Source organism: Coloeus monedula (genome assembly GCF_965178545.1).
Source record: "Coloeus monedula genome assembly, chromosome: 4".
Lineage (NCBI taxonomy): Eukaryota > Metazoa > Chordata > Aves > Passeriformes > Corvidae > Coloeus > Coloeus monedula.
This window is the reverse complement of record NC_138784.1, coordinates 33,966,015-34,110,193: the sequence shown is the minus strand read 5'-3', so window position 1 is coordinate 34,110,193 and position 144,179 is coordinate 33,966,015. Positions and strand designations below refer to the sequence as shown.

The 144,179-nt window shown below is 36.4% G+C and overlaps 4 protein-coding genes across 10 annotated transcripts; 2 read left to right on the top strand and 2 right to left on the bottom strand.

Annotated features, from left to right (window-relative positions):
- Positions 1-28,475: 28,475 nt before the first annotated feature.
- On the bottom strand, positions 28,476-47,235 carry LOC309572220 (uncharacterized protein C12orf50 homolog; the record flags this gene model as incomplete). The annotated part of the gene is made up of 11 exons (XM_082280352.1): positions 28,476-28,582; positions 30,594-30,606; positions 35,190-35,281; positions 35,839-35,928; positions 37,370-37,564; positions 39,163-39,270; positions 40,504-40,623; positions 42,099-42,176; positions 43,423-43,587; positions 45,647-45,770; positions 47,227-47,235. The coding sequence occupies 11 exons, from the start codon at positions 47,233-47,235 to the stop codon at positions 28,476-28,478; spliced, it is 1,101 nt and encodes a 366-aa protein (XP_082136478.1).
- Positions 47,236-48,071: 836 nt separating this feature from the next.
- Positions 48,072-54,506, top strand: RLIG1 (RNA 5'-phosphate and 3'-OH ligase 1). Of its 4 annotated transcripts, XR_014226372.1 has the most exons (8): positions 48,086-48,199; positions 49,167-49,284; positions 49,910-50,005; positions 50,394-50,510; positions 50,871-51,065; positions 52,196-52,365; positions 52,921-53,207; positions 54,427-54,506. XR_014226372.1 is itself a non-coding variant. In XM_082280653.1 (7 exons), exons 1-7 carry the CDS (start codon positions 48,110-48,112, stop codon positions 53,107-53,109), a joined length of 939 nt encoding a protein of 312 aa, XP_082136779.1. In that variant the 5' UTR covers positions 48,072-48,109; the 3' UTR covers positions 53,110-53,806. The 4 variants fall into 4 exon arrangements, 3 of the variants coding, with proteins under 3 accessions (XP_082136779.1, XP_082136778.1, XP_082136780.1); XM_082280653.1 differs by lacking the exon at positions 54,427-54,506 and having other exon boundaries at positions 48,072-48,163; positions 52,921-53,806; XM_082280652.1 differs by lacking the exon at positions 54,427-54,506 and having other exon boundaries at positions 52,921-53,806.
- CEP290 (centrosomal protein 290) lies at positions 53,923-103,183 on the bottom strand. Of its 4 annotated transcripts, XM_082280649.1 has the most exons (55): positions 103,018-103,183; positions 100,300-100,356; positions 99,643-99,758; positions 99,427-99,504; positions 99,013-99,082; positions 98,711-98,757; positions 98,282-98,425; positions 98,024-98,077; positions 97,198-97,350; positions 96,665-96,847; positions 96,220-96,309; positions 96,022-96,144; positions 94,039-94,162; positions 93,332-93,504; positions 92,753-92,915; positions 92,024-92,124; positions 91,844-91,931; positions 91,231-91,343; positions 90,384-90,468; positions 89,108-89,250; positions 88,388-88,552; positions 87,284-87,433; positions 86,148-86,263; positions 84,473-84,575; positions 82,581-82,811; positions 81,287-81,460; positions 79,850-79,961; positions 78,851-79,056; positions 76,604-76,755; positions 75,497-75,608; positions 74,288-74,743; positions 73,038-73,202; positions 72,692-72,799; positions 72,479-72,613; positions 71,588-71,851; positions 70,366-70,473; positions 69,615-69,805; positions 68,750-68,963; positions 68,427-68,564; positions 68,115-68,336; positions 67,589-67,705; positions 66,877-67,022; positions 65,875-66,030; positions 65,147-65,270; positions 63,968-64,585; positions 62,796-62,930; positions 62,434-62,520; positions 60,560-60,724; positions 60,112-60,234; positions 59,648-59,808; positions 57,846-57,987; positions 56,143-56,216; positions 55,883-55,986; positions 54,922-55,028; positions 53,923-54,631 (listed from the first exon to the last, which is right to left on the bottom strand). In XM_082280649.1, exons 3-55 carry the CDS (start codon positions 99,742-99,744, stop codon positions 54,446-54,448), a joined length of 8,001 nt encoding a protein of 2,666 aa, XP_082136775.1. In that variant the 5' UTR covers positions 99,745-99,758; positions 100,300-100,356; positions 103,018-103,183; the 3' UTR covers positions 53,923-54,445. The 4 variants fall into 4 exon arrangements, 3 of the variants coding, with proteins under 3 accessions (XP_082136775.1, XP_082136777.1, XP_082136776.1); XM_082280651.1 differs by lacking the exon at positions 63,968-64,585; XM_082280650.1 differs by lacking the exon at positions 72,479-72,613.
- Positions 103,184-103,354: 171 nt separating this feature from the next.
- On the top strand, positions 103,355-142,170 carry TMTC3 (transmembrane O-mannosyltransferase targeting cadherins 3). The gene is made up of 15 exons (XM_082280895.1): positions 103,355-103,439; positions 111,048-111,164; positions 111,766-111,982; positions 113,033-113,251; positions 119,156-119,255; positions 119,954-120,069; positions 121,712-121,884; positions 122,738-122,990; positions 125,847-125,995; positions 127,842-127,962; positions 128,577-128,688; positions 129,410-129,513; positions 130,694-130,863; positions 131,659-131,885; positions 133,383-142,170. Exons 3-15 carry the CDS (start codon positions 111,794-111,796, stop codon positions 134,195-134,197), a joined length of 2,748 nt encoding a protein of 915 aa, XP_082137021.1. The 5' UTR covers positions 103,355-103,439; positions 111,048-111,164; positions 111,766-111,793; the 3' UTR covers positions 134,198-142,170.
- The last annotated feature ends 2,009 nt before the right edge of the window (positions 142,171-144,179 follow it).

Here is a 144,179-nt window from a genome sequence, read left to right as displayed (position 1 = left end):
AATGTTTCTTTCATTGAACAGTTTTGTACAGTAAGGATATACTGTAAGACACACAGACTAAGATTTTTTGGAGTATTTCCTTTCAGTACCTTTTCCTTAGCTTACTTAAAAGAATCCATATGGATACATCTTTAAGCAATGTGTCTATGACTGGTTTATAGCTTGCCAAAAGCCCAGATTTTTGTATAGCAGATCTTGTGTTGCAACACATTTACTTACAAAATGAAGTAAAATGGTAAGATAAAACAGCACAGCAGATATAGTACAGTAAAAGATGTTAAAAAAATGTCAGTGAGCAGTTACAAAAAATTATCAAATATATGATAGGCAAAGGAATGCAATATGTCACATACAGGGCTCAGCATACCTATGCATGTGTTTAACATATTCTGTGCCTCTGATACTGAGCTGAATTTTCAGCTGCGACTGTGTAGACAGCTTGACTCTGGCTCTGACTTGTAAGGTTCTGGAACGTAATTGTTCTCGGGAAGGAGCAGAAAACAATACCATCAGCTATCACTGGTCCACAAGTAACCTCACCTACTAAAGGCATGAATGGGTAAGTTCAACAGGAAGAAAATTCATTTTTAAACACTTGTATAGCCAGTTGGAACTACCATATAGGATTTATTAAACACACAAAGATCTAAAAACTGGTAATTTGGAAAAGAAAATAAGATGTTTATTTGGAAGAGTAAAGTGAGTTTACAAGATGAAGCATAGACCTGCATGTTCTCATCAAGCAAAATAGCAGAAACTACAACAATCATATTGGAGAGAAAGAGACAAATGAGTACTTCCACAACTGGAGTTTAGAACCCACAAAACTTGACAATCTCCACTCAGAGCCTAGCCATTACTTAAGTGGAAAGCCACAGGGACTGTTTAGTACTTCCAACCTAAATCTCTGCTCTGGGAAAAGGATTTGCTAGTAGAGTATAATATTGGGGTGGACAAACAACAGCATGACATGTTTGCAACCATCCAGCCTTTCCTTGGGAGCCTACATAGTGTGGAAGAGCACGTGTGCCTTTTGGATTAGGGAATGGGCTTGGTGAGGACTAAACTGCAGTCACAGAGGTTGTGGGGCTATGAAGGGCAACTACAGATCACGACACTGTCCCAACAAGCTGCCTAGACTGAAATTCTATTAAATTCAAGTTCTAAGACTTCCACTGAACTGGGTCAGCATTACCAACAGTCAGGTTTTCTCCCATAACATGTCAGTATCATTTCCCTGGTGTTCAAATTCCTCAGTCGTTAGAATTGCTGTATCTATTTGGCTTTTCCTAGACTACAACTCTGCTCCAAAGACTGGGTATGTTCCAAAGATCTGGTCTTCTGTAGGTTCATAAAGTAATCAAGTTTCACCTTATGTTTTCCTCTATTAACCTTTTTTGTATTTCACCTTTCTAGAAGGAAAATTTTAGCCAAAACTTTGAGACTTAATTTGATGGCACCAAGACCTGAAGAATAGCTCATTTCCTCTGAAGCCTTACGCAGATGACAAACAAGTGCTCAAACTCTAGTGCTTTAGCTCAGATTAGGAGTGAGCTTTTGAAGACCTCTCAATCATCACTACTCACAATACATCAGTTTGCATTTTAGAAAGGCCTTGAAGGGTATATTGCAGTCTTTCTGTCTGAAGCCATATCAGAAAATGCACTCTACTAGTGGATCTTCAAGACCTGAAACCTTAGTTTCATCTTTGATCTTACCTTTGCACATGTGGACTGCCATTTGAGGAAGTTCAGACAAATACATACCAAAAGGTTTCCTTTAATCGTAACTTTCCTCTGACACTTAAAGATACTACCACAGATACATTTTTATATGTTGAAAAAGCAATAGTTAGATCCAATAGTTAGATTTGAATAAGTCTTTTCATTATCATTAGACAGACTCAAGAACATACAAAAACCATAATGCACCATGAAGAGGAATGTGCTAATTAATCAGAGGTGCTTCAACTTCTTATAAATGCATTTTTCATTACTTATATAATGACTTATTGATTAAAACCAATGCTAGAAAAAACAGTAGTAATTCACAGGAGAATAAAAAAATTCAGGAGCTTTCCTATAAAAATGCCATTTACAATATTTCTGTTTGCCCTTCAACAAATGATTCAAACTACTCATTTTCCTAAATCCTTCAGGATACTGTATGAATATGAGATTACCAAGAGATATACTGGTTAAGGAAGCAATGTGCCTCTCATACACTAAGAAGGGGGGGAAAAAAGCAAAGCTGTATTTGGTTTTCTCATTTCCTATCTGTTATGAACTATAACAAACATAACAGACACTAGTGACTTTTAAGAATGAGATGTCTCTGTTTAGATACGAAAGCTAATTTTTAAGTAGCAGCTCCACAGAAACCATAGTTATTGGTTTATCTTCACTTAATGCATGATCCAATAAAACAGCCCTTACATGAAATTCAAATCAGGCTGGCAGAAACACACAGAAATCAGACAAATGTAGTAAGAGATACTAACAGTGCAAACTCTAAACTGAAATAAGAATGGAAATAATCAAGAACTGAAATAGAAAACAATTATCTATTCTCCCCCTGTCACAGGGCAAATATTATGACCAGAGAAGGATACTAAATGCTTATTTCATCACCACATATTTTCTGCACTGCTTATGACTTTGTTCTGTAGTTTTCCCTGTTGGATGAATAGTCTCAGAGCAGCCAGTCACGACTGCAGGTGTTCTGTGTAAGGAGAACTATGAGTCAGCCAGCTACAAGGCAGAGCCAGGAGAAGTGTTTGTTTGTGAGGTCCTGGAAGGGCTGGCACTCGTCCTCTGGGCTCCTCTTAGTTTCAGGTTCTGAGTAAGCTGAAAGAGCTGAAGAAAGTCACCTCCTTCTCTACCCTTCCTTTTCTAATCTCAAACATGCAAAATCCTGCAGTACCACAGTCCAATGATAGTCTGATGAGTGCAGAGAAAATTCACTTTGTACTGATGTTGCTGTTTTGTGCAATCAGCAGACCTTCTACAAGCAAAAAATTGATTTAGTTACTCAGGTCTAAATTACAGGATGTTGGGCAAAGAGGAACAGCTCACAGGAGACTGCAGCCAGGCTCTCAACATATATTCTCTCTAGCAATATTTAGTACAACACAACCTGATGGACTCTGACTCCTTTTTACTCCATCTATTTTCTCTGCTGATTAAGGGTATTGGTCAGACCCATTACAAAAGAAATTGCATTCATGACTTCCCCATGATGTTTCAAAACAAGAAATACTTTGAAACAGGTAATTTATTTCACTGCAGCATTAGGTGGAAAATATAACTTACTCGTGTTCCCAAGGTAAGATGCAGCTTTCTTTAGAAGTCCTAACATGCAAGTCAGCAGTGACTTAAAGAACAAAGACTAAAAAACTGAAGTGAAAAAAGCAAAGGGAATAAAGAAAAGGCTTTCAGTGCTAAAATATTTATTATTTTAATTATATTCAGGGAGATAAATAATTGAACTAAGTCCTGAAATACAATAGAAACTCTTCAGGAGAGGGCCCTTTTGTCCAGAAAGGGCTCTTGCAGGATGATGACTTGAAATGTTTCTTTTTTGTCATTATCTGTGTAATTTAGGGAAATTGAATGGATTTTATATAAATACATATTGTTTCAACTAAAAAACCAATGATTTTATTCTTCTTAGTATATACTGACATTTCCACAGTGCAAAACATCATGACATATAATATCCACCCATACTGATATTGTCAGATGGCAAGTCCATACACACCAAGATATTCTTGTTTAATTTTAGTACTCCAGTGAAAGTGACCAATAAACTCTTTAGGGAAAATATAGAACATTTTACTAGAAAAGACATATTAAGTTACAGAGCAGATCATCTCTTCTTCATTTTCATGTTTACCTCATTTTTACTTCCCTCTCTACTGGGCACAGATTTATACTATTTATATAAAAATCATCATTGCAATACAGCCTTAAAGACAGGATTGCTTTATTAAATTTCCAGGAAAAACATTTTAAAAACTATGTTTCATGCTTTTAGCAATTCCCAGTTCAAACAATTACATGGCAGGAAAGAGAGACAAGTACAGATGCAGGATCAGTGCCTTTCTTCATACAGAGCTAGGTGTGGGAGATGTGGGAAATAAAGAACAAGGAATAGCTACATTTTCAAAGATTCTGGAGTTAGGTATTCTTGCCCTACAAGGTCTCTCACTAATCAGTCTAAAAGGGGGCAATTTTAGATATCACAGCAAATGAACAAGCCATCTCCAGCCTTGAGGTACAGATTTCATTACATTTGACTGTAGTTGCACTATAGCTGGATGAAATATTTCAAGCCATTTCTGAACACACTCAGTCCATTTCTAAGCAGCATGATAAATTGAACTAGTAATGCTTAGTTCATTAATTCTTTATAAATACATAACAGATGTGATTTTAGGATATGAATGAAAAATTTCACAGAGGTTTCCTGTCCTATCAATCTTCTCATCAAAAAACCTTCCATAAACCTCACAGCAAGAAAATAAGTCACAGAAGAAGTGCTTTTTTCACTTCAGTTTTTTAGTCTTTGTTCTTTAAGTTGCATTTAGTCTTTGTTCTTTAAGTTGCATTAGAAGAAATATCAGACATAAAATTCAAACTATAATGACACAGCACATGATCATCTGTCTGTTTCAGCTATCCCACTGTCTTTTTTTCCTCTCAGATCTGCTAATATCAGCTAATTTACATACATTTTTGAAACATAAGTAATTACTTGCAGTGTTCGTTGTTATGTTGGGAACTAACTACCCAGATATTAAACATTTCACTTGTGGAATTTCCATATCATTCAATGGAAATACAAAGGCAACAATATCTACCTTCTACCTTTTTACACCACTAATATGAAGCTTAAATATATACATGACGAGGCAGACTTTGCCTTTCCCCTGGTATTTTCACTTCTTTTTTACATTATGAGGATTCATGAAACGCATGTAATAACAATCTGTATCTCTGAAATACCTGAAAGAGGAGTAATTTTCTGAGTGGAAATTTCTAATCTTTCTGACTGTCAAAGTTCTAACACAAAAGAAGCTGCTTTTCCCCTCCCCCACTCAATTAAATGAATACAACATCTTTAAAGAATGCACACGTAGGTTTGAGAAAATTGTATTAGTTTTAAATTTTATAAACTTTAAAATCATATTCTAGACAACACATTTTCAACCAAATAACTATTATTTTAAATCTTATTTTTAAAAAGTTCCTTTCAATTTTCCAGAGCTTGCAAAAGGAGAAGCAAAATTGAATGGTCAGAAGAGAGTCTACAGAAATTTTTCTTGAAGGAGGAAAAGAGCATCCAATGTCATAGAATTATAGAATGACCTGAGCTCGAAGAGACCTTAAAGATCATCTCGTTCCAAACCCCCTGCCATGGGCAGGTACACACTTCACCAGACCATGTTGCTCATAGCTCCATCCACCTGGCCTTAAACACTTCCAGGGGTAGGGCATTCACAATTTCTGTCCTTGGAACAGAGTTAATAATTTTAATTTTCTACTTTAAAAAAATAAATTCCAAAGCAGAAGTAATAAAGGAGCTGAACAGCAAACTGAACTGATAGGTTTCAACACAAGTCTGCCTACATTAGTGAGGGGGTTCAGCTCACCTTTGGAAGCTCCACTTGCTACTTCCCCTGCTCATTATAGACAAACACTCAGAACAAACTCATCCCTAAATGGATCAAAGGCAGTGGCACAATGCCATGCCCAGGCTGACTCTGCCTATTCCATACAGCCAGCAGGCTGGACTTCTCACCCCATGAACATTTTCCATTCCTTGAAGCCAGTGAGAAGCCAGGAACAGTTCAGCCACTGAAAAAGCTGTATTACTGAACCTGCAAGCCCCACATCACCCCAATATCATCTTCTGCAGTTCACCTCTCTTGCTGGCACTGGTGCCAGCCACAGCCCTTCCTCCTGCCACCACCACAGCCCATCATCTGATACAATTCCCCCACCTCAGAGGGGCCCAGCAGGGATGGTTACAGCAGGATCTCAAGATGATGGAAGAAGGATGGAGCTGCTTAGTGGGACTGGAGACAAGGAGAAAGAAAGATCAAAGAACAATTTTGAGAGTGTCAAAACCACTTCATTCTGGAAAGAAATGTACTAATAACACAAGAAAGTATTACAGATGTATTATTCCAGGTGTTCTGTTGTCAAATTAACTCCCTAGCTGACATACAATGCTTGTATAGCGCACCAAATGAGAGCTGGGGTTTTTTTAAACCACCATGAAGTGAAAATCTAAGGTATACAAATCAAAGTGCAGCAACCATCTTAACCATTCGCATTTTCAAACACAAAGAATAGTTAAGGAGCTGTTTTCTTAAGCAGTGCTCTTGATTGATGGGCTACATGGAATAAGAGTCTATTCTCTGTCTCTGGAAATAGAAATGTTTATTTTGCAGTTACTATGATTTCTAGCCTTCACAGCTGAAGTCTACAAGAGAAGCTTGCCCAAAGTGAAATGCTTCTATCCTTCTCCTGAAATCTCTCATCTCATGGGCCTGTGAAATATTATTCCCTCCTGTATTAAGAAAATACAATGACAAAATATTGATTATATATACATTTATGTATATATATATCCAGCTAATAAGAAACATGACAAAGTGTAAACACAAGGAAAAATCCAAATAATTTTTCCCTCTCTAAACCCTTTTTCTGCTACACTATAACATAGTCCACCACTCAGCAAAATATAAAATGCAACAAGCATTTCTAGTGAGTCAACATACAATTTTACTTAGCGATCTAAACACACAGTCAGTAGTGACTTGAACCCTTCTAAGCTGCCACAAGTACATCTAGCTGCATAGAAGCCAAAACTTTCATATTCCTGGTCTTCAGCTATCCTATCCCAGCCAAAAAATTACACATATGATGTCGAATAAATATTCAGATAGAAATTTCCATTTTAGAAGGATAATTCTTTTTGGTAATTGATCCCGTGCAGAGCTATGGCTGACATACAAAATTCATTGCAAACCATTTACACACACTACTCCATTTTCATTTGGGGAAAAAAAAAATAGAAATATGGTGATAATGGACTATTTTAAGAAGCAGAATTGGGGGTAGGGAAGGAACGCTTAGTTTAACTGGATTTAAAAAGTACTTTAAAGCTATATAACATGTAAAAACCAACCACTTTTTAATAATATCAGGTCTTTGATATAGGGTAAAGCATAAATAATATTTGTCAAAGATTCTCACTGCCTCCACTTTTTTCAAAACATTTTATTGCATCCGTGTTTTACAATTAACATTCCTGTGGTTGTGGGGGCACCTAGTGGCAAACTGAACACATTTATGTATAAAGCAGCTGATCATCAATTATCAGAAACCTGTTTTATTTTCAGGGAACTATTCTCTTACTTGAATAAAAAAACCACTCTTTGTGTAAGATCAACTTCAACACAAAGTGACATCAAGAAATAACACCTGGACATAACACAATGGCAACTTCACTGACTCCCCCTCCCTTCCTTCTCCTGTCTGATATGTGTCTACAGGAGCTGAAAAATAGACTTTGAAAATAAAATCCCTTTTTATCCTGTATGCCCTGTCAGAATTCATTGCTCTCTGAGCAGCTTCTTTTAGACATTTCACATGAGAAGGGCTTAATGTTTAATGCTAAACTTACTTATTTGAAGATATTTCATGCTACACTGGATTTGGATTTAGCAGAGGGATCTGACAGAGCAGTAAAATCACAATACAAGCAGAACATAGCAATTCAACATACAGCAGGATCAAAATGCAAATATCATTTATATCACTGGTCCTTATATGGTTGTTATGATGGCACTGGGTATCCCCACACACCAGGAGGGAATATTTGTATTGAATCCAGCTGAAGCCTATTTCTGTCTAAGCCCATTCTATTGCCTGTGAGTTTTTATACTCTATTAGCAACTTACACCCTTCCTCCATGCTAGTCAAGCTAGCTCAGGAAAACTCTCACATTCTCCATTAACTTGGGAAGAAAATAAAATAAAATATTCAATTACACAACCAATTGATCCACTCAACAGGTACAGTCAGCTGATCTAAACCAAAGTTCACCCTCCAGTCCTCCTCATGCTGACCTAAAATCGACTTTCTCCGAAATAGCTGTGGTCACTCCTTGCTTTCTTCCCTGAGCTACATGAGCCAATTGCCTGCACCCACCTCATCTGAGTAGTCTTCCACAGCAGCATGATTGTTGTTCAGTCATGCCACCATCTCTTTTTCCTTGCCTCCATTAGGAGGGGACCATGCAGGGGCAGATTGCCAATTATGTCAAAGCTGTGCTCAGATACCGTGAGGAGATCATCTGAAAAAACAGTTTTCTCTTTCATCCCAAAACGAAACATAATTTACGCAATAGGTACAAAGTTCAGGAGGAGTTTTTCATTTGCATGAGTTTCCTAAAATTAAAAAAGAAAGATATTTAAAAATATTTCCTCATTTCAAAAATTTTATATGAACAGTGAATGCCTCTCTGGAGGTTTCAAGGTTTGTTTCATCATATTCAAATTCTACATGCAGCTTTCCAATAAGCTTCTTCAGTTGTCTTCCTTAAGGCTTTCTCCCTAATCAGTTGAGCAGATTCGTCTGTCAAATCATGTTTCCCTTCCTCTTTTCTGTCCAAAGCCCATATGAAAAAAAACCAGTCAAGTAGTCTGGCTAAGTCTTCATTCTACAGAGCAAAATCCCAGTTCTCCCAGAGATGCACCATACAAGCATGTTTTACTTGCACCTCACAGAATCCTTGGCACTAAGTTTTGTCCTGCACTTTATTTGATGGCACATTCTGGATGCCAAAGACACTGACATTTTGATTATTAATATTTTACTACTCAGAAGACTCATGCTCTAGCCTTATCATTACAGCACTAATTCAAAAATGCCAGCTCTAACTACATTTTTTGGGTTGGTTTGGGGTTTTTTTGCTTGTTTTTTTTTTACCTAGATATATCCAGCAGGAAGAAATATCTTCACACCATCCCCACTGGGCTGTGCAGATCCTGAACAGAGTCTTCAAGGCTAGTAGTAGGCAGTGCAGCTCCTCTCTAGAGAATTGGAGAAACAAACAAAGAAAGCAGATTTTTCCATGGGACTACAGCACAGTTTTATGATGCTTAGGAACAGAAAAGACAAGGTAAATTTACAATCTAAATCCAAATACAACTCTGTCTTTTGATCTTGTACTGGTGCCTCATGGGGTACACCTGCAGAAGTCAGATGCTTCCCTAGGAGTCAGTAATCACCTCCCAGCAGCCACAGAGCTCTGACCATTCAACCTGCTCCTCACAAGAAAGAAGAGACACTGATCCTACTATCCTCAATGACCTCATGTAGCTCAGTCACCAACATCATTTTGACTAACTCTTATCAGCTGGATCTCATTATCAGCTACAGAGAAAGTTCACTGAACTAATTATAGATAGCAGATAGGAATCACTTGTTCATCTTTTTGTCAGGATACAGAAATATTGTGCAACTCTGTTGCTGTATTGTAAGTTTCTCTCTCCACAGAACCGTACATTTTGACATGTCTCACTTAAGCCGGCAAATTTTTTTTTATATACAGAAATGGATTCTTTTGTTCAAATTATTCTATCAAAACTATCTCTCACCAATACAATGAAGCATTAGCAACTTTATCTAGGACTTTTCTAGGAAAACTGACTACACTCAAGTGCTAAAAATCACAAAGTCAGTCTTCTCCAGCCCACATTAGGAGACCATAAGTGAGTAAACTTATTAACATAAATAAACACAGGAAGAGATTAGTCAATTAGTCAACCTGATTTTCAGTGTTTATACAGCTGTAAGGCAGTAATTTCCATGCATGGATGAAATAACTAAGATATGCTCAGCCAGAGAGGGATGGCCATAAATGTACAAAATACAAATATTTGAGTGAAAATTTTGCTATAGTTTATATATATAAAGACACTGCATTACCTCATCTGTGGCAATTAAACTGTTTTTATTGTATCACTATTGCAGTGCTGAAAAGATAGCATTACTCTCAAAGTGACCTGAAAAATACCTGCTGTACAGTTAAAGTATTAGAATTAGCTCTTTCCCAGATTATTTGAATCAGAGGGATATCCTTTCACAATGGCAACAGAAAAGGGAAGTATTATTTTTACCTATTATGATGTACAAGTGCGGAAAATCACAGGAAATGAAAATTTAAAAACAGATGAACAAACTTAGACAATTTACTGACATACCACAGAAATTTCAAATGTATCCACAGGGTCTCTATTCAGTATTACTAAAAAGTGTTTTGTCATTTTCATCTTTTCATCTTTATTTGTCCATATCTAGATCTATTTTCTCTGTTTAAGTGACGGATCTCTCGTATACCCTCTGCATTGTCCTCATGCTACAGTCTCACCATTTCAATACAGAAAGCATACAAGATAAAGTTGACTTTCATCATCCAAAACTAGGATACCATGATTTTTGAAGACCACAGATCAATAAGGCATTCTGCTAAGACTTATTTTCAGCACTGAGGAGTTATTCTGGAGCATTCATTCACACGTGGATCAGGTCATGTCCTAAAATGCCTTAAAAAAGATTATAGAACTTCACTTTTCTCTCATGAACAGTCATCTGTATTTATTGTTACTCCAGAAAGTCCAGCTAAGTTCACCCATGTCAGAACATAATAAGTACTCTCCACGTTCAGGGAATTTGTGCATCTAGCACAATATTCCGTCTCAGAAAACAACAACAGGAGATTTCAGGGGAGGAGACAAGCCTGAAAACTTTCTTGTGTCTGCTTCCCCTCTACTTTCCCACAACTTTCCTGCAACTACTATATTTATAATACTAGAAGGTGCACCCTTATCTAGTCTCTTATTTTCCATTAGAGTAACTCTTTTCTATAAATCTGCCTAATTTTTTTTTAACTCATACCTTCTGCTTCTACAGCCTTCTGTGGTAGCAACATTCAGAAGCTTACAGCCTCATGTATAAAGAATTGCTTTCTTCTACCTGTTCAAATCAACCTTTTCTAGTTTAAGTGCCCTCTAATTCTTGTATTGTGGGTCTTCGAGAATAACATCTCCAAATTCAGCTTCCTCCTAAGCCTTCTCTAAACTGAGAGGTCCCTGTCTTTCCTCATTGCCTTTTTCTAAATATTCTTGACCCCTTACAGAACTTCAATTCTGTCTTGATCTTCATGTCTTCCTTCATACTCAATATCTTGCTGACCATTTTGGTTGCTGCTGCATTTTAAGACAATGATTTCAGATAACTTTAAAAATTACTCTAACATATTTGTTCTTAATTGTAAATCTCAATTCAAAATTTGATACTGTGTCAACCTGTATGCACTCCTTATATTACTTACCTTAAAGTAGTTCAAAGTGAACTTCAGCTGCCACATTTTGTCCAATCTCTGTTTTGTAACATCTTACTCAAAGCCCTTGCCACTGACACAGCATTTGGCTGTCCAGCGAACTATCTGCTGCACTTTGTACAATAAATCTAGCAGCCTTCATTCTGCTGGGGAGACTTTTAACTGCTTACTGAGCTAAAAATTTATTAGGTTTCGGAACTTCTTATAAATTTCATTTCTCTTTAGAAGTTATGCTTAGGATTGTTATGCTCTTAGCCAGCTCTACACTGACTGGGTTAGCTACTAATACATGGGACATATCTGATCATATCAAGACAACAAGGATAGGCTGATCTGAGTTGTTCTGGACCTTCACCAATACATGCTTCCAGTGCAAACTGCCCATTTTGTTGACCTTTGTTCTTACCTGGGCATGGTAAGGCTTCATCCCTTTATAAAGGTCTTTCTAAGTCTGTTCACACCCTTTTTGCACAGCCTTGAGAGGCAGGCACACAGAAAACCTTCAGATATTTGCCTCTAGCAAACCTGCCAACTGCTCTTCCAACTTGTAGCACTATATATACTCCTTGAGTTCTCCTGTACTTCAAGGAGTCCTTCCTTCTGTCCCTGCTGAGCAAAGTTACTGTGCAGACTGCCTGGCTAGCTATGGTTTCATCATCACTCAGCTACTGCTTTTTATCATTGTCTGAACAAGCTTAACATTTCCCCTTAGAGGGTTCCTTAACTGAGAGACAGGAGCCTAGTTCCAGCTATCACTCATCTTACCTAAACATCTGCCAAAAATTGGTCACAGCTTTGCCATTTAAATTAATTATCATTCAACAGTTAACATAATTAACAGAGATACAAGCAATCTACAGCCTGAAGATGAGCTGACATTTCAGCTTCTATACCTTCCTTCCTGGGCCGAGTTAAGCATTGCCCACAATCAGCCTGCCCCATTTTGAAATGTCTTTGAGACTAACATGGTTCACTCAGAAAGGTTTGTCTATGTGATCTTAAAATAAATGTTGAAATTTTCTTCAGGATTTATGTCAACCAGGTGCCAGCCATCAGTTTCTGGCTTCCCTCTCCCATTGATACAGACCTTTTCTAATCAGCAAATATCTGAAGTCCATCAACCTACAAGTCTGTATGCCTGTGTGACACATTGTCTTCTTATAGCACCTTTTCCTTCTGGCACTGTACATGCATGGAAAAGGCCAGGATCTAAGATGCAGAAAGTGAATGCGCAAATATAAAGGAGTATTATTTCAGGGAAGAAGTAGTGAATGTGAACTAAGACCCCTTTGATTTAAGCACATTGTGGGAGAATAGGTAGAATCACAGAAAACTACTCTCAACCATGCAACCTGGGAGCAGAAAATGAAAACTCCTAGCAAAAGATGTTGTCTCAAGGAAGCTTTTGTAAATGCAGACAACTGACACAGACAGGTTTTACTAGAAGAGGATTATCAGAAATATCAGGTTGGCCAAAGCACATATTTATATCCAGAGGAGAAAAGTTTGCAGTCAGCCATTAAAGAGATGTGTATGTGTCAGACAGAGGAAGAACATGCTTCCAATTTCTTGCTTATAATCTGTTTCTGTCGAACACACAGATGGATCGTTACTGGGTTGCAAATGAAGACAAAAGGACAAGAGTTGCCTAAATTTGAAATCACCTGACCTGTTCCTAGGGCACATTTTATAAAATTAATGTGATGTTTTCTGTTGACTAATTCTTCCAGCAAATTTTCTTGCCCCACTGAAAGGGAAATAATCTGCTACAAGAGAGTAAAGGTAAAATATTGATCCTCAGGTCCTCAACTTACTGACATTTAACTCCATCCCTATATGTTTTCCTAACTGTAGTACTGAAAACTACCAAAAATGATAAACTTGTATATGTGCAGGTAGTATTAGATTTTATGCCATTGTTTGAAACCTTTAAAGTCTAATTGAAATTATATTATTTGTAGATTTTAAAAGAGAAATACATAGCCTTCATTTAAAACTGCCCTAGGAAAAAAGGTGTCATCTTAAGAACATATTTTTCACTAATTTAAGTAAAGAGGGAAGCAGGAAGTGAGGAAAAATAAGTGATTTTTTCCAGTAAACATTACATTTTCAAGGAAAAATAAACCAACCAGGTTTAAGTTTTTTAAAACATTAAAAAATAGATTACTTCCTTTTGTTTTCAACTAATTTTGAAATTGATTTATTATCAAAGTCTTGTGGTTTATTTTGTTAAAATATATCATTTCATCATGAAACTTATTAACAAAGCCCTGAATCCTGCAAAGATTTATGTACATGCTTAGGGTTACAATATTTGGCTATTCTCATTGACTTTGATAAACCTTTTCAATAACCTCGATTTTCTGTGTCTACACACAATATATATTTCAGTTTGTGAATGTAAACTTTCTCTTCTTACATTTTTAAATTTTCTGCCTCTCTCCAGTGTTAATCTTTCCAATTCTGAAGCTGGATAAATCTATGCATCACTTTTTTTCTCCCCTCTAGAACCTTCCCAGAAGAACTAATGTAAATCAGAGAAGCAGCAGACAAATAAAGGATAATTTCTCTAACACTGACAATGATCTAAGAATACTGTCAGCAATACCTGTAGGATTAAACAGTGCCTTTGTGAGTAAATTCAGCAGCCCAATCATTCTGTCTCAGACCTAAAGCTGCAGCCTCCTTAGTTATTTATAAAACAAACACAAAACCAAACACAAAGATTTTTGTCCTCAATTTTTGCAGTAAGATATGGATCTATGGAAGTTAAAAATACCTATAATATATACCTTATATTTCAGATATATTATATCTTTCTTTAAAAATTGATTTCATGTAACTCACATGGTGTTTTTGAGTAACAAAATAACTACTGTACTATTTCCAGGGAAGAAAGTACTACTATCCCATTTGTCCGCTTAAACAAGATTATTTCACTTGCCACCTTTTGGTAAGATTGCTTCACTCAGAAAAAAAAAAAAAAAAAAGAGAGAGAGAAAGAGAAGATACAGTCAGGTTCATAACTTTTGCAGGGAAGTAGAGACACTGTATCTTAGTACAGTCTTCCGACATCTTTATATTACCTCTTTAGCCATTGCTGTTTTCAATTTCAGGTTTATGGTTTATACTGGTTTTATATGGTTTTTGAGGTGGTACAAATGAAAGACATACCACACATAAGTGAACAAAAGAACATGCCAACATTTGGAAAAAAGCTTCAAGTTGAGACTAAAAACATAAGATGAAATAAAATTAGTAGCTTTTATTTCAACTTAAGTCAAATCAATTAAGACTGGATTACAGGAAGATTGGATTTCCAGAAGTGTTTGAACAATGCTCTCAGGCACATGGTGTGATTGTTGGGGTGTCCTGTGCAGGGCCAGGAGCTGGACTCGATGATCCTGATGGGTCCCTTCCATCTCAGAGTATTCTATGACTCTACATTTCTATTTTTTTCTAATTATTGGTCTGACATGCAAATTCCTTATTTTGTATGCATAGTACACAGAACTCCTCATGTGAAACAGAAAATACAGACAAAAGATTCTCTCTTTAAATGTAGAAGATCAAAACTATAAAGGTTTAACAGCAAGAACATGAATTCTTTTTAAAGATTTCCTTAATGAAATTCTATTTAAAGACTTTTTACCATTTCTGTATTGAGAAGCCCGCTTTTGTCTAGTTTTTAAGTGGCCAACACAAAAATACAAATATTTGAAAATAAAACCAGATTTTATAGTACAGTATCTCGTGTATTCTATGCTATTCAAAGTATAATTCTGTAGCTTGTCTTCTTAGCATTCAAACATCTTATACATAACAATAATAATGGCATCCTAAAAATCTACACAAACAGTTGGATTTGTCTTCTACTTGAAGACATGTTATTCTCTTTTTTTCATATTATATTTTATTTCATTCACACTGAGTGATTTCTGGCACACATCACCTTCTTTGAGACAGAAGGGATATCATGACTGAGACATTTCTGCCAGTGAAAACTTTCTAAGAGAAGGTCTGTTCATTAGCCATTTGTTTTATTAACATTCTTTGTGGGTTACTTATAGATGAGGAAAGTCAGGCAGAATCGTGGATGTTATTGCAACAGCCCTCAGCCACTGCAATGGATCTCATTACAGTATCAGTTAAACTAATTTTTAGGAATTTGCACAGCTGCAGTGAGTTTTGGGGGACTACAGCATAATAACTAGATATTTATTTCAATCACTAGCTTCACATCCACAATGTGGGACCTGAGCACAAAATTACAGCTGAGTAAGAACCGTTGAAAGTCACTCCAACGTGGTGAGCAGTCATAGTACCTGTAGTCACAGTCGTATCAGTAGTTCTCCAGAGTCATGATTTATATATGTCTAATCATTTTCAGTAGATATTCAGGCCGAAGTACAGCAAATTGAAATGAACTGACCGTTGTCTTGCTCTGTAAGTTGCCCTTTATATATGCTTTGAACCTGGTCTCTGATGCCAATTAGAAAGTACTACTAATGCCTAAACAGGAAGACATCCAAAACAGTCAGTGTTATTTCTCAGTATCATAGTTTGGACACCTTGGACATAATGAAGAGACTTAACTGCTAAGAAATTACGATTACTACTAGCATCTGCAGGGAAGAGACAAGAGTCATAGATCTTCATTTGCTGGATGAAAAACTGAAATGGTGTAAACACTGCTAAAATAGTAAATTTTTGCTTCTCTTTTTTTTTTCAAATTGTATTGCAGTGACTTAGTGATATAGGAAATCATTCAGCTTCAGCATCCATATAACTGTCTATTTTGTCTGGAGTATTGTATCTGCACAGAAACTGTAAGAGAATAAAAGAGTATTAAAGGGGTGGAGGAGGTTTGCTTTCTTTTTATTTACTTCAGTAGCATTTCACTATTCACTGGGCTGCTTTTTATGTACTAAACTTTGCAGACCATGTCAAGGCAGCTTGCAAACATCTCATTTTTTATTTAGGCAATGTATGCTTAATGACTTTTGTGTCTGAAGTTTCATCTGAATTAAATTGTGTGTAATGCCAGCGTTGGTTTCATTTCATTTGGAATCTGGCAGAAAAGAAGTCACAGAGGGGAAAACAACAAAAGCTCACATTCTTGGTTTATGTCCTTTCTCCCAGCCACATTTGAGGCAGACTATGAATTAATTATGAGTCCATATGAAGCCAATAACTTTGTGACTGAGGTTTTTACATATTCTGATGTTTTATTACAATATTATACTCTGTGATTGTATTTCCCTTGTTTTTTGCTTACATTCAGAGTTGCAAAGATCTATGTGCTTGTGTTTCTCAGGGTTTTTTTTAAACAGATGAGTTATTCGAATGTAGTTAATTTTAGTGCTAAATATGTTCATTTGGTACACATTCAAGCAGTTGCTCTGAAAAAACAAAATTAATAATACCAAAGGGGAATTCTGAATAGCTTATTTAGATCTAAAAATTGCTATTCCCCTGCAGGTCCAAATGAGCTATGGGAATTAATACTTTCTTTATCTCTGGAAATAAATAAAGACCTGTGACATTAATTATGGATATCTTTATGGAAAGTATAGATCAAAAGAGAGTATATACAAATAATTATACAGCAAATGTATTCAATACCATCCCAGAAACAAATGTTAATCACATTGTAACTTCACAAGACAGCAATAAAAAATTAGAAAGTTATTGTTAAAAAAGAACATGAATCATTGAATAAATTATCACAGTGTTACAATGTTTGTTACAATACAGAGAAATACTGGAGACCTGTGTCCAAAATCTCAGATGCAGGTTACGTGCTTAGTATACAAGTCTATTTACTCAGAAGGGTTTCAACCCTTAGAAGTAATTTTCTCACAGCCCACCAAAACATCTTCATCTAAAAGAGGTAGCACTATCATTATAAAACCTAACAGAAAGAATACTGAGTTTACATGGGGCATCGCCGTGTCTCTGCAACATCAGGCCCTGCTCAGATTCTCTGCCTTGTCTCCCACAGTCAGCTCCTCCTCGGCGCACTCTGGTACCGCGACTCTCTGCGCAGGGCTTCAGCGAGAGAGCACAGCTTTGTGGCCAAGGCTTAAACCTGACAAGAATACTGTTGTTAAGATGAAAGAAAGTTAGTGAGCTGAAGTCACTTCATATAATAAAATTAAAAAAGGAGTGGACCTGTTGAGATAGTGAGTGGCTCAAGGATTCAGGAGGAAAAATACTCACATGAAAGGATATAAAGCTCCTTAGCTGTGTTTCTCCTGTTTTCATTGTGCATAGTAAAAGACCTCAAACAAAAGTGACTTAGTGAGCTGGATTACAGATAAGATCCTACCATAACCTGCGTAGGATTTCAAGACTTAGCAAGCATTTGAGTTTGACATAAGCTAAATGTAACATTTGATATCCTGTCATACTGAGGAGGTATAATTTAGACATCCTTTTTGAGCTTAGTTTCATAAATTTAAGTTCTGTCTCAAGGAAAGGATAGCTTTGATTTTTAAAGAGAAGCACTAATAACATTAGAATGCCACGATGCTAAAAACAGCATCTTGCCCAGCCTGTCAAGGACCATATAGCAAAGGACAAAGAACAGCTTTGCGATAAGATGCCATGAAAATACAGGATTGTGCTTGAATGTGGTATGGAAGAAAATTACACTGAAAAATGCCTTAACTGTCTGAAATAAAGAGGATTTTTTTATCCAAGTTTAAAATATGCCTGTATATTATTTTCCAAAAGCCGAAATAACATGCCGGAAGATTCAACTCACAACCATAACAGCCTAGACAATGTTTAGGTGGCCCCATATAGTAGGATTGAAGGGGGCAAAATATTTCATATTTTGGCCAAAAAACTCTTCCTGGTTGATGTATTTGATTTTGTCAAGAAGCTTTGAAAGTGCAAATGAGCCACTGAAAAATTCAAAATCTCAAACCTTTGAATTCAAAAAGTGACTTAGAAGTGAGCTAGAAAAAAGTTCTTATGAAGGAATTTTCAGAAGTGCAGAGATGGGCCAGCAAGGAACTCAGCGATTTATGAGGAAAATACTGAGATAAAAGGGTAAAATCTTCAAGGGGAAAAAAATGAAAGCAGAGAATAAGACAGCAACTCAACAGCGTGAAGAATTAGCCTATGCAAAAGGGCCTCTACTTCCCCCCCTTGAGAGGCAAGTGTTGGATTGGCAGACTTCTTCACTGGATGTGGTGAGTATATTAATACTCAGCCTCCTAACCAATTAATCTTAGCTATCTAGCTCTCTGTCTTGCTGAACCACCAATAAGCAATTGCTGCACATCCTCTCTGTGACTGGTAAAAGATCCCAAAGTGACTCAAAGTGAGTGGAAAGAAAACTCTCAGCAGAGTGTGCTAGTGACCTGGCCAAAACTTATTTTCTCAGAAGTTATCTCTGCATTATTTAAAAAAATATGAGATAACAAAGCCATATTTTCCATATATATATTCTTTTGCAGCTGTTGGGAAATAATCTGAGAAGGCAGTAGCACACTGTCACTACGTTTTCCTCCTACAGCAGTCAGGCTTTGAAAATTGATTGATTAGCTCTTATCAGTCCGTTCAGAGAGTGCTGAAAAATGTTAGTGGATTATTTTCCAGATAAGATTCTACTTTCTGAAATTTAAACAGAATCATGTCTTTTGTTGAAGAATGGTCTGACTTCAGCACTGAAACTCCATGGAGTAAACAGAGATTAGATGTATTTATTGTTTCCCACCAGCTCTAGATCTGGGCTCCAACCAAACTCGGAATTTTTAAATTTACTTTCTAAAATTCTTAAGTTCCAAGTCTCCCAACGTATGGTATAAAGATACTCATCAGCCTTCATAATCTACCCCAAGACAATGCACCCTATAGTTTAGGAGTTCGAGTGTGTGAAGTTACTGACGTGCAGATTGGCTTAATGGGGCCTTGAGGGGGAGCCATAGGAGGAGTGGCTGAGGTCACTTGGTCTGTTCAGCCTGGAGGAGAGGAGACTGAGGGGACACCTCACTACAGTCTACAGTTTCCTCATGAGGGGAAGAGCAGGGGCAGGCACTGATCTCTTCTCTGTGGTGACAGTGACAGGACCCAAGGGAATGGCCTGAAGTTGTGTCAGGGGAGGTTTAGGTTGGATATTAGAAAAAGGTTCTTTACCCAGAGGGTGTTTGGGCACTGGAACAGGCTTCCCAGGGAAGAGGTCACAGCATCAAGCCTGACAGAGTTCAAGAAGGGTTTGAACAATAGCCTTGGACACATGGTGTGAATCTCAGGGATGGTCCTGTGCAGGGTCAGGAGGTGGACTCAAGGATCCTTGTGGGTCCCTTCCGACCTGGCATATTCTGCAATTCTGTGATTCTTTCGGACACAGAACAACTGATAGGTTTTGCTAATTTCAAGGACAAGCTATCAACACAAATATATATGGTACACATTAAAATACACATAGATAAAAATGTCTTCAGTAGTATTAAAAGTCTTCTTGCTTCAAATTACAAAATCATGAAGGTAAAATTAACAAACAAACAAACAAAAAATCCCCCGCAAACAAAAACAACAAGTCAACCCTCTTTATTTCATAGAAATCTTAAATATTTATTACAAATCAGTAGGATTGAATCACTTGGGGAATCAATAATTAATTAGTAGAAATATTTCAGATATCTTATAAATATCAAAGGCTCTTAATAATTACTTTACAAATTCAGATCAGCAGAAATCATGATGGCTTTAAACATAGTGGGAGGTGGAAACAAGCTAAGAAGTTGAGAACTATAAAAATTATCAAAAATGAAACAAATACTTTTTGATCTTATGCTGTAGTCTTGTTATGGTGGAGATTAATATTATAAGCATGATCCAGCATGGATCTTTTGATGCTCACTGCAATTAACAACAAAGCTTTTCCCAGCTTTAATGATCCAGAACCAGACCCATAGAAATGTCACAGTATCGATCATATACAATTCAAGTATCAATAAAGCACTTCAAAGCAAGGAAGCCAGCAGTTGCCATAAGAAAGTAAACTTGCTTTTGAATCTTACAAGAAAACATATTAATGATTTCCAAAGCACCATTTTATGTGAGCAAATTAATAAAACTCTAGAGAACTAAGTTCAACTCTAAAAAACAAAACCCGCCCCACCCCATCCCAGGAGACAGAAAAAAAAAATCACAATAAGCCTCACCATGTATTCTTAAAGAAAAGGCCATTGTTTCAACTTTAGAGTCAATGTAGGCCCCTTGTAACTATGAAAAAAAAGCATTAAAAAGGCATTTAAATTAGACAATATTAATGATTCCCTAATTCTGACAGTTCTGCAAGTGCAGTGCTATCTACAAAGAGTTTAACTATATGCAAAAGTAGGAGTTTTCCTTTTAATTCGATTGCTGTATAAATGCCATGAAATTTTCTCTTACAGTTCTTGATACTGATGTTCCCATAATGAAAAATGCAAAAATCCTCAAACACTGGAGTAGAAAATCTTGTCCAAACTATAATCATTTTATTTAAAACTGAAACTTGATGATCCTTACGGTCCCCAACCCAAGCCATTCCTTGTTTCCCTGAAAAATAAGCATGTATAGTCCCATTATTCTCTCAGTGGCAGAAGACAGAGAACAAATTGCAAATAAACAGTTCATTGTCAAGTATGTGATTTCTTGTAAAATATAGATATGAAAAAATTCCTGTGAAGCTGTAATGGCAGGAGTGGATAACACATTAATTTGCACCAGAACCAGATGAAAAAAACAGATTCTGAAGAACCAAAGGCATTATCATCAACTATCCCTCAGAAGACATTAAAATCCTATGCTCCATCCCAAGTGAAACAAAACAAAAGGATAGAATTTTCCTGCATTTTTTTCAGACATCCAACAGCATAAGCTATGAGACTTCTGAAAACACAAGTATTCCTCAGATAAATCATACATGGTAGTAAGTTCAGCACTAAGTTCACCTTTGATCTGTACATACTTAGCAAACCTGAAACATCAGACATACTCAGCATGCAATAAAGAATCTCTCAGAAACTGTGTAGTATGTCTATCCCAGCCTATAAACACCTCCAGTCAGTACCACAAGCAGTAGTCAGAAGGATTAAAATAGCTGGGGGAAGAGAAAGGAGCTGGTAACAAGTGCATAATCCTGTAGTGAGGTGCAGAGAATACAGAAGTCTAGACATTTATTCTAACATGGAAAATTCAGTCTACTTGTCACTTTATTCCATTGCAAAAAAACCTCTTTACTAGCAAAACATATCTTGCTACAAAAGCAGGCAATTATATATTACTTCTTTGCTTGCAAGAGGGGAAGGCAAAAGCATTTTTCTCTACCACATGCCATTACACCCCAGTAGTTTCAATTTACACCTAATATTTGGAATTTATCTACATTTCTTCATGCAAAATTTGTAAGATCTTAATAAATTGACATATAATTTAGACTGCATGCTGTAGTCTGCCATGTTTAGTTAAGAAGTGAATGCAATTAACTGTAGTATCTAGCATAGATTCATCCTGTATATTTATTAGGAAAAAGAAGAAGAGAAAATAGAGCTAAACTAAAGCAGCTGGATAGAAAGAAAAATCAGTCCTGGTCATATTACAGCAGTAGTTCAGGATGGCTCTAACTCTGATTATTCAGGAAAGCCACAGTCTGTGGCCCACCCTTATTCATCATTGAAACTGATGGAGAAAAGAGCACACTGAGATGCTCACTGCATCAATGCATTTAAGAGGCAGCATTTGACAGTAGAGTTCCTGCTGGAGTCCCCCCACAGCTACTGTTTCCTATTTCTTGGTGAGAAAACGTCACTCTGTTGTAGAGTTACGTCCTGGTTCACAGGAATATGTGGGTTGTCCCTACCTGGTATAGAGTGAACTAAATCTTTTGCCTCAGCTGTCTCTGTTTCACCAAAGAGGCTGTATTGTGTTGATTACCTATTCACTGGACAGTTTTGATTTCCTTCACTCTGAACAATTTACACTTTTATTTTCTCTCCATCTGTATTTTGCAAATGATCAAACACAATCATCCTACTTTTTTCTTTCCCCATAATTCATCAATGCTAACACTTTTATTTCCAGCACGTTCCTTTGCCCACTGTGGATACCATGCAATGAAAATTAGTCTTAATCTTCTTAAACTCTAAAGCTGACATTATATAACAGCATTCTGCTCATGAGTGATTCATTCATAGAGCAAAGGCTGGCTGGACAGAAAGAAATATAATTGCAATGATTGCCTGTGAGACCTCAAGAGGCAGAACCTTGCGAGACCTGAGATTTTAAACTCATGAAAGATACAGCTGAGTCTCACAGGAAAAGATCAGGCAAGGCCAGAGAGGATTGGCCACATAAGAAATCTCCTGATTGTTGTTGAACGGTTTTCTTTTGGCAAAATGAAGATTATTTCTCATTTATTAAGTTCTGATGTGATGGTGACAGCAGAAATTTGCCAAAAGTTGGGTACAATAACGCCTTCTCTACTTCAATACAGAGTATCAAGGGCAGAGGATAGTGAGAAGGAGTAAAACTTTGACCACTATTTAGCATCTCAAAGTAAGTGATTGTAATAGCAGGATTTGTTTGCATGCGATTACAAATTATAAATAAATAGTTCTATTCTGTTTCATTTTATAGCTACTCTATGATTTGTTCTAGCTTTTAATCTTCTTTCAGAAAGAAACAGCTCCCAAAAGAAATGGACACATATAATTTTTTTTGCTGCCATCTTGTGCAAAATAATGTTTTGACTGCCAAGAAACTTGTAGAACAAAGGAGGAACAAGAGTCTGAAAAAATACCAATAAATATAAATTTCCTATAAATACGAGGAAAAAGTAGGCAACCAACTACAAGGGAAAAAAGACCCAAACTCCTTTGTCTAATTCTGTGTCCTGTTCCTAAGTCACAGTCAGTACTTATTATCTTCAAAGAACCCACAGAGATCCTCAATCTCAGAATGCATTTCCAGGAAAAGCTCCTTAAAACCTCAAATTGATCAGAAAGTTGAATATAAAAGGTAATCCACAGTACCAAAGAGAAGAATTACCAAGAAAGAGAAGATACTTCTAGCTTCTGTAATAGGTAAAGAAGCTCTGCTGCTTTTCTCACATTTCATGCCTAAGCAGATTCCCATCCAACTGTTCCTGAGGACTTTCCCCAATATATTTTCACTGCACCTACATGACATCTCAGATGTCTATTCATGCTCGGGGTCTGTGTAAAGCAGAAATTGCCAAAGGGTCAGGTAGTACATAACTCAATACAATTTGAGTTATCCTGTGGATTTTTTCACCTAAGGTAAGTCTCCCTCAGCTATTTTGACTCCAGCACTTCCCAAATAACTTCTGTGCTTCATGCTTGGTCTCCACCTGGCCCACACCCAGCATTTTGGTTATCTTGTTTATACTTTGATTAACAGGACTATGTTGTGTTTTTGTTCCAGAAATGAGGTTGTATTTTCATGATTGCTAACTCCTCATAGTTTGTGGGAGGTTACACTGAGACCTCATTCCTTTCCCATCAGCCTGAGCAGTACTGTAGGGTACCTCCACATCACCATCCTTGGATCATGCCTTGGAGAGTGACTGTAGGCTGCTGAAGCCTTTTTCCCTGCCCAGAGTTTTCTCTGTCTAATTTACAGCTCAGGCAGTAAAGAAAACTCTTAAGACCTGGATAAAATCCTCCCTGATGCCCCTGAGAGTGGTATAGCTGTTCTACAATGCTAAGGGAAATTCCTGGGGCCAGGTGAGAGAGGAGGAACCAGAGAGTAAAGCATCACCTTACAGGGAAAGTACCATTTACCCTATCAGCTTCACATTTCTAAAGTTAAATTCCATTAGATACAGAAAACCTTATGCTAAATAAGAAAGTCTTGTGCATTTCCCCCCAACACAGCAGAGAGGCTGAGCAGAATGCTGCCAGTTCTCATGCTTCATTAACAAGTTTATTTTCTAAACTCTGCTAAGGTACACCTCAGCAAACCTGACTGTATGCCCTGGATTAGCCACGGTACTGCCAATAAATTAATCAGAAGAGCGGATTTTGCACAGGAGTAATAGAGAAGTTAATTTGATTCCTTCTCATTTTTGAATATCATTCCTTGGGAAAGAAAAATAAAACCAAAAATTTTATATTTCTGGAGGCCTGGCTGATATTTTAGTGCCAACAGCTCACAAGACAGGGGAGTGGGGATGGGGGGGAGGGCTGGGTTTGTTTTTTTAATGGGTTGACCATTTATATTACATTATTCAGAGGTAACAGTTATACTGTATTTACATCCTTTTGCAAGAGTAATCAGTAGGATGTGTAATCAGCAGAAGTTTCTTGTGACACCTGCTTTTAATCATACTTATTGGGCATGACTGAGCAAGTTATGATGAGCAGGCTCTCTCCTGGACAGTACTCCTCCAGGAAGTAATTGAAAGTTAAATTGCAAATATAACTTGTGTTACTATTGAGTTATAAATGTATGCAAAGAATCATTCCTTCTTCAATGCTTTAGTAGCTGACAAATTTCTTTTATGAGCAAGCACTGGCAAGAAGTATTGAGCAGGGAACCTGACAGAAGACAGGTGCTTAATCTGCCAGAAAAAATGGATCTAGTTTAATCCTTGTTATTTGTTTTACAAGCAGCAAACTGTTACACTGCAAAAGCCCAAGAGGGTAAACTCATCTCTTAGCAGTTGCCTGCTAAAGGTAGAAAATCTTCATCCATGAAATCTAGATAATTTATCCATTTAAATATCTTTCCTTGCTGACTGTTCTAGTATTAAAGTTTCTCTTCCTTTTGGTGGAAAACAAAAATTTAAAAATCTCCATGCTACCATATATTTTGCATTTTTTTTCCCCTGTGTGTTATTTGCCCTTTGTGTTGGCCCGCACCCGACAGTCTGTGTTGGTTGTTTGGTTTGCTCAACTCACAGGATACTTTGCAGACAGGAAAGCCAATTAAAAGCTCATGTTAAAGAATAACAAGATCCCAAAACACTGAGCATTTTGACAATAGCTGTGAGGCTAGTTTCTCAGGAAGCCTTCAGTTCCCTTAAAAATAGACTATTTAGACAATTTTATTGGACTGAGATTAGCAACTTAAATTAAGGCAGTTATCTTACCAGTTCTCACCCTAAATCAGAGTGCTGACCTATTCAGAATACAGCTATTTATCTGATGATTTTTAGGGTAATCTATGAAAAAAGTTCTTCATACATCACACAGTCTGCAGTAAAACCTAGGCATCTGAGGCACAATTCTTTGAGAGAACTAAGGACGTGTAACCTTCCCCTTAGTATTTTCTCCTCTGATAACCTGCAGCTGAAGTGAGTAATTGTGAGAGCAAGAAGGGGGTCACGCTGATGGTAAAGAGGACAGGTCTCTGTGGGGAAGACATTCTCTCCACGCCTGTGCTGGACAGCAGCTGGTGCAGTGTGCTTGCAGAGTCCCAGACCAAATTTCAAACTGTGCTCCTTGGGGGGAAGCCTGATTGCAATACAACTGCCTGCCTGCCTTGCAGGGCTCAGAAAGAAAAGCTAATGATAGACATTGGGAAGAATAATCTGACCTACTAATGCACCTTACAGGACTCTAAATTATCTGCAATTACAGAGGGGAAAAAAGGACTTGGATACTTCTGTGAACAAGTCAATAACAGTCTCTGCTCAATACACGGCATTGATCAAAAGAACAAACGTTAGGATGCAAATAGAGTGATGTTAAAAACAGTATTGAAAGTGAACACCATCATATAAATCAATGAGAGAGCTTCCTCTGAACCACTGTTCTGTGCTCACCACTTCATCAAAAAGGGATGGTACAAACAGTTTACAAACAGACAACAAAGATGAAGAGATGCTTGGGTAAACATTGATTATGTGGAGAATTAAATGACTTACAGTTCAGCTTTGAGAGGTACTATTTCAGGTGCCATGAATAATACATTCACTAAATTGAACTTAGGGAGAGCTGGGAATTTTCTAACAGCCTGGTTCCAGTAGAAAATATGAATTTGTCAAAACAGAAGTATTTTGTCAGAATGTACCATTTCAAAAAATATTTCAAAGGAATAACAAACAAGGTTACTCCATGGACTTTTCTCCCTTTAGAAAACTGATTTGTTTCCTCCAAGTTGTCTCTGGGATCCCAACTTTCTGTGGCAGATGTGCATCACAGACCTCCTCAGACACAGAGCAAGTGATAATTTATCTTCAAAAGTCCAGGGCAAACCCACTGCAGGAACAACCAAGAATTTCAAACTCAACATTTCCCATGATCTGGGAGCTCTAGATCCAATAACACTGGGCTTGTAGAAAGGCAGAAAATCCTAAATCTCCTCAAGTTGAATTGTTCAGGATTTCACTAGTATGAGTTGATCACACAATAGCCTTTATTTTTAATTTAGTATGCTCCTCTTCATAAAAGAAATGAGACACAGAGACCTTAGACCATAATCCAAGGGGAACCAAAGTGTGCAAGCACTGGGCCACCATTCTGAACAGTTACTCCTGAAAAGCATCTCGGTTGAACAATGACAAAGTCATGGGGCTAGTTTTAGGCAGAAGGCCTCCACTGTGCCCTTCCATATCCAAAGGTCTCCTGTGTCCATTGCTGGTCATCCCCTATCCTGAGGAAAATGTTGCTTCACAAGTTGGACATTGCACTCTGGACATGATCACTGATCAGCAAGGACCAAAGGAATTGCAGAGACACTGAGGTTGTTTGTATTGGGTTTGTATGGCCTGGTTTTGGTAGCAAGGGGATACAGGTATGGCTTCTGTGAGAAGCTCCCAGTCAACTCCAAGACAGACGTGCTGCTGGCCAAGGCTGGACTGCCCAAGAACAGAGGTAACACCTCTGTGATAACATATTTAAGAAAAAAAAAAAAAAAAAGGTGCTGCACAGATATAATTGTGGATAGATAAGAAGCAGATCCTGGACAATTTCATAGTCAGCTGGGAGCTGATCATTCTTGCAGTCATGGTCCCCTAGCTCAGGGCACTGAGACCCCTTGGTCCTTTATCCATGTTGAAGACAGAGGCAAAGAATGCATTAAACAGCTCTGCCTTGTCTCTGTCCCTGTTTGGCAACTATCCTCATCCTGTAATGGGCTGATGTTATTTTTACACTGCTTTTTGCCACTAATTTATTTGAAAAAAACTCTTTTTATTGTCCCCCCCACGTTCTGTTGAGCTTCATCTCCAATTGAACTTTGACTACATGATTTTTTTCCCTACAGTGGCAAGCAACATCTCTGTATTCTTCCCATGTCACCTGGCCTGGCTTCCACTGGGCGTTTACCTTCTTTTATTTCCAAATGAAGCCTCTGCTCAGCCAAGCTTGCCTTCTGCCTCATGTGCTTGACTTGTGACACTTGGGAATTACTTGCTCTTGTGCTCTTATGAGGTGATGTTTAAAAAGTGACCAGCACTGATGGATCCCAGCACCTGCAAAAACATTTTCCCAGGGGACATTACTCACTGATTCCCTGAGCAGCCTGAAGTCAGTTCTCCTCATGTCCAAGTCCAGGGTTGATGTTTTGCTGGCACTTTTCCTCCTGCCAACAGAGATTTTAATCTCAACACTTTGTGGTCGCTGTGGCCAAGACGGCTGCCAATCCCCACTTTGCTCACAAGACCCACTCTGTTGACAAGCAGCAGATGAAGGAGGGCATCCTTCCGAGTCAGCTCCCTAAGGACTTGTTCCATAAAGTTGTTATCCAGGTGTTTTAGGAATCTTCTGGCCCGGGTTGTACCAGCTTTTTGATGCTTCCAGCTAATATCTGGCAAGTTGAAGTCTTCCATAAGGACAAGGGAAGTTGACTTGGAAGTATCCCTTAGTTCCTCAAAGAATAATTCATTGACTTCATCATCCTGTCTAGAAGATCTGTAGCAGACTCCCACAGTGACATCTGTATTATTTGTTTGTCCCTTGATCCTTACCCAGAGTCTCTTAATTGTGCCACTGCCAACTGTGAGCTCCATTGATTCTATCCCTTCTATTACATACACCTCTTCTGCCCTGCCTATCCCTCCTGAAGAGCCTTTAACCATCCAACAGGGCGCTTCAGTCACAGGACTTATCCCACCAGGTTTCAATTATGCCAATGATATCAAATCTCTGGGACTGGGCCAAAGCTTTGAGCTCATCCTGTTTTTTTTTCTTCATGCCACCTGCATTATTGTATAAACATATCAGGTGTGCTACATTGTAGCCAACACCTCCTGAAGCAGATTGAGGTATCCCACCACAAGATGTTTCCTCAAGTTCTGACACACCATCTCATTGCTCATACCTGGGAAGAATGGTTTTCTCTTTCTCCCTTCCAAGATAGTTTAAATCTATCTCTATCAACAAATTTCAGTGGCTCCTGCATACACTTTAAAAAAATACATGCATACATATATATATATATATATATATACACACACACCATCAGGAAGCAATATTTTCAGGATATTAGCTCTTTGCTACCACCTGCCAGAAGTTTACACAGGAAAGAGAGGGTTTTCTCAAGACCAGTTCTGTTGAGAGATACATCTCAAATTCTTCAGAGAAGAATGATATCATCTGGTAAGCAAAAACCTATTTCCACTCTGTAATCTAATAAAAATGGTTGATAGTCTATTAAAATAAATCTTAGGTACTGCTATTCCTTGGCTTTTAAATAGAGATCGTATGTACCATCCTAGGGACTTTAAAATAATGGCTTTAAAACAGCTTTTTCCAGCAAACCAAATGTTGGATCACTCATGATAGAATAAGGGAGGAGAGTCTGCTGTGAAGCCCGGAGGTGTGTCACTTTAAAATAGTGCAGTGCACTCTAGGGCAAATAAAACAATAGTAAATCAAAAGAGTTCATCTATTGGGGCTATTTATTCTACAGCAACTTCAGTTCAAGCCATGCTGGTAGTTTTTCTAGTGCCTTAAATCAAACAGCAGGTATCTGTGGCCTGAAGTTAAGAAATGCTAAACATCTGCCAGGTTCCAGACTTGAAACATATTTTACTGTTAGTGTACCAGGAACCTCAGTGCCACTGTCGTGTGGCATTTTCACGATGAAATATATCATTGTCATTTCACAAAATGTTAAACAATTCCCTCTCCCAAGGATCCAGTTTTAAGTAATTTACAAAATATTTTGAGTATAATATTTTTCAGTTCCTTATATTGCACACAAAAATACAGCTCCACACAATTCAGTTTTATTTTTTAACAGACCCAAGACTTCTCTTGACAGCCGGCAGTATCAGTGTGCAGTTCAGCAGTCCATTCATCCAAACTGTACTGGCACTATTCTTGCTGACATGTGTTTTGGCCTATGAGAAAGACTTACAAATGTAAACATAATGGAATAAAAATAATAATCCCTCAAAACAAGTATTTAATTTCTGAATGTTAATGGTCTGGTACTTATGAGCACAAACTATTTAAGACTTCCCTCTTCCCTTCACCATCAGGTGCTCCCAATGCCAAACAGAACAAAGGTTTTGATTGGCACTGGACAACTGAAAGAGCTGGTGCAAACAATGCTTTATATAACTTTCAACTGATTGTTGCATTTCCATAATTTATTTTTCCTCCTACAATTCTCTACTATATTTGTCCAGTTTGCAAATTTTGCTTCCAAAGTTAGTCTTGCAGCATTTCACATCCTCATCCATCTCCAAGAGCAATATCAATTTGGCAGGCTGCAACGCATATTGCAGTGAAAAGCTTGGAAGCCACTCTGTTGTGATCAATCAAAATACACTTGAATTTAAGAATGTCAGTAATTGTGTGGAAGTCATAAGGATTACTGTGGGTCATGTTAGGTAATGTTGTGCTTGGTGCAGAGTGAGGCACTGTAATCTTCAAAACCTGCCCTGAAGATCATCCTGGGGCGCAGAATGAGTTGTGAAGACGTAAGAAGCACATTCTATCCTTAGATCAGAAATTCATTAATAAAACTTGGACTCAATGATCTTGGTGGTCTTTTACAACCTTCATGATTCTACGATCATGGATGAACAGCAACAACAAGGATACCAATCTTTGAAGACATTACTTTTACGCAGGGCAAGCAAAATGTGCCAGAAAACCCCCAAATGTGTCTTTTTGTGTATGTTCTTAAACCAACTAAGGAGTCTTGGATGTTCACCTTACCTTCTCAGATGGCCCTGTCAATTTAATATTTAGTCTTACCAATAGCCTTTTCCTTAGGAAAAAAAAAAAAGGAAAGAGGGAGCAGGATATTAAGCATAGTAGTTCTACTCTCAGGTACATTACATACCACAATAGCATGTTTCTATCATTATTTCCACCTGTAAAAACCCCAGAATATTAAAAGCAAAGACATTTAATAACATCTAAAATGTTTCCAGACTGGAAAGACTAAAGGAGACTCTCAGTCTGGGAACATCTCTTTTCAAAGACTTCTCAGTTTCCCTGATAAGAAGTTGTGGTGAGAAGTGTCCAGAACAGGAGATAATAGAAAATGCCTTCTGGAAAGCGTGTAGAATGAGAGAGAAGTAGGGTTATATCACCACACTGTTTTATGAGAAAAAAAAATTGCTCTTTAGAAATTTTGACTATAGGTCATTGTACTTCTCCCCCGAGCTGGCCATAACAAGACTATTGTGGCCTTTCGCCTGCACGCAAAGCCTTTGCGGAACACCGCGGAGAGGCTTTCGCTCCGGAGAGCGGGAATGAAGCGCGCGCCAGGGAAGGGTCCGGCTGGGCGTTGTTCAAACCCATTCCTGGGACTGCACCGCCCCCTGGTGGCAACAGGCAGGTAAATAATTGACAGACTCGGTTTCGGGGTTTTAAATAAATTTATGTATTTACAAAATGTATTGCTGTACAAGGAAGCTTTTATCAGAAGAAATATCTTTATTAGGGGAAAACTGTCAAAATCTTTCTTTTTTTAAACAATGTCTACAATTCCCAGGGACATTCTGCTCCATTTTTATTTTACAACAACCAATGTTTTTCTTGTTCAGGTGCTAACTTGAGATGGAATTTCCTACCTTAATTAATAAACGGGTTATTTAAAATATCAGTTCTGCTGAGATGCTGGGAGTTAATGGTTTTAATTTAGCCATATAGGTTTGTTAAAGAATGCAGGATCTCAGACTGGAAGCTTTGCAAACTTTTGTCAAAATACAGGTGGTAGCACTGTTGTTGTTTACTAAGGAATATGATTCACCTAGATGAGATGTCTGATGTGCTTTTAGAAGTACCATCTGGAAAAACATTAGCATATTTTAATATATATAGGGTGAAAGCAACATATCACTTATTTCCCCTGGGCCTTCCAAATCAGCAGCAGATTATGGCCATGCATACTTAATTCCAGGGCAAGTTCAACTCTGCTTCAGTGGCCTTCTGCCTCTTATCTTTAGCTCATTATCTCAGGGCTTATTTTCAACTACTGTAAGTGTAAATCAGTGGGGGGTCTGTCATGCAGTGATTATGTGAAAGTACAGAAATGCAATCAATCTTTAGGGCCTTACTGCATGAAGGCTGCATATTCTCAGTTTCCTTGGGTCCCTCTCTGGGGCTTTAATGAGAGACACAACTAGGCAAGATAAAAAAGTGTAACAGGGAAATTGTCTGTGATCTGGAAAACAAACAGGTATTTTTATTCTTTTAAGAATCTTAGTGTCTGAAGCTGTGAAACAGAAATCTTAATTAAGGATTTGATCACATAAAGCACTTGATCCCTTTATGTTCCTCTGATTTCTGTCAAGAGCAGTTAACACCTTACAGGAACTGTAAATATCTTGTTGAGCCATATATTAATGTGCAATGCTGACGTATGTTTTTGGTATCTGTGAATTCCTGGGTTGAGTAAGTGATGACTAAAAGAACAGTATTTGTAATTTCTCTACAAGAAGCTCCAGGGAAAAGAGATAATGTATTGAAGCTGTGATTCCACAACATTTGAGGATCAGCCCAGTATTACTCTCATGGCCACGTCCTTTTCCTCCTGCTTTCCTTGTCTTTCCCTTGAGCTGAGCCTGACACTTAGCCGAATGATCTGCTGGGATATTCTCATCTTAAGATGCTAGAAAATTATTTTCTTTTGGCTTTGGTTTGTTGGGTTGCTTCTTCAGGGTGGAGAGGTGGGTTAAATTGTATCAGGAGGTGCCTTGTTCTTCATGATCCCTGTCAAAAAGTGCTCAGATTTTATAAAGGACCTCTTAAGACTGATTTTTTGACACCACAGTAAAAGGGAGAGGAAGATAGTATGATAATCATACGACCCTTCAGATGCTGGGAGCCCCAAGCTGAATGGGCCTTTGACCACAGCCCAGCACACCCTGCAGATTCCATCCACGGGAACGCTACCCCATTTTGGTCACTGGAACTCTTGCAAGATTTTCCCAAAGAAGCCAACTATATTCCTCATTTCTACTGCCAAACAGAAAGGATGTCCACCTGAGAACTTGCTGCACTGTAAATAAAGGGGAGGCCAGGCAGGGAGTGTAATCACCTGTACCAAGCAGGAGCTGCCACTATTCCAAGGAGCTGGCTGATTTTCTCCTGTGGTAAGGGATCTGTGTGGCACAAACCAGCAGGCAGCACACACAGCACAGAACAGCCTGCACTTACACATAACGGAACGCTAGAATCAGACCAGAGTAACAGCATTTGCCCATGCCCATTTATGGTCTTATCAAATTTAATACTCTAAATTGTGGAGACATTGGACAAATAGCATATGTAAAATTTATATTTCTTTTATGGGGAAAAAAAAGTGAATTAAAAGCCTTTATCAAGATATTTAAAAATAACTTGATACAACAGCCTTCTGAACTGAGATTTTAAATTGCTTCAGGCAGGCAACATGTGAAATGTTGCTGCAAGGCATTATGTGCTAGAATTTGAAACACCAACGTCTAATTAGAGCTGGGGAAATATTTCCGACACAGCTAGTCTTTGATTTTAAAATGATGCTTCTAGTTTTGTACATTTTCACTTAGCTTAACCAGATCCTCTAGGTTTCTCTATTCTTCTCTTGGTTAGGAAAAGTGATACATAACTGCATATGTCTATAATCAGTACATCATTTTCTAACTTGAATGATTAAAAATTAAATTTCAAAATAAAATAAAAATTACAGCACTATTGAGATCATGTCAACAAAGTAGGGCAGAGAAACATAGTATGACTATGTTTCTCATAGAATAATAGAATAATTTCAGGTAGAAGTATCCTGGAATGTATCTGATCCAGCCTCATGTTATAAGCAGTCACAGAAATAAAGGCTCCAAGGTGGAAAAATGCTCACAGTTACAGGTGTCACCAAGATAATTATTGGATCCTAGTGTCACAGAAATAAGTTTGAAGGGCTCTCTTCAAAAGCTGATTATGTTGTAAGAATGACCAAAGGTCAGGTAAATGCAAAACAACTGAAAAAACATCTGAGACAAAGATATGAAGTCATGTATATGTAACACTTCAGTATGAGTTTTTTCCCCCAGAACATAATATTGAAGTATCCTTCTTATCAGTCTTCCTCTCAGTCATTATACAACTCTTCATATTTTAGTTTAAAATGCATGTAAATACATATCTCAGCTAATTGTGAGAATTTCCTTGTGAAGTTCATTTAGTTCATAACACAGTTCTGCTGCTCTGCTAAAATTGCAAAATCTCAAGATCAAATTCCGACTGAGTCCCCAAACATCTGGCAAAACAGCTAAACCATCTAGGAATCTGGCTTTTGTACAGAAAACTACATTCTAGAATGCATTACACTATTGCTGTTTACATTAAAAGTCCCCTGAAACTGCTAAGTATAACTAATAGTATTTATTCGTATTAGGAATTATGCCTTAAACATCTGTCAAATAAAATAGGGGAAGACTCTACTTAGGGATTTTTTTCTCTATGTACTATTACTATCAGTTTTGTGGTGTAGAGCCGTAGTCTGTAAAAATAACTTCAACTGCCAAATTTTTATAGTAGATTAAATTTAGTGAATATAGATCTTTATATGTGACCATGCAGAGCATACTTTTAAGAAGTTTTAACCAGTTTTGAAACACCGTAGTGTATGTCTTTCCCGCACCTTCTTTTTGGAATGTGCAGTTTCTTTGTCTTTGGATATTCCAGTCGATAATTTTCTTATTTCCCTTTAGATGTTTCTTTTTCTCTTCTTCTATTCACTTCCGTGTCTTCTTTACTCTGCTGTCAAAATAGATACACACAAAATTCTGTGCATAATTTCTTAGAGTAAAACTACATGAACTTTCAGAAACATTTTAAGAAGTAAAATTTCAACATGAAACATGAGATAGAGGTTCTAACCTCAGCTTTCAAGACAGCTGTAAAATGCATGAATGGTCTTTAGAGTATCTTGCAAATGTTTTGTAGCCTGAGTCCTTTCATGAATTCAGACCTTGGCTAGTTATTGTCCAGTCTTTTCTGAAGCTTCATGAACAATACAGCAGAGAAACAAATAGATCAAACTCATATGATCTCTACTGTGTTTGTCTGGTGCTAGAAACCAAAACCTGCCTTTTGTAGCACCTTACTTTAAAGGCAGGTACACATATTGCTTTCATATAAGTATTATTGTAAAAAAATTAGAAGTCACAGGTTAGTTATGCAGGCAAAGGTACGTCTGCAAACAAATAAAACTAATAACTGCTCTTTCAGCTACTCAGCATTGATCAGAATCTTGCAGGTTTTGACTGAGAAAGTTTTACAAGCACTTTTACATTTTCTAGGTGGGCAGAGACATGCCAATTTTCCTAAAAAGGCTGAATTGCAACCATTTCTATCAGTTACCTGAGTGGTTGTTTTAAATTTAGAGAACGATTTTGCTCGTGGATTTCTTTTCCTCCAAGTTGGTGAATTAGAAGATCCTGAAGTATATTTGCCTGTAGGAAAAACATACACATTGTTTCTTTATTTCAGCCACAATTTCAGGAAACACTCCCTTAGTCTGATATGTGAATTAAATATTACGCTAGCTGAAGTTTCAATGAATGCATCAGATGAGTTAGACACCACCTCTGAAACACAAGCTAGTATTACAGGCAGACTCTCTCTAGAACTTTAGAGAAAATTTGTAATACTGCAGCATTTCTGTGAGGGTCGTGGGGACTTCCGAACGAGGAGATTCTGCTATGGACATCCTTGTTTTTAACAAAGGGGATGCTCCTGGGCTGAAGACCTTCCCAAAGGCATCAATAGCTTCTGTTTTATCCCTGCTTGTGAAAGCCCTGTATACAAGGCTATATCATGTTTTTGTGCTAGACAGTTGATTGTGCCTCAGAATATGCTGATTCATCACAAACCATTTTCTAAAAAGTTTGATTAAAAATTAATATTATTAATATTCTTCTTTTAATTCCATCTTAATGCAATTAATTCAGATAATTAATTTCATAATAATCCTAAAATTTTCAGCTTATACGCAATGTGTAAATATTACCATAGTTTTCTGTTGGTGTCCAAAATCTCCTATTGGTGTCAGGCTGATTCTTTTGTTCGGAGCCTTTCTGACCATAAGACTCAGGTACTGCTGGAAAGAAAGGCAGCAAAAATGTTAATGATGGTTCTTACAACAAAAATGCTGATTCCCTTTTTTTCAAAAATGACCTATCCTTTTTTAACCTGGAAATTTAATAAAATGTATTCTTCCATAAAGAATATTCTCTCTATAATCTCTATACCAGCTTGTTCACATTTAATGAAAGCAAAAGTTCAAAAAGAAAAAGAAAAAAGACACAACTCTTTGTCCTCATGACAAAGCACTGACATTGGAATTTGTTCACTTAACTTTATTCGCTTTAAAGTAGGCATTACTATGCCTGGAATAGGTCCCTGTTATTAGAAACTAAGACAGGGAGGCGCCTCAAAATGCAGGATCAACCCAGCTTAAGAGAGATGACTGAAACTGGCAAGATAAAAATCACTTTCTTAACATTTCTGATTATTTAAATTATTTACCACTAAATCTGTTGACAAAGTGACAAATGAAAAAAAAACAATTATACAGAGAAACCATGGACACAGAAGTGAAAATTCAAATAAACTCCAAATGAGGTACTAGATTGGGTGAGGCTATATATATTAGCAAGATAAAAATAAAGCAAAAGATGCAATAAATCTGAAGCAGATTGTCAGAAAGATGCAAGACTCAGAATCCCACCTGTAGGTTTCTTGTCAAATTAATGACATAGCATGTACCATCAAGAAGACAGTAGAGTAAGATGAAGGAAAGTGTCATCCTTTATGAACAGCAGAAAGAATAGATTCAGTCCTCTGTCCAACATAATTAATTTGAAAAAAATAATACTAATGTTAAACACAAAGGTTTACACTGCATTTAAGTTGATAACAGAAGTGTGAATAAGACCCAAACCCTTGTTTATTCAAGACAAAAAACAATCCTAAATAACAAAAATAAATACAAATCCATAACAACGAAAACTCCAGTGAAATCCCAATTATGGAAATATATCCTGCAAAGCAAGGTCAATCTTTCATAACCTACTAGGAAAAATGAGGTTGAACAAGAGACATTTCTTGAGACACAACTGAAATTCTACTGCAAAAAATATTTCTACTATAAGTAGTTAGAATGAAATAAGAGCTTAAAGGTGGAGTTTTCAAGGTTTATTAAATATTTGAAAATAATAAGTCACATAAGACATGCTGTAAAAAGTGGGGATCATTATATTTGTGCACATCAGCACTTCATTGCAACCAAGAATTCCTGCGGTAAAGACGGCTCAACTATTGTTCATGAATATTCTGTCTGAAAAATTGTAAAGCTTTATAAAATTTTACGTTTCTGTCTATGGATACAGCCAAAATCTAATTGTGAAAACTATGCTTCATCAAATTTACTCATGCCTGTATTTAGGCATAAATAACTTATTATTCACCTGCAGGGAGCCAGTTGAATCCAGCACAATATAGACAGGCATTTTAAGAATTCTGTGTAAGTAGGAACCCACCGGTAGGTCCATTGAATTTCGGGTTTTGAGTGACAGTCCGGTAGACTACATATGCTGATCGTCGAGGTTCTGGAGAATTTAAATGAGCGTATCTTCCAGTTTCTCTCCCATACGGACTAGAAGAAGCAGTCTCATCATCCTTATTTACCTTTTGTTGATAACTTGGTTTTACTTTGGGGTCCCAAGTGTACATTCCTAAAAGTGAAAATACAACCAAAAATGTTGTGCTATTATTCAAAATTTCACATAGTGCAGGCAACTGGATGCTGGACAACAAGGTTTTAAAAACGTTCTTTGTAAATAGTCCAATCCACGTATGGGCTGTCCGTATTTGACACTAAGAACAGAAATTTACTAGATAGTGCTAAATCATCTCACAGTTTAGTAAATAGAAATGAATAAGATTTTTTGAAAATACCTTTGCCGGTTAGTGCATTAGCTGAATTTCTTCGTTCCTCAGAAATCCTTTTATTTTTCTTAACTTCCTTACAGTGGTGGCTCTTTACCAGTTCAATGTGGTTTGTTTCTGAGGGTTTAAAATAATACATATTCACTTTTTTTGAAAGCACAAAAAATGTTCATATCCAAAAATGCTGTGGTGTTTTGAAAACATAATCTCCTACTTTATATATAGGCCCCTTTGGGTGCAACATGGTTTCACATGTTAATTATTCCAAAAGCGTCATTCCTCAGAAGGAAAGCAAAAATGTCTGTATTTCCTCCAGCAGAAGAAATCTTGAAAGCCAACTAATAAATTAACTCTAAATGCAAAAATCAGATCATCCTTTCTCTACACTGCATAGGGGTCGACCTCTGGAACACCCATGGTTGAGCCCATGGAGACCAACCTATGCACTCCAAAGGATGCCTGGCTGAACTGTGAATGACTTCTGCCTGTAGCATCTGGATACATCCTGGACATGGGCAGTGCTACAAATGATGAAGATAAATTTGCAACAGCACTGGTTGCACAGGTAAACCCCCTTCAAACTACAAACAGAACTTCACAGGGAAAGTTGCATTGTAAAGTAACCACGGTGCTCTTCTACTGGCCCCTGCTATCTTCAGGAAGATGTGGCTTCGTTCTTCCTTTTCTCCTGCTAACGTACATAAGCATTTTTGGTTCCTCTTGTTTCCAGCCAAAGTGTGGCAGAAATTCTCTACTTCTGCTTCAGTTTATGGGGTAAACACAAAAAAAAATGTCCTTTCTTTCCTTTTTACTCTAAAACTGCAAAGAAATAACTGGATAACAATCTACTTATAATAACATTTTCTACATTGACAAATATATTCTAGAATTCTCTTGTGAAAAGGATGAAACTTATCATCAAGGTACTTCAGTGTAGGTATTTTAATTTGCTGTATGTGACTAGTTTTTAATAAACACACTTCATCCCAAGTGTTATGTTCTTTCCTTAACTGTTTTTTTTACTGGTTTTATTAAGTTCTGTGTTCTGTGAGATACCACCTACAATCAAATCTGTTTTACTTGGCGGAAGTGGAAAGTGCACAGCACTCAACATGATCTGACATGTGGGCATCAAAGACTTTAGTAACTCAGGGAGTTACTAAAGCCCACATTGAATCTAGCAGAGGATGTAAACTGGCAGAAAGAAGCAGAATTAAATCACAACATATAACAACTGCTGTCATCTTGCAGTGAAAGAAATCACGCTGTGAATGGAAATTTCACTTCAGATTGGTTTTAAACAAAATACATAATGTTCACCACACTTGCAGAGGAATAAAAGTAATCTGATCTAAAAATCTGGAAACAAATAATAATGAAGTACCTTTCACATTGGCATACTTTGATGTAATTCGTTCTTTTTCCCAAGGTTGCACCTCAAATCTGTTCCCATCAACAAATATGTTCCTCTGCATCACAGAACCACCACCTCCTGTAGGAAAGGAGTCTCACAAAGTTATCTATACTCAAGAGCACCCTGAGAAAGGTGAGCAATGCAAACAGCCTGCTTTTTATATGACATCTTTTTAGCTGAAGTGGGTGAAAAAATACAATGAAGACAATGAAACCAAATAGCTGACTCAACAAGGCCCACAAAAATTAGAGAAAATAGTCTGTTAAACAGAGTTGTTAAATAGTCTATTAAAAGCTTTGAATACATATTATTGTGAACAGAGACTTAATTATTGAATTGTGGTAACTGTTTATACAGACATAAAGAATATCTAAAAAGAAAGATACTTTTGTACATAAAGGTCACAGGAAAAGATGTAGAATGTAAGATACATTTCCACTGTGCAATACAGTTCTGGAGCTAGAAGACCCACACCAGTTTGTTCCAAGCTAGAGCAAGCAGCCCTTGCATGGTACTGCACTATTTTGCATTGACAAACTAAGGGGGGAAAAAAGAATACTACAATTAATACTATTTTTATCATTCATAAATATTTATGAAGAAAAAAGGATTGAATACAACTAAGTATTAAGTAAATTCAAGGAGAATGGAGCATTCTTCAACTTTAATGACATGATTCAATACTGAACTCAATTGGCCAAAACACTGTGTCTTCATTAAGGTCAAGCAAGTTTATGCAGAAGGATCAGATCCTGTTACACAAGCTGCAGGATTGCAGTGTTGTTATTTTTCTATAGGATAACTGAAAAATACAAAGCTTATTCATCTTAACTATGGATAGTCTCACAAAAGTAACAGGTTTTGAAAGTATTTTAACTTCAGTCACAGAATCACAGTCACAGAATATTCTGAGTTGGAAGGGACTCACAAGGATCATCAAGTCCAGCTCTAAAATGAATGGTCCATACTGGGATCAAACCCACGACCTCGGCATTGCTAGCACCAGGCTCTAACCAACTTGTCTGCATCTCTACACTTGCTTTTTCATAACTCCACAAATCCCTTTCTTTCCCAAAATCAACTGTAATCTGCATAAAGGATATTTTCAGTACAATCCTAAAATAAGCATAATATCTAATCATAAACAATGAGTTTGATTGTTATAATTAATGGTTCAGCATGAGAAAGAATGTCTAAAACATACATATAATAACTCAAAAGCAAAATAGTGAAGTTTAATGCATGCATATTCAGTTATTTTATTTACCACATGACGTTCAGCAATGAGAAGCTGATGCTACAGTATATTACCTCCATTGTCAAAGGATTTATGATCTGTTCTGGGAGTACTCTCTATCGTTAGTCTCCTTTCTGTACTCTCTTTTTCTTTTCTTGTATTAGTAAATCTTGTAGGAATTGTGTTACCATCACCTGGAAAGGCAAAAGAAAGAATGTTTAGCTGTGTGTAAGCACAGGTAATGGCCCTGACATTCTCTTCCTCCCACCCCTATGAGCCATTAATTAGTTTAGTGCAATTTCTCTTAACCTCTCATTTCATAACCTTCCTTCTATTTTATTAGTTATTTGGATCCTGTCTAGAGTAACTGATGTCTAACTTTCATATTCTATAAGAAAATATCATAATTCATAGACTAAAGAAGATGATAGCTTCAAAGTAAAGACCCAGCTATAAATTACCTGCTTATTCACGAGCTTCTCACTATCCATGAATTATATTTATGAATCCTATCTGAATTTATGGCATTTTCAGGATGCATATCATCATAGTACCTGAAGCCTCAGAGAACTCAATTGAAAAACTGTTTTGGGGAAACATATCTATCCTTTTCTCCTAATGTATCTAATGATAAATAAAGACACTTCTTAAAAGGTATGGTCATACATTTGTCACTGATTCCCTCATCTATAGATTAATATATCTATGTATATGTTAGAAATAGTTTATCAAAACTATTTTAATAACAAACATTTCAAATTTAGAAATTAGAAGAGAATAATGAATTAGAATCATAAGAACTGGGGTAAATATTTATAAATTTGTATTCCTTTGACCCTAATTATGTTGGATAGTCCAGAATTCAAAACAAAATGGAACTCTTTTTGAAGAGGTATTTACTTAATCTAAATTTAGTTATAGAAAAGTCTGATGTATCACTACATTTTGACATCAAGACACCCAAGACAGCCAGCAGAGATCATGGAGCACCTCTGGAAAAGTGGCTCATCTCACCCTTTGGCATTGTCTGATGATTCAATAAATAAGGGATCATTGGAGTTCCTGTCTCTTTCCACATACCTTAGAGAGCCTAGATGAGAAATTTAAACTACATTCCTAACCTTAGGATGGTTAAAATTAGACTACATAAATCTTTATCATGAAATTATATGAAATACCTATGTTGTGTATGTCAGGATAGTACACACTGTTAATAGCCCATTTCCAGCTTTTCTGTCCACATTTGATGCAGGTTGTCACCAAAAGTGTGACTAAATATATGGCAAAAAAGAATGCAGTGTTTTTGTAATATGCTGATAAATTCAAATGTTTTCTTGTAATACTTTATTTTCACTACATTTAAAAAGTGAAGAGGAAGTGCAAACTATGTAATAGGTTCTCCCTGTTACAGCAATTTTAGAAGTGGTAAATACAGTCCAAAGAAATCAAAATACTTGCCTTTCTGCAAGTTTTGTTCAGTAGCTTCCAAGGGTAATAATTCCTCTTGCCATGGTGAAGACACAGTTTTTGTTGATTGGTGTTTGTAAGGGTTCTGAATCCCATAATACTCTCCTACACATGCCCCAGGAGGAAAAAAAAAAGCCAACCCTAGAGTTTACTGTATTGGAAGCACTGCTTTTAAGGAAAGAGTGACTAATTTCATATTTACCAGATTTATAGCATATATCCCTTATTGCTCTTTCTTCTTCAATATCTATAACAGTCTTAGGCATCCAGTTAGAAACATCTGTAGGAAATATTTGTAAAAGATTACAAGATAACTATACAAAGACCTTCAATAATTCTTAATGATCAAATATGATAATGACTTTCATTTCTGTCATTGGTTATTTTTGTTTCTGACTGCAACCTGGGCTTCTGGACTGAAAAATGATTACTTAATATTAGGTATTTTAAATTGCAATGGAATTGCAGTTAAAACACATTTTAAGAAGCAAATGTTGGTTGATTCAAAAGGATTCAAAAACACCTCCAATATTCATTTTCAAAATAATCCATCATTTATACCCACGAGGAGATCAGATTCAACATGTCACCAGGGAGAGCTCGTCACAAAACCTCTGCCCAAAGTTACTATCCTGAAGAAGTAACATCTTCTGGCAGAGCTGGTGAAGTGAGTGCTCTGGATCTCTCTCGGTTAAGGCTATGAAGATTAGCAAAGCCCTACTTTCTTTATTGTTTAAGTGGCATACTCAGTCTGAAACCAAGTTAGGAAGCACTAACAGGCTGCTCTACCAGCCAACCTGGTGGGCAGGGGGAAAGTGAAAAGTGGCTTGGGGCAGCACAGTAATTGGTTGAGTGCATGCCTAAAAGTAGATCATTCTCTCCCTTTTCACTCTCCAGGAATGTGTAATTTTTTTCCATCCCTATGAATCTCTTACCTCTAAGTGAGATACAATCAACGGTTTAACTGTATTAACACTGTATTAACATATATGTGTGTGTGTATATATATATATATATATATATATAAAAATATAAAAACATTCAATTCAACTGATGGAGAGTTTTGCATCATTCTCTTTACTAGATTTAAGAATAACCTTCTCTAAAAAATGACTGCCTACAGTTTGGTAAATCAGCTGAAAAAATTACTTAAGTTAAAGTCACACAACTATCTTTTGTAAAAAAGTTGTGACTTCACCTTCACTGACAAGTGCATACAGTCCTTGTTCAAAAATTTGTTTCCCCAGAAGAAAAGTACCTCCTAAACTTGTAATTTCATCCCACAATTTTGAAGAGTTCTTGATGGCCATCTGAATTAGATTACAGGAGTTAGAAAATAACTGCCTTGCTCACATCTGGTGACTACCAGTTCCAAGATTTTAAAGATTAGCTGAAAACTATTTCAAAAAACTTGTCAACAACTCTTTTCTAAAAATGCAATGGTTATTATAACAAATCAGTTGTGAAGTACATTGCAAGAGCTGGCAAACCCATTCAACTTGCTTATAAAATAAAAAAGTGTTTACAGTTGTCTTCCTCTTCATCATCCTCTTCATCATCCTCTTCATCACTGAGGTTTATAATCAGTGGAGGGTGAATTGGCACTAAAACATTCTCTTGATTTCTGAGTGAGTCTTGGCGATGGGCTGGATGCAGAATGCCTCCTTGGACATCCTGTTTCAATGGGACATCTGCAGACAGCATTAGATTTACTTTGTTAGGAGGAAACTAAAGTATCACATCCAGGTTTACACCAGCAGGCATACTTCTGAAACCATTATCAAGATTAGGCATTATCTTGTGCAGAGGTTGGCGAGAGAGCACCTCCCAACTCCAGAAAGTATGAGAAACGCAGGTACCAGCTCCTCTGAATGGACACAGGCACTGCTGAATATAGAATTTGAAAAGAGGAACATTTTCATCACTGCCCTATTTTAAAAAGCTGCAAACATGCTGTATCACTTGCTACAGCATCCATTTTGAAGAATTTAGCAATGCTAAGCACAGGATTGCTCATTTTAAATTTGAAGACTTTTTGTATATCAAACTAAATCTCAACTGCCTTAACTAGGTACAAAATGTAGATTTGTGAAAGAATATGAAGTTCATGAAAATACCATACACTTAATCAGAAAACAAATCAGAAAATATATTATTTTCCTAAGAAATCTATCTCCACACATAATATTTTCAGCAAAATGGCTTTAATACTGAGATAACATATTCCAAGAGCCAGGAAATGCAATGGACTGAAAAGAAAAATGATGAAAAATACTGAGTCTATCTGTATTATTCAAGCTGACTGATTTGCAACCATAGTATTCTGTGAATTAATAACCAATACTAAAAATACTGAAGTTTTATATATTTTCCAGTCTAAAAGAAAGTGTGGGCATTTTTCTATTATTCCAGTTGTTTTTATTCTTGTACAACTCTTGCTTGCCTATGAGCAGCATGTATATCATGTTAAACCCTTTCTCATAACATGATTGCAGATCAGATTTGTTGCATCTCATGTAAGAGATGTGTAAGATATAACACTCTAACGTGATAGAGCCTTTTTCACTGTTCAGAACAGGCTACTTTTAGCTCCAGGTAGAATAAGCCAAATCAAACTTAAATTAGTTTAACAAGATTTTTAAGTATTAGAAAAAATTGCAGGTTTAGTATTTGCAATGCTATTGTGGAGCACAGAGACTTTGAATTTGTCCATATCGCATAAAAAGTGAAAGGGTTTGGTCTGTTTTCTAGTTGTGATTGCCAGACATTGCTCTTACACAGGATACCCTTGCCCACAGTGTCTCTTGGGTACAGCCTCTGACTTGCACCACAGCCAAAAGCATGCCTGTGCTGTCTGTGTATGTGGGAGCTGTGCCAAAGGCAGTATGGAGCACTCGAGGTCCTGCCTTGATCCTGTGTGCTTAGTTAGGCTCCACATGCCCAGGTATGACAGGCTACGTTTTCCTGGGGCAACTTCAGGAACACCAGGTTTCATGATGACTTGCTCCCTTCACTCCTGCTTCTGACATCTGTCTTGGTTCTTTGCCCTGGACCCTTATCCTGTTCTGGGTTCCAGCCGTCTACCAGGATTCCTGGCAGTCAAGAGCTCCTCTTAGAAATGGATGAGAAAAAAGATCCAACTTGTAGTGGTGGGGTTTTCCAAAATAAGAGTGCTGCCTTACACACTATTACTGTACTTCAGTAAAATGCAACCAATGTTCAAGCCCGAAATTTTTATTCAAAACAATGAACTAGAAATATATCTGCACAAACAGCACTGTAATGTGATGTTATCTCTCCAAGGGGCATCTCATCCATAGATGTTGTGCTCTATCAACAGATACTGGTGTCCCTACCAACCTCCTCCTCCCACCACACATACTACTTTTGATTTCTCTTAAATTATTACCTGCATACTAACCATTTGAACTACTAGAGAGATTAAATCTATCAAAAATTCAAGTTAAGCAAGATTTTTATTCTATGGATCTCAGCAACCTAAATGTGACTTCATCTTTTATATCACTAATAGGTGTGACATTTCATAATATGACAGCTAAAACAATTTGTGTGGCAATCTTATTCAAATTCCTTTCTTGCCCTTGAACTTACTGGGATAGCAGATCATACCTCATTGATTCACCATGGTGCATTTCCTGACCTTACTATATGTTACATAAGCACTGGAAGGGCATTTTGTCTATTTCATTACTCTAATGAACAAATTGTTGAGAAAATATTTTTACTCACTGTTACTAGGTGGCAAATAAAGTCCATTTATATTACGGGGTTTTCTGTGAAAGAAGTCACAGCTTATCCTCCTACAGCCTACGGGCTCTGTCTCCCAGAAACAGGAGAACTTGCTGTAGTTTTGCTGCAGGAGAAAACAGTTTTCAAGTGTTGGAAATACAACAATCAAAATGGAATAAATGGATTAGTACATGCTCTGTGAACATAGGATTGAATATATGACAGTTCACACTGCTGTAAACATATGACCAAGACTTTGTGGGACCACATTCTTATAGTTTACAGCATCTCAAATTATCTTGAAGTTTATCATAAGCTCTAGACAGCTCTAAAGTTATCGAGTAAGGTCAATGGTGTTTGGTGATGTAAAATTGTTTCTAGATTAAAATAGGGGTAAGACAGTCTACTTAGTTTACTGCAGACTGTTCATGAGCTGATCGGAAAGGAAAAAAAATCTCCTAAGTCATTTAACCAACGTGGCTGAGCTTCCTTTTCTGTACAATGGGAAAATCAGATCAATCTCCAATAAAATGTGCTGTACAAGTGCAAATCTTGCACTAGTATTGCCTTACTATTAAAGGACGTAGATCTATGAGAAAACATGGGGTAAGAAACACCAGAAAACTGTAAGAAAACCCAGAAAGATTCCCAACAAAAACTGAAAAAAATTGGGACTTGATGTTGAGACAGCTGCTATTACACTGCTCACACCACCTGTCAGCTGTTTTTAAAGATGACAAACAAAAACCTAATGGGAATAATAGACTGTCTACATGGATTTGTTTTTGTTTCTTTACTCATCTATGTACTCATACTGCTGCTCTTTATTGATCAATGTGCCACCAGCTAAAAAGCCTGCACAGTACTGCAGAGACAGTACTTCCACAACCTGAGTCAGTTCTCTTAGACATACATAAAATTATTGTTCTGCATCTCTGTCTTATCAGAGTTCACAGTTTTTAGCATCATCTCTGATGATGCAATTCACTTATCCTTAAAACTTGAGGTATCTTCCTCAAACATATGATAAACTTGTAATTCCAAAGAGGCAAGTGCTCATGAGCTTTACCCTCAGTGTGTAAACTCAGGTTTATATCCTGGATATGAATGGCATCCCACCTGAGAACTGTAAATGCCAGGCTGGGGGTTATTTCTGAATAAGTTTTTGAGTAATTTCTTAAATGAAAACAAGGCCAGACTGGAAAATATTGGAATATTTGGAAGCACATTTCTCTCAGTTCCAGACATTAACAGCTACATATAGGAGCAGCATCTCCAAAAACTTTTGGATTGTAGTCAGTATGCTTGGGCCACCCCCTGAGACACAAAGCCCATCTCCCAGGCATTAACACCTAACTCACTAGCCCTTAAAAATGGAATAACCAAGAGCCCTAAAACCATCCCTGGATTTTTACCAGGTGGAATATAAGTACTTCTTTGAATTAAAGCTATCAGCAGTCAGGCAAATCATAATCTTATCCTGAAAGCAGTTCTCTTCCAAATACCAGACCTTCAGATGAAACAAAACTCAGTGGACAGTGTAGCTGAAACAAAAAATTGTTGCATGAAACATGTGGTACCTTCTCCATGTGGTTGAACTGTTGAACTGCACTGAGAGCAGTTGTTAGCCAGGATGGAATGTTACATTTTAACAGTTGCCAACTGCTCCTCCAGCTTGGGACATCAGCATGATGCTGCTGCATAACCTGCCCAGGCTGAACATCTTCCTTTCTCTCTATTGCATCCAAGTAAAATATAGAATATCAGATTGTTTCAAAGAGTCACCCATTCTGGTGCTTTTTAATGTGAAATGGAACAAACTCATTTAGTGAAGCTTAAGTAAAATCCAACTTCTTGCTGATGGAACTGTGGTCTTAAAAACAAATCTTTGATACCACAATGATACCACAGCCTGCTGGGCAACAACAGTCAGAGGGAGAAGTGAGAATATGTGTGAGAGAAAGAACCCTCGGACACCAAGGTCAGGGAAGAAGGAGGAGGAGAAGGTGTTCCAGACGCCGGGGCAGAGACTGTCTCCTGCACCCCATGGTGAAGGCCATGGTGAGGCAGCTGTGCCCCTGCAGCCCACGAAGATCCGACGGGCAGAGATGCACCTGCAGCCTGCGGAGGGCCCCACGCCAGAGCAGGTGGATGCACCCAAAGTAGCCTGTGACCCCATGAGAAGCCGGCGCTGGAGGAGGTTCCCGGCAGGACCCATAGACCCAGGAGTCTGTAGGAGCCTACTCTCGATGCGCCGGCGCTGGGGAAAGCGCAGCTGCCGCCGGGCCCCGCTCGGGCCGGGCCGAGAGGAGCCACCGCGCCGCTGGGCCCGATGGCGGCCCCGCCCCGCGCAGCAGCAGCAGCAGCAGCGCCCCCGGCGGCGGCGGACTCCATTTCCCATGGCGCAGCGCGGGCGGGCAGGCGCAGGCGCAGGCGCGGCGGCGGGCGCGGGCGGCCGGAGCCATGAGGCGGCGGGGCGCGGTGCAGCGCAAGGTGCCGTGTCTGTTCGTCACCGAGGTGAAGGACGAGCCCTCGGCCAAGCGGGAGCGACAGGTGGCCGGGGCGGCACCGGGACTGGCGGACTGGGGGCAGGCAGGTGGGGCTGGGCCCGTGCCCGAGCCCAGGGGAAATCGCTGGGCCGCGGGTTACAACAGCACGGATCGTGTTAGAGCCCCCGGCCACAGCCGAGTGGCGAGAAGTTTGGCTGCAGATTTAAGGGAAACTCACGGGAGAGGTTTGCATAGGATTCTCCCCCTGAAATTCAGGGAAGAAGGGCCGTCTGAGTGCTGTGTCAGCTGAGCCCCACGCATTTCCTGGCAAGTGCATACAGGTGTTCACCCTGATGCTGTGTTTGCTTTTTCTAAGTGAAGGCCACTCCAGCATGACCGCACGGGGAGCCTGCGTAAAACCATGCTGCCATTCCCACCTGTGAGCCTCGTACGAAGAAAAATGAGCTTGTATCCCTTTTGGGTTTTTTTTTGTTTGTTTGTTTTTTTTTTTTTTTTTTTCCTTTGTGGTTGTTTTCTTTTTGGAATATTAGGCTTATGACAGAAGAATTCATTTGAGGCTGTGAGATGTGGACAGACTGGGGCGGCAGTCACCTGTCTGGCTGCAGACCTCCAGCTTGTGTTCCCTGATTTTAGTAGCAACTGCGTAGTGAGCTTGAATTCAGCTCTGGGTGATCTTCCCCCATTGGTGATTGGCTTCTGGATGAAAGAGTTGAAATGGTTGCCAAAAGAACAGTAGCATAATTGGTCAATTCAGAGTTAAACCATCTCAATAATGGTCATGTAAGAGTACATCCCTACACTGGTGATTCTTTGCACAGAAAAACCTAACAGGGTATTGGATCTGGAAAATGTGGAAGTTTTGAAGAAGCAAGGGTGAATTGCAATAGTATTAGAAATCAGCTCTATAATAAGTGTAATACTTAACAAGTTGGATTTATAGAGGCCAGCTGTAAGGAGCAAGAATCTACATGAGAGCAAGGCAGTAACATAGCCACTTGTCTTCCTTTCAGCCATTTAAAGTTTTGGCAACTGACACTATAACTGGAAAGGCATTAGAGGCAGATGTACACAATGCAGTTCCTACTGAAAAGGTGGATGGAACCTGCTGTTATGTAACTACGTATAAAGGTAATAAGGAAGATCCATTTGCAGATTTCTCACGCTGACTAGAAGTCTTGTTTTACTTAGTTTTCACTTTTATTGTATGATTTATTTACAGCTGCTGTGAATTCAAGTGTCATTAAACATCCTGACCACAAAGTAATAGTTACCATAAACTTAGAAGGTGTTTCTAAAGTTCTTCTAGAATTTACTCTCTGAAATACATGAAGTGTGATTTAAGTGAATATGAACATCTAGGAACTATTCCAGTTTTTAAACTTCCTATTAGTAAGTCTTCCTTGCAAATTGGGTCATGTATAATAGAGTGTCTGATTTCCTTGGGGAAGATTAATAGAAGTACAGAGGTTGGGAGGAAATGAGAAGATTGTGGTTCATTGACTCACTGGGGTTCATGCCTTCACCTGAAATTGTAAGGAATGTATTACACTAGGCAAGACCGTATATAGAATCTAAAATAGATTCGGAAATTCATATAGTGTAATTTGAATTTAAATTGTGGGTGGTTTTGCTTACAAAATTTCTCTAGTGGCAAATGAGAATTCCTATCTTGCCTGTTATGTAGTTGATTTTAGTACTCTGCTGGGTATGGTTACCTCAGTAAAATGATGCTTTTATCTCTGGAAACTCCTAGGACAGCCCTACCTATGGGCCAGGTTGGATCGAAAACCCACCAAACAAGGTGAAAAAAGGTTTAAACGATTCTTGTATTCATTGGAAGATTGCAAAGGTTGGTGAAGATTTCTTTCCTTCTTTTTGACAATGCAAGTTATCCAGTTGGAAAAATGACCAAGCTAACATGGGAAATATCTGATCCTGCTCCAGTTTTTTTAACGTCACTCTTTACATTGAAGAGCTTTTAACTGGAATAGGTAGCTATTTTTTTAATCTTAAATTTTGAACCTTTAAACTTCTTAAAGCCTAAATGCATCTTTAAACTATCTTAATTGTAGACCACTCGAGTGTGACAAATGCTGGTGTTTGTACAAAGTAACTGGGACTACTGTCTGTAAAACAAGGTTTAGATCAATGGTATTTTGATGATTGCATTGAAAGACAACTAAAGCAAAGTTGGTTAACAGTTTGCCAAAAACTCAGTGTTGCATTTATATGTCTAGAATTTGTTTGGAATGTTGAAGAGGATTTCAAGCCTGTTCCAGATACCTGGATTCCAGCAAAGGACATAGAGTTCTCTAACGGCAATCCTTTGCCTGATGAAAATGGACATATGCCAGGTACCTATGATGCAGCACAGGTAAAACTGGGGAAAGGTGTGTGTGAATTTCTGAAGTGAATCAGAATTAGTTCCAGAGTTAAAAATAGTAATTAACGTATTCAGAAAAAAAAAAAATTGGAATGTCATTCATTCACTGTCAAGAAAGGCTTTGTTCTTCTGACACATGGAAATAATTGCAGTTTTCTGTACAAACTTACAGGCCTTCAGCTGAAGGCATAATTGTCACGTTTGAATTCTTATGAGATACAACAGTTTCTCTTTTTACTCTTTCTGTTTGTACTTAACTGTAGGTTTTTCTAATGCACGCATTTAATAACTTCAGTTATTTGCTTTGGTAAAATGCAGTGTTTTCTTATAGGTTGGGTGCCTGTGGAGAAACACAGTAAGCAGTACTGCTGGCACTCATCTGTTGTAAATTATGAGGCTGGAATAGCGCTGGTATTGAAACACCATGCTGACCCGGGGCTTCTGGAAATCAGTCCCGTGCCATTATCAGAAATCTTAGAACAGACATTGGAGCTTATTGGGACTAATATCAATGCAAATCCATATGGTAAGTTTATATGGTCTGGTTTTGTTTTTTTAGTTAAATACTTTCTTAATTTCGTGGTATTTTTGAGCTAAACAAATGCATTTTTTTGGTGTAAGTATTTTTTTAAAAGTTTTCCAGTAGCTACTTTTTTAGAAAGGAGAGAAAAGGGCTGGCTGAAAGAACTCTCACCCAAAAATACTCACCTTAGAAAGCTGAGTTGTCATGGGACTAGTTGTGTCTTATTAAACCTGTTACATAAAAATGCGTTGTTTTAGTCTTTCAAAAACATATTTTGACTGGAAAAGCTGTTTTAAATATTACTATTAAAATACTAATAAAATTTTTTAAGATTGTTTCTTGGTGCCTTCATTTTTTTTCACTTGCTGTTTTGATGAGTTGAAGTAGAAAATTTTATTCAGCCATTTTTTTGGAGCCCCTAAAGTTAGTCACAAGTTGCAATTTTTAAATTATTAAATAGGATTTTTTTTAAGGAAATGTAATTTAGGCTAAATTTTGGTTGTAGCTTCTTCCTTTAAAAGCCTTATAACTAAAGAAGTAATTGGGTATGAGCACAAGTGACTTCAAACTTCTGTGCTTTGCTGTTAGGATAACTTGCAAGGATGGATAGGAAAAATAGTCCTACCCAGTCTTAAGCATTTTCTCAATATGTACAAGAATTGCAACAAAAAGTTCTAATAGCTGTATTCTTAAATGAAGGCTTATGTTAACATGAAAAGGCAATGCATTTGTTAACAGCTCATTTTTAAGGATTCATGAGAAGATATGCCAGATTTTCAGGAACTAAGGTGTTTATGCTATTAATCATGATCTGAAGCATGAAGGATTTAGCTGGTACCTTTATGGTGACTGAGGAGGTGACCACAAGAAAAAAGCAGACAACTGTATAAATCTCTGTGTCACGTTTATTTTATACAAAGGAGAAGGAGATTTTAATAAATATAAACTAAAATGTGAGGAGAGACAGCTGCCTTTGGTACGTAAAAATATAACTAACTGTTCTGTAAAAGACGAGACAATCTTGTAGTATCTAATAGACGTTTACCTTTACAGAATGCTTTTAAGATACCTGCAGTAAAAAACGTGAGGAAACACATTAACTAGGTGGAACGTATTTGTTTCCTTAAACACAGGATTAGGAAGCAAGAAGCACCCTGTACATCTTCTAGTACCACATGGAGCATTTGAAATAAAGAATCCACCTGCTTTGAAGCAAAATGACATACTGTCTTGGTTTGAAAGCTGCACTGAGGGTAAAGTTGAAGGAATTGTGTGGCACTGCCATGATGGGTGTTTAATCAAGGTACGTATATGGATGGACAGGTCAAAAGCACTATAATACATAAAATGTGAAGTACTGTATTAATTTTTTGTCTTTTTTTCCAAATTCTTTAGTAGTAAATGTTCTCTAACAAATGAGATGACAGTAGAATTAGTAAAGCCACTGAATCACTACAATGACAACATGTTGAATTTTTTAATTCCCAACATTCTAATAACATAATTGGGAACATATTTTCTTGCCTCTCTGTATAGGGATCATTAGTTTTAAAACTTAATTCTTGTATTTAAAAAGTAAGTTCTTGTAATGTTGACTAATAGAACAAGCATTATTAATAAGAATGTGATTTTTTAGCAGTTTGTATTATTTCTGAAACTGTGGAGGACAGCTTGGTTCTGGTTTGCCTTTTGTGTTTTGTTGTTGTTCATGTTACAGAGATAACTGATTAATGGTTTTTAAGTGCCCTGATGCAGAGAATCCTAGAATCCACAAGCACCCACACACCTCCCAAGTTGGGAATTGTTGTGCTACTTTATCAACATGGCTGAACTGATATTATCTTTCCTTTTCTTTTAGCTCCATCGCCATCATCTTGGTTTACCTTGGCCACTTGCAGAGACATACCTGAATTCTCAGCCTGTTGTAATTTCTTTTAATAGAACTAAATATGACTGTGACTTTGAACCAAAGAGTTTGTTTCACCATTTTTCAAAGTTGGATGGACAAAGATTTGACAGACTCAAAGATATCAAGTTTGATGCTTGAAACGATTGTTTTAAGTTAATGTATGTGCTGCATTCCTCTTACTTTTCTGTACCGCAGAATTCTTCATGAATACTCTTCTAGCTTAGGCAACAGCCCAGGTACTGTATCATTTTAATTTTATTCTAAATGACTAATTTTAAATAACAGAAATCTGCCAGCCAGAGCAGAGATCTAGCTTCCAGCATGTTTATTTTCTGAAAAATCCTTAACTTTTGAACCCACTCCTGGAAACTGCTAGCATTTAGTGTAGGAAGTGTGTTGTCTACTGGCTGGTCTTAAAATCTTTACTAATGAATGCAATCAACTGGAAAAGTTACATAGGTTGCGCTTCTACAGATGTAATTATTATATGTACACTATTATATGTAGGTTTGAGATTTAGCATCAAGTTTCTTAACAGTAAAAGGACATATTTCACGTGGGACCAGAATTAGTCCTAAAATTTGACAATTTTTTTTACAGTTGTAACAGTTTCTTATGGGGAAAACTTCCTGGTATCATTTAACTGTTCATCTGCAGCATTATGCTATTATTTAAAAACCCAATTAACCTATATCCTACAGGGATTGCACTATTTTGGGAAAAAAGAGTAAATAATAGAAAATAAATGAGTTTTATTTAGGAGAACCTAGTAAGTGGAGAGAGAGACATGACTTGGCTTAATTCCCATTTACAACTGCATCTCAATTAGGAAACTTTGTCAAGGGCATACTAAGATAAGGTATACAAATAATAAAGTGAGACTGAATGATCATTTGAGTTGGCTTTATTTCATCTCTGCTATAAAAGTACACATCTAGCTCTATAAAATAAACAAAATGAAAAATGAATTATGTACAAAAATACCAGTGGTTTGGCTGAAACACTGTAACTTCATTTTCAGTTCTTTGTTCTTGGATTTTATAACATAGAGGTAAAAATAAGCAGGCATGTAAGAACAGACATCCAGCACACTGACCCTGAGTTCAGTTAAACATTATGGCCACACAAGACAAGAGCAAATTACATACTCTTACTGATCTGGAACTTAGCATACTTAGTATGCTGACAGTTTAAAAAAAATTTATTAACTTTTAGGAAGGTTTCAACTTCATCTGACACCTTACTACCCAAATTAACTGTTCTGAATTAAAATATATTATTGCACAGGAGGTGGGAGAGGTAAAACTTGCTTTTGACTATTGTATATAAATACTGACCATGGACTGTTGAATAATCCAATTCTGCAATCTTAGGTGTGTGCAAACTAACATAACTTTGGGAGACTTGTATAATTCTAAGATAAACACAGACAATTTTATTTTTTGTATCAATTAGGAGGATACTGAACACAAGCCTAATCAACAGAAATGTTGCCTGGACTATCCTGAATGCCAGACTCTTCATAAAGCTGCTTCAATCTCTCTTCTAAGATGATATTTTTTTTTACTTCTTCATTGTAGTTATATTTTAGATCCTCAAGTTCTTCAAAAAAAGAAGGGTTATAGGTTTCTAGTTCTCTTCTCAGCTCTTTTGTCTCTTCCTATTGAAAAGAATAAAGGAGTACCACTTTTATCCAGGACTTTGTTAATACCACTCAACAGCTTTTTTTGCCTTTTTCTTTAGAGGTTATATGATAAGAGAATAAGGATGTTGTTTAGAGGCAAAAAATGCTACCCATAAATAGCACCTTCCCAAGAAACCAAATAGGCTTTGTAAACAATGTTTAGAGGTTGACTTTGTCATTAAATATTAATTTAGCTATTAAAAGGCTCCTCCTAACTAACCATAATTTTGCTTATTATGTTGCCTAGGATGATCCTTGCAGCTCACCTTTAATTGCTGTTTTTCGAGCTCTGAAGCTTCCAGCTGTGACTGGAGGTGAGCCATTTCTGACATTAGCTTGTCAATTTTAGCCTTCTCTACAATTTCATTATGTCCTGCAAAAACAAAGATTTTTTTATGAAATTTTAAGTAGTGAAAACCCATGGCACAAATAATCTTGTTTCAGTAATTCTGCATCTCCTGAAAGCTGCAGCAGTTGAAGTGTATAAATCCAGTTGGGATCACCAAAAATTTAAGTCACCTGGGCTTCTCCTTAGTTCTTGTACAAATTAAGCAATGGTGACTAGTTCCTGTGGTTGAATGCAGAATTGTAGCCCAGTGGCCAGTCTGTTAGCACAGCTTTGAGAAATACAACATGAACACTTCCTCTGAATTAAATGCAGGAAGTTTGGAACTATCATAAGGGTGTTGTTGCATATGTTCATAATTTCAATAGGGTTAGTTTTGGGGGTTTTTTCCAGTCATATGGCAATGTGCTGCTCCATAGTACTCTGCTTTCCCCATGGAAGTGATGTCTGCTACACCTTAAATCATTCACAGAGCTGGTAAGTGGAAATAGACACTCATTCTCTAGCAGCTTGGAATCCAAAGCAAAATGCGTAGGAAAGAGGATTTCAATTAATGACTGACATCTTACAGTCTTTTGAGGTTAATGTATCAAGTTGGGGCAGATTTTTCCCACATACCTCATGAGGGAAAAATCATACAAAGTTTACAGCCTCTTGCACAAAATAATTGATTAGGGAGATTTTTACTAAAAATTCTCTACAAAAAGGTTATATATGTACTCAAAAATCTGAGACCTTAATCTGCTCCAGTTTACTTTGGCATTAATCTACTTCACATAATTCTGTAGATTTATTATCACTTTGCACACACATATTAAGTAAAAGTAGTTTTAGACCCTAAGTACAAGAAGATCTTTATTTTAGGTATTGAAAATTATTACCAGCTGCCGGACCTCCACTGGTAGAGGTGTGTCTTTCATGCTTATAATCCCCCATCTGGTGCACTAGTTCTGCTTTTTCTTTCTCTAATCGATCATTAGTTAATCTAGAATATAGAACAATTTTAGAATATTTTTTAAAAATTATTAAAACATTTTAAAACATAAAATATTTAACTAAAAATTGCAGTGGCCATTTCTTGATCTTCTTATTTCATGTATATTGGCTGAGGTATTTAGTTAGTTATTTAGAAGTCCATTACCTTAAAAGCTGAAGCTCCTTGATGAGGTTTTGCTCTGTCCCTGCACCTTCAGGAAGATGTTTGAGATGCTCAATCTTAAAAGGAAAATTAAGAAAGTTTTATTCTTAAAAACAGTATTCATGGCAATGCAGTTCAGGTAAGAGTTCTCTTGGATACAAGATTTAAAAAAGAATGAAAATAATACTAAGGATGTAACCAAACATTAGGCTATCAGGAAAAAAAAGCCTTTGTGTACAGTTTCCAAACATAAAGCTAGTTCTTGACAGCCTTTCTGAAGTTAGTAAAGATTATTGCTACATCTTTCATGAAGGGTGAAGAAAAAAGTATTTAGAAGTTAGATTTACAAAGAAAGTTGGATGCATAGCTACGTCAATGTCATGTATACATATGCTAAAGGAATTGATATACCTAAATCATTTAAATGCTTTAAAAATATTACTGATGTGCTTATTTGCATATCAGGGTGTCCCAGTTAAGTTAGAAAGATAGTATGAAAACCCTATGATTTTGCAGTGACAACCCAAATGAGGGTACACTGAACCTGCAGTTAAGTTAGAAGAGGTCCTGATGAGAGGGGGAGGGAGTAAAATTCAGAAGCACAAGAGTGGTTTAAATATGTGATTATATACAGTTAAGGAATGCAGTGACAGTTCATGAACTCACATGAGAGGTTTTTGTTCTGTTACTACCTATCATGGTAAGGATTTGGGTTATTTTTTTTACACAATGAGGCTCTTGTCTTTGCAATGCTAAGTTAACTTTGATCTCATCCCTTCATCAGTACTTGAGACATGAAAGAAACTGGCAAGTGTGTTGCTCCCAGAGTAGTATCACATAATGAAAGACTTCTATCTCTGTGTTAAATTTGCTGCTGCTATATACTTCATGTTAATAACACTGATGTTAATAAAGGAAAAACAAGGAAAAACTAACAAAATCATTGTTTTACAGGAACCAATTCCAAGTTCTATTTATTGAACATGTCTACTTGCTTACATTATATATATATATATATATGACTTCCCAAATTGAAAGTTTGTATTTGGTAACTTACACTGAGAAGGGCCAGTACAAGGTGTCTGGGGAAGAGAACCATCCACATATAAATAAATGAGAAGATGGAAGCTGATGCAGAGGCATAGTTCTAGGACTGCACCTCTGCACTTAAAAGCCAAAATGTGATACATCTTTTCAAAGGCACTTGTGTTTAAAATTTATCAACTCTTCCATGTGTACAATAGTACTTGTAAGACTACTGGAGACTGCATGTAAGAGGCCAGACTGGAAACAGAAATGAGGATCCTGTTTAGGACAGCAAACTCAATACTCCCCTGCCCGCACTGCTAAAAAACCAAAGTGGAGGGAATAGGGAGGTCTCTGCAGCAGCCTCACTCTGCAGAACCTTTGAAGCGTCTATCTACAGGCTTTCATGTGATCACTGAAACTGTAGTAAAAAAGCCCTACAGAAGAACACAGTAGAAAAATAACAGTTTTCCTCAGCCTGCAAGTCAAGAATATATCTTGATAGTATGTGGTAAACCTCATTAATTCACTAAACTATGTAAATATAGCAACTATGACTGAAAAAAAAACCCTATAGAAGAAAGGCTTAGAGAAAAAACAAGTATTCTGCCACTACAGACATTAGAAAGACCTAAATTAAGCATTCTATTTTCAGAGTTATCTGGCTAAATTTAACTCACTTGTTCTTTAAGATCTTGTAAATTTTTATCAGCGTTGTGTTCACGTTCTGTTGCTTCCTGAAGCAGCCGTTGAAGGTTAGCAATGCTTTGGGCTTTTTTAGCAATATCCGTTTCCATTTTCTTCAGCTTAGTTTCCTGCATTCTGGCAGTATTTTTATTTAGAGAAAAATAAGAGCAGAAGTTAATACTTTTGCAGAAATAGTGATTAAATTACCTTTAGGGGTAAAATACACCCTAAAGTATGTTTGGGGCATTGGCCTTGAAATAATCTCGGGCCTTATAAATACAATTTGCTGAAAGAAGCATAATGAGAAATACATCTTTAATCTTGGATAAAGGCTTTTCTAGATATTATGCTTCTGTGGGGTTTTTTTGTGTCAACACTTTATTGAAGGGGGACTGGAATCTTTTTATGCTATTGCACATAAAACCTAAGCACCTGCTGCTAAAAGGATGCATGTTACTGATGCAGTATGTACACTAGTTGTATCTTAATTCAGTGTTATACCTTTCAAAGTATTTTTCTACTGATTTAATAATTTGTGGAAAATACTGTACTCAGAAAAGGGCACTAATACAGATGCAGAAGATGAAAACTCCAAAGCCAAAACTATTCTGCAATAAATTGTTTACCCTGGAGGAACAGCAGTCAGAGGAAGATTCCATTTTGCTTTGAGCTGTAAAAGGCTACAAAGGTTTGTGTAGAATCTGAAATGCTGGAAGGTACCTCTGGAGGTCCTGTAGCCCAGTTCTCCCATCTGAATCCATCTGGATTTTCAGATAGCAATACAATGTCCAACACCTTGCTACCTGCCAAAGAGTCTTCTGAAGGGTCACTGGGATGACACCCCTTTGCCCTATGAAGCAATTTCTGTTACCACGTACATGCTTTGGTGGATGTGCTGGTGAGGTGGATTGCATGGCAAAGTTCCCCAAGCAGCTCCTCTGGGTTAGTAAGGTGTTCATGTTATTAACTTAAAATTCATGTTAAAGTAAATGCAAATAGAAGGCTTTATTCGCATGAGTTGAAATAGGCAAGTACAATTAAACATTGTATTTTGTATCTATATACAACTACATATATATCTCTGTCGACTAAATAGAACCAAGTATAAATGTTTTTCAAAAGAAGTGAAGAACTGAAAGAATAAATATATGAAAACTGCTGAGCCAATACACCAGCTGTTAAGTGTTACAGTGGGGATTCTGTAACACAACTGTCTTCACTGTATGCTCCTATCCTCTTTCTCCTGTGGCCATCAGCCACTTTTGTCCTGTCCTGCAGTCATTTTTGCCCTCATTCCTTAGACAAATTATGGTTGTTATCTTGCTTTGCATAGAGACATTTTACCTCACTGGATAGTTTGGGGGAAGGTTAAAAAAAACCAAATGGCTTTTTAAAGTCTCAGTGAAGTGAAATGGCTGAGCAACGTGTCAGAGCAGGGGATCCTGTGGGAGTGCAAGACTGGGAATGGAGTAAAACCTTGGCCATCAACAGTGATCTGACCTAAGATGAAATCAGACAGGTCTCTCTTCTGTCCAGTGGATTTTCTGCCCTAATAAGTTTACTGTCACAGGTTCTGATTTTGTAGATACCTTCCATCTCTGTTTACCACTATTAAAGAGTACTTTTGCAACTCATTATCTTATTTCACCCTGAAGTCATCCAGGAGTCCAGGACTAAGTATTTCTTACCAAAAATCTGCTCTCTCCCATCCTTATGCAGGACACAGGTTATTTCTCATAATAGCATAAGCATTTGTTTCATTTTTCTGTCTTTTTATTACATTCTCAATTCCTACCTTGTTACAATAGACTTCCAGCTTCTGCTGTCAGCTCCATCAAGTTGGCTCTCTGCCATATTTAGCTTCTTAATGGTTTCTTCCAGCTGTACATTTAACTTCTCATTTAATATCTCCAAGTTATTCTTCTCTATTCGTAACTTCTCTCCACTGTCAGCTTCCTATTGTTCAATAAAAGCAAAGCTTTATGGAATGCTTAACCTCACATGAAGCACAGCATTATCTCAAACAATGGTGCGATAGGGTCAGCGCTGATTTAGAGGAAAACTGCATCCAAGATTACTAGCACTACAACTTCCAAATTCGATCTTGGACTAGTCCTTGGATATCTCCTCTCCACATATAGTGAAAAAAATCTGTCATAGCAACATCAGTGCTATATTAACCACTAAAAAAACTAAAAACCATATACTTACCATAACCAGTACCTAATGAAATAAAGGGATGCATTACAATGATCATACCTTTTTCAGTTCTTTACGCAGTCTCTCATTTTCAGTAATGAGCTTTTCCATTCCTTTGGTCTTAGATTCATAACGCATACTCAGCTGGCCCTCCAGATCAAGTTTCATTTTTTCCATTTCAGACTAAATACCAAATAGTTTGTTAAAACATATTTACATTGCTTTGTAGAAGATTTCAGATTTCCATTTTTAAATCACAGAATAGTTATGGCTACTTAGCACAGTGAACATTTCATCACATAGTTAAATATATCCTTAAGGTACAAAGTACCTTAAATCATGCATTATGTTATGCTAAAATGAAGTTTTGCCTTTCTGTTCTGTATCATATCTGCCATTTTCAAAACAGTTTTTTGCCAATCAGTATCAACAGGCTTGCTACTCCATTTTGTTACTAACTTGCATATAAACTGTTATCTAAATACAGTTACTAGAGATAAATCTGTACCTTTAGCTTCTCATTTTCCTGCTCAAGACCAAGTAATTTCTCATTAGAAACCACAGCTGGAGCTTTTTTCAGTTCTTCATTTTCTCTTTGGACTCTCTCTACAACCTTTTTCATCAAGCCAATTGTTTTTTCCAGTTCTGGGATTGTCTTTCCGCTTCTACCAGCCTACAGAGAGGGGGGAAGGAAAAAGTATAAGTAAAAAATAGTTCATTTTGACATTCTGAGATACTCCAAATCTTCCTTTATTGCTTATTTTCCCATTTCAATTCATATTTATAAAAAAAAAGATGCTTTGTTTTGATATGACTTGAACCCTAGAATTTCCTGCATACTTACCTCTGCAAAACATCTAATGATATATTAACCCCTCAAGTCAACAAATCAACTCCTTCATTTTCTGTGTTACCCAAAAGAGCTGCAGTTAAGTCTCAAAATCTGCTGTACTTCATGAACTAAACTGAAACATTAGGAAAATAAATCAAAGAACTACTTAATTTATTCAGCTTTTCTTGTAGAAAAATTCCCCAACCCAACAGACCATGCAACTGGGGGCATGGGGGAAAAATGGCTGGGAACTTGAGGGAAGAAAAGAGGGCCATTTTTTAGCATCCCTTCTTCTGCCGAATCAAAGTGACAGAAGAACTATATTTTAAAGCCTAAATAGATCTCCTGTTCCAAAGGCATATATTCTTCTTGCAGAATAATAAATAAATGTATGTGAGGGTAACATTGTAATTTCTCTATTTTTCTTCTTTCACTACATTAATTAATGAGTTAGAAAATCTGTTTAAGTCTTCAAATCCATTTATTTTCTCATCATTGTTGTAACAATTTCCTCATAATTTTAAGATGCTGCTGATTCTACTTCTGGGGCCATAAGGTACCTCCTTTTCTTTCTACGGAAGTAAGGAGCAAAGTAAGTGGAAAATGGGGAGGATTTTATTCCCTGGAGTTCTTCATAAATATATATAGCAACCGAATTTCAGAAGTAAAAACTACTTCTTTTTCTTCTCTAAAATAACTGGAGGGATTAGGAGGTTTGTGTTGGTACCCAGCAGAATTAAAGAAAAACCTGTCACATCCTGCTGCCTGTGAATGGAGAAAGATGCAGAATTTGCTGTCTCCTCAGAACTTTTGCATGAAACAGTTTTATAAACTGAATTTCCTTGTCCAAGAATACCACTGCATAAGAGACAGATACACAAGCAGTCCACACAAGGCATGAGTAAAGAATGAAAAATATCTGATCTTTTCCAGGTACCCAGAAGCAGAACTCATTTACCTTGTACAGCGATCTACAAAGAGCTACAAAGGCACTTAGGAGCTTTTACTAACTCAGCTTTCTTTAGAAGGTCACACAAAGAGTTTGATAAGTGAGCAGCAAGAGACATACTGGGCACTGCTGAGTACTTTCTTCCCTTAAACTTCCGAAATACTGTTCTATTAAGGTAGTTGACAGTAGCTAGGGTAAAATTTAGCTGTCACCTTGCATAGTACAACAAAAACTTTCACTAACAGTAAAGTACCCTTTCTACATCTGCATCAAATCATTTACATAGATACATGAATATAATTTTCATTATTATGGCTGTAACTACGATTTATTGTACAAATATGCTTCTGAAGGTAACTAATCAAAATGACAAAATAAGGCCATGATAGTGTAAATATTTAATGGTTTAGCTCTAGTCCTTCTAATGGTCCTGGTAACTTAATGTCATTAATTTATTATAGCATTTTGTCAATAAAATAAGCAAGAACAATTCATGTTTGCTTTTGGTTGATTCCAAATAATTTAGCTTCAATAATACTTTGCTTTTTTTTGTATTTAATTTTCATTTAATTATGATGGAAAGTGCTGTTAGAATACTCACCCCTCTAATGCTGCCCAGCTTTCGTTCAGCTTCTGCTTTCTCTTTTTTGAGAAGTTCACACATTTCTTTTAAGTCATCTACTTGGTCCTACAAGTGAAAAAAAAAGTAATAAGCAACTTAGATCTCAAATTGAGGTGAACAACTGGTGAACAAAATCACAGTGGTTTTACTTTGAAAAATTTAAGAGAAAGCAATTTCCCATCTCAGTGATATTTTCCATCATTTCTACCAGCTATTCAACCCTCTCATCTTCTGTAAAATCGTGGAAAATTTACAGTATGTACAGAAGAAATATCCATTTATTTTTAAACAAATCCCTGACCTGTGTGAGGGTAAAGGGGACTAAAGTAAAAAGATGTTACCTTTAGTCTTGGCAAATCTTTATTGGCCTGCTCTAGTTGGAATCTTAGCTCAATGTTTTCAGATGACAATCTTAAATTTTCCTTCAAAACTTCTTGTTCTCTTCGATACTGATCACTTGATCCTATTCCTGATGTCTTGAGAAAAGAGGGGGAAAAACTGCTATTAAGTGGTAATGTACTAATTCAAAATTACAACTATCAGTTGTAGCTGATTAAGTGCAACAGATAACTAGTATTTCTCACAGAAATGAAACAAAACTTTATTATTACCAGTTTTGATCTAATCTGCTTTAACACCTTCTCTTACATTACTTTAACTTGCTTAACCTTTAAGGGAAGTTTAAAAATCAGTATAAACTAGTAAAAATTTCATCAAACCAAAACTGACTCTCAAACTATTCTGTAGAAATAAATCTCAAAAACTAAAAGATAAAAAAGCTACTGAATGTAGTAAGCTGTGACACTGTACCTGGGAACAGCATCTAATTTTAAGGACATACTCTGATAGTTTTTTAAGTAGTACCATGTGTCATAAGAAATGTCATATATGTCAAATGGATCAGAAAGCAAGTCAGGAAGAGCAGTATGTAACTCTCATTTAATCTGTTAGTTCCCACAGTCTTAAGTCTTTATGCATGGAGGCTAGTAATTTATACTACACAAAGAGTGCTTTGCATACTTTATAGTGCCAATTCAAATCACAGTGATATGGTAAATTACTATGCCTGGCTAGTAAAGAGTAAAACCTTTTAATAATATAATAATCAGTGGTTTTTACTTATGTAATTTGGGAATTACTGTATGATTCATTACTTCATCACTAATTAGAGGAATCAAGTAATTGCTTCATTAAAGCATTTTTTTTTCCTAAGTGTAAATAATAACATATCATAAGTCTCTTAAAGAATGAAGGACATCAATTAGCTCCATGTATCTTTGGGGTTATTTGTAAACTCTCTGGATCAAAATTTTAGGATTGACAGTAGCTTACTTGTGAGCTGACATGCATGCCTATCATGAAAGTATAAGGTTTGCTTTATGGACCACTTGGCAAGTACTTCAATATCCCTGCAGACCATGGATAGGAAAGCAGTGCTTTATCAAGACCAAACTATTCTATTTCTACATTATTTATACTGAAGAAATGCTAGAGGGCCACTACAGTATCAAACCTCGGGCATTTCACAAAATTCTGGGGTAGTTTCAACCCCTTCTGTACAGCTTCGGTCATTTTCCTGTTTATTCTCTGCAGTGTGTGGATTCATTTCATTATTCATATTTATTTTGTCTGCTTCACAGCCATTAGCTTGATTAGGATGTTTCCCTGAATCAGACTGATTGCAGCTCATTCTGTCAGTATCAGAGTCTTCTACACATTCTTCATCCACATTTGATTGCTTGAAAATTTCTTGTTTCCTCTCTTTTTCTTCACATTTCTCATTAACTTTTCCATTTTCAGGCTGGGTTATATTTTCTTCTTTTTCACTGCAGTTCTCTTTACCTTCCCTAGAAATATCTGTGTCCTTGCATTTCTCACTATCTTCATGGTGCTGTTCAGGAGACACTTCCCTGCTTGCATCAGCAGCAGCCTCCTGCCCTTCATTATGCATAATGGATGTTTGCATGTCTGCATCCTCATCTACTTCACTGCCATCAGGAACACTATTATTAGTCTGATGTTTGATTTCATCCCTATTTGAAATAGATTTCTTGTGAAGGAAATTCAGATACTTTTGTTTACTGACAGTGATAGGAACAGACTTGGTCAGTTCAGTCTGGTCACATGTACTCTGATTCAAGTTGAAGATAGAGTGAAGCATGAAAGAAAAGCAGAACACAGTAAAAGAAAACAGGAAATAAAGGAAAATAGAATATACTGTAAAGTCTATTCTTGAAAGATTAAGAAAACTTAATAATGCAAAATTTGCAATATAATCAATCTTGTAAAAATCAAAGCACAACAAAAACACCTAATGTAACTGAAATGCAGCTCGGTATTTCCCCAAACTCTGTGCATCTTGAATTTTTAATCAATATATAATATAAAAGTAGTCTCTCAGTTGCAGACTCATATATTTTAAAATATTTTTTCCTTATTTCTCCACATATGCTAGGATGCTGAATATTCCAACTTCTACCTGTATGATACAGCAACTTTAAGTTTTGGGGATTTGGGGTTTTTTGTGTTTGTTTTGTTGGTTTTTTTTAAAACCACCAAAAGCTGAGTATTTCATCTGCTGTAGAATACTGTCATTTGAATAAAACCAGCTAAGTGACATAGAATACCGAATAGAAAATAAATACTTTTCTTAAGTAGTATTCTACGTAATATGGTTACATTATTAACTTACCAAGGGTCTCAAAAATGTCTCTCTTGAACATTGTCTCTGTAATGCATGGAGCTTTTCCTGGAGATACTGATTTTTGAGATGTAGATCTTCTACAACCGAGTCTCGTGGGATTGCTTGCAGTGTTCTACATCAAAAAATGAATCAAGCCAAAACAAACAAATGGCTATTAATGCAGAAAAACACCCTTTTAGGTAAAAGCATAATGAACTTCTGGATTTCTAGACGTGATTTTCCAGTGTTTCTAAGCTAGTTATTCTAAATCAACGATGGCCGCATTTCAACTAATCCCCATGAATGGAAGAGACTCACTTTGGCAAAAGGAATCTGCTCTTTTCAGATGCGTACAGTCTATTTATTATTCAGGTACATTGTCCACTGTGATAGTAGATACACTGGTTAAGAATACACTTCCTATCTGCACTTAGCAGTTCCAGTAACTTTCACCAACTCTAAACTGTAGTTAAAATTTTCCACAATAGGAGTATGTTTTTCATATTCTTTAGCTTTTTAGAATAATGAACCAATGCTGCATATTCTCTGAACATGCACAACTGCTCCCCAATAGTTTTAAGTTTGCTTATATCAGAAATTATCAGAAATTTTAAAATTCCTGTTTCTTTTTTTCCTTCTTGAATTACAGTTCACCTATTAAAGTCTATCTCATTCCACAGATTTTTTACTAATTTAGATTTTTCACTTTTTATAGATTCATTTAAAAAGTCTCTCACCTCATGTGTGCAACTTCATTTTCTAATTCTAGATTCCGTTTTCTTAGTTCTTCCACTTCTTTTTCAGTTTCTGTTGCTCTTACTCCAATAACACGGTCAACAGTGACACCAGTAGTTTTCAGTTTCTTCTGCAGAGCAATTTTCTCTTTTTCAGTCCTGCAACATTCAGTAAATTTACATTTTAAAGCTTATTTGTTAACTTGCTTTCCTGAGGAGAAAATATCTTCTGTCTTAAAAGAATCCATGTTTGCATTTTATTTGCTCACTGAACCACACCCCCTTTTCTGTTTAATAAGGTTACTGTATAGACAGTAAAACCTTACCAAAATCCCAACTCAAACTCCAAAAAAAGCAATGGACAGTAAGTCATTATCATGCACATCATAAACCACTTGTTGGTCTTGCCTGTGTTCTATGTGAAATTCAGGCGAGGCTTGCTAAGAATAAATGCCATTTTGAAGCAGTTTCAAATCACAATTTAACAACAGCTACAATCAACACCACATCTTTTATCAGTAAAATCCTGCCATTACATCAACTGAAGTAAACGTAGTATCTGCAGAGAGTATGGACATACGATTGTTTGTTGAAATGGCTTCCAACTCATAATCCTAGAACTGTCATTACTGCAGTAACATTACAAGTATCCAGTCCTAGCAACCTAATTAAATAACAACACTGTGAGAAACAGCCTGTCTTCATAAAGCTGGTATTTGCTTTGTGGGAGTAACAGAATGCTAAGCCAGGAAGCATAATAAAGGACTTAAATTTCGAAACACTTTCTTCTAATAGAGTTTGTTGGCTTCTGCAAGGGAAAGGATACTAGAGGAGTTAGCAGAGTAGCCTGCTGCTTCAAAATCAACTAATCCTTTTAGTCTCAACAGCAATGTCAAATTCTCACCATCAATCTTATAACAAACTGCAATAATTACTATATATCAAACATATCTGTATTTCCGTTATGACATCATCTTGTAGCTGAATCAATTAAAACCAACTCACTTTGTATAAAATTCCTTCAGTGTATTCAACTGTTTGGATAAAGCATCTGCTTCTTTTTCCTTTTCCCTTAGTTTGTTCCGCAATCCTTCCATTTTGATTTGCCATTTTTTACCTTCATCCCATCTAATTATTTCCTCCTTGGAGGTCTGTGAAGAACATAAACAGATTATGTATTTCCTTTTGATTTCTTCTCAAAGCAAAACAAGCAAACATATTACAAAAGTAAGAATGATATATTTCTTCATTTATCAGTTCAAACCAAGAAGTATTATTTGCCATATCTAAGTAGCAGGTTCAACTGAATACACTGCTGTGACTGGTGTATAAAGCTAGTGCAGTTTAATGCTCCTACCAAATTCTTTCTTAGCTTTTAATATTCATTTTACAAAAAAATTTTATGAAATTAGAGGCTCTAGTGCAACGCGTCCTTTCACTTATGTAATCAATTTCACTGCTACCTAGAGAATCTTAGTTTTCTGAGATTTTGTAGGACAACAGATCCATTAGAAAAAGGCAGGAAATCATTAAGATAGCAGTACTAAGTAACAAGAGCAGTAACAAACAGCATGAGAAACATGAGAAGTTGCAGCCATGAAACTACTTTTTTTCTAACCAAGTTTGGCTGGTAGGTTTTAGAAGAAATAGGGAGAGGTCAACAGCCTTGGCCTTGGCTGATGAGGTCTTTCAAAGCCATGATATAAATATCACATACCTTGTCTTCTCTTAGACCTTTTTTTTCTGTTTCTTCAGACTGTTTCTCAAGTTCACTTTCCAACTTTTTAAGTTTTTTCTGAAGCACATCTATCAGATTTTGTTCATCAGCTTTGCTCTGAAACATTACAAATTTTTACAACTTCAACTTTAGTGACTACTAAGATTTTTTTCTCCAATCAAAAAATAAGGATTTTAATTCCAAATTGGTAAACTTAGTTTAGAACCTAAATGATCTTTTAAAAGTTATCTTTAAATTAAGACAAAATACCATTTTTCCAAGAAGCTATGAAAGTGGTTATTCAACTCCTCAGACTCTTTCAAACATACTTCAAGAAGTATGTAATTATTTTTTTTTTTTAGCTGAGGCAAGAAAGAAAGCTAGTATCTTACATGTAACCCAGATGATGAGGAAAAAATAATTTTTTTTATCAAGTGTAAGATACTTAAATCTTTCACCCCCCCAACCAGCTCATCTATACAGAAACTTGACCAAGATCAAACATAGTTTGAAAAGTCACTTCTACCTGAATGCTACTGTTTAGCCTCCTAATCCGGTTCTTCAGTTCTTCATTTTCTTTTTCAATTTCATTTTTTTCCCTCGATATTTTAGCAAATGCTTTTTCTTTCTTCTGAAGCTCTTGGTTTAACTCATCCCTTTCATCAGACAAAGAAGTTTCCTTGTTTTTACTTATTTTAAGGTTATCTGTAAGTTTTGTAATCTGATTATTCAATTCCTCTATCTGTGTCTAGAAGAAAAGAAAAAAGCCACCAAAGGCCCCAAATCAGGTTGATCAACAATACAACAAAGCAATACAATGATATTATCTAGTACTCACCGTAAGCCCCTTTGTTTGTCTGTCAACAATCTCCTGGACATTCATATATGCCTCTTTTTGTGATGCAGCAGAAATAATTTGCTGTTCAGCATTAGCAGTCATTTCTGCTCGGAGTTCTAGAAGTGCTTTACTCAAAGCCTGAAAATAATTAATTGAATTTTTTTTGTAAGTGAAGATGCTGCTACAAAACAGGCAAAAGCAATAATTGTATTTTACTTTGGCATGTTACACAATTATATTGTACCTCCTACTCAGCTATATAAAGAATTCTTAAGCATTAAGAAACATTTAAGTGACATAGAGATTAATATTTGTTGACTAACTTTGTGCTGGTTCTCTTTTATGGCTAACTGGCTCTTCAGCTGTTCCACCAGGTTTTTCAGTGCTGCTGTGGGTGCTCTATTATTTGCTTCTTTTTGGACCTCTAGTTCAGCTTTTACATTTGCTAATTCCTTCTCCTTCTGAGATAAGGTGTTCCTCAATTCATTTGCTTCTTGTTTTATTTGTGCCACATCAACTGTGTGCTTTGCTTGAAGCCTAATATAAAATAAGCATTAATAGGGTACAGTGTAATAATTAAGTTAGCAAACTCCAAATAAATCACAAAGGACACAATGGTTTATTTTTTATTGTTATTAAAGAAAATGACACTTAGATTTGGAAACAGCAAAGAAAGACTGGCTCAAAAAAGGCAGTTTAGTAAGAGAATAACTCATGAAGGCCAGCAAAATGAGATTAGAGCATTATTCATTTTCATTCCTGGTCCTCACAGGCAAAGAAAGCATCATATTTTTTCCTTTTAAACATGGGTTAAACTTTCATGAGTTTAAACTCGTTCAGCAACAAACCCAAATGGATGTATCGTGGGAAGAAAAATGACAAAGCACAAGCCAGCAAATAATACAGTAACTTAAAAACAACTTTCTTTTTCACTAAATGGCATAAAGCTAACAACTAAAAAGCATTTTTCCAAGCCACCATTTTTCAGTATTAGCCCCAGTGAAGGGCTACAGATTAAAAATAACTTGGAATTGCCAACTATACCAATGCTTTTGAGATTTTTTTTTCCAGCTGCATCTTAAATTCAGCAAAAACATGTCCAATTCGATAGATCAGTCCTGTAGCAGCAATACATAATTGACTTGAACCACTCTAATTGTGACTTATGTTAATAGTCTAAAAACTTACTGAGCTCTGATAGTCTCAAACTCATTGATTTTTGTTAGAGTAATTTGCTTCTGTTTCTCCAAATCAGATGATGTTTTCTTTAATTTTCCAACAAGTGAAGCAAGAGAATTATCCTGCTCTGCTACAGTTTTCTCTAAGTGGTGAAAATATTTGCTGTTGGACAGGGATATAGCGGTCTTTTTCCCTAACTCCTGTAAAACAGAACAAACGCATGTAATAAACATTTTAAGTTTTAAGCAAAAGATAAGCACTACTGATGCATTTTTAACTCAATCCTAAATATAATCAAGCATTAAAAGCTACCATTTACTTACTGAGATGTGATTCTTAGTTGACAGAGAAACCAGTCAGGCTGGTTTGAAAAGAGCTCTGTACATCTAATGATCAACAGAATACAGCTGAATACAGGTTTCACCTTACCATAAAGTGCAGAGAGAAATTTGGTATCAAAATGAGTTAGCTTAATATAACCATACACTGAATGAGAAGACCAGAAAGCAGTATGTAACTCTCTCCCCTAGAAGTCTCCATAAATTAGGATGATATGCAAATGTGGTAACTCTGTTTTTTACACTTGACTTCTAATCCCTCTCATGTGAATTCTCTCAACAATACAACTGTATATCAATCACCCAATTATTTTTCCAGTCATCAGTTATCCCTCACTTTTGACTGCAAAACTGTTATTTTCAGCAACAAAGTAAAAAATATAGGAGCAACTTCACTAATTCTACAAACACACATGACTCACCAAAGCAGTCTCTTTGAATTTATTAAGGGAATTGTCAGTGTGCAAATCTAACTTCTGGTGTAGAACTCTTATGTCTTCCTCATGCTTCTTTGCTATTTCCTCTTGTTCCTGTTAGTTCAAAATAAAACTCTAGTGATGCACACTATCACAGAAAGTCATGACACTACAATGCCTTCAAGTTGTTTGTTCACTCATTGCTCAATATTACTCCCCAGATTTTCCTCTAATTCTGGAAGTTTTTAAAATTCTTTTCTTCTGGATATAATCAATGAATTTTTTTTTTCTTTTTAACACTATTGGGGAAAAAAAATCAACTCTTGCAGTTTTAAGCTATGTAGCAAGTAGTATGGTGTAAAAGCACAGAAGCTGGAGAACAAAACCCTTGGTGTTGGTCCTCACCAACTGTGACTATGAGTATGGACAGGGATATCCATACTAGGTACATTTCAAGTTTATTTACTTTAGACTATAGTGTGATCCCAGTGGGAATGCTAGCCCACAGAGAACAACAGGCTCATTTTAAGACTGCATCTTCTGTTTTCTTGCCAAACAAAACCCCTTGATTTCTCCCAAGAGAAAGCTACACATGTTAACCAAAGCACACTACGTGAAGATGATAGAAAGTCAGCTTTGGAAATGTGCTTCTGATCCAGACACACTAAAACTGATGGATGTTTGGCCTTGAAGTATCTCTTTGACAAAAGGTTTATGTTTTAAAATACGCTTTATGGATATAAAGAAAAAAGAATATAAATTATGCTTATAAAATATAAAGTATGCTTGGATACGCTGTTTATGCTTTAAATAATGCCTTAGTTTAAAATATGCTTAGAAGAATGTTATCTATAAATGTATGTCTTTCTTGTACCTTCACTACCAGATGCAATCCAGAGATCTCTGTTGCAAATACTGAAAAACCCCAAAGAAACATACGAATTATACTGAGACCACTTTGGCAAAATTTTAGTTTTCTTCTTGTCACACTACTTTAATTCCTAGACAGAAATTAAATACATAACCTCTTGACTAAGCAAGCCTCCTATTCTAAAAAGCTAAAATATTCTACATGAACTTTCCACATATGAAATAAATAATTGTCTCTGTTCTGTTATGTGTGAGTTCAGAAACCTGGTTTTTTTAGATTTCACTAGGAATAAGAAAACAAAGAATCAACTAAAACAACTTGAAAATGGAAGAAATTTCAGACAAAGAGTTTAAGTACCTCTCTTGCTTTAGCAAGCATATGTTGGTATCTTTTTAACACTTCTTCCTTTTGATTTAATCTTGCTTGCATATTTGCAATGGTCTGATGAGCAATTTTAATGGCATGATGGTACTCTGAATCATCTTCTTGTTTGCTTAATTCAGCCATTATTTTCTCTCCTGATGTTGCAGGCAATCGAAGTCTTAATTCATTTATAACTTTGTCTCTTGATATAACATTTTGTTCAGCTTTCCACAGAGCCGTTTCCTTTTCTTTTAATTTCTACAACAAAAGGCAATTTCTTTGTTTCCAGAATTCAACCACTGCAAAAAGATCTTACTTTTCAAGAAATGTACCAGAAAGATTTGTCTAAATGGACTTAAAAACACAAAACACTTTGCACTGGTTTCAGTCTATACAGGATTACTATTAGATGAAAATGACCCAGAATATCATTACTGTGTCTTTATGTACTATTTGCTTGGCACAAGTCACTTAAACAATTCATTTTGTGCTACTAAATGACGAAGCTGGTGTTTTACAAATTATTTAAGAACCACAAAGTATCTTCTGTAGCAGAGTAGCACTTTAGCAACCCAAGATAAAAGTATTTTGTAACACTTGCTAAATTTAACTGGGTATAGTCAACTGAATTTTGTACAGCAAGAGCCATCTTATCCTACTGAATGGATTAATAAAAACATTAGAAAATTCTCCTCTTTGATTTGTTCCAATGGAAAAAAGATTTCATTTTATTCATGGTGTGATTATATTTTTTATTTACATTTTCTCTGTGTTAAATATGACTAAATGACATTTTAAAAAGGATCTTTTTCATGGAAAATGAAGTAAAAGAACATGGAAACACAAACTTTGTCACTTTAAATTATAATTTATACATTAAATTACCTCCTCCAGTGATCTGCAGGTTGCCCTAGTTTCCAGGATTGTTCGAATATGCTCCTGAATCTTTCTTAAAGCCAACTCAAGTTGCTGTGGGATTGGCAAACTAGGGTCTGGAACTGAGCCTGTAGCCTCTTCTAACTGCACAGAAAGATTCATATTCATGTACTCTGACAGCTCTGAAAAACATGCTTATGAGTCTACTTTTAGTGCACGTACCTTTAAAGCTGTGCTAAGTATTTCAGTTTGTTGATGATCATACAGGTCTAACTGGCGCTGCAGTTCTACTTCTCTCTGATCCCAAGCCATTTGCCTTCCTTCATGAAACTGTAACAAATGTTTGATAAAAGTAGTTTATTTATTGAAGGCAATTTGGGGAAATAAATGGGAATTTTATAGCCAACTTCAACTGAAAAAATAGTTACTGAAAAGTAAACTACTCAGAAGAGCTATTAAAAAGAATTATGAAATCAAGATGCAAACACCTATGTTACGGACTTATTAGAAAACCATTTAGGAAAGGAAGGACTAGGATATTTTTTCAATAGCATGCAGAAATACATACCTTGTTCTGCTGCACAATTTCTTCTTCCAGGTTACTGATTGTACATTCATATTCAGAAATTATATTACGCAAATACTTCACCTCTTCCTTTTGCTTGACTAATTCTCGACTAAGTTTAAGTTCCTGCAGATGGAGTTCCTCCATCTTCATGTGCCACTCAATTACCTTGCAATGAATAACACACAGTACATTATAATTTACCACAGGCCAACAAGATGCGGCTTCACTCTTTGCCCTTGAGGCAGGATGGAACTTCTCAAGCTAACTGGAAGACAGATATTCTGCCTTTTTAAGCTTCTTCACTTATTGAGTGAGGAAGCATGACAAGAGTATGAAACTGCAAGGGGAGTGACTGAGAAGTGCAGCACACAACTGGAGAGGCAACAGGTTTCCCTTATACTGACAAAAGTGCACTGCAAACAATTTTCAAATGACCCAAGTTATACCCTATGTATCTGTCCAGACTGAACAAAAGAAGTATGCAAAAAGTTTGGTTTGTCTTTTCTAAAAGAGCAAAAGAATTCAAAACCATTAAAAACTATAGGTATTCAAAAAAATGCACGTGTACTAAGAATAACAGAGATACTTAGGTCAAAATGCTCTAGAAAAATACTAGAAAACTGACTCAAAACTAAAATGTGCCCAGAGCGTTACAACCATTGGTTGCTTACATGCAGACAACTTCAGTGATAACAGATACAATCATATTATATAATATACAGTGACCTTGAAGAGAAGTGAGAAAGCCTTCTTAAGATTTCAGGGCAACATTGCTTACAGTTGCAAAATAGCTTAAGCAGATTTACGTGAGCATAGGAACATTTCTAACCATGCTGCCAAAATTACTGCCCCTGGATTTATTTAAAAAGACATGGATCTTCAGTGAAGATTTTGCTGCAGGCTCATGGAACAGAACTTCAGAATGCTACTCTGTATTTAATTTAATTCATTATTTAATTAGATTCATAATATAATTCAATTTAATATAACTGCATTTATAGCTAGCCTCTAGTTCCTATGTGCCTTAATTGGGCACAAAAGATAATTAGTAAATATAACTGCACTGACTTTTACAGAAAACAAAATATAATTGCTGTCATATTCTAACAGTGTATTTTGAAATCAGCAAGTTTTACATTAAAACATATTTAAACCTATAAACATAAAACATATTAAAACAAACTGAACTGAAACATAATTTAAATGCAGATCAGATAAGCAAAGCTACTCAAAGCTGTAAAATCACGAACCTTTTGAGCTCCTCTTGCATCCTTCAATGCACTTAATAATTCTTCTAGATTTTTCAGTTTTAACTCCAGCTCTAATGCTCTGTTTTCTGCATTTCGACGTTCCTGCTGGGCATGCTGAACTTCTTCCAGGATCTTCAGTTTGTCATTCTGTAGCTGAATCATTGTTTTAGAGAATTTTTCTTGCTGTGCTAAAGGCAGAGCACCACTAAACTGTCGCCGCAAAGACTGAACCGTCTGTTGTAGATGTTTGGCTCTATTTCTTCCTTCGAGTCGGGCAAAATATAAGGCTTGATCTCTCTCATCAAGCTTCTGCTCTAAACGTAGATTATGGATCTCCATCTTCTGCAGTTTCAATTTGAACTTCTCCAATTTGCCTACAGCAAGAGATTCACTACCTTGAAGGGCTGTGATATCTTGATGGAGTTTTGCAATAATTGCTTTTTCATCTGACTGTGCCTAAGAACAAAATTGATAGAACAAATTTATTTTTCATTTTGATTAACACAGTTTATATGTAAATATAAACAAGCTATTTTTTTAATATATTATATATTGCATATATTTTATTCCACAGAGAAGAGTAAGAATTAGCCTCTAACAGGCTTTTATTTTTCCACTGTTGTTTTATGGCCACATTTTAGAAGTACACCTTTTCATATACTGATCTTAAAAATGGTCTCTTTCTAAAATACCATAAATGGAGGAAGAAATGTATACCTAAACTTAGAAAATATGGTAATGTAAAAGCTGACACGTGTTGGATTTAAGGACTCAAACCCTTCTACAACATGAAACCAAATCCCAATAAATTGTTTTAGCTAATAACAAAACAAAATAGTAAACCTATTGCAAATCTTCAATATTTGCAAGTAATTTCTTGCCTTGTAAAAAATGATCAAATTTTCCTGACCATGAGTTTTTCCTTGACCGTGAGCTATTAATGATAAAAGAATTAATATTACGTAAACAACATGGAAAAAGGTCAGGATCTGTAATAGTTGCACAGCTAGAAACGGAATAAATGGAGAAGGGAATAATTAATGTTATATAGAACTTTTGAAAGGGTATGGCCACTACAAGGACCAGTTTGCTAAGATCCTTCTGAAATACTTCTGCAGTTTTCTGATTCATTGCAAAATTACTTCATTTCTTCTCACTCCAGGGAAAAAAAGGATCCAAACTGCAATTTTAAGACAGGCTGAATTTTACCTGATAATGTAAAATTTGCATTCTAAGAGATTCCACTTCTTTATCTCTGTATTGCTGGCGTGCCTCCAGAGCTTCAACTTGTGTTTGTGCTACATCAGATAGTTCTCTTAACCTTCCAGGACAAGCAAGAGTATTGTGTCACTTGAAAGCACTGAGTAACCTAATAAGTTTTTCTACATAGAAGATGCTAAGGAAAGATACTTAGTATGTTTCATCATATCGAAACATTTGGACTTCATTCTTTTCAGCATATTCTTCTCTACTACTCAGAGCCCTGGTTAAGGAAATTCTTGTTCTGTATTGCCTCTCAAATTTTTCACAGGAGATTTTGCCATACATTATACAGAAGTTTGCTAGCAGTAACCTACTCCAGGAAAACAATGCCATGGGTTTTTTTACCTAAACTAAGCATCTCTGTCCTGTATTTCTCTCCCACTTTAGGATATTAATACTCAACATTTTCTAAATGCTCAAAACGTTTCATTCTCAATTCCCTTCTCTGCTTCCCCAAGTCTAATAACTTATTTTCAGTGCTAAATATCACTGCAAGTATCCCTATAGACTTTACTCTGGTGTAGGAATATAACATGATTATATTAATTACTCAAAGACAAATGTCCCTATCAACACATCCAAAAAGCTCAGTTTTCCAATTTATGCAGTTAATCTCTTCTAAGTAAATGGCAAACCTCCCTCCTACTGTAACTTAATCTTTGAGATATGAGTCTTTCAAAGTAAGAACTGCTTTCCAGTTAGTTATATGAGATTTTCATACACATAAAGAGGGGTGGTGGCACAGAAACAAAATCGACCTTAATTAGTGTAAAAATAGTACTGTAAGTATCTAATTGCACACTTACCCTATCTAGCCAGGCCAGCACTTAATTCCTTGTTCAAATTAAAATGAAACAAATTGCATTCTTTATAGTCAGGAATTAAATGCTTCAATTTCAATGCCAAATTTGGCATATATAAATGCTCAAAAGAACAGGCATAGAAAATTGGATGTCAGTGATACATAAGTAGTGTATTACATAAGACTAATAGCCTAAATTTTCACACCTTTCCGAAGATACTGCATTCAAAATTTGTTACTTCAGCACTTACTTTGATACTTCAATCTTGAGCTCCATCTCACGCTTCTCTAGGTCCACAATTTGTCGTCTATCAGCATCACTTACTGCCTTACTTACACTCTTTGACAGTTCATCTCTTAATTCCTGCTCCACTTTCTGTGCCTCAAGATTGATTTTGGTGAGCTTAAAAAAATCAAAACCAGAAACAAACAAACAAAATGGTATCCTAAGCACATAACTGCTCAAACTCTGCAATGAAAATAGCAGTGCCAAAAGTACTTCTCATTTGTCACTCATTGCAATACACAGTTCAGCTGTGATGAGGTTCTCTTCAAAAACCAGTTTCCCTTACTCTCTGCCTAATCATCTTTTTGTTTGCAGGGTTGCATGCACATAGGAATGAATACACGATTTGGCACAGAAAAGAAATCTAAACTAAACACAATTTTTATTAATGAATTTTCTTAAAAGCATTACCGCAATAACTTGCTCCTAAAATAAAATTAAAAATAAAAACACATTTAAAAAAGACTGTAAACACTTCAGGAAATGAACAGTCTTACATATTTATATACTGCCTATTATATTGGCATTGGTAACACAAACAGAGGTTATAAATGCCAAGACTGACAATAATATTGTTCTTTTGTTCTTTCTAAAAAAACCTTTCTTAATTAAGTGATATTCTTTCAAGCAGCCTGATTTCTCAAGTTGATTATCAAATACGGAGTAACCAATATTTCAATTCAAACCAAAGAGCATTAAGATAGATAATCTGAAAACCTTTAGACAACACAGAGAAGTCTCAGGACTTAATTAGTACATACAGTTGTGGCCCATTATTCTGATACCACTTCTTCTTAATAAAATAACTGATTTCCTAAACAAACAAAAAGAAGTGCAGGGCATCCTCACGTATCTGGAAAACTAAAAGTAGAATGCTGACGTTGATTTATGAGTTAAAAAGATGTATAGAAGACTTCTGGTTATCAGTTCTTAAACTGATGTCACTTACAACTGTCATTAATTACATCTGCACACAATCTTGTTGTCTCTTAAACAAAAAAAGAGCTATTACATCAGATTAGGAGGTACTGACTACAGGAGTATATGAAACAGAAAGTGTATGTACTGGAGGTACAGAAATGAGGAAAAACGGATACAGAGGTACTAGAAAGAAAAAATTATGGCATTAGGAGTTCATCAACTCAGAATAAAGGAAGACCATCAGACCTAAAAGTAGACAAGACAAATAAAATATGCAAAAAAAGAGAATATGAAAAATGTGACACTAGGGTGCATCACCTAAAGCATTTCTTAAAGAAATAAAAGAAACTATCCCATCAAAAAAGGCTTTAACAGTACTGCTGCTGAAAAGCTTTATACACTTTCAGTTATGCCCTCTTGGAGATTAAATCAAATCAAAACAATGTAACACACATTACTAAAACATGAGAGAAACAGGGAGTCACACAATAGCAATCTAAAATAGTTAGGCTACACTAGCAAAAGACAAGGAGTGGAAATGAAATCAACACTCCTATCAATTATTCTTTTTCTTCCTTTGTGCTTAAATAATAGACCAGTAATGGCACGAGAACAAATCTGTACAATTCCTATTAATAAATTTATTCTAGAAACTATAATAAAGTCTCCTGCTAGTAAAAAATAAATTTCTATTAAAAATCCAAATACGAATAGTGTGGACAAAAAAAACCTAACAAGGTTAAGACTAATAGAATAGGAATATTAAGGTTCATGAGCTTCAATGGCACATAACTTCTATTCCTGTACTATAGACAATGTGTGACACAGGACATAGCCAATCTGTAACAGAATCACGACACTATCAGTAGCCCAAGGGATGTAAAGTTCTAACCTTTTTTTGAATAATTGGTAATTATAAGAAAAAAATAAATGAAAAGAGATCATATGAATTAGACAAAAGAAATAACAGGTCCGGAAGAGACTTTTTGCTTGCAGTCTGGTGACAAAACTAGGAAACTATCTGTCAAGATGCTCATCATGTGTTTTACAGCTATTAACTAACTTTTAAAATAAACTACTGACAAATTAATTAGTTATATTTTTACCAATGTCCTGCACATGCAAAATTGCAGCTCTTAAAGGCTGCAAAACTATTTTTTGCATCATAAGCTTATTTATACACTTATTTATTGATACAAATTGATGTTACTGATATAAATAATTCTTGAAAAGCTCAAAAATATGCTTTTAGGATGTATCAAATTAGGCTGTTAAATCTCAGCAGATTTACCTCAGCAAATTTTGTTTCCAATTCAAAATTACGTTCTTCTATTTGCTTTACAGTACTCCTTAAATGTTCATACATTCGTTGTGAATGTTCTGCTCTCTGTCTTTCATTTAGTTCCTTCATTTCCAACATTGTGATTTTCTTAGAAATGGACAAAATCTCACTGTTGGTTATTGCTTTTGTGGCTTTGTCCATTGCACTGTCATCCCCTACAAGAAAAAAATACTGAATTAGGAAATACACAAGCTGATTCAACTATGAAAATTATTTCCACCATGAAACTGAACATGAGTTTTTCTTTATATATATCACATAAACTTTATCATAACACCAATATTATTTTTTTTTAAACTGGAGGCATAGTTATCTTGCCTTATTACAGATTTGAAAGGTACGTAATTTGAATAATATATTACTATCAATTATGAATGCATGTATCTGCAACCATGGTTATTGACACTGATAACTATTTTCAGTGTAGCCTTTCACTTTATCCTTAATATACCTGGTCAAGCCTGGTCTGTAAAACAAACAGGAGTGAGTGAGTTCTTCTTGAATAACGGGAATGTACACTGTACGAAGAAACCCCAGCTATCCAGAAAGAATACTTTGCTGCAAAGCATGAAACCAGCAAAAAGAAATCACTTTCTTGACAACCTCTGAAGCACTATGACTGAGAATCAAGTTAGAACACATTAAGAAAATCTAATTCACATGATGTTGCTTTAAAAGCTTTTAAACCCTTGACCCAGTAACCCAAAAAAAGTCAAAGTGGAAGAGTTTCCAGAGAAAAATAACAAACTTGGTTTTAGTCAAATGAAGCATACAAACAAAAATATTCAGCACAAAAATTAAGATTGTTACTGAAAGACATGAAATAGTTTTGATTTTTCTGATTTTGGTTATTTTAAGATATGTCCATTTTAAAATATTTTCAAATATTACTTTTATACAGGATATACCATTTGGTGCTTAATGTTACAATATAACTTTCATACTTGCCCAGTTTAGTCATCTGTTCCCAAGCCTGTTCTACAGTATGAAGTTTCTCTTTTGTGATCTCCAGCTCCTTATTCAATGAATTTATCTGTGCTTTCAAGGATTCATTCTCACGCTGTAGGACAGAAAAGTTGCAACATAACAGCAAACTATTTACTTGTAGCAGATTTCATGCTTAGTATCTATGAAAATTTTCAGATTAAAACTTTATCTGTGTGTGACCCATAACCTACATATATGGCAACAGAAGAGTATATGTTTCCTACTAAGTGTAAAAATATAAGTCTTTGTCCTCTATTTCTTACTATCACAGCTAGTAATACTGTGAACATTTATGACCAGCAAGTGTGATTCCTACGGTGTCTAGAATTAGATTAGAAGTACTTCTGGAGGATATTTCATCCCACCCAGAGTACTTCATCTTGCACATAAAAATCTATTTAAGACAGACCATACATTTCTTTTAGTTCTGCTAGTCACCTAATATGATGCCAAATGTTACCTTTGTAAATGTTCCTTCACTCCTCCAAATACAAACACGAATTTCCACATTAACCAATAAAACAAATGGAATGCTTCATATTAATTTGCAATTTTTAGTTTTCTGGACACGTTTTTAGTTGATAAATGATTCTCTAGCTCTATGAAGTTGTTGAAATAGGCAATGCAAGTTCTCATACATACAAAATTCCATAAAATAGATGTAGGCACCATTCATTCTTTACCACCCCTGAAAAGTGGGAGGTAGTAACGTATCTCTGAAGCCAACTTTACAGTGCTTGAGAAGAAACTCCCTTCTACTTCAGAAAAAGAGTTCACGGCAGGAGTTAAATATTTGCAGTCCCTACAATATTTTGCAAACACATTATGAACAATCTTTGGGGTTTTTGGGTTCTTTTAGGGAAGTAAAATTCCAAAGCTTTACTCTTTTTGGAATTAAACATTTTATTTCTATAAAAGCTGGGAATTAGTAAGAGCACATACTTTGAGAGAAAGCCTTGGAACTGTTTACATTCATTCTATTTTCCTTATGACCTCCAAAACTGAAGATGACAGCAAATATTCCTTCGGCCAGCCTTGTTTTAGTAATCAATGAACTAAAAATATTTTCTGAAGGAACATATCCAAAGCTTAAACAGCAAACAAACAAAAACCCAAAGAACCAAAACAAAATGCTTTTCTGTCTGCCCATTGAAATAAAACCTGGAATTCTGTGTATGTGTCTTAATCCACTAAGAATACCAGGAAAGCAAATTAAAATTCAACAGCAACAGTCACACTGGCTCAAACATCTCATACTCACTACGAAACTGTTCTAACCAGCAATTTCAGTGCTGGAACTTCTGTTCTATCATTCTATTAAGTGAGGGAAAAAAAGCAAAGCTGAATTAATATATAGTAATTTTCTTTCCCTTAGGGTTAAAAAGTAACATAAATTACCTCCATGTGTTCCATGTTTGTTGTCCGTTGGACAAGCAAATTATCTTTTTGTAACATCTCTCTGTATTTAGCAGTTAATGCATTGTACTGCTTATTGGCCACTTCTAGCTCAGACAATGGCACACTACCATCCAGCACTTTTTGCAGAGCTGCAATCTTAAAGCAAGCCATTTCCTATGAAAATAATCAACACAATAGGTTACTAAGGTCAGCTAGAAATTTAAATATAAAATTACTCCGCGTAAAAAGAATAATACTTAATATAGTGCTTTAGGTAATTGGTTTGTTTTTCTAAATTACTGTTCACCTTTAAAAATCTCCTGCAATAAACACTGACAAAACTTCTCTGATTTTCCAATTCACAGGATAATTTTACCAATAGTTGCCTCTCAAGGCACTGTCAAAACATATTTTATAAAACTAATACAGGCCCTAGCAACCTGCAAGGCCAGAAGGTAAGATACGACGATCATAGAATCACAGAATGGTTTGGGTTGGAAGGGCACTTGGAAGATCATCTAGATCCAAAGCACCCTGCCATGGGCAGGGACAACTTCCACTAGACCATGTTGTTCAGAGCCCTGTCCTTGAACACTTCCAGGGACAGGGCATCCACAACTTCTCTGGGCAACCTGTGCCAGTGCCTCCCCACCCTCATAGCAAAGAATTTCTTCCTAATATTTAATCTAAAGCTACTCTCTTTTGGTTTGAAGCCCTTCCCCCTTGTCCTGTCACTAGATCCCCTTATCAACAGTCTCTCTCCATATTTCTTGTAGGTTCCCTCCAGATACTGGAAGGCCAGAATTAGGCCACCCCAAAGGCTTCCTCTTTTCCAGTCTGAGCAATCCCAGTTATCTCAACCCTTCCTCATAACAGCCACGCTGCTTTGGGTGCAGCCCAGGATACATCTGCTTTCTGGGCTGTGAGTGCACATGGCTGGGTCATGTCCAGCCTCTCACCCACCAGCACCCCCAGGTCCTCCTTGGCAGAGCTGCTCTCCATCAGTTCATTCCCAGCCTGGATTAGTACCAGGGGTTACCCTGACTCAGGTGCAGCACCTTGCACTTGGTCTTGTTAAACCATGTGAAGTTCCCACTGACCCACTTCTTGAGCTTGTCCAGGTCACAGTGCTTATTTAAACACAAAGGATATTTCTACAAAATTTATAACAGCAATTAGCAAGCTTTTGGGTAATGCATTCAAGAAACTAGTATCAACCCAATTTAAAAACAAAGGGTATTTCTTTCCAAATAGTAAAAATAAAAATGTGTGCTATTACTACTATAAACTATACCTTGAATCGTTGCAAGTTTCCAATCTTCCCTGTAACTGCAGTCTCCATATGTGTTATTTCACCCTTTAGTTTCTCATTTTCTTTTCTGAGGTGTCGTTCCATTTCAAGTAAAGTGGTACACTGCCTGGTTAGTGATTTTTCATTAACTCGTAAAACAGTTATTTTTCTATTATTTTCTGCAAGTACTTTCTTTGTTTCATCAGGATCCATCTGAAGTGCATCGAGTAAATTCTGTAAAACATTTTTTTAACAAAGAACCTTGTTCAGAAATATGGTAAAGCACAACTATATACACAAGCTTTCTTGCATACTTTTTAATCTACGTGGAAAAATTCCATTAATTTTCTGAAATAATTTCTTTTTGCTAATAAAATATATACACACACTCAACATATGCCCAGGTATACAATATTCTAAGAAAAAGACAAATCTTCAAAACCAGAAGCTAGTACCTTGTACTGACTAACTGGAATTTTAATTAATGCTGACATTTTCAAAATTTATAAGAATGGTTCTCTGCATTCCCTGTCATCAGTCTTCCCATTTATAGTAGAATAAAAAAAAATGCATTGGAACAATTTTCTAAACAAAAGAGAAGTCCTGTGGCTCCAAACAAACCCTAATAACGTCCTACTTTGAAGACCAAACCTTTATTTGTAAAGTAAGCTCAGGATCCCTGCTGTAGTAACATTTGTGTGTCTGTGTGCACACATGTGCTTGCATGCAAGTATAAATCCCAGGTGGGGCAGCGGTGGGGAGAGCAAACTATGGCAACTCAGGTCACAGAAGTCATGTGAGCTTTAGCTCTGCTGTCACACACATCAGCTTGCCAAGGAGACAGGTAGTAGAAATTGGAGCTGCTGTCTTCTAAACATTCACAGTTACTTTCAACACCCTGTGATATCCTTGCTCTGTGTCTGCTTCTCTGTAAGGCCAATATGCCTTTGGTTAAATTTTGCAGTTTGGTGCCCAAAGACAACTGTAGCCATCTAAAATTGCACTATGTCTGTGATTAGACACCTGCATGAATTCCAGGAACTTCTAAATACCACCAATACTTTTCAGTTTTCTTAATGGAATATTGAATTCCAACTTGGTGGAAGTAAATCAAAATAGAAAGATGAATTCTGTTTCCTGTTTTTCTGAAACACTGATTCACTTACATTAACAGTTACTTATAATAAGGTGCAATTAAAAGTAGTAACCTTAATTCTTAGTGTAAACTAATGTGTTTTCCAAGGGGTTGTTTGCATGCTTCTCCTCCCAATCAAACAGCCGGGGTAACAACTACTGTTAAGAGAGCAGTGTGAGTGTAGTGTGTGTGAACAGTACACGTGAGACTGCCTTAGAAGGCATTTGCTCAAAACTGATAATCTTGAAGATCACCATTAACCAGACTGAATAGTAACCATAAAATTAGAGACTTGAAATAAAGTTGTCAGCTTGAAAACTGGTATAAAAAAAGCATAAAAGCTTCTAACAGTAGAGGCAGAAAGGGTTATAATGCAGCACTCATAACCTAGTTCAGCTTCAGAGGCTTCTCCACTGCATCTTCTGCGCATTTGTGAGCGATTCTTCCCTGCTGGACACCACTCCTCAGTGCTCCAGATAATGGTCTGGAGGTACTAAGTGCAACAATTAAGGACCCACACCCCAGGTGTGTGATGTGACCTCCTGGGGTGGCTTCTCCCCAGTGCAGGGTTAGCAGTCTGCAGGAAGGCCAACGGGCACACACAGCACTGGAGCACCCCCACACATACACAGCACCCTGGGGCACGCACTAGAGGTGTGTGTACACATTTTCCCATCTAACAAACCAGAGCAGTGTATTAAAACCTCTGTTCTATGTCCTAAAGTCCTTTTGAAAAATGAAAGCAGCAGAAATTACTTACAGAATATGCCTTTATTTTCATAGCATCCTGTTCTTTTTGCTCTTCTAGCTTTTTCATTTCCTCTTTAATATTTTCTGATTCTTTCTGCCAGCTCTCCTTTTGACTAAAACAGTAAGGAATTTTCATTTATTATGATGAAAGACTTGATAATTTTTAAAACTTGTAACTTCAACAGCAACTCTGAAATATTGCAAACCAAGGTACTTACTTTTAGCAGTAATATAATTTGAAAAGCACATGATAAATTGTAGACGGATTACTGAAAAACAATACCCTCTCTTTAGGCTACAGCTTCTTAAATGATGAAAATAACTCTTCAGTGTCTTATCTGTTCTTATGTACATTATAATGCAGAGATATATATGCCTTACTTTCCTACTTTTTTGCCTGCAAATCTTTCCTTCCATTACATTTATTTTTATTTCAGCTGCATAAAGGACATAACTTCCTGCTACGGAAATTAACAAGTTCCCACCCTTGTTTTGTTATTTCAGTGAAAAACACATTGAAAACATAAAAAGATTCAGCTCACACAGCTTCACTTGGCCCAAACTACTCTCCTCTACCCATTTTTATTTATTCATTTGGGAAAAAAAAAGACTGTGAACTTTCATACATGTTTAATAAGGAAGTTCCTATAGACTGTATGGGATAGTTTAGGCTTGTTTAAACAATGGTTAATCAAGGGTATTTTAGAAGTGGTATTATCTCCTCAAAGAAGGTATCTTAGCTTCTTACATAATGGAGTAAAATGGGAGAATGGAAGAAAATTCTTTGAAAGTGACTTTTAATGTGATGCCAAGTCAAAGAATCTCCTCAGGTAACTTCAATCTGTACCAGGTTTAGAGGAAGGAGCCTTGAATCATCTTTTTTTCCCTGTCATTGGAGATATCTCACCTAGTAGTAAATGAGGCAGTATATTAGAGCCTTCAATAAAAAAGCTGTATCTTTAATGCTTTAAAAAGGGATAACATTGTCTGGGAATCTTAACTGATTCAAAGAACAAACAAAGGTTTCTGAGAGGTTAAACACTTATTCTAGAAGCCACCTGGGTGACTGTTCATTCCAATCCAAAGACAGAGTATTCAAATAACAGTTTGTTAATTGAAAAATCCAAATCATCATATTTATCCCTATCCTCCAAACAGATGAAAACACTTTTTTAATTTTTCAACCATAAGAATAATTTTATAGAATTTAGGTTCACTGAAGCATATAAAAGAACTAAGAGCCTGAAAGAAAACCAGCCACAAAATCCTGACAACCTGAAATTTTCAGAGATCTCTGACTGTATTGGTACAGTAGTTTGCTTTTTTCCCCCCTCCCCTCCTCTCCACTTCCAAAAACCTATTACAACCCATACTTGAAAGCAAAAGAAAATGAGGCTGAAGAGTCCATCACACCAGGTTCTAGTAAAATGCAAGATATCAGATGCAGAAAGCACAATGAAATCCTCATAAAATATGCAACATGAGAAGAGTCCAGCAGAAAATGGTTTTGTAGGAGTTGTCTGAATCTTTACAGGACTGAAAAAAATGTATGGAGTCCCTAACCAAACATGGCAGCACTTATGACATTAACCAAAGGACTACTTCAACACAGCAGCAAATCTTGTTTCAAGATTGTTAAATACTTAGATAATTGAACTTTCATCATTCAGAAAAGAGAGCAATACCTTTGATATTCTTTATACAGCAAGCCTTGTTGATGACGAATTACTGCAAATTTTCGCTTGTAGTCCTCTACTGCATCTTCTAATTGTTTAAGTAACTTTTCTTTGTTTTCCAGTTCCTAATTGTTATTTTCAAAATAAAAATACAGAAGTTATTAATACAGGTTTTAAACACAAAACTATTAATCTAATCAAAATGGCAGTCCTTTGTGTTTTCATGATAGATGCTTCTGTCATGAACTATGTGAACTACGGATATGAAATCTGTATTTTCTTTAGAAGCAAGAGATGAAAAAAACCAGTGAGCTTCGGCATTCACATTAACAGGTGTGAAATAGAGCACAATTGCACTGCAGGTTACAGGCCTTCAAGTTCAAAACACCAGGACCCATTGCTAGCCTACAAAGAATACTAATTGAATGTCTAACTGGGAAGTGGCATTTTCTTCTCATTTTCCCAAATACTATTCTACTTTACAAGCATATAGAATTGAAAAAATATTCTCTAATGAAAAAAAAAATTATCAAAGACAGAAAAAGATAACGTAATAATAATAAAAAGGTAACTTTTTTTTTTACTTCAATTCTGAAATAGTCAATTCTTCATTAATATAATCCTGTTTGCTATGCTTCCCATGGGAATCACTGGAATCTGTTTCAATGTATTTATGCCTCTATTTACAATTGTTGATGTATTTTTGACAAATAATGGAATGAAAATTCATATAATAAATTAATAGAGACCTTGGCTCTATAGGGAAAAACTGTTCAAGTAGGATTTGCACATGCAGACTCAGGTGTGGAATCCAGACAGCAGTAAGAGAGAATTTCTCATAGAAAGAGTGCAACTGTGGAAGTAGAAGGAAGAGTGGGCAAATATTTAGATCAAAAATTCAGATTTAAAACAAAAAAAATCTGAACTGCTGTTCCAAAAGTTAGTTAACTATTACCTTTCAGGTTTACAGCACAGCAAAATACTTACAGCTTTAAATTACAGAAGAGCCCAGAGTTTAGTAGATGTTAGAACACCAAAACAATTTTGGAGAGATCTCTTGTTTCCACACACGGCATACTACTGGATTTTGGAGGAATTAGATACACGTTATGAATACTCTTTATTTCAAGGAATATATGAGTTACCTGTGTAAGATGTATTAAATATTCATTCAGAGAATTAATCGTACTAACACTTGAAGGAGCCATTCCTTCTGGAAGATTCACTGTTTGGAAGACAATATTGGCACCTTCTGACTGATGTAGTAAGCAAATTTCATTTTTCATTTGTTCAATCTAAAGAAAGGACACAAAACCATAAAGCAGTAGCTCTTGCTATTAGATTTAAAAACAAATTGTGAAAAATATATTGCTACATCAGTTGTGATTAATAACTTAATTAATTTTCATTTATATTCTAAAACATTCTAATACTCCTTAAAATAACCTTTTAAAAGTGCTATGATTTCATAAATCATTAAATGCATAATAAATTCATCCAAATTTATCAAATTACCCTAGCAATCAGGGTAACTACACGTACCACCACAGTTTTATTCCCAGTTGTTTAAAACACAGTGCATTCTACTCCTTTAGTAAGATTAAGTTTTGGAAAGAATTATTGCAGTGGTTATTTGGCAGTTTTTTCTAAACAAAACTTTCCCTTTTCCTTTAATTTAAAAGCTCTCTGGTCCTCTAACAGTATGTAAAAAACTATTCTAGAAGATTAGTTTCTGGCAAATCTTTTTTGCATCACCAAAGCTGTCATAAAAAGCAAATTTAAATTTGGCTTCTTGTAAGATAATAATCCATTCCTCATTCCTTCCCTGGAAGAAGCATTCTACAGAATGAACTGTACGACTTAAAACAAGATATAGGACTTTGGAGAATGATTCATAATTTCAAACACTTAATTTCTGTTACATATTTATAAATAAAAAATGGAAGACTCCTGGCTTTTTTGAAGAAATAGATCACTGAGCTTTTTTGGGCACAGCTCTCCCCAGAAGACAGGCATGCTTGGTGTTTAACATGAGGGAATATTCCAAGGATAAAGTAACATTAAGAAGAGTAAGATCCAAAGTTAAAACGGAATTAGTAGGTCCACTACATATATTTCAGTAAGATTTGTACAATTACACTGTTTTCATAAGCTAAATTCAGTGTCTTACAGATTGTGTGGATTGTTCTATATTATCAGAACAGTCACTTTTGAAGTACAAAATAAATTATATAAAATAAATTATATACCTTTTCATTGGCACTTGCCAGCTGATTAGACAAACTTGTTGCCTCCTTCTGAGTCTCTCTTAGCTCCTGTCTCAATTCCTCATTTCGTCCTGTAAGCTGGTCAACCTGAGCTTTCAAGTGCACACTAGCATCAAAGATCCCCTCTGAATTCTTTGACTCCATTGCCTAATGCAGTAAACATTTAATTAACAAAACAAAGAAAAAGTGCAGAAAAGCTTTAACTTCTTTCAGAGTCAACTGGAGCCCTCAAGTTTAGACTACATGAAACTAGCAAAAAGCATGACATTTTAACATTGTAACATCTATTTAACAATTTCCTGATGGTATATTTGCATAGACTATGACTTATATGGTTACACTTTCCTGGAAAAACCCTTGTTTTTTGTAAGATGTTTGAATAAAGTGTTTTTTAAAAACATTTCCTGCAAGTCCCATAAAGATAAAAAGGCAAATGAACTTTTAGCAAAGCTTTATGAATGGGGAAACAAATTTGCCAAGGACAGTTTTATTATAGCCAGCTGAAACTAGGGGCTTTTTTAATTTTAATGGCAATCCCTTCTCCTGTATATTTTAATTTACCTTTTTAAAGGGGAATCACACTAAGAAAGCATATGTACAAAGAAACCACTATTAAATTTTACACTAAACTAATAACTGAGGAGGACAAAAATACCCTGTAATTCCTATAAAGCTAAATAATACTTTAAAAAGCAATCTTACATGAACTAAACGATCCAGACTAGGGATTATCAAGGCTGTTTCTCCTCCCTTCATACTAGAATCCTTCTGCATTTCCTTGATGGCTTGCAATATTTCTTTCATTCCTTCTTCAAGTTGTTTATTCTCTTCTGATAACTCTTTTACTGTAATAAAAGTTGTAAATATGTTTAAAAGCACTGAAAAAAAAAGAGTTAACGTTTCCTAGGACATTTCATCATGATACCTGTTGATTTGATTAAATTAAAAGAATGAACATACATAGGCATAACCAATTATGAAATTAAAATCAGAGCTGCTAGGAATATGTGGGAGGTGTATCTTACTGATGAAATACCAAGAAAAAACATAATTAAATGCTTCATGGGAATGCAATTGACTTCACTGAACTTTCCAGTCTTCAATGTTTACTTCACTTTAAACTTCTGTAATAGCCGGACTTTTACCGGTCCAGAAACACGGCTATCTTGGAAATGTCTGGGTGTAACAATGAAGTATCTAGGAATTGCCTGAATTCCTTCCTCAGACAGAGAAAAAAAGGGCATTTAAAATTATGTGGCTTTCAAGGACTCTCAAGACCCCTACCATCAATAGTTTCTCAATGAAACTCTGATTTCCAGCACAAAGCAAATAGTCTGAAAACTTTAAAAAACTGAAAACACCTGTCAGGACATTCTTTGCATTCAAACAATATGGCTAATCATCCTGAACACCCAGGAGCAAACTGCAACAACTTGAGCAGTTTCACCAAGTCTATTTTGAAAAGTCAGAAAGAATTTTAAGAATTCACATTCTCTGGGGTAAAAAAATAAGCTTCTTGTCCAAAGAAATTAGAATTATTTTTATTTTTGAGTTTTCAAGCAGTGTACTTCAGCTAACATACATATGTAAGCAAGCAGCAAGTGGCTCCAATTCCCCAGTACTTCCTTTGAGCCAGAAAAGCTCTACAATTACACAAGTTATACAATTGCTACAACTGGGATTACTCCCACACTTACAGCCCTTACTAGGCCTGAATCAAGAAGGAAAAATATGAGAGGTAATAGTTTAATGTATTTAGTGTGAATAAACTATGTTTCAGCTACTATCACTGATTTAGTAACACTACATATGTATATTAACACACACATGCAAAGATATACACAGTAATATGAACATAAGATTTTTTTTACAAGTCAGGTATCTATGATCACAATTATAGAAACAGAAAAACCGAATAAGCTAACTATCTGCAGGTAGCTCATAATATTCCCTAGTTTTAAAACAGGTTGCAACTTACATTTAGATTGAAATTTGGCCATTACAGTCCTGTTCTTCTCCAAATCTCTCTCTCTCTCACGTAATTCAGTTGCAAGATACTCATTCTAAAGAAAAAAACATAAAGTTTCTCCTAGACAAGAAAATACATAGAATCTAGTTTTAGCAATTTAATATTTTAGTCACAGACTTCTTCAAATCTGAAGTATGCATTCATGAAAATTTCTCTGTCCATGTACTGATTTCTTGCCTAAATAGGAACAGCAATGGATTCACTGGAATAATTACATGAGGTGTATCCCATATAATACTGTCCATAGCGAAGTATGTACTCTTGGGTCATGCAGCAGCTGGAATAGTGGTCTGGTACACACCAGAAGTCTGAGAGGGTGTGTAAGTTGTTGCTCTGAAACACTGAGAGCTTCCAAATTGCACTTGTGTTTTAACTAGTTGTCACTTTATCACTTGTTCAGAACCAAAATGAACTGAAAAAGTACTTCTGCTTTTTTCCAAGTGATCTGAATTCTCATGTATGCCAGAAGATCTTCTAAGTAGATTTCCCATAGCCTTTCTGTTTTCAGCTATATTCAGCTATATTCTTCTCTGATTTCAGAATTTCAACTGGTGCTACTCTATCTGCAAGTGTGTTTCTCCATTCTATATTACATGAGCTGCTAGGCTGTTATTTACAAAACATACAGAATATTCACTAGTCTTCTAGAAAGTATTACAAACTGTTCATTCTGGGATTTTTAAAAAGCAGTTAATAAAAGCCCCTAAATATTTTAACAAATATTTACAAAATAGGGGCTTTTAATTTTTGCAAGAGAAATACAAGGAATGTTCATAAACTTGCTTTATGAACCAACCTTTGCTTTTACTTCAGCAATGTCATGTCTGCTCAAGAAATCCAACTTCCTCATGTTCTTTCCCTTCTCTTCGGTAAAGCTATCAGTCATCTGTATATTATCAGCATCCAATCCTAAAGTGCAAGTAGATGTACAAGTAATAAATTATTATGAAATTTTAATTGGTCTCCAAGCCAAAGAATAGATTCCATTTATTATATCTGAGTTCTAGTTTTCTACCTTTCCATCTGAGCACATTATGCTACCCTCGGTAGCACAGAATCAAAATTCTAAGAATTTCAAAACACATGAATTAAGTAGATTTACTGGAAATTTTGGGGAGATCACGCTGCACTCATTGCAAGGCAATGACAGAAGTCCCAGTGATGCATTACAAGTCATCACAACTCAGAAAGATACTGGGCTGTAAGACTAGGAAATCCAAAACCACTCACCTCTTCCTACAGATTCAATGCAATCTACTTAGCCTTTTAATTTAAACAAATGAGTAAATATAACATAGCTACATTAAGTACAAACACAATATTTATACTTAAGTATAACAGAATAAGTTCTGTTTATAAGTATAAGCAGAATGTTTTTGAAAGGACAGTTTAGAATAAAAACATCCTACCTGTTGTCGCAACTCTTCTTCCTTTCTCCTGAACCAACTTACGAATGTGTTTTTTCAGTTCAATTCTTTCCTCTTCCAGTCTTTCAATCTGCATATTATTATTCACAGATCAGTATTCCATTTTGTTTCAATATATTTTTATTATATAGCTCTTACACAAAAATAGCATTTATCACTCACCTCTTGCAAAAGGATCTGGTTTTCAGCTCTATATTGCTGCTGCTTCAGTGCTTTGCTGTTTCTGAATTCATTTAAATCAATCATTGTCTTTGGCTCAAGACCTAAAACAAAATATATCACAGTTACTCATTAAGGAGGAACATTAATGTTAGTTAATGCAGGTAATTTATGTAAGAACATAACTAGACAGAGTTAAAAAAATAGTTTGTTGATAGTTGAATATATTCAACTATCTATAAAAATATATAACTATCTATATGACATATACACACATCTTACACTCCATGTATTAAGACAAGAAGAAAGCTTAATTTTACATCAGTTACTCAAAACCCAAAGTGCAATAAAGTGGCCTTATTTACATTTAAATTCTTCTATTTAAAAATAAGCCTGCTGAAGTCTTCTCTGTGTTTTTCATCTAGCATTGTAACTTCAGGATGCTGTGGTTTCCAAATACCGTATTAGGAATTTTATTATGCAGTGTGTGGTCAAAGAGGAATCAAAACCGAAAAAGAGTAGAGAACCTATTCTCCTACTTTCTTCAGTCAAAGGAATCTGTAAGCCAAGTTCATTCATGCAGTTTTCCAAACTAATTAAAACTACTTGGAAATATTAGCAGAATATAACAAATCATTTCTAGTGACTTGGTATTATAAAAAACTTCCATAATAAAATCCTATTTCAATTTTTACCCAACAAATAATTGAACATGTACTGGATACAGCATACCTAAGCGTTCTCTGAGTTCTTCATTTTCATCAAGAAAGTCATTTATTTTAAGTTCAAGTTTATTGACTTCCTTAATTAATGTCTCGATCTCATGTTCTCGTATTTTGACTTGCTTTCTTAAATCTTTGATTTCAGCAACAGCTTCTTCCAAACCATATATTCCCTGTAAAAACCCCACATGGGAAGTAAGAACAAAACAACCAATAGAAGACTTACTAAAATAGATTATGAATCTTTCTTGCATCATTACACAGACAAGAAAAACTTTTTCAGCCTCTATCACTCTTCTGCACTATGCTTAGTGAAAAAAGTTACTGAACAAAAAGCAGATCCTATAAATCTGTCCTTGAATACAGAGGAGTCTGCATATTTCAAAAGTGAGTCCTCCAACTACATGATCCTTTGAAGAATCATATCTTGAGTGTTCAATCACTATTCAAAAGGGGAGGGAAGAGGAAGGGGAAGACCATCAAAGTCATTTATTTAATTTTTAATTAGAACAATTAAATAAATATGGAAGGACAAAATGCTCTCTTAAAAATATGATGAATACCCTCTCCACTCTGAAAAGCTGTTTACCAGTTCATAGTCTCTCATTCTTTTCAAAGTCTCAACAAGTTCTTTGTCCTTTTCTCTAGCATGTGCTTCTGCCAATTCCGCTGATTTTTCAGCCTCCAAAGTTCTCTCTTCCAGCATTTTTAACTTTTCTTGCATATCCCCAATTTGATTCCGTGGAGCAAGAGAGGAGTGACCTGGAAATAAAAACCTTGGTGTTTACAATTCAACTAGGAATTCTTGCTATCTGCCATTAATCAAGACAGAAACACTTCAGAAAACATTATAAAGGACATATTCATTTCCTGCTCTTTTTAATTGGGAAATTAAAGACACTACATATAAGAGGTTGGGTTTTCTTTCCCACAACAGTTCCTTCAAACAGTATTTATCATAAGTGAGGGCACAGAAGGGAAATCAGAATTTATTTGGAATTGCGTGCTACTACTCCTTTTCAATTCTTGATGGAGCTGAGACCTTGTATGTTATGCTCTAACTTTTACAGAACAGGTATAATTTTATTACCCATAAAACCCACTGAGGTAATCTGGATAAATGTAAACTCTTCATGAATGTTTAATAAAAGAAAATGAAGAAAACAGATTAGAGACTAAAATTACTCAAATACTGCAATTATTTTTTCCTGTATTTCTAAAAAATAAAGAATGCACAGCAAATTTGTGGTTTCTGATTTTCCTAATTTTGACATGAATACAAAATAGTCATGTTACCTTTATCTTTTTGGAGATCATCTTTTAATTTCTCAATAACAAATGCATTTTTCTCCATTTCTTTGGTATACTGTTCAACTTGCTCAGTAAGCAATCTTATCTGAGCATCTCGCTCTTGCACACCCTACACATACAAAAAAAAAAAAAGAAACTCCATTAAAAGATCCTTCTTTACTGACAGGCAAACTACCAATACAGAACACCACATGGTAAATGAAGAAATTACATGTAGCTAATACAAAACAATTTACAGAACATCAAATATACTATACTTACAACGGAGAGTTCAGGTATTATCTAGAAGTTTGGTATATAAATGCAAAGTGGGAAAAATAAGACTGTAAAAATAAAGCACTCAAACAGAAAAAAAAGCAGAATTTTAGTATAATGATTTTAAATGGTAACAGTACTCTCAGAGTTTGCCAATGTTAGATGAAAAGTTCCAGATGATACAGGTTTCTTGCAGCTTCCTCATAAACAATTGCCATTGGGAACTGAGAAATACAAGTTCAAGATTGCAAGGACTAACAATCCATCCTACATGACGCCTGAATTGCAGACAGCCTTTCAGCAAGCCATCTAACTTTTATAAATTGGTATCACATCTTGTTTTGCATCCACATACATTCCGAAGTACACGCAGACTGTGGAAGTGACTTGTATTTATACTATGCTATTTCTGTACTTGCACATGAACTTTAGAGACAACATAGAAAGCTTAATGTCACTTTTTCTGTGATGAATAAAAACATGGTAAAAGATGAAAAAGAGGCTTTAAAAAAGTTACAAGCATGAATAATAATAATAAAATGTAATAATAAAAACGTAAAAATCTCAAGGTTCTTACTCTATACCACTGTTCTGAAAAACAACTTTCAGGCTTTCTTAAAAATATAACCACATTCAGAATCTAAAAGTACAGAACTTAGCAAAGTTGTAAAGACTTAAATATAACTCTTCAGAATATAAACATACATTGAAGGATAGAACGCTCAGTCCATTTTGAGTAAAAAACCTGAGCAGTAGCTTGATTTAATTTTTAAATGTCTGCTTAAAATACAGCTTATTTCCACAAAACATTTCAAAATGCCATGCTAGTAATGCCCCCTCCCTCCCCTCACCCCCCCAAAAAAGCAATCTCTAGAGCCATCTACTCAGATAAAACCAAACAACTGCTTATCAAAGTTACTTTCAGCTGCTTTCCTCTTCTGATACCTAAGGCTGATTTGTATTTAAGTGGTTTTTTCTCTTGAGAAGCTATCTGTCACTAGGTCTGGAAGACTGCATAAATATATCTCACCATACTGCTCAGTCTACAAGAACGCAAAATGTTACATAAATGTCAATACACATTTACTTAAAAAACTTCCAGCAAGGCTCTAGAAAATCATCCTGGAATCAGTGTGTATGCTTTCCATAATGACTATTTCAGGATTCCTAATGGACCACGTTATTTTGAGGGGATGGGGAGGGGGTTATGTTTTTTAAGAAAGTGGAGACATTCAAATTCACGAAGAACTATGTAATTTTAAGTGAATATGAGAGATACACAAATTCAGCTAGCTCTATCATACAATGAACCACAGAGTTAATTGGATGAGACAAATGAACCAGAAAATTAAGTACTAGGTAAGATTGTTCCTTAACTAACAAATTTAGTGCACAGAAGCTAAGCTATATTTTAAAAACACTAAGTAAGTGTTTCTTAGAAATATATATAGCTAGAAAAGATAAACGTGAAAGTAACAGAACCAACTAGCAAGAGTTCAGGTCATACATAGATACATACATGCCTACATAGAAGTTTTCTTTGTACATTGTCTATTAAGCTAACTTTACAGTCGAATGAATCGACCTGTCTCATAATTCTCAAACTTAAGTATTTTGTATTTGCAAACTATGAAAGACTAAATATATATTTGGTCATGAGCATATTTAGTGAATGGTCATTTCTATGTGTGCAATGCCTCACATGGACTGTACCTGCTGAAGGGATAGTATACTGTTTCTGTCTACATCAAGTTGGACCATTTTCATTTTCTCTTCCAAGTTAAACAACATTTGCTGATACTCTAGGAGTTCATCATCTTTTGAAGCTAAGATTTTCTGAAAAGAAGATAAAATACCATCAGAACACCCGAAGTAATTTCTAAAAATGATTTTATAAGTACTAAAACATACCTTCCATTCTTCAACTTTTGCATTTACAGCTGCCATGAGTGGATCATCTTCCTCGTTCTTTGCTTTCAGTTGGTCTGAAAGATCCTGAACCTAGACATGTCATTTGGATGAACATCACATTACAAAAAAGTTTGGGCTTAACCAGTATTTAGGTACAAACACACTACATCAAGTACATAACATTTAATAGATTAGTATTACAGCAGCAAGGGAATGACTTTTGAGTACAGTGCATGACTAACATTTTACACAAAAAACATGTTTGTGATCTGCAGACAAATTTTAAAATCTGTACCACATTCAAAGATCACACCATTTTGAAAGAGTGTTACTTTAGAGAAGTATGTGGTTTTAACTGCATAGATAGAATGTTTTAACTTAAGCTAAAATATGAAAACAGAGTAGAAACCTAAAAAAAAATTATACTAAATGAGTCAGCTCTTACTTGAAATTTATAGCGATCTTTCTCTTTTCTTAATTCATCCATAATAATATCAGATTGCTGCACAATTAGTTTCATTTTGCTATATTCATCAGTCATCTTCTCCATTTCTTGCACTGATTCCTCAAGATTTTTCCTCATTTCTTGGTTTTGAATCTCTAACTTCTCATTAGCTTCAGTCAAATTCTGCAAAAATAAAGAAAAAACAGCTTTTAGAAAGTGCCCATCTTAATATCCGAATAAGAACTTGAAAGTTTTACATGAAATTAGCACAGAATAACATATTTCACCTCTAGGTTACCAATATCAATGAATCCAAACAGCAAATAAAAGACATAATATGTCATAATATTAAGTTAATAACTTCATTACTTCTGCCAGATTCATAGATGCAGACCATATGCATGACAGAACCATACCATATTATGAATTCCCTTACTCCAGGTGACTTTATCTCTAAATTGACATGGTGTCATGAAAAACACTATGGTCAGTAGAACTCCAATATATACTCAATAGAATGAATAGATTTTTACCTGAATTTCATCCAAATACTGGACAAGCTCAGAGCTTCTTTTGGACAACTGTGATGTGTAATCAGAAACTTCTCCTCTTCGTAATGGAATAGTTTCTTTTTGAGAATCTAATTGCCTCTGATAGTCAACTACATCCTGATGCAATTGTTCATTCTGCACAGAAAGCAATCCAAACTTAAATCCATTTCTAAGAGTTGAAGACAAAGTCATTGCATTTCTAACAAGCTAACACAAACAGCTAAGACACTCAAAACCCATCCAAATTCCTACAGTCTGTTTTAAAAGTCTCAGAAGCCTCACCTTTTTCTTTATGCGCTTTTTCTTCATATTAAAAAGGAGAAAACAAGACCAAGAGAACAAAGCATGAAAAATATTAGAAATAAGTTTTGCTTTAGGAAGACTAAATATTAATCAATATAGAGACAAAAAAAATAGCTTTCTTTATACCTGTGCGTGCATATACATACATACAACACACCCATGTAGAGGGACATTTTGACAAATGATTCTCAAGGTTTTACCCCAGGACAATAATTAAATAAATCTACTTGGCAATAATATTTAAGAAAAATACTAAAAATTCAAAACCCAAAATCCAGGCCAAACTAATACGCAGTAGGACTATGCAAATAGAAATGTAAAGAATTGCTGACCTCAAATAACCAAGTTTCATTGGAGCAGATGTACTACATATTTACTTTGCACTACTAAACAGGAAATGTTCCAAAATTAAACATCACAACAGAAATTATAAATACAGAAAGACAATAATACATCTATAAACAAATATTAAAAATACAGTAAATCAGCAATAATTTTTGCTAACCTCTCTCCTGAATCTGATGTTCTCATTTTCGGCATCTTCAACTCGAAGAGCAAGCTACAAGATAGAAAACCTTTATATGCATCACTGACACCACAAAGAACTCCAGAAACAGAAAAAAGAAAACAAATGCACAGCAATCCTGTTCCATCAGTGGTTTCAATTTTTTTTTTTAATTTCAGAGGCTTTTTTCAGAACCTCAACTTTACAAAATATTTGACAAAACAGCTTCTAGAGATGTCAAGCTCAAGTCCTTCTTACCTGTTCATTCACTTTCTTCTCCTTTTCCAATTCTTTTTCTATATCTGTTAACTGTCTCTCTTTTTGTTCCAATTGTTTTTCCAGCTGGCGGATCTCATCACGCAAAAAACGAGTATCACGACCACCAGCAGATCTTTGTGCCATCTTATGAGCATAATAATAACATTATAAATACAGTAGATATTCAAAGTAGAAAGAACTAAAAACACCAAAGCAGATGCTAAGACTATAATAAATGGGATTTTTCAAGTATAAAAAAGTCAAATAATTATTCAGCCAAGACTGGTGCATATTCAAAAAACAATAAAAAGCATTTGCTAAAATGTAGGGCTAGTTCATCACTTTACAAGATTAAATACTAGTCTAAAATCAAATAATTAAAAAACTCCAGCAGAGCACCCTATACACTAGCAAAATTTTAAAACGTACCTCTAATTCATTCTGAAGTTTCATCAGCTTTATTTTAAAATTATTTTCTGGTAAAACAGAACAGATACAGTGAATTACCAAACAAGGTAAAAAACACATAAAACAACAATGGTAAACTTTAGACTTTAAATATTTGGCTTCATTGAAGCAATTAACTTCAGAGCAGTTGGTATTCTGTCCAGTTCTCTAAATCCAAGAAAAGCCACAAAACAAGAACAACAAAAACCTAAAATCCACATTTAACAAATGTCAATTTGTTAGGAACAGCATAAAAAAGGAACAGCATAAAAAAGCTTGCTTACCACATTTGGCTTGCTCTTCCCCAGCTTTTTCAACTTCTTCTAGTGCCAGTTCTATCTCTTGAGTTTTCATCTGAGAAAAGAAGCATAGTAAGCAAAGAAGAAATATTTACTACTAAAATAAATTAAAAGATTTGTCCATAGACCTCATGTTTAAGACATAGTTATTTTGAGAAATTTGTTTGCATTTTCCATCTATATAACTATGTTAGTTCAATTCACTTCACTTCCCACTACTAAATTCCAACAGCTACAAGCAGGTACTCTGGTGCAAGCACACTTTTAGCATATAAATTACCTTAGGAGTAAGCAGTGTTTTCAGGAACAGGGGAAAAAAAGAAAAACTATGTTTCCATTTAAACAAAACAAAAAAAAAAAGCATCTGCAGAATTGTAGAAAGTAAGCATTAGTACAAACCTTTAGAAGAGATTGAGTAATTTTAAAAAGGTGTATCAGTTTTTCTGGAATTTCAGTTTTTAAGTCTTTCCCATCAACCTAAGGAAAGAGACAAAAGTGGTTTTACACTAATATCAGCGAAATCCACAAAATAAAGCTTTCATGTATGTGAAGGACCAGAGACAGTTTAGTGAAGAAGGTATAACAAAATCCTCATGTTCCCTTTTTCTCAAGCACCTTGAACATGATATCCAGCAACCTGTCTGCTAGTTCCTCTTGACGAGGCAGAGTATCTGGATCAATTTTCATGAGCTTCTTCCAATCTAAAATGGGTGCCATATCGATTTTTTTTCCTGGAACAAAGATTAAAACAACAGTTATCAGGTATTATCAGTGCATATCAGTTTTAGGTCAAATGATTTAATGGAGGCTGGCCACTGAACCACACCATATGATTCTAACTGTATCCATTTGTAACACTGAATAACATTCTGTTCACATTTTGATCTATTGCAAACTAGCAGGCTATAATAAAACCATTTTTCTTTAAGTTAAAAATTACACCACACATAGTCAATGAATTTTTAAAACTATCAGTGAAGATCAAGACACACATGAAACCTGTATTTTAACTTCAATATCCTTGTTTTCTTCACCATCTCCTAATGTGGTATTTTTATGCCAATGAACAAACACAAAAATCATTATTTCTAATATTTAAAACACGACCAATACCTTCTTTAGTTTGATACTGTGAGCACCAACTTCTCAACATTGTATTAAACATCAGTCCTTTTGGATTAGAATACTTGAATTGACAAAGTACATTAATCAACCTGGAAACTGAGAAAAATCTCATCAGAAAGTGGTGGAAAGTTTTCTTCTACTGCTTACCTTCTGGTTGCTGTGGGCCACCGTGATTTCTCACACACCTAAAAGTCAATGCAGTATCTGAAAAAGGCAGAAGGGATTGGAAATCTTGGATTATTCTGTTCTCTGGAGCTGTCTCTAGACTTTCTGATCAATATTTCAAAAAGTAAATTCTGTCAAGTTTAAACCAGAACATTTTTAACCTACTTATTGCCCTAAGTTATGAATATAGCATAAATGGTTAAGAAAAATTAAGAAAGAAATAAAGCTAACTTGAATAGTAAATGCAGTATTATTCAAGAAAACTAATGACACAACAGGGGTATGTATTTTATAGAAAAAAAAATCAATCTCAATTAATAACTTCAACAATGCTGTATTCTGAGCACAGTATTTTGAGATCTGATCCATCACGCATCCTGTTCCTCATTCAGCAGTTTAAAGGCTCAACAACTGAAACCTCCTTCCTTAATAAAAGCCTGAAACTGGTATTACTTTCCAAAACAAATATGCCTAAGCATTCTGAAAGAAGAGCTGTAAGACTCAGAAATCCAGCTGTATGTTTAAGGGAGGATAAAAACGACCCTTTCTTCATCTTTTCTGAATATGTGAAACACTTGAGAGCTCCTCTATATTTACTGTATTTCTTCAATGTTTGCTAAACATAAAACATGCATTACATTCAATCCATGACTTAACAAGGATGACACCTTATATGCATTTTTGCTTTACTGTTTTGTTGTGGATGACAAAGGATAATACAAGGAGCATACTGGCACTTCTACTTATTCAGTTAACTGAATACTACTTGATCTCAATAACATACTTGTCTGAGGATCAGAGTTCTTAAACATGTTCATTTTTTTCTTAAACAATGGGATGTAGAAGTTAGGAGTCTGAAATGCTCAACAATCAAAATTATTCTGAAAGAAAATACACAACCTTACTACTGTCAATCCTCTCTTTTTCCCTTAACTTACAAAATGTCGTAAGAAACTATCAGTCCTAAAATTTTATCCAAAAGGAGAGATATCCGTACATAAACAGCAGAATCTAACTTGTTGGGAAACCAGCTATAGTAAGGTATGAGGGCACAACCTATGCACAGAGTATTTTCCACAGTATATACATACTGGGAGATAATTTATTTAATTGACGAGTTTTTCATCATTTTGCTCATCCATTGTCCTCAACTAAAACCTGTGGTTTTAGTAAACAGATGATCCATATGGTGAGACACTGAGATCATGGGTCTACAAAATGTGTGAAATAGATGGGGATTTTATATTACTTTCCACAAGATTTTCTGGACTTACTCAGGAGATCAAGCATACATAAAAGGGCCACATGTTGCAAAGTTCAGCAAACTCAGATAGAAAAGGAAGTCTGGGTAGAAGAGGGTATGTTCAAGTACTACCAGAACAACAATGCCCTGGTCTGAGTACAGGAAACCACGCAGAGGCAGCCAACCTCGCATGGTGATACCTTACTGAATCAGGGGGATGGGGAAGCAGAGATTAAATTATTTACTAAGAAGTGGTTTGTTAGAAGCAATGCATACCACTTGCCCAACACTTATTGTACCTACCAAAGCACGATGAGAAGATATGAGACTATTGATAAAGGGAAGGAATCTTGAACGAAGATCCTGTTTTTAACCTAAAACTAACTCAAACCAGTCTTGAAGTTTGGACTTAGCCCAGGGGCATAAAGAGCATGCGCAGGGAGGAAAGGTGAAACGTTCAGGATGAGGAAGACCCTTTACTTCATCTGAGGAAGACTCTTATCTCGGACACCCCTGCCCACGACCACCAGACAGCACTGCGCAAGCGCAACACGGATACAAATGACTTTTGGGCTCATTATAATACGAAGCTAGGCTAGGCGGGGTAAGGCGATGAATATGTATAGACGTACTGGGAAACTCAATGAATATGAAACTCATAACCCAATATATACCAAGCTGAATGCAGCTGTCGGCACGCATGACTTTGGAGGAGCTATCCCCCATGCGTCCCAGCGCTGGAATAAACATGCCTGCTTTACTACTTATTCTAGTGGTGGAGTCTTTCCCGCTCATCATTACCATCACATTGAAATCAAGCACTTGTAGGAAAACCTGTTCTTCTCCCACCAAGGTGTGTATAATGGGCAGCACAGAGTCATGTTCACTCGAGGGGGACTAAATATCAAGAAGCACCACAGTCACGCAGGAGATGCGCTCTGCTAACTCGGTACTTGTTTACCTTGGGTAACACAGTTTAAGCTACTTTTGACTTTCAAATTGCATCTACGCGGAGTAGCTCTGCGAAGCACTAGATCTTAATTACAAAGCCCCAACCAAGACAGGATCTTTTCTCTCCTACTTGGCATATCCCAGCCCCGGGAGCGATGGAGTGGCAGCCCAGGATCCCCCCACGACGCTGCTGAGACAATTTTGTCCCCGTTTCATTCCAGCTCTGCTGAATTAACAAATTGCCTTATTTTGTGGCCGCCTTCGCAACGAGGCGCAGCACAGGCAGCAGCCGAAGAGCACACAAGCGGGACGCTCCTTTCCCGGGCTCAGCCTGCGCCGCCGCCTGCGCCCGGACGCGCCCGCCCGGGACCGCGGCCGGCCCGCAGGAGCGAAGCGTCTCCGCCACTGCCCCCGGCCCGGCTGCTCCCGGGGGATAGCGCGGGCCGCTCCGGCCGGCGGCAGCTTTTGGTCTCCTCGCCCGGAGCACCCCCGCCCCGTGGCCTCACCGTTCCCGGAGGATGACGGTGGCCGCTGCCAGGCGACGCCATCAGACTCTGCCGCGGACCCGGATACTCGTGGGCGCAGGGAAAGTCAGCGCTCCCACAGCACTCACGGACAAGCCCCACGGTGCCAAGCGGGCTCTCCCAGTCCCGAGGGGCAGCCGGGCGGGCAGGACGCGATGCCGCGCGGGCACGCCACTTCGCTGCGGCAACCGCCCCAGGCACCACCCCGCCACCGGGCGGGCTCCCCGCGACTACAGCTCCCGGCACGCCTCTGGGCCGGCCGCACCGCCCACCTTTTCCCCGACAGCCTCTGCAGGGCGGAGAGCGGGCCGGTGCGCGTGCGCCGTGTGCGGCGGCGGCGGAGCGCGCGGTGGGTGGCGGCTCCGGTGGCGGGGCTGCGGCCCCGGTGTTTGCCCCGGCCTCAGGTAGGGCGGGCACGGCGCGCTGCGGCCGCGCCCCCGGGCTGGGCCTTGCCGGGGGGTGTTGGGGAGGGAGGCGTGGGTCTGGCGTAGGTGCTGCCCGCGGTGGTTTCGGTCCGCTGGCCGTGGCTGCCGTGCCGTGCTGCGCTGTGTCGGTGAGCCCTCCGCGCCGGCCGGGCTGCGGTGCGGCCTCGATCGCTGAACACGAACACGCCGCTTGAGCGGTGTCCGGAACCGCGCCCTAGCTCGGCCGGCTCCGCCGCCCAGGCTGCCCTTACCTTGCCTGCCTCGCCCCAGGGCTGCGGGCAGCATGCTGGTTCCTGCCCGGCCGGCGGGAGGGCTGCGGGACTACCCGGGTACGCGTGTGCTTTGGGGGTAGGCATGGAATAGTGGGGAGCCAGGAGACAGCTTGGGGAGTGGTGCAGGGCACGGGAAAAGTCACACCTGTAAACTACTCGGATTCCCTGGGTACTTGGGTCTATTGTTGGCCAGCAAGTCTGAGTTTTGGTGGAGGTCTGACAGCTTAGAAAGTTTGGGATCCTGTGTTTTAGTTAAATGGGTGTGAAGACATCTTTTCAAATAAAAACAGAAAACTAGTAACCATTCCAGGAGCGTTTATCTCTTTGTATTTGTTTATTCAACAGCTATGGAGAGCTGAAGTGGATTTGTTTTGTTTTGGGGTTTTTTTTTAATGGTAAGAGAAAGGTGATCATAATCTTATCTTTGTACTTTTGCCCTTTTTTGGGTTAATAATTGTTTTCAATTTTTTGCTATCTCTTCATCAGTGTTGATATTTAATGAAGACTGACAAGATGCAAGATGCCTTGCACTCCTTATAGTTATGCATCTTGTTCCAGTCACAACACAAATCCAAAGACTTCTATATCTCAGCCAGGGGTTGGTTAATTATAGTTCCATATTGGGTGCAAAAAGCAACCTGTGTAGTTAGGGAAGGGAGGGAGACTGGATTATATTTAATGAATGGATAGTGTTACTAAAAATAATGATGGTTAAATGTAAAACAATGATTTCTTAGTAGCAGAGACTTTTACTGGTGTAGGAAGTGACACAGAAAATAATGACACCTTAGCCACAAAATAAGCCTTCAGGAAATGAATCCTCCTGTGGTAGAGAAAATAATCCATTGATGTTAGAATGCTTCTGTATAGGAGCTTTTTTTTCTATCATCTTTACAACCTGTTCATGGCAGTATAGCTATCTAATGTGCTCTATTTAATATGCCTCAGCATTTTCGAGTGTTCTGTTGCAGAATCAACAGAAAACACACTATTATGTTTACTGGTGGTGAAACCATATCTAGACTATAATTGCGTAGTGCAGCTAGTAAAGACCATTGGTGCAGAAGTAAAAGGTATTTGGATTTTACGTGGGCATAAAAACTCCAAAAGTTAAAAAAGAATAAAAAGAATTGAAGTATCAATCCCACACAAAATGAGAAAACAGCATGGCTTGGACCAAGTAAATTAGTTTTTCTTTTGTTTTGCATCACCTCACATGATGAACTTTGTGTGAATGGATCTTCTTTTTAGTGGGAATAGATACGTACAGTTCTGGAGCCAAGAAACCATTTTAGCTCCATAGTGCCTGGTTTCACCTGCTCTGATAGAAGAGTTAGGCATACATGTTAAATCACTGCTTTGATAGCAGTGTGCCATTGCAAAAACCTAGTAGAAAAACTGCACTATGAAAAACCTAATGGAATGTTATTTAAAATACCACAAGAAATCGTATACAGACCCAGCATACTAAGTAAGGACAGAGTAGCAGAGTCTAAAGGCTGTGTTTTCAGCTTATACCTCACATGTAGCTTTTGTTCGTTTATTCTTTGGTGTAAACAAGCATGCAGTTTCTGCTGTTGCATTTCTGGAACACTGAGAGCAGTGTTAAGTGTAATTATAGAGACATTATTTTTGCGTAAGTGTCCTGCGAGGCAGCAAAAGATCTTTTACGTTTCTAAATAGAACAGGTATTATTTTGTTACTGTTTGAATGTAGCGCAAAAAAAAAAAAAAACCAAAAAAACGACCAAACCTAAAACCCCTAAAGGTTTGACATTGAAATGTGAGATTCTGTTACTGGTTTAAGTTATAAAGTACAAGTTAGACCTGTGTGGTTTGTGTTTCAACTGACTTGTACCAGTTGCATTGAACCAATTGAAGCTAAACCAGTATCTTCATCTCACCCATTTTAAATTGTGTTCCATTTTGATCCTTGTTTATACCAGAGTAACCTAAAATGTCTGGAGTATTAGTTCAGCTGCTTGGTTGCCAGCAAGCTCTTTCCCTTTGGGAGGTCTTTCATCTGGCCTGCAACATGTGTTCTGACTTTGTATCAGAACTGCCAGTCCTCTTCTAGTTAATCCTTCAGAACCACATGAAGAGAAGGCTGGAGGCCGTTGCCTTCTTGGGTAGTAAAGTGTATTTCCTAGTAGTCCCATGCCTCTTGACTGGTAGTATTTGCAGAAGGTCGTTTTGACAATAAAACTTTTCTTCTTATATTTATCCTGTTTTAGGATCTCAGCAAGATGAAAGGGGAATCCAGGCATGTTCTGTATTGTTTCTCCTTTCATCTTCCCAAATACTTCTTGCCTTCTAGATCAGATTCAAGCCCGATCATTTAAATCAGCTGTTCATTTAAGTTATTTCATATTGGAGATCTATCTTGGAGTGGCATTTTTAAGAGAAGATAAAGTTAATGGCTTTGTTGGAAAGGCACAACGTAAACAAAATTGTGATCTCTCTGTCAGTAAACACTTGTAGTAAATCAGCAGAAAGAATGTTCAGTTTAACTCAAAATAAAAATAAAGGTTAGCAAGTAGGTGGTACAGATTAGGACATTAACAGAGCCTCAGAAGATAAATTAAGATCTTATTTTTAAGTGACTGTACTACTGGTTTGTATGTATCTCTGCTGATATTCATCAGTTCAGCTAAAAGCTCTTAGATGAACTAGTTGCTCACCTGTTTAAAAATAAAAATAACCCTAGGTGTGGTTTTAACAGTTCTTTGTTTTCTTCCACCTTTGATACTTTGGAGGTTTTCTGTGTGAACTGTAAATATGTTCTAAAAAGTTCAGGACCTTCAGTGGTTAGTAAAGTTTATGACTCTAGAGTAAATAAATCTCCAGAAATGCCTGATTATTTTTTAGCAAATAGGCGTAACTCATGTTGTTATTAACACCTTTCAATCTGTAAAAATACCATTACTCAGTAGAAGAAAAAAATTCTAGTGTATGTTTAAGTTTCTAAAGTTTGATAGTCAGATGTGTCTAATGGATAAAAACATATTTGTTCCTCCAAGGGTCTTTTAATGTAAGGTGGCAGATAGCTAATTATGGGGCGCTAAATAGCTTTTGCGTGTTTTGGGATTGCAGCTGTATTCTTGCCAAGATACGCACTTGCCAATTTTTTCTAAATTTTAATGGATGGAAAATGGCTTCTGGACTCTCCAATTTCCCAACTGAGGATACTCTTAGAACATAATTATGCATTTTTTATTTGTGACAGAGGTTTTTTATGCAGTCTACCGCATCTTGCAGCGTGTGGTGTGCTAAACCGTCTGTAGTGTCTTGGATTTAGTAGCAATTGTTGAGAAAGATTTTATTTTCTTACTTTCTAAAAGTGCTTTGGCTTTTGGTGGTTGTTACTTGTTTTTTTGTCAGTGTATTTTTTCAGTTTTGTGGGACTTTCTTATGTTTTGCTCCTGTCTGTAATTCTTTAAGACTGGATGAGCTATTAGAGGGATCTCAAGATGTTGGAAGAAGAAAACTATGTGCCTTATGAGCCAAATGGGCTTGAGAGTTCTGGTTCTCTTCTGTCCTTTCCACTTAATGTCTCTGTACAAATGTTAAAATGGTGCAGTGCAAAGTGAAGATTTCTGTGCCAAACAGCTTGAGAAGTTTAGTCCAATGATAGGGTATTTTGCACAGCCTGGGTATTCTTTTTTTTACAGTGGGCTCTCATGACTACTGTGCAGTTTCTGACTATCAAGGCTTATCTTGTTGTTTATTGTTTTCAGCTGTGTATTCTTCATGATATGGTCAGATACTGTTGTAAATTAAAGCATCCAACAGAAGTCTTTATAATAAAGTATGTGAAGTACGTGTCTGTCCTGTTTTCATCCAGTCAAATGGTAGCTCTGTCTGTGGCTGTGCACTAGACCATGAGCTGGCAGTCATACAGCCCAAGGGGTAGTTAAGGTATCTGAGGGGCAGTCTTACAAGCTGTGAAAGTAGCAGGTAGGTGGGTTGAAAAAGTAACTTGAAGGATGGTCTGTCTGTTTGTATGTGTAGGACTAGGCAGTGATGTGGTTCTCCCTCGCAGCAAGTCTGTGTTAATAAAGAAGTTGTTAGGCAGCATTTTGCAGGTGTTTATCAAATACATCCATTGCTGTGAGTAAAGTACTGGCACTTGCAAGACCATACTTGGGTTGATCAACATGTCAGTTGGGTAAGAAGGGAAATATATCCACTCACATGAGCAGCCCAGTCATACCAAGGTTTCAGCAGCCTCTTGCACATCTGTGATTTACGAGGTTCTCAGTCTTATATACTCCTTACGTGGCTTCTTACTTTCCAACATCAAACTGATAACAGATTAGTTGGCGTGAAAGTAGTTTTGGTTGCCAAGAAGCAGTTGCTGTTTTCCACTTAGTTTAATGGCAGGCATACTTTTTGCCTGGCTTACCAAGTACAGATGATCTTTTATAAACCTCTGCTTTAGTTTTGCATTCTCAACATGTTGATGATTGTTGCAGGTTTGGAACTTGGAGTGTGAGGGTGGACTCAGCTACAGTAGCAGATAGGAAGTAGTAGTTCTGATGGTGAGCCTTCCTCGAAATCTGTGTTGTTACACTAACATAAAGGATTGCAAAAACTTTTTTTTCCATATTTATGCTTTAATTCAGCAAGAACATTAAAAGTACCTTGTGATCAGGCCAGGTGGAAAAGAGTAATTTTCTTTACTCTGTGTATCTTTAGAGTACATTTCAGAAAAATAAGACCTTAGAAGGCTAGAATGCCATTCAGAAGTAGTAAAGTACCTGTGCTACAGTTTCTGTGTAATCTACAGGTTGTACGTGACCTTACATTCCCCATTCCTTTCTTTGTACTTAGCCTGGAAACTGATTGCTTGAATATGGGGGCTTGCCAGATTTCCATTATGCCTCTCTGTTTTCAAGACCTAGTGTTTTGGCACACCACAAAAATGTGAGAGGAGTATGGTATGATGCTTTAGAGGTTACCAAGTTTGGCACAGTTCAAGCAGTATGTTGTGTGACTTGCTGCTAAAACCGGAACTGCATTTTGTAGTGTGTATTTGTTGCTTACAGTAAATTTAGTAAAACTGTTCAGGATTGCCTGGAGTGTCTGTGACTCAAGTATTTGTCTTGAAAGACCAAAGTACAGCCATTGTATCTGTAATTGAAATGTGCCTGTAAAGGAGGAGGTGAATTGGAATTAAAAAATTTCAGTGTTAAATGTGAGTATTTTCTGGAATTCTCTGAAAGGTTTCTCTGATGGTGAGCTAGCCACTGAAACATGAACTTTGGCTTTATCTAAAATCTGAATTTATTTATGCTTGAGAGTTCCCTTTCATTCAAATGAAAACAGTATTTTCCCTACAGCTGGCATGTAGGTAAGTGGAGCTCTGTCAGGGAACAGCATAGTCAATAGTGGTGTACAGTGTGAAGTTCTGAGGAGAAGGAATACTAGAAATTCAGAGCAAAAAGAAAAGGTTGTAAAAGCATTAGAATCACCTAGGATTAACAGATAAGTAAAGTACATGTTTTGACATACTTTTTCATGTGTGGAAATGTGAAAACATACTAAAAGTTGACAGAGCTAATAATTAAGGTTGGTTAAGCTTTTCATTTTGGTAAGATGCAATACTTAAGAATCAGTTTTGGTTTTTTGCTAGTTGGGTAACAGTAGCTGTTTCTGAAGTAGTGTTAAAGGATTACAAGTCACCAAAACCCTACTGACCTTACAATGTCTTTTCTTAAAGGTTGAATTTAAATAAATCTTACAGTTGGTTCTGTGTAGCAATATTACCTTGTAACAGTATTTAAAGTAATAAAGGCTTGTATGTTGGAAAATCCTGACGTGTTCATTGTAGGTCCTTTTCAGATGTCACTGCTTTTCAGTAGAGTTAGTGAACTTCAAGAAGTAGGAAGTGCAGTGTTCAGAAGCTGTTGAAAAAAAGGAATTTCAGATTCTGGCAGGGTAGAAGCATCCGTTTCATATCTACCTTCTTTGAAGAGGGAACTAAAAAAGTGGTGAGTTGAAGTTCAAAAGTGGGCTGTCTTTCATGTTTTTCTGCAGCATGCTTTGTTTTCTTTTTTTAATAAGATTTCTCTGGCTGCCAAGAAGACCATAGATATGTTCAGTTGTAAACTTGACTTAATGTTTTAAAGTACTCTGATCAAGCCCATGGCAGGATGCTTTGGAACTAGATGATCTTTGAGGTCCATTCCAACCCAAACCATTGTATGATTCTGTGAGAAAGATGTGGCAACATCCTTTAACATTGTTGTGGGTTTTTTTACTTATTTTTGTTAATTACAAAGGTGGTGGCAGCTTTGAAAAAAAGGCTTATTGGTTGAAGTAACATCAATAGCCAGTGCTCCAAATACTACAAAAGTAAAAAAAGCCCTTGCCATTGTGTGAGGAACACCAAATGGTTTGGTTTGATTTCTTTGAAATGATCTGTGTCCTGGTTTTTAGTTCAACTGCACCTGATCTGGTTTCACATGTATTCCTTCCTGTACTCCTCTGCTCCTTTACCACTAGTTGTGGTGATGAGGGATTGCTATGCTCTCAGGTCCAGGCTGCAAACCACAGCCAGGATCACCTATCTAGATCTCTGTGGCCTGGTTTTAGAGTTCAAGAAGCATTTGGACAATGCTTTCAGGCACATGGTGTGATTCTTGAGGTTGTCCTGTGCAGGGCCAGAAGTTGGACTCAGTGATCCTTGTGAGTCCCTTCCAGCTCAGCATGTTTTATGATAAATGAACAATTTTTAAAAAGCCCAGGAGACCAAAGGAAAAAAAAAAATCACCAGGATTTCAGGGTTTAGGACGATAAAGCAGATTGTAGCTTTCAAATAGCTCATTAGCTTTGATGTGTGAACTGTGATAAACATAAGGCTGCAGTCTTTACATATTCATAGATCTGCATTATCTGGCTAATATTAGCTGCTCTGTGTCCTTACAAATGTTCCCCCTCTACAGTTTGGGGGAAAACACTCTTGTTCGGTCATGTCCTTTTTCTCTATAATAAAGTCAAGTGTTCGACTCTCTGTAGCTTTTCAGTATCTTTTGTCCCAGCAGTTGGCAATGGTCTATGCTGTGTCAACCAGTGGTCAAAAGAAATGCCTTTTACCTGTAGTTACCTTCTTATTCTTCCTAGGCAGAACAGTATTTTCAAACAACTCCAATACACAGTAATTTCATGTTTTGATCAGTTGACCTATATAATATGTTGTAAATAATCATAAAACTACTGATTAATAATTTCTAGGGTTTAGGAAGTTTATGCAAGATGAGAGAAAACAATGTAAGATAAAGTTTATTTTGTCTTTTTTGCATGCTATTTTTTAGACAGTATTCTCATGAACAGTCAGTGACATCAGAGCAATTGGCAGAGTTGAGGAAAAAAAATGACCTTCTCATGAACTTCTACAAAGAATGCAAATGAGCCTAGTGTGACCTTCAATGGTAAGTTTAACTTCTTATTATTGTTGATGTCCTATACCTGTTCTTGAACCCCCATATTTATGGAGTTCTACGAGTTTCCTGCTTGTTCATCAGAATGCTTGAAGTTTGTTTTAGTTTTGATTGCTTTTGAAATATTTTGAGTAACACCTTTAAACTTAAACCCCATAAATAATTGATACACTGTCTGCCTCTTTGATAACTTAGAATTTTGTGTATGTTAAACTACTCAGGATTCCAGAGAACTTATTTTTCATAGTTTATCAGTTTGCAGCACTTGAACTGCATAGCTGTCTGCAAAAAACTACATCAAAATTTATTATCAATGCTTTTTCCACCCCTCCTTCCCCCGCCCCCCCCCAAGTAAAACATGAAAATTAGCAGTGTACCCACTTTATGTAAGGCTTTTTAAGGGTAAGATATTTCAACGAGAGTATTTATTTTAAACACTAAACCATGTTACATGCGTGAGACGTGAGGAAACTTTTCTATATTACTGATTTTTAGGTATGGAGTTTCATTAACTTCTAAAGTATTTGATGTCTTAATTTGACTTTCAAGTTTAGTAAGTAAAACTACTCAAGTGTCTTTATGTATATTTCAGCTTTTGTCCATGAGAACTCCTAGAGAAGATGGCTGATGTAAGCCTGAAGGAAGCAGCACTAATAGTTGGTGTGGTGGCAGCTTGCTACTGGAACAGTCTCTTTTGCGGGTTTGTTTTTGATGACGTTTCTGCTATTTTGGACAATAAAGATTTGCATCCTTCTACTCCGTTAAAAAATCTGTTTCAGAATGACTTTTGGGGCACTCCAATGTCTGAGGTAAATGGTTATGAAACACTTTGAAACATTTAGGAAATTGAAAAAAAACCTTGCCGAGTGTTTTTACGCTTCTTTTCCCTAATGTGGTTTTAACAGAATAGCTTGGATTTGATGGAATTTAGTGGTGTTAGTGTTTTGTACTATAATATCAGGAACACATGTAGCTTATATTCTTTGCCTTTGTTCAATAAGAGAACTGGTAGGAAAATGAAGTTGTACCGACAGCACACAGCTGCAAGATGCTATCTGCTGTGTAATCCCAATATCAAAATTGAACAATGCTGACCAATTTCTTTTCTCCTGCAAAAGTCAGATATTGACATACAAGGGTATTTATTTCTAAATGCAGTCTGGAAGGAAAGGTAACACTTAAACAACAAAGCTTGGAATTGGGATATTGAATCCTTTAAATTAAATTAAGTGTATATGTATATAAATCCAGAGTTTCTGATTTGTAGCCCATGTAGAGTCGCTATGTTTTATCTGAAAAGCTGCATTGGCATTGAAGTTGTTGATAAACATTTTTAAATAGCAATGGCAAAAGGATTTTGATACAGTTTTTAAAGTCACACATGGTGTTATTGCTGAGAGAATGAATAAAAATTCTCTCCCGTTCATACATTTTCTGCCAATCAAGGCATTCCACTTTATAATCTTTTCTTATGGTCATAATGTACCGGGTTCGTTCCTTGTGAGATGTTATTTTCTAGCTCTACAAATAGACTGATACATAATTTTTATATAACCCTGTAACCAAAGATTCCAGATGCCATTTAGTTCTGTATTCATTGAGGGATAAGTAGGTTCCTAAACTCCCCCAGTAAAATTTCAAGTAGTACTTTTTAACATGTTTTTACTCAAAAATCGTGTCTAGTGGAAATAAGCCATTTTTTTGGGGGGGTGCTACTGATTTTCGTATCTTTATTTTGAAGGTAGGTGCCTGACAGTAGAAGGGGATTCACATTTGCCTAGGTGTTTAGAAAGGTATTTTGGAGTGAAAGTCACTTTGTAAGTTCATGTTGACTGATTGATTTATTTATTTTCTTTCAGGAGCGGAGTCATAAATCTTATCGTCCCCTCACAGTTCTAACATTTCGCTTAAACTACTTGTTCAGCGAGTTAAATGCAGTTTCTTACCACTTTCTAAATCTGGTCTTTCATGTGGTGGTTTGCATAGTCTTCCTCAAGGTCTGTAAGCTCTTCCTGGACAACAGGAGCAGCATAGTTGCATCCTTGCTCTTCGCAGTGCACCCAATACATACTGAAGCGGTAGGTACAGCTGTGATGTGCTTAACCTGTTTGAGCTGTGTTAATTAAACTTAAATTTCATGGTGGTTTTATCTGCTTATATGTATATAACTACAGAAAGTGTGATTTTACTCATACTGACTCTTCCCTTTGCAGTGAGTGATGGAAGTGACAAATTTTCATGCTCAGAGTTGTTTTATATTTCATGCAGCTACTGGAAAGTATTTAAAGACACATTAGTTACTAAGTAACTTAAGCCTCTGCTATGCACATTGGTTTTTATGACTTCAGCTTACGTAGACATTTGTGTTGTGTGATGATTAATCCAGTAGCCTATTTTGCAAATACTATGGATGCCTATTAATTCATTTCCAGAATCCCTTGTGGCTAATCACCTTGTCTATTCTGTCTGCTTTCTTTTCTGTCAATATGTGTGTCTCAGTGGGACATTCTGCTAGGATTTTTGTTGCTATGCTATAGCCAGCTTAGGCCTATTCTGTTAGAACCGTCCACTTTTTGAACATATAGTATATAAGGAAGAAGAAATACATTCCTCTCCTCTCACATTTACCTTTTCTTTGATTCTGAAGGAATTCTTCACTTCTATTAAAAAAATTTTTAAAAAGCTTTATTTGTACAAGTTTTCTGATTATATACTTTTTAGTGGCCAACCAGGCTTGCAATGTTGTGGAGGAAATGAAATCTTGTGATCACCATTCATTAGATTTGTTTCTGCCAGAAAATATGATAAAGCAGATTTGTGGCATTTTCTGCTGTTCATTGTGCACCCCTTCAATCTGCGTTCCTGGATTTCAGTACACAGGTGTTGCCCTTTCTCCGTCTCCTTTTTCTTATAGTATTAGTTTATTTTCAGAAAACTGAAAATGTTTGAATCTTTTGCTGCTTTGGGGATGGTACCACTTTATTGTGTGAAGGGGTTTTTTTGGGTGGGGAAGGGAGGGAGTAGAATCTTCTGATTTTAATAAAATGAGAGGGGTTTGCTCTTACTTTGTTGTAATTTTTTTGGTTCTGATTTGTTGGATAAAGAGTTTGCATCTCTCTTATTCACTAATAGTACAAATCCCTGTAGGCAGTATTTCAGAAGCCTGCATCCATGTATTTTGAGCAAATTTTACAGGAATTGAGTAGATAAAGTTGGCTGCTATTTGAGCTACTAATATGTCCTTGCTAGAAGTTAATGGAATGTTTAATAAAAGTGCAGAAGTTAAGCATCTAAGAAGTTCTGCTTACTCCAAAGCACAAACCCCCATAAAAACTTGGATAAAATACAGGTTAAAAAAAAAAATTCATTTGGCTTTCTGGTTCTTTGAAAAAATACGCTTTAAACTGCAAAGTTTGGCTTTGCTTCTTTGTAGTAAATGCCATAGCATCTTTGGAGGAGTATTAGCAAGTTGCTGGTGACTTATGTTAGTTGCTCACAGGTAGATCAACCAGTGTAATTTGTCACTTTCATTGCAAATTTCAGTGAGTTTTTATTATGCCTGAACTTTAAGATTCTGCCTGAACTATCAAGTAACACAGATACTTTTATTACTGTGCATCAGAGTTAGTAAGAAGTGCTGTACAAATCCTGCCGCGCATTGTGTAACAAAAGCCAATTATGTAAGGCAATGTTGCGTAGTTCTGAAGCGATTTGGCAAAGGCTGTGTAAGGCCTGGCATCGGCCACATGAGGGCACTGTAACACAAGGATGGTACAACTTGGTGCTGGCCTGGAAACGCTGAGAAACTGCAATTCTAGTTGAATCCCTTCGCTGCTGTACTTAGGTACTCAATGAGGAGTCAGATAAGGGCTTTTTTCCTTCCTATCCCCATCTTTTTCAGTGTATGAAAAGCAGAACAACTGGTAGTTTCCTTACACAGAAAAGAGGCGATGTATGTTAGGAATGGGGATTTTTGTCTTTTTATAATTGAAAGGTTTTCATTCATTTACATTCATTTCCTTCAAATTAATCTCCTACTTATTAGTCACCTGCAAAAGAGTTTGAAACAGCAGGTGCAATACATAAGTATTTCAACCCTTTACCTATCTTAGGATAAACAGATTTTTCCTCTAAAAATTATCAGAGCAGGATAAACGTAAGATAATTTTCTGCTTGAGTTCAGAGAGAAGGTAGGCTCTTGCAGTGCTAATACCTGTTATTCTGAGGAAGAAGTTTTTAGGAAATGGGTTGAATAAAAGCATCATAGTTTCGTTTGTCTTTGTATAATTCCAGTTCAGCTTCCTAGCTACTTTGCTACTGTTTTGGCCAGAAGTATGTAAACCACCTTTATAACTACAGGATGTCAACTAACCTGCTGAGTGCTGGAATTTTATCTCAGAAGTCACGTTTGTATCCAGAAATAGAACCTCTCTTTTGTTGGCAGTCAACTGTGGAGGCACACCAACATGCTTTATTAATGTTCTCTTTCAACTGATCTACAGATAAAGTTCTCTTTAATGTCTTAATGCCAGACAATTTTGCAATCCAGACCAGGAATCTTTGAAACATCTTAAGATATTTTGGAAACAAATTCTTATATACTCTTCAAAATACTAACACAAACTGTGGTGTGTTGCCAGTCATGAAACATGCTTCTTCTGTGTGTGATTCACTGTCTCCTTTGGTAAACATACAGTAGTCCCAAGAGAAATACTAGAGTATGATTTCAGATTCAGATTAGAATGCTTTTCTTTATGCTGTGACCTTGGGTACTGAGTTACTTTCTCATTTTATGCTGTGCTGGATCAATCATGCTTGACCAAGAATGTACATAGCAATAAAACTTTCTAGCTGGGTCTGGTTGGTAGAAAGTCAGTTTTCAGCATCATCAAAGTTAAATCATGAGCTATGAGGTTTCCTTAGCTAAATATGACCATCTGCCTCAGGATAGCATGCCATTTTTCATCCATGTTACTTGCAAAATTGGGAAACAATCAGAGGCATTAGAGAAGAGGACAAGTGAGGAAGAATGGTAGTCCTAGGAGGTACAGTTGTCAACACAGTGGCTACTGCAGTAACTATTAACATAATGACCGGTCTTCCACGTCTGGTTGTTGGTTTCATCTTAGCATTTTTTGAAAACAGGTCTTGAAATGGGAATGAATCTGTATTTCATTGGGGATTCTGAAACAACCTTCTGCCCTATGCATTTTAGTGCTTCTCTGAATTTCATAAAATCTGCTCCTCTCTGTCTCATCAAGGGGGCATTACCTGCAATTTTCATATTGCCAACCAAATTGCCATTCTGGAAATTGCCAGACCTGTAGTAAAGCCTGAGTCATGCTTTATCTGTTGCACTGAGCTTCCCATCCATTTATTTGTAGCTGTTGACTGCTCACCTTAGAGCTGCCATAGCACCAATCAAAGAAATACTCCTTTCAGATTCAGATCTGTTCAACCAGTCAGAAAAGGTATGAACAAAACAACAATCATAGCTTCTATGTGCAGGTGTCTGCAGAATATGTATGTGGAACAGCCCTTGTGAGTCTTCTGTTAGAACTCCTATTACTGAAAGCTGATGTCATCCAAGTATTATGGAGACAGCAGTTGTTACCATGCCCAAATTCTGTCCCAAAGAATATTTGTGGCTAAAGAGAAAGTTCATCATTTTTCAATTGTCTCAATGGTTAGAGCAATATCAGCCACAGTTGGGCACCAGCCACCTGTATGATTCTTGTTTAGAATGATTGGACTGAAAGCAGCCTTTCTTGCCTGAGTAATTTTTTGCTTGGTTTATCAATCTTACTTATGCATATCCTAGTAGTGTATCAGTCATGCACTATTCTAGTACTAGAATTGTTGCTAGAATAGAAACATACGATGCTTTGGGTTGGAAGGGACCTTAAAGATCATCTAGTTCCAACCCCCCTGCCATGGGCAGGGACACCTTCCACTAGACCAGGTTACTCAAAGTCCCCTCCCACCTGGCCTTAAACACATCCAGGGATGGGGCATCCACAACTTCTCTGGCCAAGCTGTGCCAATGCCTCATCACTCTCTCACGGTAAAGAATTTTTTCTTAATATCTAATCTAAACCTACTCTATTTCGGTTTGAAGCCATTCCCCCTTGTCCTGTCACGTTGAAAATAGTCTCCCTCCTTCCTTGTAGGCTCCTTTCAGGTAGTGGAAGGCCAAAATTAGATCACCCTGAAGCTGCCTTCTTCTCCAGGCTGAACAATCCAATTCTCTCAGCCTTTCCTTGTAGGAGAGCTGCTCCATCCCTGTGATCATCTTGGTGGCCTCCTCTGGACTCACTCTAACAGGTCCATGTCCTCCCTGTGCTGGGTACCCCAGAGCTGGATGCAGCACTGCAGGTGGGGTCTCACAGGAAGAGAGGGACAGAATCCCCTCCCTCCCCTGCTGCCCACGCTGCTTTGGATGCAGCCCAGGACACGTTTGGCTCTCTGGGCTGTGAGTGCACATGGCTGGGTCATGTCCAGCCTCTCACCCACCAACACCCCCAAGTCCTGGGCAGGGCTGCTCTCCATCTGTTCATTCCCCTGTCTTGATTGCTACCAGGAGTTGCCCCAACCCAGGTGCAGCACCAGCACTTCGTCTTGTTATACCTCATGAGATTCCCAAGGACCCACTTCTTGAACTCGTCCAGGTCCCTCTGGATGGCATCCCATCCTTCAGATGGTTCAGCCATATCACTCAGCTTGGTGTCATCACAAACTTGTTGAGGGTGCACTCAATCCTTTTGTCTATGATATTAATGAAGATATTAAGTAACACTGGTCCCAGTATGGACCCCTGAGAGAGCCAATGATGACTATCGTCTGGATGCAACCATCCAACCAATTCCTTATCCATTCAGCAGTCCACCCATCCAATCAATCTCTTTCCATGTTGTGGGGAACCATGTCCAACACTTTAGAGAAAACTAAATCCATTTTAACTGTAGCCCTTCCCTTGTCCGCTGATGGAGTCACTCCATCAAAGAAGATCACTAGGTTGAACAGGCGGGTGTCCTTGTTCCCCTTGGTGAAGCCATACTGGCTGTCTTGAATCACTTCCCTGTTCTCCATGTGCCTTAGCATAGCTTCTAGGAGGATCTCTTCCATGGTATTCCCAGGCACAGAGCTGAGGGTGACAGGTTGTAGGTTGCAGGGGCTTCCTGTCTACTCTTTTTAAAGATAGGTATAGTATTTCCCATTTTACAGTCACCTGGGCTTCACCTGACTGCTGTGACTTTGCAAATATGGAGATAGGCAACTACATCCCTTAGTTCCTTCAGGATTTTGGGATGCATGTCATCCAGTCCCACAGACTTAATGCATGTTCGGGTTCCTCAGGTGTTCATGAACCCTGACCCTTACAGCAGGAAGCATTTTGCTCTCCCAGTTCCAATCCTACTGCCATCCACTGGAGAGATGTGGAAAGAGACGTTACCATTGAACACTGAGGTAGAAATGTTGTTGAGTACCTCAGCCTTGTCCTTGTCCATTTTTACTAGTTTTTCAGCATTGTTGGTGTGGCGGGCTACACCTTTGACCTTCCTTTCCTGGTTAACATACCTGTAGAAGCCTTTCTTGTTATTCTTTGTCCCTTGACACATTCAGTTCCAGCTTTGCCTTGGCCTTCCTCACCCCATCTCTGCACAACTGAACTTTGTCTCTTCCCAGGTTTCCTGCCCTTGTTTCCACTGCCTGGGTGTTTGCTGCTTTCACTTTAGTTTCACCAGCAGTTCTCTACTCAGCAATGCCAACCTCTTGCTTTCCTTGCCCAATTTATTGCTGCTGGGGATTGGTAATTCCTGGAATACTTCCTTAAAGATCTGCTAGCTTTGTATAATAATAAATATCTAGTATAAATAGCGTACTTAGATTACTAATAATATCTCAACAAGTGCCATCTTAAAATGTCAAATAATAATAAATATTTAATAATAATTAAGGTTTTTTTTTCTTTTATTTTTCAGGTGACTGGAGTTGTGGGCAGAGCAGAGCTTTTATCATCTATTTTTTTCCTAGCTGCTTTTTTGTCATACACAAAGTCTAAAGGGCCAGATAATACCATAGGTAAATGATTGGCAAAGAGAGATATAATTAAATTCCTTTATCACTGATAAAAATGCTCTTAAAACTGTAATAGAGGTGTACTAGTTATTCAGCAAGTGTGTTCCAAAACCCCTTCAGGCCCAAGATACCCATGTAATACTACATTCCATTATATAAATTGCATTTTTTTTCCCCAAGACTTAAGCATTTCTTAATTAGCTTTATAACACCTACTGCAGGGGATTCCTGCACTGACTTTTATTATTGCAGTTTAAGTGGAAGTGTGCTGCGGTGCCTCAGATGTTCAGTCACAAGTAAGCTGCAAAGTTTCAGTGAAGATGAAGGAGGCTTGCCTCTTTGCCAGATTGACATAGTGAAAAGTTATGACTCCCTATAAAGTATTCCATTTGAAAAAGTGCTTTGGTGATTTAGGAAATACTGAGTTATTTTGTTTTACTTACTATAAACTAGTCTTTTACCCTTCATTTAGTTCTTTTGATTTAAGGGAGGCAGTTCTAACATTGATGCTTGTGTATTATTTTCTGTAGAGGAAAGCTGGTCATCTTTCATAAGAAACTACATACTAAACAAGTTTACAGAACGTAGCATATTCAAACATGAAGAGCCAAAGTCTTCACTTTTTAGGTTAATTTACTTGATTAAATGTTTGTGTTTTTTGTAAGATGGAACATTTTCAATAATGTCTTCTTTATTTGCAGTGTGGACTCCAATTGCAGTGACTGTGTTTCTAGTAGCTGTTGCAACACTGTGTAAAGAACAAGGAATAACAGTGGTGGGGATATGCTGTGTGTATGAAGTATTTATTGCTCAAGGGGTAAGCTGTTGAAAAATGAAGTGAATTTCTGTTATGAGACATTAAGTACTTTAAAGCATCGTATTTCAGCAGTGATCTTTCTCAGTTCAGGTTAGCTCAATAGTTCTGTTACATTTTTCAGATTTTTTTGAGTCAGTTCATGTTTGACATAAATGGTTCATGGTGAGGGACTCAAATGACATCCAGGCTGTCCTTTACATGCCATACAGAGATGTTAGCAAATATACTCAGTAAGGACTTGACAGGTCTTAATGGAAGCCTACAGTTTTGGTTCACTGAGATTTGCAAATCCTAACATGTTAACAGTCTCGATTAAAGTATGAAGTGTATAAAGGTGAGGGATTATTTGGTTTTAATCCCTGTAGTAAAAGTAGAGAATATATCATATACAAATGCATTTCATCATTTTCTATTGAGTAACCAGACATTTTGGAGTAGTTCTATTTGAATAAGTAATATGCTTAAGAAATTTGTTGTTCTAAGAATACCGTTCTCTGATAGATTTCATTTTAAGCATTGATAAGCCTTTAAATTTATAGTGACTTTTCCTTAAAGAAACTAGATGTTCCTGCAATTAAATAATTCTTAGGTTTTTAATAATCAAAATAAATGCAATTAAAAATGTATCATTGCATATTTTAAGAAAATTTTCAAGTTATTATTCCTTAATTACTTGCAGGAATATTTTGCAAAAAATGCACCAATAAAAGCCAAAAGATTGTCTATCCTGGGGATACATAATCAAGGCCAAAATAACAAAATCACATAGATGTCTTTGTAACTATTGCCTTTGCAGTTCTAGTGAATAAACATAGAATTTTCAAGCTGCATTTTTAAGGAAATCACCAGTACGTGACTTGCTTTCAGCCCACTCTTCCTTTCTTTTAGTAACTTTTTGATCTGATCTTCAATTTCATTAAAGTTTAACAAGATTGTGTGAGTCAATTGAGTAGAAAAGATAAAATGCAAACTGAGGCTTCTTCTGAAAGCACAGGTGTCACATGAACTTAGAGTTTTACCGGTCCTCAAAAACCTTTCCGTTTCTGTAGTTTAGCTAACCAGTGTATGCGAACCAATAAATCATCACCAGCAGAAGTGATGAAGACAAAGGGAAAGAGGTACAGAAAAGAAATTAGGTTATGTAATGGGAAACTGCACGATCATGATGTTCATGAGGCAAGGACTAATGACTTACTGCAGTAGAGGCATAAAATAGAAAGCCAGGGCTAATCAGGAAGCAAATAGTATTTCTATCATTCGTAAGGAATTTTGTTTATAGGGCAAGTTTTCAGAGGGGCTGATAATTCTGAAAATAGTGATTTTTCTTCTTGAAAGTTTATTTCATGGCTATGATTCATTTGTTCAAGTCTCTGAAGGTGGTAGAGTTTTTTGATCTGTCAGTGCAAAATAGACAGCTACAGGCATACAGGTTCAACTGTGATAGTGTTAGCAAGAAAACCTGAATAGTTTATTAGGATGGAGACCTTATTTTGGGGACTTGTCATGAAAGCACTAAGTAGCTGAACTAAGTAACTGTTGGGAGCAGACGTTTAGAGAAAGCCAAGGAAAAAAAGAACTAGGTAGCTGTTTATCTAAGGGGAGTAATGAGTACTCTGATGATAAACAATTTTTTAATTTGCAGTACACCTTGCCAGCATTGTTGGACACAGCTGTACAGATTCTTCGAGGGAAGGGCAGTATTCCTTTCTCTATGCTCCAAACACTGTTGAAGCTCATAGTCCTAATGTTCAGTACGTTGCTGCTTGTAGTTGTCAGAGTCCAGATTATCCAGTCTCAGCTTCCAGTGTTTACAAGGTAATAGTAAAGTGTTTCTTATTAACAATTGTTTATAAATAAGATGTGGCTTAATGAAGTCGAATGAAATGGCCAAAAATATATGGATTTAAGTGTTACTCACTTATTTTAATATCGGTATTCAGTGTCTGTAGAATATTGCATTTTTTGTGAAATTGCTATATGATACTATTCCAGCAAGTGTTGACTAAAATGTCCAAAATACTGAGGTGTCTGAGCAGACAGCCATTTAAAAAAAATTGCAGTTGATAGTTCATCTTAGTAATTCAGAAATTAAATGTCTTATTGCTTAAGTATTTTTTATTGTCTCTGTATTTGAACCTTAGCTGAACACTCCCAACCTCTTAAGTTTTTTCCTCTTCTACAAACAGAATATATTTTGTATTTTAGGTATGTACTATGTGGAAAACATGGTTGTCTTCAGATAGACTACTTGAAGATAAGTGTATATGAATGACATCAGAACTGACAAACTAATTTATCTTAAGTTTGAGCAATGTAGAAATACGAGAATCTAAAACTGTCCCTGAAAAAATGAGACAAACTACTGGAACTATTACAAACATGAGCAAGGACCACTTTAGGTCCCAGCTTTAGGTGTAAATCATTCTGTTTCTTCCAACTTAATGTTGATTATATCCCAAAACAGTTTCATAAACATGGAGGAGGCTCTGTGCCTCTCTACAATGTGCCATTGTGCATGGTTTCACACCTGACAAATGCAGGAGGATTAGGCTATTTTACATGTCTGTAAGTAGTAGTTCTAGCTATGACTCTAAAGTTAGCCACAAAGGGAATCAAGACCATATCTTTCTTCATTAAAAGCTCCTTTTTCTCCTTTCTTTTGCTTTAGGTTTGACAACCCAGCTGCTGTTAGTCCATCCCCAGCAAGACAGCTGACTTTCAACTACCTCCTTCCTGTAAATGCTTGGCTTCTTCTCAATCCCTCAGAATTATGCTGTGACTGGACAATGGGAACTATTCCTCTTGTGGAGTCTTTGTTAGATGTTAGAAATGTTGCCACCCTTACCTTCTTTTGCTTTCTGGGATCTTTGATGGTCTTCAGTCTCCGATACCCTGGGGATTCCTCCAAGACAGTATTGATGGTATGAATGATGCATTGGTTTTGTCCTTTTGTTAAGAGTAAGTGGCCCAGGTTGGTCACATGTGTAATCTACTGTGACCTAGAGAGCATCTCTATGTGCATCTAGACCTATGTGCATCTCCTTTTGGGCTAAAATGAACACATAAGGGGAAAATTGTCTAGCAACAAAACCGCTAAATTGCAATTCAGTATGTGATTCTGTCAGAGATGAGGATAAATATGCCCCTTGTTATGTATTTGCAAACTGTATTGCAGCCTTTCTCAGATATTCAGAGCTCAACTGGCAAATGGGGGCTTTCAGTAGAATTTAAATGTGTTTCAAGGACCAGAATGCATTTTCATCCTGCAAGCTGTCTACCTCATTTAAATGTCAGTAGTCATGATGTGTATTTAGCAAGAGACTTGATTTTCTTTCTCATAGGTATGAAAGAAAGGACATATTTTTGCATTTAGGAATAGGGTTTCCACTTTTTCTATTGTTTTGTTTTTCTTCTGTAAGTTGTTATCATATTGTAATGAAAAACTAATTTTGTCAAACTGTAAGATCAGTTCCTGTCTGTCTATTCACTATTATATATTATCTCAAAACTGAGATGGATTAACAGGGAAGAATATTTTGGAAGAAATTGAAAGGATCAAAGGAGATAGTATTTTTGAAAAATAAAACAGTCATCAATTATTGATTCCATTGCAGATTTTTGCAAGGTTAATGGTAACCTGATACCATACTTTTTACTAATTCAGTGGTGCAATTATGTGTACAACAAACCTGCATGCATTTATCTTAGTCTGCTTCAGAAATAATGGAATTTTTTTCGTATGTTAATCAGCCAACAAAAGTTTCAGATGGGTGGGAATATTTATGCATAACCTAAGGTGTAAGTAGTTCTTTGCTAAGCAGCTGACAAATTTTGATTCACTTCTAAAAGACCTAGCATTATAGTTCTGACTCATATGGGTTTTCTTGTCTTGTCACTGGAGCAAGGCAATATATTTCACTAGAAAATCAGTGAAAATGATATCTAGTATTGCTGATGAAATCTCTTGTCCTGAGTTTGGAAACTGTGTATGAAGAGAAGAACTTTAGATAGCTTATTAATATGATAAATATGCAAGGTGACATGCTTGGAAAATAAGTTTCACAGCACTTCGAATATGCAAAGGAGTAGTTTGATTTTCCTCCTTATATAAGCTGAGGCATAAGTTTTTCTCCAGTGCACTGTTAGCAGTAGAAATGTGTGTGGGGAGTGGTTCACTTTTTTTATAGGTCAGCTCTTGAATTTTAAGGCTGTTTATTTCCCTGCCTTTATGTGTATTCCCTACCTGGTGAAGCTTACATAGGAAAGGGTTAGTAGGCTTGTCAGCATGCGTTGGTGTTAGTTAGTTTTTGTTTGACAGTGGTATTTTTACATGTGTTTTTATTATTCCAAGTGCCTTTTATAGGAAGGATTTTCTGAGATCATTCACTCCAGCATGCAAGCCTCAATGTCACCTGACAGTATAATCCTGGTTTAATGCAAGTTGTTTTCCTTCAATCTGTACCTATGTTGTATACGTAACTTTCAATATGATGCTGATTTTCTTCCGACTTAATATCGAAGTGCCTGGAAGCTAATTTCTTAGGAAATGGGAGTGTAATATTTTATATTAAATATTAATTGTTATGTACTACAAAATGAAACAATATGGTAGGCCAAAGCCTATTGCTGCATTCCAGTAAGCCATTAATATCCTCAAGTAATCAATGTATTCTGTATATTGTGAGGCTCAGTTGTGTTTTTGTCTTCGTAGAGCTAAATGAAGTGCTGTGGATCAGCAGCTGAGCTGTGTTAATGATCCATGTGCATATTCTTGAAATATCCTTGAAATATGCAAGAAAATCTTAGTTGAAGTTTTAAATCAGTGTTGTATTTTTATGTGTGTAATCCTAGGTTGATTTTCAAACTGGATTATTTTACAGTTTTAGCATGGAAGAGGCAGTTAATGTCATGCTTAAATCTAGACAGCCAGTTGTACTGAAAGTTTCTAGAAAATTCCTCTTTCTTCAAAGAAACATTCCATTTCTGTAGGTTTGCTTTTGTGGGCTTTTTATTTTTTGTAACTTGGAGGCCAGATATTTTGAAATAATTATTCATGTCTTTTCTGGAACCAGAGATTGGAAAGCCACTATTTAACAATCACCCAGGACTTAAGGCAAATGGTCATGTCCACTTTCTTTGCAGCAGATGGATTTCTTTGCCTTTTAATAAACACAGTTCTTGATAAGAAGTCTGTCCCTGACCTAAGAACGGCAATTGTGTGGTTCTTAAGTTCATTGTCATTTCAGATACTTTGGGGTACTCTTAGCGCTCTGTCCAAACACTGATGTTTATTCAGTGACCGATTCTGATTTTTGTTATTCACATTTTTTACAGAAACCCAAACCAGATTCTATTGTACTGTAAAAATAGCTGCTTTATGCCTCAAATAAGGTGATACAAATTTTTAATTATTAGATAATGTCCAAGGTTCTTACACTTTGTTTCTTTATCTGGACCTCTTACTAAAACATTGTTTTGAATTTAATTAATCCTTTGATCCTATTGATTTGTCCTCTTTCTGTAGTACAGAAATGCAAACAGACTTGCAAGCCCTTAAGTAAGGAATAGAGTCATTTGCAGGTTACTACTTGCCATATTCAGAGCAGTCTCAATGTAAAACAGATCTGAGTATTTAAAAAAAAAATAAGGCAAGACCAAATATCTACTATGTATGTCTGGTTTTATGGGATTGTTTTTGTAATTTGTAAATTGTTTCTTGGATACAATTTATCACTGCCTAATCTTGATTACTAATGTTACTTGTATTTCTTTTCTAGGCACTCTGCTTAATAGTGTTACCATTCATTCCTGCGTCAAACCTGTTTTTTCCTGTTGGATTCGTAGTAGCAGAACGAGTGTTGTATGTTCCTAGCATGGGATTCTGCATTTTAGTAGCACATGGATGGAAGAAATTATCAACTAAAAGGTAAATAAATTCATACTGATAAAAACCCCTAACAGGAAAGCTTGCATAACCATAAATATGGTTATCTTCTATGAAAATAAGAGATGAGTGTAAGTCAGACTGGTTTAATTTTATTCAGAGTTGATTACTGACTGAAATTTATACAATGGATGTGTGTCAGCAAATAAAAGTTTCTGAAAATTTAATCAGTAACAGATTAAATTTTCAGAAATGACATACTACAAATGGGTATCAGAGCCATTCAGTATTTGTTAAACTAAAAAATTCTTTGGTTAACAATTTCACCTTAAAAACTCTGCTCTAAAAGCATGTTTTGAACACACTTTTGTTTTGTGATATCTTCTACATTGATCTGGACATGCCTCCCACTGATGTGGATGCTTTACCCTTCTTAGCCCAGTGGCATCCTGATGCCAGTTCAGACAAATGGGAAGGCAGCAATTTGCAGTCTATGTTGTCTGCTATTGTTAGAGATGAGGCCCTGCAGTAAAATTTACGCTAACTGGTGCTGCTGAAGCTGACAGCATCTGGATAATGAGAAATTAGTGATACCTTGTGGGAGTATGGAGAAAAAATTCTCACAAATCCCACTACGAGGCAATAAAAATAGAAGTGATGTGGAAGAAAGCAAGGAACCAGGAGAGGATGGCTGGGGAGAAAAATTAGGCACATAGTGTCATTTACTACAAAAATATTGGAAACCAGCTCTCTAAAATGAGAAAGAGAAGGCTCCTTGCTTTAGAAATATGTGGAAAGAAAAAACTTTCATATAAGCCTGATAGGCATAAAGATTACTGTATATGCCAGTTCTTACTGATTACTTTTGATAGTGTCTTAGAATTACTCTCTTAATTTTACAGTTCCACTTCTTTAGTATTTTAAAATCCAAGAATAGTAGTCAAAAGATGCATTTTTTATCTTAGAAGTGGGGAGGGGAAAAACCTTTCAGTTTTTAGTAAACCCCTGTGAAGTAGGTAGCAGAGTGAACAACTGTTCCGTGAGTCAAGTGTAAGAAATAGCTGTTAATGGTGAACACCTGTATGTCCACTCAAGAATGAGATTTTTTTAGAAACAAAATTACATTCATAATTGTAGGAAAGCTATAGAATGTTTGACATCTTTTTATAATTGAATTAGAATTCAGAAACCAAATGATCACCATTTTAGAGTGTATGTTTTATATCTGTCCTGTTTAAACTCCAGAAAAATAAACTGCACAAAATGAAGATTATTCCTGACAAGCTTGTCACAGAGTGTGATATTTGCCACAGTTTGCTCTAAAAACAAAGTTGCTGAAAAGACACTAAACCTTTCTCCTATTTAGATATTACAGTAGCACTAGGATTACATCTGCTTGTGGAAGATGGGGTAGTCTGCACAGACCTCTCCATTTGGGTGTGTTCTACAGTGTGGGAAAGATTGATGATGTGTGCAGTAAAGAATATGTGTGGAATTTTCTGGTATGAAACAAAAGTACGAGGTGATATTTAAGTTGCCTTTTGCATTTTGTAACATTTTGTGTAGTGTTTTGGAGAACCTCACTTTTGGCATCATATATTGTCTTAAATTACAGATAAGTCTTAAGAGAAGTATAATTTTTGTATACATTGTATACAAATTCTATTATGTGAATGGGCTTGTTCTTATTAAGGGAGTTGCATAGTCATAACAACAAAATCAGGTAAAAAACAAAATTAGTTTGAACATTATTTCCTTTCAAACTCTGGAGTGTGCTAGTCACAAATGTGGTCCTTTGTTTGCCTTTTAGCATATGAGATACTTATTCTAATAAAAATTAGAATTCTTGGTGTGCTTACAACAAGTCTTTGTTTGTTTTATTTAATAGCGTGCTAAGAAAAATTTCTTGGGTTTGTTTGGCTGCGGTGCTATTCACTCATGCCTTAAAAACACTGCACAGAAACTGGGATTGGGAGTCGGAGTACACTTTGTTTATGTCTGCTTTAAAGGTACTGTATTCTGTTTGGAAAGGATAATGGGAAGTTCCTGTTGCTGTTCTTAAAAAGCTGCAGGGGAACATGATAAAAATGGACAAAAATTATGCTTGTTTTGGCACATTAATTTCTATATTGACAATATTGGCATCTAATTAGTTACTTCTGGGAATGCTTTAAAAGCAGTGTGATGCACACATAGAAATTCATGTGCACAAAATAGATGATAATTCTTCTTGTGTCAAAGCAGTTGAATTTATTCTCTTGTCTGGATGAAAGCAGGATATGTTTCAGTACAAAAATCTACAAAAAGTTTGATGCATAGGATAATTTCTTCTAAGTTCATATGGCATGATAAGACAGTTTGCAAAATATCCCATAACAGTTACATTGAATTTTAAGATGTTTGTTATTTCTATGGGTAAATAACTAAAGCAGATTGATGTCGCACAACAAGGTCAATGTAATCATTCTGTATGTAGTGACTTTTTATTCTTTACGTATAGAAGCTTGATGAAATCTGTCATTTGCTGTACATTTTTATGTCTTAAGATATTGTTAAGAGAAAGTCAATTGTTAAGTAATTTCAGCTTAATAACCTATGCTTTTGTATCTTTTTCTGGTTTTAGGTAAATAAGAACAATGCAAAACTATGGAACAATGTGGGGCATGCGTTAGAAAATGAAAAAAATTTTGAAAGAGCCCTGCAGTTTTTCATACAGGCCACACAAGTGCAACCAGGTAAAGCTTTGACTAGTTGCCATCTCTGCACTCCTGGTAGTTCAGTATACTTAGCTTACTTAACAGCTTCTCAATGGACTGTTTTGCTTCAACTGAGCATCAGTGTCATACAGTAAGTTAATTGATCCAGGGTTTTTGGAAATAAACTAAAAAAGTCCTCCAGAAAAGGCTTCTATCTCTAAAAAGCTGCAAATAGTTTTAAAACTATTCCTTGCATGACATTCTTTATGAATTAACTTAAACTGTGATTTCTTATGGAGTATAAATATTACTTCATTTTTTTTGTTGAAAACTAAGGAAGTGTGTAAGAAAATCAAAAAATCTAGATAATATCAAAATGCACATTTAATCCATTTTACATATTGTTGCAAAAGAAGTTCTAGGTAGTACTGGACAGCCTTTCCTTTTAGAAGATTAATAAATAACCTTCAATTTATGTGCCTCTATTATAGCAAGAAACTAAAGATAGATACATGGAAGTATGATAGGACCTCAAACTTTTTACGGTTTCCCACGTAATTTTATAGTCCCTCTTTAGTTCATGGTTAAATTATTAGCTTCGTAATTAAGATGAAAAATGATAGAATTACTTTGTTCTTTTGGTGATGGGGATGTTCTATCAGAGTACCTGTACTTCATGCTACTCTGAATGCAGAGGTGTTTAATTTCATGGTACTCAGTGCATGGAAATAATTTCAATTTCATTCTTTTCTTTATTAAGATGATATTGGTGCCCACATGAATGTAGGAAGAACTTACAAGAACCTAAACAAAACTAAAGAAGCTGAAGAATCATATATGATTGCTAAATCATTGATGCCACAGGTAATTAGTAACTTTATTTTACCTACCACCGCAGGACAGAATCTATATTCAAGATGCATTTTTTGTATTTTTCCTGTAGCTCTGTGTGGCTGTATAATTTAAAGTTTGTCAGTGTTCTTTTAAAACCTGTCTATGAACAAAATAGGCTGTATACAATAATGGCTGTTAAAAATATGCTGACTTAGAACTCTGCTACAACTGTTTTAATTTACTTTTTATACTTCTGTGTTGTGTTTTGGGTTTTTTTTATGGAATTGAGGGTATAAAAGAAAGCAGCAGCCAAAACCTACAGTTTCTAGTCACAGTTGGTTTATTTTCACTTACAGCTAATACATTGATGGTGACTGAGTTTCTGAGCCCTTCAGAGAAGGCTTAAATGCAACATTGGAGGTTGGAGAAGATAGCCACAGCAGCAACAAAAAAATCCTTGCCTGAACATGCTTTTAACATGTGCTTTGTTACCTTTCCCATTCATTAAGTTATATTTATACCTAGGAAATTTTACTTGTTCAAGCTCTTTAGAGAAAAAGAGAGTAGTATGTTGGAGAATGTATGAAGGTAATAAAAGCTGTGGTTAAAATGAGACTGGCAACAAAAATAAATGAGCAGCCCTTTGAGTAGAAGCATGGCTTCAAAAGTTTGTATTGTGAAACAGTATGAAGATTGTAAATGGATAAAGTATAAATATTACAGCAGTTGCAATGTCATAGCATTTTCATCTTTCCTGACTACTTTTCATTTGCTATATCAGTTGGCAAATCATTGGCTTACGTTAGGCTGAAGGGTAATAAAAAAGGAATGAAAATGTATGACAGAATGTCAGTTTAGGCTTTAGGAAATACTTTTGTCTGAATGGAGAAAGTTTTTCAAGGTCTGGTTGGTTTCCAGTAGCTATCTAGATAAGCCCAATTAAGTAGTAGCAGAGCTTAATTAAGTAGTATCTTAAATATTGTACAAGTTACCTATGTTTTCATAGAAATAAAGAATAAAAAATATCCTGTTTATTTTTGGATATGATTTTTCTGGAAAAGAATTACTGTTCTTTGTCATTATCAAGAGCCTGCACACTAATGTCCAGTAGTACCTTAAACAAATCGGGCCAGAGTGAAAAGGAGTTCTGTACTGGTCATCTCTCATATTTTTGCTCATCTGTGTTTGGTACATGTATTCTCTTTGACAGATTATTCCAGGGAAAAAGTATGCAGCAAGAGTTGCTCCTAACCATCTAAATGTTTATATCAATCTCGCGAACTTAATTCGAGCAAACGAATCTCGCCTTGAAGAAGCGGATCAGTTATATCGACAAGCAATTAGTATGAGGCCAGATTTCAAGCAGGCTTACATCAGCAGGTATGTTTTCTAATTTTAGAGATACATATTCTTGAATAAACATTTTTGTGCTTGCAGTACTCTGAACAGTATTTAGTTCATACAGTTCAATTAGCTGCTGAAATGGTTTCATTTCCAAGTGAGAAGATGAAGATTTGGAACAATAATCAATTATTCATTACAAGTCCTGTTCTTTTAAATTCCTGCTTCAAATGGCATATCTCCATGTAGGTTCTGTATTCAAACATTGTATAGAAAGACACTTCCATTAGATTTCTTTATGAATCTCTAACTCAAATTTCTAATCTCTTAGTTTAGTCTTGATCTGAAAAGCTTTTGGTTAGTGAGAGTCATGGAGCTTTCTTTAAACTTTTTTGTTAAAGATGGTCCAGAAAATGCAAGTCTTAATTTAGTTGACATTAATTGCATTTTAGTTGAGCAATGTAGATGTGGGTATTGAGGCATCTGTCCAGTGTTTTGTTTGTTGTAATTCCCACTGGGACTTAGGGAGGTTCAAAGATGCCTGAACTATAGCTGTTGCAGTGTAATTATAGAGCCAAGTCAGGAACCCTTGTTAACTTCTTTTTTTGTTCTTGTCCTACTTATGCATTTGTTGTATACAGATTTTTGAGAGCTGAAAGCTTTATGTAAAAGAGGGTCTTGTATTATTTTGTGCTTAAAACTAACAAAATTTAAAAAAAACCCACTGTTAGATGACATCTACTGTCTGTAGGAAGGCAAACTTTCAAAAAACCTGTCAATTATTTTCATATGGGTAACAATAAAAGTTGAAGGTTAAATCTGGTTCTTCAACAGGGGAGAATTACTTCTAAAAATGAACAAACCTCTGAAAGCTAAGGAAGCTTACCTTAGAGCCCTAGAACTAGACAGAACCAATGCAGACCTGTGGTACAACTTGGCAATTGTTTACATTGAACTGAAAGATCCAACAGAAGCCCTGAAAAATTTCAACCGAGCACTAGAACTCAACCCAACACATAAACTGGCGTTATTCAACTCAGCACTACTAATGCAGGAATCTGGTATGTTTATTGTCCCTTTTATACATATTGCGTATTTGCATTTATAGGATCCATACTATTTAATTATTTTTTTATTAACTGTTTTGTTTTTGGAAAGGACATAGCATCGTCAAAAAATAAACTGTTTATTTATTATAGCTTTGTAATTTGTAGTGTATGGAATTTGTGCAAAGTGTATGTACAACCTTAGCTGATCAGCATCTTTAATACAAGTGCTATTTTATAATATAGTATCTTACACATATAAAGAATAGTGTTACACAAACATCTTCAAAACTATGCCTATATGATCTTTAAAGATAATATTTAGTAAAATATGTGTAATACCTGATTTGCATTTATAGTGATTGATTTAATTTTTGACTCAAAAATCCAGCTTAAGTCTCTGGTCTTAAATCAAGCTCTAGAAATATGAATGTTTTCATAGGTTCCTCTGTCATGCTGCTAATTAGGATGAATTCAGTTGGATTTTCATGAGGGTTTTTTTTTCATACGTATAGCTATGTAGGTAAGGGTGAGCCCTTAGTGAATTAAGGCTGTTGGAAAGAGTATTTGGCAAGTGAACTGCTAAGATTTGTTTCTCTTTTGTTGAGATGGTAAACTGCCCCTAAGAAAGATAAAACAGTTGATTGAAGCTGAAGACACTTGATAATTTTCTATCTCTTCTCACATTGTAAGTTAGTAGTTCAAGACGTGCTCTGTTCCTTGTCTGTAGAAGTACAAGCAGCTTCAAACAAGCAGAAACATTAACTATTTAGTATTCAGTTCTTCTTGCTGGACAGTGCAACACTGTTTCAGGGGGTGAAAGAGGGCAGATGAAAGCAGCTCCCCTATCCTTCAGTAAGTCTGTGTCCGGAATTTGTTACTAAAATATGTTCACTATTATTCAGAAAAATATCACAGATCACAAGCTCATATAGATAATCCTGGTATTGGCAGATAAAATTGTTTTGCTAAATCTTTTTTAAACTTTGATGCAAATTAAAATATGGGGATTACAGCTTTTATTGTTTTGGTGTTCGACGATATCTTAGTCTGGCTACAGTACAAGTTACCTATCTCTGTTGAAACTTTTTCAGTCCATCTAAATGATATCTAAAATGAGATCTTCCACTCAAAGTTTCCCTCTGTAAGAGCTGGTTTGTCAGAGCTGACGTCTTCTCTGGATTCCATTTGCTCAACTGTGCATGATAATAACTACTTTTAAGCTTGTAGAGACATCTTTTGTATCTGTTGTACAAAACCTGAATATCATTCAGTAGCTAATAGAGTAATGCTGACTCTGGCAACAAGTCAACTGTATGTAGTTTCATTCTATAAAGAAAATAAATATCATTGACTTTTGCTGTTACACAGCTATGATAAAAAGTAGCATTTTAAACCCTTTCCCTTTTACATTTGCATTTTAATTTGTATAAAGATTAGCATTTTAAAAATCCTTCAGAATAAATACTTCAGGAAATACCTCGAGAATTAAATGCATTTTCTGTCATTTAGGTGATGCTCGACTTAGACCTGAAGCTAAACAAAGACTACTGCATTATGTGAAAGAAGAACCACAGGATTCAAATGGGTACTTCAATTTGGGTATGCTAGCAATGGATGACAAAAAAGACATGGAAGCAGAGGCATGGATGAAGAAGGCCATAAGGTTACAGCCAAACTTCCGAAGTGCTTTGTTCAATTTGGCCCTGCTTTATTCTCAGACAGGAAAAGAATTGATGGCTTTGCCCGTCTTGGAAGACCTACTGAGATACTACCCTGATCATACCAAAGGTCTAATTTTGAAAGGAGATATCCTTATGAACCAAAAGAAGGATATTGTTGGAGCAAAAATGTGTTTTGAAAAAATTTTGGAACTGGATCCCAACAATGTACAAGGAAAACATAATCTTTGTGTGGTTTATTTTGAAGAAAGAGATTTAATAAAGGCAGAAAAATGTCTGGTTGAAACACTAGCACTGGCACCTCATGAAGAGTATATTCAGCGTCATCTAAACATAGTTAGAAGTAAAATTGCATCACTCAGTGCTATGGAACAGTCATCACTTCCATCAGATGGGAATGCAGCTACAGAAGCAAAAAAAAGTTCATTTCAGAATTTGAAAGAAGCAAAAAGTGAGAAGACAACCACCCAATCAACAGCTGATAACAAGAAAGAGCGCTCAAAAAATAAGAAACCAACAGAGAAAAGCAGTGTGGACAAAGAGACTCCCAAAAAATCTACAAAAGAAATCAAAGACATTGAGAAAAAAAGAGTTGCTGCATTGAAAAGACTAGAAGAAATTGAACGTATATTAAATGGTGAATAGTCTTTACCATGTCACAAAAGAATAAGGGGAGAATACTATTTTTAGTTATTGTTTAATTTGTGAGCCAACTGGAAAGTGTTCTCAGTGCTTTGAAAATAGAAATAATGTTGACTGCATATCACTTATCAAGCAGCAAAAGGCATTACAATGCTGTATGTGAGAAAACCACAACTTTTAAATATGATGGAGGGATGGGTGGGAACTGAAGGATAAAAGGTTGAGAAAAATCTTCCGTGCAGAATCCTAAATAGTGAGAAAGTAGCACTCATAAAAATCGTTGGCAGTCAGGGATATTAATGCTACTTTCAAAGACTCAGTGGAAAAACTGAATGGTGAATTACTGGGATAAGCCAGACACTGTTTCTTTCCCCCAGCAAATCTGTTTGTATTGTCATTATCTACATTTCAGTTTACACATCAGCTGAAATTTTTCTAGACCTCTGCTATACAAGAAAAACAGTTTGTATTTGCATTATTTGTTTCCAGAACTTAACAAAGTCATCAAAATGCCACTGGACGTAGTATAGGGGGATGCAACTACACGCTAAAATTTTCAGTTGCATTCTAAATATGGAATGATGCTAACTTTTAGATGTTCTTTACTTACAATGCTAATGGTTTGTACTCTTTTACCTGGTAAGAAATCTTACAGTGCTCTTAAGATCTTTAGACTCTGCTTTTTATTTTTAAGGAAATGTGTGGGGTTTCTTCAACTGTCAATCATCTGATTGTTCTTAAAAATTGTATTAAAAAGGGTGGTTTTGTCACTTCCTCCCCAGTTCATTGAATGCTGAGAAATGCACTTTGGTACAGTAACCAGTATGCTATGCAGTAGTCTTTGTTGACTTTATGTCAACGGCTGTGGATTGACTCCTTGGTGTAGTGAATTCTTCCTTGTTTATAGCAATCTGGTTTTACTATTTCTGTCATTGAAACAGTATTTCTATTCTCATTACTTTTTACAACACTAATATAAGCAATGTTTGCTCAAGGCAGTGCGATAATAATTAAGCCACTGAATTTAGTCGTGTTTAACACAAGGCAATGTAGGTAGTATCCTTTCAAATACTAAGTTCTGTTGTTTTGATACTTTGTCTTGGGTGTGTGGTTTTTATTAAATATTTATTTTGACTACTAAAATATTCCCATTTACACTTTTTCACTAATGCATCATTTTAATTTCTTACAGGAAATGAAAATCTTTGCAATTTCAGTATTGCTTTTATCCTTGTGCAATGCATATATTTTTGTTTAAATATGCTACCAGTTACCTAAACCTGATTTTTTCCTTAATTCTGAGAAAGAAAAGAAGTGTAAGAGCTGGGTTCAGTCATAATTTTCACTGATCATTAAATCTCTTACTCTTCATGTTTTGTCTTATTTCATTATGTGGAAGTATTCCTTAACAGCTCTGCCATTCAAACTTAGTCCTTTCCATACCTGCTCAACTTGCTGTCTTAGGCAGTAATCCAGCTGTAAGATGTAATAATTATCTCTGTGGGAGAGATCTTAAATAGGTAATGGGCTTCCTTGCACAGACCTTTTCTTTATTATGTTTCATTCTTAATGTTAGCACAACAATTGCTTACATGGTAATAACTTGGTGGGGGGAAAGTGTGTTTTAGAAAGCATGATTTACAAGCAGCTGACAGAACAAGTATGTGGTGTGCAGCTATTCTTCATAGAAAAAATATTTAAGTGCTACTTGCAGAGAAGTGCTCGCAGGAATCTGTTGACCACACCTTGAAAATCACTTGTCTGTCAATAACTCAGATACTTGTACCTAAAATAGCTGGTATGTTGTCTTTTATAGAAACTTTAACTTGCATATTAAGTCTTCCTCCAAACCTTTGCTTTACAAAAGGATTAACCATTGTTCTGGGCAAGATGAAGGAACATTCATTTGAAAGTGGCAGGAACTAAGTAGTATGAAAAGGTACTTTCTGATAGAGAAGGTCAGGATTCTCCTCTCTTCTGTATGAAGAGCTCTTTAATTGCCATTGCCACACCATTTTTATTTGGTCTGTAAATTGAAGAGGCGAGTAAAGGCGCAGTCTCGATCTCTGCATCTGAGCCTCTGTCATGTCTTATCTTGACCGTCCAAGCAGCTCTTCACGGACTACCAAGAACTGTTAGATTTATTGATGCTAAGAAGTGCCATCTGGTTTAACTAAAATCATCAGACAAATGTAAACTGAAGGTTTCTGGATGTCTTTCAGTCTGTTCTATTCCCCTTTTGTCTCTCTTAAAGAAAATGTAGTAAAAAACAAGTGTTTTGACTAACAAGTTCTATTTATCCTGTTAGGATGTGTCAGCCATTTTAAAATTAACCTTTAACAAGAAAAATGGTTTAGTAAATGGAAGTGACATAACATGTGAAAAATTATCAAAATAGCATTTGTGTATAGGAAAACTATCAAAAAGAGAATAATTTTGGTTTTGTCTGCTTGCAGGTAGAACAAAATAATTGACAGGTATTTTCCCACTTCCAGTTCAACTTATCTTTTCTCTTCTTCCTGCCATCGTCATGTGCAAAACACATTAATATCCCCTTTCAGAATTCCCTAATTTCACTAACATGCAAGAACTAGGAATTTCTAAGAGTGGGACAGGCATACTAAAATAATTTTTAGCCCTCTACTCATACAGTGCAATTGCTGTGATTGCTGAAAAAATGGAACAGATGTGTTATATCATCTTTGCATCCATACACAAAATTTTTTCCAGCTTACACATACAGCTGCAGAGTAAGCATTTTAAGTATGACAGGTATTTGTGCATGTGATTTCAGTACAGTCTCATGCATTTGTCAGATTGTTCTTCGGATCTTTTGCAGGGGAGTATATGCATAGAGAGACTCATAAACATACAGATTAATTGGATATGCATGTATATAGTTGGAACACTTGGATACCTAGAGGTAGTGCAGTTGCAGAGGGACAACATGTGCAATTGTAGACTAACCTTAGAATATACAATCTTTTTGTCTGTTTTGCACAGAAACCTAGGATTTAATTGCAAGTATTCTTTATTTTCAAAGTATTCTTTGCATTATAACCAGTTAAAAACATGATCAGTCATATCTCATTTCTTTTTTTGTCTGTTGTTTCTTACCAGCTGGCAGTGAAGTAATCTAGTATTGTGAAGGTTAGGAAAATTTTCCTACAAGTAGGCATGTATGTAGAAAATGTTGGAAATTGGAGTGGAAAGGATTAAGTGGGACAGAAATCCCTTTCAGGGTGCAGTGCAGTTTGTACCTTGATTAGTGAACACTGAAAGTCAAGCTAGAGTGAACATACAGGAAGATTGCTGTGAAGGGAGGGCCTGGGAATAGGCAACCTCATGTTTATTGGCACCTCAGAGCAAAGCACTGTCCTGTGAGAAATACCAATATTCTGGGAGAGGAGTAAGCACTCAATAAGCAACAACTCCTGAAACATTATGGCACTGTGCATGTAGGTTGTCCAGCACATCTCAGCAGCTTTCTCTTTCTCACAGCTGTTGGGCAATCCAAGCCCAGGGGGCATTGAGGGCGGCTCTTCAAGCAGCTACCACTTTGTTGTCAGAGGAGGCTTTTGCACAACCCAGCTGTGCCTTGTAGTTCACATACCTTTTTCAGGGTCATGGACCTTTGGGCTGAAAATGCAGGCATCTGTCCCTGAAGCTTCTAATGGAAACTCTATGAAGATCAAAGCAGTTCCAGGAAGTTTTTCAGCCATCCCAGTCTCTTGCAAACTTTGCATTGCACGGAAGCTCCAGGAAGGGTCCCAGTTTTGAGTGTACATGTCTGAGCTTTTCCTTGCAAATTCTATAAATCACTTCTGCCTGACACAATGTCTGGAACTGCAGCAGAACCTGCTGCTCCAGGAAAGTCCTGCCATGTAACCAAAACTATGCTTCAACTTTGAGCCTAAGAATCCTGCTTTGCTTAGAAACATTGAGAATGGAAAGGCTGTAAGATACCTTCCATCCATCCTTTGCCTCACTTTCTCTGTGCAGTGTTTCACCTACAGCAAGAACCTGTCCTCCAGACCTCCAACATAGCTTATGAGAACATAACACATTCCTTCTTGAAATCAACATAGTTTAATATGTTACATATATTACACTGCTACTTTTTGTTTTAAATAATCTTAGATTATGACATTATCTTAGAATATGATATTATTTTTATAGCACTGAGTGAATGGTAGTGTAGTTAATATTCTTAGAAAAACTTAAAAAACTGCTTTCTACGGTCTATTGCCTGTCTACAAACTAGTGGTTCTGCATGTGGGATGTGTGGCCCTTGCAAACAGCCAGAAGAAATCACATACACATATCAGTGAACAAAAGGCAACAATGACAAAACCAAACCAAAACAGGAAAAGAAAAAAACAACCAAACAAATCAGAGAACTTTATGCATAATTATCCTGGTTTGGGAACAAAATAATAAACTATATAATTTTCCTGGGCTAGGAAATCATCCCAGAAAAACACATTTAACCTTCTCTCCACAGTCATAATTTAAAAGATTGCTGGAAAAAGAATTGGGCTTCATGAATACCATCTACTGTGAACTAAGGAATTCTGATTAGAATAAAATATTAGTATGTTATTACTCCAGCATAATACAAACAACTGTTAGCTGCTACATCTTTACTGGTGTCAGAAAGAGGCTACCAAAAAAAAAAAGCAAGTAAAAAAATCCTTGTTCACCTTGTGTCTTCACCAGTGCTTACAGAACTGTAAATGTCTTTTGCTAAATATCCATACAGAGACACTATGTTTACAGCAAATTTAGGGGTTATTTGCTTGCATGGGTGAGCTCAGTCTTTTGTGGTTACGGACAGAAACAAAGAAATGAAAAGCTTGGCTTGGTGGGGTGTTGCATGCAAGACTACACCTTGGCATTGTGGAAAAATGTATATATACTTACCAAAATTTTAGTTACTGATATATCACTGTAGCAGGCAAGTTGGTGTATTTGATACAGTTTTTTAGGGCGATCTAACATACAAGATTTATATGAGGCTATAAATAATGTGTCTCTTCTACACTGTAACTGTAGTGAATGTGAAGCTTTGAAGGACTCCACATAGAGTAGAAGAGAGCATTGGAATAAAGCACGTTCAGATACCCTACGCCTGTTTAGCATATATGTTTGTTCCTTACATGTAGTTATCAGGGTATTGTCTTTTTAAATAGGCATGGAAAGGTATTTTTAATTATATGAGTATTCATCTGCACACAATGAGAGTAGGTGGAGGAGGAAAATACAACAATTACAGGATGTCTTACCAAAAGCAGAAGTCATAAATCTTGATTTTTAAAATACCGTCTAGAACATGCACTCACCTTGATTTCATTTGCAGTTGTTAACCCAGCCCTACACTTCAGTTGTACGTGAGCATCATTTGAGCACGATCTGTAGCGCCAGCTCCCCAGTACTGAGAGCTGGAAGGAGATCATGACAACGGGAGCTGACAGAATGGGGGATTAGTTATCACTCCTCAGCCTCAAGCTGAATAATCAAGGTTTGCTTGTTTGTTTGGGTGCACTGCTCGTTTCATCTGCAGGAATATCAGACATTATAGATGATTATCTCAGTTTGCAAGATACAGTGATTTCTCTGTTGATAAAAGAAGCTTAAAGGGAGTTTCTGAACACCCTTTCTACCCCTTGGACAGATTTTAAACAGATCTGGAATGCTGGGTTTCCTTCAACTCCATGCATGTACATTTATCAATTTTCCAGTATAAACAGCTGCAGACAAATAAATAGAATGGAAAGGTATGTGAAAGCTTAAATCTCATGAAACTCAAATACTGGGCAAAACCGTAAAAGAAGCTGCATTCTGTACTACTACTTTAGTTAGTTTTCATGAAGTTACAGTATGATCTGTAATGCTGACTCTTATTTGTATAAGTCACACTGTATTTCTACCCTTACTTGGGTGAATATAGTCAAAGTTTTAGTACAAATATTTAGGTTTAAATTTACCTTTCCAGGGATAATCCTTCAGATTAGGACCTAATTTGCATGTTCAGGAAAAGCAAAAATAAGAAACAGAATTAAGTTTTGGAACTTTTTTCCCTCTGATCAATATACATGAAAAATTATATATTTGACCAAAACCCAGATGTATTGCATAAGGATAAAAGCACCACTGAAATTACAAAGATGCATGAAGATTTTTCAAAGATGTTCCAGTAATCCTCAGTGGTTTATCTTATACTAAACTGTATCTTTCTTTCCATTCACTTCCTTTATATTTTGATTATTTTTACTGACTGTAAGACCTTTTCCCCTAAATAACAGCTTTTTTAAAAAATTTGAGTATAAAATTGACTGATGATCTTTCATCTTACGAACACAAAACATACTGTGACTGTAGAAAAAGAGTAAATCACATAAAACAGAAAGCAACTGAAATGCAAGAAAGCGAGTAGGGAGGTTTATTTTAAAAATTAATAACAAAATAGCAAACACTGTTATCTTACATTGTTTTGTGTCTGGGTGTCCTAAGAGCCTTCTGGCTTATGAGGAAATAAAGCAAACTTTTAACTCATCAATTACTGACAATCTCAACTTCAGAGTCTAAAAGCCATGTCATATGGCTGTTTTTACTACTATGCTGTTCCTTCTTCAGCTCTAGATAAACTTACATAAAGGGATTGGGGGTGAGACTGAATTTCAGTAGCACAGTCTCTGTATTATTTTTTAATATCTTTAGGTTCTCTTTCCTTTGTTCTCTTGTCTTTGTTTCTGTGGCAGTGATACTTTCTCACACTGCCAGTGTTCCAGGACAGAGGGCTGGAAAGAGGAGCTAACTGAAGGATTAAAGTCTTTATATGTAACTGATAAGCATCTTCAGTGTTCTGCTCTTTGCTTTTGATTAAATACATGTGGATAAGGTATATATGTATATAAATTGCATAAGTAAGTCTTTGCTAAAAAAGTGGAGCACAGTTATTTCAACATTCACTATGAAAAGTGCTCATTTTGCTTTATTATTCAAAATTTTGGAACAGCAATGCAGAAAAATGCCTATGGGGACCGATGACCAAGTAACTGCTGCAGGTTGAGAGGCAGCTGCATAAGTCACACAAATGATCAGCTAAGAGTAGAGACTTACATAAATAAATCAGTATAGTTGTATAATACATAGAGCATAACACCGTATGACTGATTTTTGCTGTTGTGTATCGTGATTGGATTTCTTTTACTCATGATCTGGCAGGGTGTTGAGAAGGTGGGAGTTTTCTGCTTCCAGGGACTACAGCTGTTCAAACTGTTGTTATCTGCTGTTCATTTTCACTTCAGAGGTGAAGGCTGCTATCTTTGTCTTGACCTCTTGGTAAGTATCTCATTAAAACGTGAAGCAGAGGGTTCGTTCAACAGGCTAAAGTAGAACACGATTTCCGGAAGGTCGTGATTGTATCAATCTACAGATAGGACAAAATTAGCTAGAATTGTTCTGTATTTCTGTCCTGCATGCAGCTATTTACAGAATGTTTTCTGCCTAGTCCTGGTAGCAATTCTGGTGTACCTTAGGCCAGCAACTACAAATCTTAAGGAACAATCCAACTCATGTTCTCCATGTGACAGGATAAATTGCAGTGCTCTAAATAACACCACTGGAAGATGTGGCCTCTGACCTGAGAAGCTTATCATCATGGAAGAATGTGATGATCTAAACTAGGAAATAAATAAAAATGGCATTTTTATTATATATTTGGGACTAGCAAAATAGTATCTAGGGTTTTACAAAGCTGCTTAATTCCACTGAAATATGACAGTCATGATATTGTTTGGTAACCTTCCTCCAAGCCTGCGATTTTCTTAAGAATTTACTGCTTTTCTGCAGCTGCATAATTAAAGAAAAAATTCTAATTTGCTTTTAAATGTTACTGTCAAATCCCATATCAAAATTTTTTAGTTTTAATTCAACATAGATCCTGAAGCACATGTACATAGATTTGCACCAATAGAGAAACTGCTGTGAAGACCATGTTTGGAATATTGTAGGTACAACATGACTGGAAAGGCTTGAGTGGAATACTAAAAAATAAAAAAGATTTTTTACCACAGGTACCACGAGTGAGTCAAGACATGTTTACTCCACAGATTACTGGATGTTTGAGTATACACTAGATCAGTATCACTTCCAACTTGCTTTACGCTTTTTCTAAGCATTCACTTTCAGATACTGAAAGATTGATTGCACAGACTGTGATTTCATTTGGTGTGGCTGCTCTGAGAAGGGATTCTGCAGTGTACCCAAGGGGGCCAGGGGCTGTAGCATATGATGTGCGAAGAGAGGCTGAAGCAGCTGGTTCATTTTTGCCTGAAGAGACGGGACTAGAGGGGCTTCTTACTGCCATCTTCAACTCTGGGAAGGTATTTGCACAGAAACAAATAATGCAAAAGGTAATGAACACAACCTGCAGCAAGGGAAGTTCTAAATAAATGCAAGAAAATAATTGTCCACAGCATTCCCATATGCAGGTGATCCTACTGTTCAGAGGTTCATCACCCACTTGGCATAGTGCCTGCTTCAAGCTCTTCAGAAGTCACAGCCTGGTGAGGACAGGACTGTACTGGCCAACCACTTCAGCAGAGCCAGAGTGAGACATTTTTTTATGACAGGTGCCACTGGGGCTAACTCCAGGCAGATGTGTTAGAATTCAAAAATGTTCAGAAAAGGATAACAGCATCTAAATTAATGCAGAGATATCACAAAGTTACTTATGCAAGGATTTTCCAGGGAAGAATCACAGAACTTACAGTAAAGGTGAACAGGAAGTGACATTTCTTTATTTCTCTTAACATCAGGCTGAATGACTTAAGTGGATGAAAAATTTGTTGTTAAAAATAATATCTTCACAGAACACATAATTAAATTTTGTTGTTCATTGCAAGGTGTTAGGGTTGCTGAGGTATAAAAGATCACAAGAAGCAAATAGCTACATTCATGAAAGTGGAGATCTGTGAAATGCCATGCAACTTTTGATTTAGGAAGGTATTTGTGTGCAGACTCCCAAAACCTCATAGGACATACCAAGAGAAGAATCTACCATGCACGGTTCCAAAACTTGTTTCTAAACTCTTTCCTAACCATTTGGCAGTAGAAACAGTCAGAGACTCCATAGCAAGCTAAATGGACTTTTGGTCTGACCCATGCCATAAAAAATATTATTCTTAACTTTAAAACCATTAGAGAAAAAAAGTAGAAAGGTTTTGCTTGGAGTAACTTAGAATAAATAATTATCTATTGTAACCCAGCTTTGACTATATAAATGTAAATGAAGATCTTGTCAGTAATGTTTTTGGACAGAGGAATGTGTGGGGAACTTCAGCTTTGCAGATACAGACTGGGGAAAAATGTCAAGGATATGGTAAGACCTGGGTATTTGTATGCATACTGACCAGCCAGTATTTAGTTAGACAGGTTGAGAACCTGCAGAAAGTAGCACTATTTAAAATGAGTTTTGATAAAGAGTGGAATATTTACAAGGTTATGGCTGTAAAAAACCCAGCATACCAAAACCAGGCTTTCATGGGGAAAAAAAAAAAAAAAATTAATATTAAATGGAATTAAAAGGCTGTAATCCATGTCTGGTTCTGCAAAAGGGAGATTTTATGTACAGATATACTAAAACAGTTCAATGGACTACAGAAAAAGATGGAAGTAAAATACCATAAAGTTCTTACTCTATGTAGGTTGAGATGCTATTTTCTAGTTGATTTCTCACACAAATAAAACACTTGATACAGTATTTCTGAAATTCAGTGCAGGAGAAACTAATAGTTAAACTACAAATGACAAGAATTAATGGAATTATTGGAGAATGGATAAAAGCTTTCCAATGGGAAAAGAGCAACAGAGAGTTCTGCAATATCTGGTGGCACAGTAGTTACTAGCGATGTTCCTAAAATAACTTGGCACTGAGCTTCTTTAATAATGTCAGACATGACTGTGGTAGAAATACTGTAAA

Coding starts and splice junctions, on each gene's coding strand:
- RLIG1 (XM_082280652.1), top strand. CDS start 48,110: ATGAGGCGGCGGGGCGCGGTGCAGCGCAAGGTGCCGTGTCTGTTCGTC. Junction 48,200..49,166: donor CGGCCAAGCGGGAGCGACAG/GTGGCCGGGGCG, acceptor TCTTCCTTTCAG/CCATTTAAAGTTTTGGCAAC. Junction 51,066..52,195: donor TATCAATGCAAATCCATATG/GTAAGTTTATAT, acceptor CCTTAAACACAG/GATTAGGAAGCAAGAAGCAC.
- CEP290 (XM_082280649.1), bottom strand. CDS start 99,744: ATGGCACCCATTTTAGATTGGAAGAAGCTCATGAAAATTGATCCAGAT. Junction 87,434..88,387: donor TGGCAAGTGCCAATGAAAAG/GTATATAATTTA, acceptor TCCTTTCTTTAG/ATTGAACAAATGAAAAATGA. Junction 84,576..86,147: donor CTGTATAAAGAATATCAAAG/GTATTGCTCTCT, acceptor TTACTGTTTTAG/TCAAAAGGAGAGCTGGCAGA.
- TMTC3 (XM_082280895.1), top strand. CDS start 111,794: ATGGCTGATGTAAGCCTGAAGGAAGCAGCACTAATAGTTGGTGTGGTG. Junction 111,983..113,032: donor GGGGCACTCCAATGTCTGAG/GTAAATGGTTAT, acceptor ATTTTCTTTCAG/GAGCGGAGTCATAAATCTTA. Junction 122,991..125,846: donor CCTCCAAGACAGTATTGATG/GTATGAATGATG, acceptor TTTCTTTTCTAG/GCACTCTGCTTAATAGTGTT.